The sequence below is a fragment of the Xenopus laevis genome, chromosome 8L, assembly GCF_017654675.1.
Source record: "Xenopus laevis strain J_2021 chromosome 8L, Xenopus_laevis_v10.1, whole genome shotgun sequence".
NCBI classification, from domain to species: domain Eukaryota; kingdom Metazoa; phylum Chordata; class Amphibia; order Anura; family Pipidae; genus Xenopus; species Xenopus laevis.
The window spans coordinates 50,199,136-50,343,314 of NC_054385.1; the positions used below are offsets into that span (position 1 = coordinate 50,199,136).

The 144,179-nt window shown below is 39.0% G+C and overlaps 2 protein-coding genes across 2 annotated transcripts; one reads left to right on the forward strand and one right to left on the reverse strand.

The window, feature by feature from the left end:
- Positions 1 to 15,004: 15,004 nt before the first annotated feature.
- On the forward strand, positions 15,005 to 101,200 carry pasd1.L (PAS domain containing 1 L homeolog). Its single transcript, XM_041572757.1, has 21 exons — positions 15,005 to 15,602; positions 58,511 to 58,566; positions 59,149 to 59,205; positions 62,580 to 62,734; positions 63,767 to 63,858; positions 71,290 to 71,379; positions 72,809 to 72,929; positions 73,342 to 73,455; positions 77,799 to 77,917; positions 78,197 to 78,279; positions 85,731 to 85,837; positions 88,735 to 88,882; positions 89,828 to 89,906; positions 91,695 to 91,812; positions 91,928 to 92,034; positions 93,418 to 93,504; positions 94,487 to 94,651; positions 95,501 to 95,686; positions 96,966 to 97,357; positions 99,483 to 99,687; positions 100,823 to 101,200. Exons 3-21 carry the CDS (start codon positions 59,174 to 59,176, stop codon positions 100,976 to 100,978), a joined length of 2,556 nt encoding a protein of 851 aa, XP_041428691.1. The 5' UTR covers positions 15,005 to 15,602; positions 58,511 to 58,566; positions 59,149 to 59,173; the 3' UTR covers positions 100,979 to 101,200.
- An 11,359-nt stretch (positions 101,201 to 112,559) lies between these two features.
- On the reverse strand, positions 112,560 to 142,902 carry tbc1d8b.L (TBC1 domain family member 8B L homeolog). The gene is made up of 21 exons (XM_018229915.2): positions 142,659 to 142,902; positions 132,597 to 132,707; positions 130,450 to 130,568; positions 128,829 to 129,054; positions 126,423 to 126,663; positions 125,195 to 125,402; positions 123,686 to 123,850; positions 123,216 to 123,356; positions 122,385 to 122,535; positions 120,805 to 121,019; positions 120,044 to 120,161; positions 118,690 to 118,975; positions 117,941 to 118,070; positions 117,695 to 117,793; positions 117,191 to 117,259; positions 115,858 to 116,098; positions 115,704 to 115,769; positions 115,484 to 115,567; positions 115,284 to 115,340; positions 114,435 to 114,532; positions 112,560 to 114,298 (listed from the first exon to the last, which is right to left on the reverse strand). The coding sequence occupies exons 1-21, from the start codon at positions 142,783 to 142,785 to the stop codon at positions 113,894 to 113,896; spliced, it is 3,357 nt and encodes a 1,118-aa protein (XP_018085404.1). The 5' UTR covers positions 142,786 to 142,902; the 3' UTR covers positions 112,560 to 113,893.
- Between the last annotated feature and the right edge of the window lie 1,277 nt (positions 142,903 to 144,179).

The following is a 144,179-nucleotide window of genomic DNA, read 5'->3' on the forward strand; positions in this document are numbered from 1 at the left end:
ATACATTTCCTGTTTGTACATTTTCATGGATTTTTGGTCCCCTAAAAAACGTAAAATGGGGGGGTTCTACTGTATGCAGCTTTTATGTCAGATCAAGCTAAGATAATTATTCTACTTTCTCCTAGCTTATTAGCTACACCTGGGGATGAGTACATACATTTGCCAAGATATGTGGAATAGACAATGCCTCTTTATAATCTTCACAGATCAGTTTGGTCTGCCCCTTTTTGGAATCCAACTTGCCTTAAAATAATGTTATTTTTGTTCCCTTAATATTTGCTTGAAGACAATTGACGGTAAGAACAAAGCAAAATTGTACAGACCAAGGTGGTGAGGAAACCACCTGCAATACAGTAGTTGCAAATCATGAAGCCTATAAATAGAAAAGTGTCATGAGCAGGATGGTGCTCTTTGTGAATATAACAACCCTAGAATGTACCTGCTTAAACTGCCCCACAAAAGGAACATCCTCCAGATTATTTGTGTATCCTTAGCAAGTGAATATGTTGTAGGGGTATGGAATAATGTTGTTATGGTAGGGTATAACAATTAGGATTTAGGGACGATTGCTATATATTTATATATTTTACAAATTCTTTAAGGAAAACTCTTCTATTGGTAGCTTCCATAAACAAAAACGTTACCCTGATTTCATTGTGGTGATGCTGTTCTATTGCTGTCTGTTGAAGCGAGCAACCATTGGCAATGCATAAAAAGTGTCATTACAAATTACATGGTGAATTTGTGATCTTTGATTCATGATTATTTTTGAACATCTCCTAGAAATATGTAATTTTAGTCAGTTCAACAAAGCTCTACATTAAGGGACAGATTTATCAAGGATCAAAGTGAATTTGAGGGAATTTTCGAAGTAAAAAAATAAATTTTTTGGATACTTCGACCATCGAATAGGATACTGCGACTTCGAATTTACTTCAACTTCGATTCGAAGTAAAAATCGTTCGAATATTCGACCATTCGATAATCAAAGTACTGTCTCTTTAAAAAAAACTTCGACTTCAATACTTCGCGAAATTAAACCTGCTGAAGTGCTATGTTAGCATATGGGGACCTTCTACAACCATTTTCTAAGTCTTCACACATCGAAGTAAAATCGTTCGATCGTACGCTAAAATCGTTCGAACAATTTTACTTAGATCATTCGATGGCCAAATTCTGTGAAAAATACTTTGACTTCGATATTCAAAGTTGAAGTATTTCAAGTCGATGGTCGAATTTCGAAGTATTTTTTACTTTGAAATTTGACCCTTGATTAATCTGCCCCTTATTGATCTTTCAGAACAATTTACATACATATCAAGGGGTTGTTTGCCTTCCACTTTTTTCAGTTCAATTGTTTACAGATAGTTCACCAGAAATAGACTTTTTTTTTCAATTGCTTTCTATTTCTTACCAAAATCTCCAAAATGTAATTTTAAAGTCGAATGTTCCTGTCTCTGGTGTGTATCTGGCATCTGGCAGTCATTCGGGTGCAGATTCTGAACTGTTACAATTTGCTACATTAGTTGATTAGCAGCATCTATGGAATATGAACAACTATTGTATCAATTCTAACAGCAGGATTCTAGGATGTATCAACTAATGTATCATTTAGAGCGGTTTGCAGTTGTTGACCCCCCTCCCACAGCTGCTTTAGAAAGACACAAGGTGAAAAATGAAACTTTATCTGAAAACAACTATACTGAAAAAGATTGTTGAATTCTCCCCTTGGGCAAAGTGGTTTACTGCCAGTGATACACACTACTGAAGTCAACATTTCTTTTGTTGGATGCTTTAAATGTTTTTCAACCACTCTACGTATTAACATATACTTATTAATGTATATTAAAATGCAAAAGCATTTTAGAAGCATTAACCAGAGAACATGTACAAGTACAGTATGTCCTCCCTCTCTGAATGTAATGACAGTGTAATATAACAAATCCAAAATGCCACAACAATATCTTATGTAGGATAACTGCAGGTTGACTGACAACATGCTGATAAGCTGCATTCTGACTGGGGCATTTGTCTTCAATCCCTAATTAAGTTTTTGGTCAAATTCTTCAGAGAACTAACTACATCTTTGTTGCACATTTAGATTCATTTTAAAGGGAGTCACGGGGACCCATTTAAGGTACAGGCCCCTAAACTAAGAGTCCCTGCCTTAAAGTATACCTAAACATAAAAAAAATATTCAAAAACAACAGTTATAATAACCCTCACTGAAACCGTTTCTATGCAGATTGATTGGAAAGAAAACATTGAGCACATCTCCTAAAAGGGTTTCAGATTCTTTTATTCTGTCCCATTGCCTGTGTTTACAAATGTCAATAATTTTCTATACTCTTAGGGGCCGATTCATCAAGAGTCGAATATCGAGGGTTAATTAACCCTCGATATTCGACTGTGAACTAAAATCGTTCGACTTCGAATATCGAAGTCGAACGATTTTGCGCAAATCCTGCGATCGAACGATCGAAGGATTTTTCGTTCGATCGAACGATTAAATCCTTCGAATCGAACGATTCGAAGGATTTTAATCCAACGATCGAAGGAAAATCCTTCGATCAAAAAATCACAGGCAAGCCTATGGGGACCTTCCCCATAGGCTAACATTGAGTTCGGTAGCTTTTAGCTGCCGAACTAGGGGGTCGAAGTTTTTTTTAAAGGGAAAGTACTTCGACTATCGAATGGTCGAATAGTCGAACGATTTTTACTTCGAAACGTTCGAATCGTTCGAATTTGATCGAATTCGAACGAATTTAACCAATTCGATGGTCGAAGTACCCAAAAAATACTTCGAAATTTGAATTTTTTTTCATTCGAATCCTTCACTCGAAGTTAGTGAATCTGCCCCTTAGTAGTAGGTGAGACAAAATAGCAGCATTTTTTTACTCTGCATTAATATATTCCACAAAATGTTTAGCTTTCATTAGTTTATTTTATCAAAGCATGATCATGATGCAGCCAAGGTTTATGTTAATATTTATTTACAAACAGCATCAGAGAGTATGATTATAATTGAATAAAATATGTGAAGTTGTCACTGTGAATTCTTGTTTGTGTTACTGTCTTTCTTTTAGGTCCATATATTTATTTATTATTTGCTCTTAGAACCACAGAGTTGCTTTGTTACCTTATATAAACTGTAACGTTTACTCCTGTCTCACTATAATCTTTCATTTAAATCTGATTCCTTGTCAGCCAAACCCTTATCGGAAATGGCATACTTCTGAGTCTTGAAATTCCAGTTTCAAATTTAATAACAACCACTTCTAAAAGAAACATGATTTTTTTCATAAAAATATGACATAAGGTAAACCACAGTTTCATACAAATAAAGCGTTTTCATATGAAAATACATTTTACTAGTACAATGTGCCATTAGGTAATTCCACATATAAAAACTGTCAATATAAGTTCTAAAGCCCACCATCTGGCTCAAATGAGACAATGTGCGAACACATATCATACATCAAGGGCCCACAAACATCAGCCAATGAATGGACAGAACTGTGTCAATGATGATGTCACAATGATCAATGAGTGTCACAAAATGTTGGCTGAAGGTACAATATGTAAAAGAGCAATATTTACATGTATGTATCTGTCAGTTTGGGAAGATTGTTTGCTAGGTCACTTATAATGAACAAATGACCTACTGAAAAGTTGCAAAGACTCTGTCCATAAAATACAAGAAATTAATATAATGGTGAACTTCCCATTTAAAAGAGGCATTTACCCCACATTTGCCTCATGGACTCAATTGTGACTAGAAAATGCTGTATTCTCAAGCTATGTTTGTATCACTATAGTGCTACTTGTATACAGTACATATTACAGTGCATTGCAATAAATTTAAATATACATGTATAACATTTTACACCAGACTAATTGCAAATTGCCAATAGCTACACCATAATAAAAATTAACTTACTCTTTAAAGGAGAAACAAAGCCATAACATAAAAAAAACCATACCCCCCTACCCTTTGTAGATTATTTACTTTCCCCTCGGAAATTTTTAAAGTTAGGGGCATTTGCCTCGGATACCACCTAGGTTGGGGGGGTGGAGGGTGTACAAAGGTAGTGGTTTTTTATGTTATGGGTTTGTTTCCTTTAAGAAGGATACAATTTTATCCATCAGAATGGCATTTTCAAGGCTTCAGACATCTGTGGTTCTTATTATTATTTGCAAGCCATGATGGATTAGCAATTTTTTTAAACACGGCATAGATCTATTTTATGATAAAAAGCCAGTGTTCTAGTTGTCTGTGTATCTAGCACTCTAGCAATCTGTCTCTGAAGCAGCCTCATTACTCAAAATAAAATAATGTACTCAGAGCTCTAAGAAATGCATAAAGCCACTCAGCCTGCAGCCACATGCCTTTATATGTCCACTGGTCATTAGTGACAACCCAGCTAATCATTTATAACAAACTACTTATATTTCAGTTCCTTTATTCAAAATTCTTGACCATTTTTCAATACATTTTTATTTAGGGGCCCATTTATTAAACCTCAATTTTTTCAGGCCAAGGATTTTAGGGGGAAAACTCCAAATTTTCATGGAAAAATAAAAACTCTAATTTTTAGCTGCTAAAAATTAGAATCCGAAAATATGCCATCTCAAGCCTGTTGAGGTCATGTAGAAGTCAATCGCAAATGTCCTTGAGTTGTTTCTTAACACGTGATCTGCGCTGGATAATAAGTTGGGGTTTTCATCCTATATAATCAGAAATAGTCAAGTTTTTCGACTTTGGTCGACATTTTTTTCATAAAAAAAAACTGAGATCAATTTAAGTTTTAGTAAATTAGCCCCCTTATTCCACAACTGTAAACCTAGAGAAAGGGTACCAATTTTTCCCTGGAGAGCATCTTATTAACTAAAAACAATACAGTTATCGAGGAGAAATGTAGATCAGGTATATATTTTTAATATACGTTCTAGTAAGAAATAGTGATGGGCGAATTTATTCGCCAGGCGCAAATTCAGCGCGAATTCCCGCAATTCTACGCCGGTGAAACTGTGAATTTTTCGCCGTTACGCCCATCACTAGTAAGAAAAGTATGTTTTTATCAGTTGCCTTTTTCTATAAAAGAATGGCAACAAGCTAACTGCAGTAATAATACTCTATGCTAAGATGGTATGGTATCCCTTTAAACTCTTACTCAGCATGTTAATATGTCTGTGACTAAAGAATCAGCATTCCAGGTTCCGTCTGTGGTTAAATAAAATAACCTTAAATGTACCTCTGACTAATAAAATATGAAGACTGAACATGATCTGTTATCAAAATAATCATAAGGCAGGTATTTAGTGAGGTAGTGAGCATATGTCTTATGTAAAACACTAGAGGGAGTTTCTTTATCTCATATTAAAACCAAGAATCTCTTGTTTTATCAATTACTAGAAACCAGTTTCCCTGAAATGTACTCTTGAGAATTGCATTAATAATTACATGAAATTCAGCAAGCCTGTTGTATTTACCATTTAGTCATTTTCAAAAATCACTCAAGACTGTCCTTTATTTATATCTGTGCTTAGATAGTTAGCATGGCATGGAACTGCATGGAAACACACTATAATATGATTATAGTGTAGAAATTTTTTTTCTAATGCCCAAACAATTCAAAATGTTTCAGTGCTTCCAAGCAACTTTGTCAAGTCATGGGCACATAAGCATCAACTTTATAAAAGGTGATACAGGAAATGACATCACAGATCTGGCCATCATCATTTAGCATAAATATTCCAGTTATGACAGCACAATCCCAAACGCTGTAAGACAATAAGAATACCAATACAAAAACATTTTTACATTTTTTGTATTGGAGCAGGTTGATATGCCTAAGCCTGGAGGAGACTGGGAGTTGCTATTACGTAAACGTGAGTGTTTTGTATTTGTATTTGCACAAGCTGTGTTAAGTTTTATAATGTTATTCGTTTTTATGTGTGGCTATGTGTGGATCAATGTATATATGTTATATAAAGCAATAATACCTTTCTGTTCAGGCCCGGCCAAGCCAGTCATTTCGCCCCTTCCCCGAACGGACCAGGGGTAGGTTAAAGCTGAGCAAAGTGCTTAGCGCCCCCACGTTCCCCCCCTGTTTCTGTCCAACTACAAAATACCTAATTTCCCAATGCCATGGGTCAAAATTTTTCACAAAGCTGGACCTCCGTAAAGGGTATTTACAAATACCCCTCTCTTGGCAGGCCAGAAACCTGACAGCTTTCATTGCACATCTAGGGCTTTACCATTTCAAAAAAATGCCATTTGGGCTGTGTTTTAGTGATGTGTGGGCCAGCCCGATACCTGCAGGTCGGGTGGGTTCGGGCCGACCTCGCACTCATCTTCGTGGGGACGAGCCACCTTCAAATGCCGGCTTCCGACTTCCGGGTTCTTCTTTTATAGACACTGTGCCTGCTTGCCCTGGCCCTTTTGTAACGTCATCGGCAGGGTGGGTCGTCGTGGGTCTATAAATGGAACCCTGAAGTCATGCTCGGACAGGTGCGGGTGGAGGGAGGGCGGGCGGGTCGGGGAAATAACGTTTCACTTCGGGACAACTTCTTAAAACGAAGCGCCACGAGTGCCATTTTTCATTATAGTAGGCGGGAAGGTAGGGTAAGGCAGTTCGGGGAGATTGTTGCCCCGAAGAAGAGAAGATTTGTCGCTGGGGTGACTAATCTCCCTGAATCTGCCAGTGTGCCCTTACCCTTATGAAGCATGGCCTGCAGCCGACAGCCTGAGCTAGCTGCAGGAGACTCCTGTCACAAGTGGTCTGTAATTCGTGCCTGCCGTTCCCCCGGCAGTTGGCATATTTTGTTATGGTTATTTATGAATATTTAATAAAAACTGTAGCTGCTATTCATCCACTCAAAATGTTGTAATGTCTTTATTATTGGAATTGCATAAGTTGCCACAGTGGCACCCCCAGCTCATCTGCCCATTTTGGCAGCCAAGATGGTAAACTGATAACAGCCTGCCTGTATTGCTGTGATATAACAGTAAGGTGTAGTGGATACACCAATTACAATCTTTAGCACCATATGGACTGAATAAAGATTTTGATTTATGTGTTTTACAGGGTGTAGTTCCCTGTTTTTTTTCCTTTTATTTCTTATTGGCTTACTATATGGAAGAAAAGTTAAATGAAATATATAACCCCAAAATGAACACTTATCCAACTGATCATATTATATCATATTAAGTGGCCTATTAAAAAATCTTACCAAACTGGAATATAGATATCAGTAGATATTTCCCTTTTATATCTTTTACCTTGAGCCACAATTTTGTGATGTTCTGTGTGTTCCCTTAGAGATCACCTGACCAGAAATACTGCAGCTCTTACTGTAACAGGAAGAAGTGTGGGAGTAAAAGACTTTGTCCAGAAATTGGCTCATATGACCTAACATGTAGTTGTGTGTGTCCTTGTGTTCTTTATATGCACTGTAAATCATATCATCCCAGGGGGGCAGCCCTTAGAACTTAAAATGGCCATTTCCTATTTATAATTGCCCAATGGCACATACTGCTAGAAAAGTATATTTTTATGAAAACAGTTTATCTCAAGCAGTGTTTATACTGATATTTTACATTTTTGTACATGCTTATTATATCCATCCTAAATTAATTTCTTAGTGCCATAACTTGAGCATTTGTAAATGATGATTATGACTCCATGCAAGCAGAGGATTTATTTCAATATACCAGTCCTAAAACTGCCCATTGTGCCTACACAATATATCATGCTTCCCCCCTGTGATTAGTACAGTATTTTTCTTGGCCAATGCAAGCTAAAGCAACACCCATAAATAACCATGGTTTGTGCAAGACTTCCTCCTCTATCCCAAACTAGCTTTTATGTTTTTGTGGGATAGTGCTAAAGAGTTATGGATCATTATTATTATTTTATTTAGCCACCCTGTTTTACACAATAACTAGAGATTACTGTATCTATAACCAATCCTGCTTTCAAGGAACAGTAACACAAAAAAATGAAAGCGGTTTAAAGTAATTAACATATAATATACTCTTAGCATGCACTGGTAAAAGTAGTGTGTTTGCTTCAGAAAGACTACTATAGTTTATATAAACAAGCTGTTGTGTAGACATGGGGGCAGCCATTCAAGCTGGAAAAAAGGAGAAAAGGCACAGGTTACATAGCACATAACCGAGAAACCCTGTCCAATACAATGGTGTTGTAGCCTTTATGTGTTATGTAACATGTGACTTTTCTCCTTTTTTCAGCTTGAATGGCTGCCCCCATGGCTATACAGCAGCTGGTTTATATAAACTATAGTAGTCTTTCTGAAGCAAACATAGCAGTTTTACCATTGCAGAACAACAATACATTATATTTTAATTACTTTGATACAATTTCAGTTTTTGGTGTTACTGTTCCTTAAAGGGTGGTTATAAGATTCAAAATATGCCATGGCATATTTTATACACAGAGTCCCAAACAGCCCCCCCCCCTCCCCCTTACGGCCCAAAAAATAGTGACTGTCTATGGCAACTTACAGCAGCCCCTCTGGCATTTGCCAGAACCCACAGATTGCCATTCCAGGTCTGGTTGTATAGTCTATTGTTCTCTTGTAATGCACGTGTTTTGCAATTCCATCTAGGAGCCAATAGTTAAAAGTAGGTCACTAGTTTCTCAGCTATGTAGATTGATATTTAATATTTGTTATAGGGCAGGTTAGAGCAGACTCTGACCTGCATGACAGATAAATGACTCACCAGCTTCTTGATTTCTTCTTCTTCAGTGCAACTTTTCACAGTATGCACTCAATAACAGCAGCATTGCCACTTGTTTTACCAAAGCAGGTGTAATGAAAAATAAGTCACATGCTTTTCATTTTTTAATGATTTACTTTATTGTTGTGCCACCTTACAATACAGGCAGCAAACCCAGAAGCTGCTCAGAGGGTGAATAGTCTTATAAAAATGTTTTTTTTTGGGGGGGTTAATATATTGAAACCCCTCATTTGAAATACCAGGGACTATAGTAGATCTGTGGGGAGCTCCAATAAAAAGGACATTTTTAAAGATAATGTTAATTTTTAGCCCAAAATGCAACAAGCACCATAAAGTATTCATTTTTGTGTACAAGACTGGAGGGGGTACATTTATGCAAATTTCTCCTTCATTTGTATTCATTTGTGCTTCTTGAATTATTTAAAGGGGAACTAATGTCTTATATAACATAAAATAATGTAAACATGTAAATATAATAAAAGAGGAAAAAGGTGGATTTGAAAGCTTATTTTAACCAACACATCCTACAACAATCTAAGATCACTGCAAGGAAGGCATTTCAGGGATCTAACTTACTATGAAGCAGGCATCTCTGTCTCTCTGTAATACGAAGTTCTCAACCCAGCACTATAAGCTTATTGAACAAAATATAGAGAGAAGGCGCACACCCATTAAAGTAAAGTGAGGGGTGCTAATCCATAGGGGACTCCCCATAAGGGTCTCCAGACAAGACTATAAATACTCAAAGTAATGGATAGCACACCCAATTTCAAAAAATAATAGAAAAATTTATTATAAAAAAGTAAAGAAAATGTGAAAAACTATACAAAAATAATAAATATTTTAACAGTGAGCCCAACGTGTTTTGACCTTAAAGGGATTTTTTTTCAAAATTAATCAGTTAATAGTGCTGATCCAGCAGAGTTCTGCACTGAAATCCATTTCTCAAAAGAGCAAACAGATTTTTTTATATTCAATTTTGAAATCTGACATGGGGCTTGACATTTTGACAATTTCCCAGCTGCCCCTGGTCATGTGACTTGTGCCTGCACTTCAGGAGAGAAATGCTTTCTGGCAGGCTGCTGTTTTTACTTCTCAATGTAACTGAATGTGTCTTAGTGGGACATGGGTTTTTACTATTGAGTGTTGTTCTTAGATCTACCAGGCAGCTGTTATCTTGTGTTAGGGAGCTGTTATCTGGTTACCTTCCCATTGTTCTTTTGTTTGGCTGCTGGGGGGGGGGAAAGGGAGGGGGTGATATCACTCCAACTTGCAGTACAGCAGTAAAGAGTGACTGAAGTTTATCAGAGCACAAGTCACATGATTTGGGGCAGCTGGGAAATTGACAATATGTCTAGCCCCATGTCAGATTTCAAAATTGAATATTAAAAAATCAATTTGTTCTTTTGAGAAATGGATTTCAGTGCAGGATTCTGCTGGAGCAGCACTATTAACTGATTAATTTTGGAAAAAAAATTTTTTTCCCATGACAGTTTCCCTTTAAGGGGCTTCCTCAGGGGCACAAATAGACATTTAAGCTTATTGAACTGGGTTCGTGAGGCTCAGAGAACCATCCATGAGCAAAACACTCTGTTTTCACAGCTGACAGGGACACTTGCAGTAAGGTATTCATTATCACAGAAAGTCAGGGTTGAAAGTATTGCCAATGCAGCAATATATACTAGAAACAAGGCCACATCTAATGAAAATGCTTTATCACTCAAATGCAAAGGTGCAGGTTTCATTTGTACCCCATTATTATTCACTGAGTTTGAAGGGGAAAGTCCCAGAACACATAAACCAACCCTAATGTGCAATTTATGCCTTTGCTATTTTCTAATTAAACCCAGGTTTGGACCTCACTCGCACTAAACACATTTAATTTATTTGGATACATTCCAGCAGTAGAAGAATTGAATCATACACACTGTGAATGCAGCCACAAAACGTGCTGTGGTTTCAGGGAATAAAACGTGCATTAAAAAAAATAATTAGCCAATGTACTGAAAATTGTTTTCTCTCAGGTGTACGGAAATAAGACAGAATAAGAGTAGCAAACACAGTTCATGCAGCTCTTTAGAGATGAGTAGAGATCTGCCGGCTGAATAGGCCAAAGTATTTGCAGGCTGTGGCTCCTTCCAACAGTATTGAGTCTATGCAGCAATGCAGGAATCCTTTAAAATGCTGGCACTTCACTTATTTAAATGAATCTTTATGAAATACTGTATACCTAATATGGAACTGGATATGTTTCCTGCACAACCTGGACAATGCCAAGTCCCACAAATAAAGATGAATGTTGGGGGTACTATAAAATATAATTTATAACCAAGGGCAGCCAAGTTTGGGAGTTTTACTTTGAAAGCAGCTAGTAAGTTGCAGGTAAAACGTGTTCGTCCCTTTTATAAAATGTATAATGAAACCATAGAATTCTTAATGAATCAAATGAAAATTGAGCATAGGACTGGCCAGATATGGGATGACTTTGACGTAGTTGGCCAGCTTAAATATATTGCAATATATGGACAAACAATCCCTGTTTTGTTTAAAGGATAAGGCATTTTTCAGTAGCAGTATGCACAAAATGTCGCTGTCTTAAATATATTGATAATGGGTTGAGTGCAGAGGAATCTTGTATTTGTCTATATGTATTTTGTGGTCACACCCTCATTGCACCCCCGCCTAATGATTTTAAAAACTAGTGGTGAGCACAACTTTCCCATATATATATATATATATATATATATATATATATATATATATATATATATATATATATATATATATATATAAATGTATTAAGAGCATGTACTCTGATGCTCAAAGTCAAATCAGCATGCAATAATATATATCAAAAATTGACTGTAGGACTAGCACTCCCTGTAGATTAATTACTTTATTTTTATTAACACATTGTACATTACTAGGAACAAATAAAGCCAGTCTGCTGTGTATAAATGCAAAAGTAGGAATTCTGACTCTAGAGACACATACAGTTAAGCTTCTGTTTTTGTCTGGTCACCCTGATTGGAATTTATAAGAGCAATCTAATGGGATCTGCCCATGGAAACCTGTTATTCATAGTTATCCGATATTTATATGCTGCACTGCAAGTGTGCCTGCAATGAATGCCTCCAAAACTGGGATTAAAGGGATACTGTCATGGGAAAAAACATTTTTTTAAAATGAATCAGTTAATAGTGCTGCTTCAGCAGAATTCTGCACTGAAATCCATTTCTCAAAAGAGCAAACAAATTTTTTATATTCAATTTTGAAATCTGACATGGGGCTAGACATATTGTCAATTTCCCAGCTGCCCCAAGTCATGTGACTTGTGCTCTGATAAACTTCAATCACTCTTTACTGCTGTACTGTAATTTGGAGTGATATCTCCCCCCTCCCTTTTCCCCCCCAGCAGCCAAACAAAAGAACAATGGGAAGGTAACCAGATAACAGCTCCCTAAGGGCTCTTATAGACAAGCGTTTTTACCTGCGCTCCCCTGCGTTCAGTTTTTCTGTGCAGGAATAGACGCATTACATTTTTTCCAATGGGGCTGTACTCACACAGGCATGTGTAGGCGCCGAACGCAGGAAAAATGCAGCATGTTGCGTCTCAACCTGCGTTCGGCGTCTACACGAGCCTGTGTGAGTACAGCCCCATTGGAAAAAATGTAATGCGTCTATTCCTGCGCTCCCCTGCGGCTGAACGCAGAAAAACGGAACGCAGGGGAGCGCAGGTAAAAACGCTCGTCTGTAAGAGCCCTTACACAAGATTACAGCTGCCTGGTAAATCTAAGAACATCACTCAATAGTAAAAACCCATGTCCCACTGAGACACATTCAGTTACATTGAGAAGGAAAAACAGCAGCCTGCCAGAAAGCATTTCTCTTCTAAAGTGCAGGCACAAATCACATGACCAGGGGCAGCTGGGAAATTGACAAAATGTCTAGCCCCATGTCAGATTTCAAGAATTGAATATACAATGTAGAGCTTGCAGGGTGTGATGTCTCTTTGTCGCAAATTGGTGGAACTACTCAATTACAAAATAAATTCTTCTTTATCAGAAATTTTAAATATTAACTTAATTATTATAAAAAGGAGTTATCCCCATTTTAATGACCAACCAAAACCAGTTAGATACCTAGGAGTAAAGATGTGTAATAACTCCTCTGTTTTAGATATATATAAATATACAGGTATAGGATCCATTATTCAGGAACTCTCTATACAGAAATCATGGGAAGGTTGTCTCCCATAGACTCCAATTTCATTAAAGAATTACAAATTTTAAAACCTGTTTCCTTTTTCTCTGTAATAAAAAGACAGTACCTTGTACTTAATCCCAACTAAGATGTAATGAATCCTTATAGGAGGCAAAACAATTCTATCGGGTTTAGTTAATGTATCATATATCTGTAATACTGTTATGAGCTTAGGGGGCCTGACCTTATTCAGGGGAAGGCTGAACCAAAAAAAGTTAGAAGGCTTCTATTGACCTTTTATTTTGCAATCTTTAACGCAACAAAGGTTACCTGTGTGACCCTTTTAAAACTGACACTTGATGAAACAATATTATTGCGGATTTTCCTCTCACTAGTAGCATAACTATTGTGGGTAAGACCCCCAACATGACCAAAGGACTCCAGGGGAGTATGGGCATATTCATGCACACGCTACCCCAGTTTATATCTTAGGAGCCCAGTGTGATCAGGGCCCCATCTAGTTTTTTTCAATTATTATTTCTATTTTCTATTAATATTTATTTTTATTCACACTGCTGGGTACGGTTGATTGCACCTGCTGGGAGAATAATGCAAGCAAGTTGCGTGTGTCCACATGCATGTAGATCCAGTGACATCACTGGTACACGCCGAACCAGACCCAGTATAGAGAACTCAGGTGCATGTGTGCCTGGATCTATAAGCATCCAGGCCCAGCAGTTGCCTGGAAGAGGGTCCTGTTTGTATGTAGTCTAAGGGCCCCATGTGTCATTAATCTGTCATCGCAGGGGGCGGGGTGCTGCGCCAATGAGACGAGTTCAGATACTCTCATCAGGCAGAAGCTCCCCACTAGTTACCATGGGTGGCAAATAGGGTCGGACTGGGCTGGCAGGATGCCGGGAAAAAACCCGGTGGGTTCAGATCAGGAGAATTAAAATAGGCCCTGGCATTTCAGGTACACATAGGCCCAATAAGCCCACACAGAGGCCCAAACAACCCCCACCAGCCCACTAAATACTGACTTTCTATGGCACCTTATAGCAGCCCCTCTTGCATTTGCCAGAACCCACAGATTGCCAGTCCGGGCCTGGTCCAGATCCTCCACCTGGATTTCTTCCCGGGGCTTCTGCCTCAGGGCCCCACTCCAGACCATGAGGGCTACTGCCTCAGGTTAGGAGAAACATGGTGCTCCAGAATAATTAGTAAATGGCACACCAAATAGTGAATGTGGCCCAGGTGCTCCAGCCCCAGACCCCCAGCTTTATGGAGCAGTACAGCAAAGGATAAATAGAAGCAAGCCGACCGGCACTCAAACAGATCCACAGGACCAGAGAGAATTAGTTAAAAATATATTTTATTTATATAAAGTTAAAAAATGTATATCATCAACATCCGCCCTATGCGTTTTACACCCACTTAGGGGGAGAGAAACAGCCCTGCAGGACGGGAGGCAGTGAGGCAGCAGCCCTCAGAGTCCGGAGGGGGGCCCTGAGGCAGAAGTCCCAGTGGGCCCCGGGCCCCCCAGTCCTACCCTGGTGGCAAAAAGCCGCTCTGGGTAACTTTAAGAGCCAAATTTATGGTTATCAAACCAGAAATTCTACGCTAGTGTTGCAGACCCCCCTGGACCCCTTGTTATGGTAAGTGCAGGGGAAGCTGCCCCAGGGTTGGGTGGGGGTAAGAATCACCCAGACAGGGGAAAAAAGAATGTGATGGTACCCAATAGAGCTTTATGAAGTGGGAGGAGGGGGAATAAAATATGTGGTTGATAGGGTGCCTGGGATTAGAGAACTAGTGGTGACAGGTCTAGTATGGGAGATGAGAGTAACAAGGAAAGGCCTAAAGCCAGAGAGGTTTCCAACTGGGCCCTATATAAATGTACCATTAAGGCCCCTTTGATACACTGTCTAGTAGGGAACGTTTCCAGAAGCCTGGTATACCTGCTAGCCCTTGTAATGCAACCAGCACCCCCGAGTACTGGCAATTAATGATAAATAGCAGAAGGATAATAAGCTTAGTATGTGTTTCTTGCCCTGTTTATGGGGAAGAGAGAAAGAGCTAGCGGCTCCCGTCCCCCATCAGTACAGAGAGAGAGAAGTGGCCAGAGAATGGGGAAAGTGAGGCACATGAGGAGGAGTGGAAGACAGGAAGGAAGGAGCCATCAGCTCTCATGGAGACCTCCTTTCCCAGCTCTGCGGCCGGTTGCTAATGATGTTGTCAGGCGCTGCTCCTGGGTGACCTAGTTTCTGAGAGTAGTGCGGCTCAGCGCTGTGCTGCCTCACTCCCATCCAGAGGCCGGAGGAGGAGGAGGAGGAGCAGTAGCAGTGGTTAAGCACAGCTGCGAGTTACACAAGCCTCGGACTGATCTCCCGCACTGTAGGTGACATTGGAGCTGCGCTATTAGGCAGGTGCTCTCATTGCTGTTGTCTCCTCCTCACACCGCTGCCCGCCGCCCCGGATACTTTTTTGGGGGGACTCCTGGATCACGATGTCATGTTGAGACTGGGAATTTGTGTCTCCCTACCTCTTGGATTTATTCATCGGACTGAGAGAAGACGCTGGGATTAGTACAGCGCCGGGGTCCTGGCATGGCACAGCGCCCCTCTAACTGACCAAGGTACGTACCAAACTGTCAGCTTTTTCTGCTGCCAGCGAGCGAGTGACACCAGCCTAGGGACCTGCCAGTCTATAGCACTCAACTTACTAGCCACAACTGCATCAATAGCCAGCCAATGCTGTCACATCGGGATGCCTCAGTCTGGCTACCAGGGGTAAACTTTAAGAGTCTCTCGCAAAAGTCCTCTTTTGTATTTAGAGTTAAAACGGAAAAACCTGCACCAGAAGTGACCAATACTTACACATATATAATACTATATTACACATATATAATACAATATTACACATATATAATACAATATTACACATGAGAAAATAGGGGGTGACTGTAACTCAAAACATGATGTTAGCTTCTTTTTCATGTATAAATTCTTTATAACTTGCCTACCCTAATTCTGCCAGAATTTTACAAAAGTTGCCCAGATTTCTTGCAGATTTGGGCTCCAGCTGACCAATAAGAGAGTGTGGAACTCACCTTGGTGCTACTCAACATCCCCAGTGCTGATGTTTGTATGTGTGTAGCCTTTAACTTTGCAAAACTCACATCAAACTTGAATCTAACTATTTAGTTATGGGTTATTAAGTCTTTTTTTGTGGACTAAAATATTTACCATTTTCTGTAAAGGTGTCGTTCACCTTAAACTATTAGTATGTTGTAACTAATAGTGGGCCTTGGCAACTTGCCGTTGATTTTAATCTTTAATTTTTTTTAATGATTTTTGTATTATTTTACTTTTTGTTCTGTAACCGTTCAGTTTGGAATATCTGGATTTTGGGGTCCCACATGCCTTAAGGTAGTGGTAGGAAAGTCAGAAGGGAAGATGGATAGGAGAGGGCGTCTACAGAAACATAAATATAAAGTAACAGCGACCCTGATATCCTTAGAGTTTTTAAACTGCAATATGAAAAAAAGGAGAAGAGGAGGGCACCATTTGGAAAGTTGCTAATAATAGGCCAGTCTATATAGTAAAATGTATTTAAAGGAGAATGTATGTCCTTTAAAGTGGGTAGCGTGTACCAGACTCCTACCAACAACTTTTAATATTCGAAAAGTAAAGTCAGACTTAAAATTTGTGGTTAATCTGCCCTAGTAGGCAGTGTACCAGAACCTTATTGCAGTATGGGATCACTTATCTGGAAACCCATTATCCAAAAAAGCTCCAAATTATCGGGAAACCATCTCCCACCTTTAACTCATAATTAACATTTTTAAAAATGATTTTCTTTTATCTGTAATAATAAAACAGCACCTTGTTCTTGATCCCAACTAAGATATCATTAATACCTATCGGAGGCAAAACAATCTTATTGGATTTATTTAAATTTGACATGATTGTTTAGCAGACTAAAAATATGGAAATCTAAATTACAGAAGGACCCCTTACCCGAAAAACCCCAGGTCCCATAACATAACCAAGGAGTCAAACCCCATTACCTATAGAGAGAATAAAGTCAAATGCCCTGCATAATGTTGGTGTCCATGGCTGGGCCTGTATCTAATATGTGTTAATTAAAGGGGACCCGTCACCCAAAAAAAATATTCAAAATCCTATTTTATCACATTAGTCAAGCAAAATGAACTTTATTACACTATATAAATTATTTGAATCTTGTTTCCTTCAGTCTGGGATTTCAAAATTATAGCAAGCAGGCAGCAGCCATTTTGTGGACACTGTTATTAAGACAAGCCTTGTATCATCTCAAAATCTCGTTTGTGCACCAGAATAGGGGACCCGATGTCCATCCCGATGCCCTAGTTATACAATTAAATGGTAAAGAGAATGGGGGAATGTGGGGAGAGCAGTGACATCTAGGAAGTGCTGAATGGGAAGTGAAAGTAATTGTCTGCCCCGCCTCTATGCCACTGGCATAGAGGAGGGGCAGACAATTTTGATTGACAGCTGAGATTTTTAAATGAGCTTACAACAGCTATGAATGCTTTAATAAAAAATAGAAATTGGATTTCATGTTTAGTTTGAAAAGGACTTTTATTATACAGATTTTTGTGTCTGGGTGACAGGTCCACTTTAATATGAGGAGAAGAGATTTATATTTGTTCAGTGTTTGGGAATTGTGTGGCTGTAACTCTCAGGTGATGTCAAACCGATGTCCTTATTATTGCCGTCTGGGCTGAAGGCAGGACATTTTTGATATTTCCAGATGCCTGTAACCTCCATTAATATCTCACCCCACTCACTAATAAATACTTGTTAAACAACTTTATCTGACCCCTCCAACAACCAACAGTGAAATACCAGGGTGCTTTGTATTTGTGTTTATGTTATAAACAGCATGCAAGAAAGAGGACAGCTTGAAAGATGGGTAATTCTTATAGATTTCAGGTTCTTAAATACAGGATACAACATTTATGACATCCAGGGATACATTTTTATTTGCCTCACCCCTTCGCCTATTAAGTGATACCCGCCTGTGCTACAGATCAATACACCAGCCGGCTTATTGTTACTGTTGACTCACCAACGGCCATCTTGTACAAGACAACCAGAACTCATTATGATGAAGGTGTTTTTCAACACACCAAGATGCTGACTTCAGTAACAACAGCAATATTTATGTAGACAAGTTGTGCCTTTACTCTTAGCATCAATGTCTTTTACTCAGTGACAGATAAAGGTGTGGGAAAGGAAAGTAGAGAACATTGTGTAGCCTACTGAAAAGGACATGGATAATGCAGTACTGTAGATTTTGCTTTGCAATTTTAAATGTTACATATAAAACCTCCCAGTCTGAGAGCAACTTGTTTTTATGCCTTACTGACCTACTAATGCCATGAAACAATAAAGTTGCATATTATACGGGCTGGCACAGGACATGTCACTCCTGTTTTCTTCCTGGCTGTCATTAAAGAGGAACTTGTGTGTTTGGGATGCATGGTTTAGTTATAGAAGGTTGCTGCCCATGGTTTGGGATGACACAGCAGGGTGTAACAGGCCTTTCCTAAGGTGTGATCTGCTTACTACAATCAAGCTAAATAACAACCTTCTTCTATAAAGCTAAAAATAGCTGAGAGCTCTAAAGCTACTTTTGTGATGTAGTTTTTAATGTTACCCCCTGGGATACTAAAGGAAAGCTGTATTATCCATATAACTTAATAGAGAGTGATAGACTGATCTACTGTTGCTCCCCCCCCCCGTGAATTAAATTGATTCCATTTTTCCCCTAGGCAAGTGCTACTTTTGGAAAGAAACACATAGTTCTGGGGAAAAAAGTGGCACTATGCCGACTGCCGTTTGACTTACCATGCAATCCTAGCACAGACTTTGGATTTGTGCATATGCAGCAGAGGAATAACCACAACATTTGTGTACAGGTTGAATAAGGATGCCGGGGAACGTAAAATTGCAGTACCGTGCAATTTCCCTGGGTTGGTGCATTTTTTCCATTATTCCTTTGTGTGTAGTTAATATCAGGATATATAAGGTCCTCATCCACCAGTGGAAAACCAGTTGTAGGGATCATTTACTTAGACCCTAGACAGAAGTGCAAGAGCACTAAGGAGCAAAAAGTAATCCCTTTAGTGCTTATTCAGAGTGCCCTTTTGTCCGGGTATGGCTGCTCTCTGCAACTTTCTTGGTAAAAAAAAAAACTGGCATTAGGTGCACAACACAGTGTTGGCAGGTGCAAGGCTGCCATGTCCTTACTACCTGTACAGGGGCTCAATATGTCCTGATCCCTAACATGAGTGCCTACAAATTAGGGGATGGGAACTTTTTTTTCCATTTACTGGATTGTATTTTTTTGCGTGGTTTTTGTTTGATTTTTAATTATAGTTCCGATTTTATATAATTCTGATATTTTGCATCCAGTGCAATGTGCCCCGTCTCTCTTTATTCATATAAACACTTTGTTATAAATTGTATAATCCTTAACTAAGAGATAAGTCTTGATATTGCCTTGACAGCTGATGTTAGTTGTATTGGCTGTGTTTAGATGGTAAGGAAGTAGTTACAGGATGTTTAATAATTTTGGATTATATATAATATTTCCTTCTGGAGAGAGTCAATATCAGGCAGTCATCTCACCATGTGTTTTTAATTGAACAATATTAGACAGAAATAACTAGGGATCATTCAGAATATTTCCTTCCAGAGAGAGTGTGTATGAAGCGGTCATCTCACCATGTGTTTTTAATGTAACTACATTAAACATACAATCTTCACTCCTGTTGCTTGTCCCCATGTATCCGTTATCAGATACAGTGCAACAGAGCTGATTGCTTAAAATAATGAAAAGGCCCTTTCTTGTTTCTTTATTGCCCACGTGCCAAAGAATCAGATCACCGCAATCTGGCCTTCTGCACATTTGTCTAAACTGCACACAATCCAACAGGTATGTTCATAGTCAAACAGAAGTAATCACCTAATGCGTAACCCAAGTTTTGTTGTGTTTTCCTCAACAAAAGAAAAATATCTTAGTACAATCTCCCCTCCTGCAGAAAATGATCAATAAAATGTATTTTCACCTAATAAATAGGAAGATTGCTTGCTCATGCATGAAAGTTACATTTCAAAAAACTTCTATGACAATCGTCCAATGTATTTTTTGCAGTCATAACAAGATGAACATATTAAGGTGGTTCTAGACCCACCCACTTCAAAGCTGCTTACATACAGATGGACGTTGGCAAACAGAATTATAGTTCTCTCTCACACTCCAATGAAACACGCCTCTCCCAATCCTTCATCTAGTAAAATAATGGTGTCACGATCATTCTTGTTTTGAATACATGGGGAACTAATAATTATCTGAGACTTCACAACAAAAGTTGTTGTGGCGTAGAAGAAAATAAAATGGGAAAATAAAGAATGTCCTAAATAAAATATTGATATATATATATACATAAAACAGCTCATAAGTAAAACCCTGCTTCAGGTAAATAATCCATTTTCATAATAATATACTTTTTAGTAGTATGTGCCATTAGGTAATCCTAGATAGAAAATTGCCATTTTAAAAAATCATCATAGGATCATAGGATTCACGGTGCACACAAACAAACCATACATGTTGGGTCACATTAGCCAATTAACAGACAGAGTTCTGTCTTTTGCTCCCACACTTCCTGTTACAGTTAGAGCTGGAGTATTTCTGGTCAGGTGATCTCTGAGGCAGCACACAGACCATCAAGAAATGGTGTTTCAAGGCAAGATATGTAAAAGGGCAATGTTTACTTAAATATATATATATCAGTTTGATAAGATTCTTTAATATGCTACTTAATTTGATATAAACTATCTGTTGCTTATGTATTCATTTTGGGTTTATAGTTTTCCTTTAATAAACATGGCAGGTAACATGTTTTATTTTACATGAATCCAAACCCATATAAACTTAAAGGGGTTGTTCACCTTTGAGTTAACTTTTAGTATGATGCAGAGAGTGATAATTTGCAATTGGTTTTCATTTTTTATCATTTGTGGTTTTTGAGTTATTTTGTTTTTTATTCAACAGCTCTCCATTTTTCAGTTTCAACAGTCTGGATGCTAGGGTCAAAATTAACCTAGCAACCATGCGCTGATTTTAATAAGAGACTGGAATAAGAATATGTGAAGACTTGAATAGAAAGATGAGTAATACAAAGTAGATCTAACAATAAATGTGTAGCATTTGTTTCTAGATAGGGTGACCCCCATTTTAAAGCTGGAAAGAGTCAGAAGAAGTAGGCAAATAATTCAAAAACTAGAAAAAATAAATACTGAAGACCAAGTGAATAGTTGCTTAGAATTGGCCATTCTATAACATACTAAAAGTTAACTTAATTGAAGCCCCTTTAATTTGAAACCTCACTGAACTTTTCATTGGTTCTATGTAGTGAACGAATCTGTCCATTTTTCGCGAATTTGCGAAAAAGTGAAGAATTTGCAAAATGCATTGAAGTCAATTGGTGTTTTTTTTGCTTTACTTTCTTTTGTGCAAAATGCCCTGAAGTCAGTGGGTGTTATATCTCAAGTTTTTTCCTCATGCCAAATGCATTAAAGTCATTGGGTGCGTTTTCTGAAGTTTTTTCTCATGCCAAATGCATTGCAGTGAATGCGCACTTTTCCTCACTTCAAATGCAAGTCAACAGGCGTTTTTTCTCTCTCAAAATGTATTAAAGATAATGGGTATTTTTTTGTGGCAGTTTTTCGGTCACTAGTGTGTGCATACGGAGATGGAGGCTTGGGAGGTATTAGCATTGTGTTCAGACATCTTTAATAATAAAAAAAAACCTGACCAAAATAGCTGACTTCCTTTATCGCCTTGCTAATTCGAAAATATGATTCTAGCCCAGACATTTATGGCATTTTAACACTATGTTTCTATCTTTAGAACAGTGCATTGTCTTCAGTCTTCAAAATACTCATCATGAAGATGAGCTTGTAAATGAGGTTTCTGCTTTGTTGTAGTTGATGGAAGGAACTTATTAATTGTTCTTTAATTATAGTGGTCATGCTAATTGTATTTGTTTCCATTTTATGTACGTATGCTTCATGCATTCGATCGGTAAAGAAGCTCTGACATCATTTTGAATCATTTTACTTGTGGGGATAATAAACCTTTATGAGTTGTAATGTTTTTATGCCACAGGTTTTGTGCAAAGAGACAGTTATATTAAAGATTTTGGGGCAAATGCTATCTGTGTAGTAAGAGATATGCACAGGTCCACTTCAATTATAACGCGTTTTGCGCTATTGGGTGCTTAATCAGAGGACCTCCTCTGATGAAGCGCCCAATAGCGCGAAACGTGTCAGGAGACACTGCACTGTGTTGTGTTTTGTTAATGTGTTAACATGCAATTTTGCTGTGGTTAAAATGCACAAATAAATGTTTTAAGCGAGAAGCTGTGTATGTTTCTAATTTATGTACTATAAAAGAGACAGTTATGCATCTTTTTTCTACCTTTTAAATGTTTAAAATGTTTTAAATATTTCAGTTTTTATAGGCAATGAACACAGTAAACAAATGCCAATACCTCAAGTTGGTTAGCCCATCAACTCTGCAGAAATGATAATAGTGACCTCTTCCTGCTTTAGGGAATGCTAATGTGTCATTAAAGGCACATTATTCTACCTTTTTGCCCATTGTTTTAAAAAAAATCTATGTTTTTTTTTTTATATTTTTTGATTAATAGTGCAAACAGGGAAATTGGATCTACTCCATTTTTGTTCTTGCAAGGTAGATAATTAGATTCCTAGTTCAAAATAACCCCCTGCATAATGGACTAACAATGCAGTCACAACAAAGGGTGAAGGAGGTTGTATACTCGTACAGACCAAACATGAAGTAACTTCAATCCACCTGTATGTCCTGTTAAGCTTAAGAAACAACAAAAACATTGAAAAGGTATGAAAGCACAAATCCTATTCACTGAATTTGTTTTGCACAAAAGGGTATACTGTCCATTTAATTAAATCTTGCTATGCCTAGGAGATCCGCTCTTCCTAGAGACATAAAAATTATGAGGAAAGAAGGTGGGTTCAAGCTTTTGATTTTTTATATTCTACAACAATTTCCATCTCCACCCCTAACAGCCATAGTAGATTGTAGTATAGATTTTTTTTCAGGTTTATTTGGTGTATGTTGAAAGTAGGGAAAAGATTGATAACAGGAGGTTAAATAGTCTGAGCCACTGACTGACTGATCTTCTGATGCTTAAGCAGGGATATCCTTAAAACCTAGTCTTGTAGATTGCTCTGAATAAAACCACTTCTTTCGCTTCTTTTCAATATAACCAGAGAGTCTCAAGCTAACTGCTTAGATAACTAGTGGGTAACAACTCAGCTACATATAGAAAATAATTTAAAGTCTAAACTAGACCCGGAGCCTGGTGAGCCACTGACAAATAAAACAGCTGATATTTAAAACTCTTGAATGGAGAATCTGCCTAGACTGCAGACCCCTTGTTATCGTTTCTACATTTTCTTTTAATGAAAAGTGGTACAGGTATGGGACCTGTTATCCAGAATTCTCGGTACCTGGGGTTTTTCGGAAAAAGCATTTTCCGTAATTTGGGTCCTCATTCCTTAAGTCTACTAGAAATTCATTTAAACATTAAATAAACCCAATAGGCTGGTTTTGCTTCCAATAAGGATTAATTATATCTTAGTTTGGATCAAGTACAAGCTACTGTTTTATTATTACAGAGAAAAAGGAAATCAATTATAAACAATTTGGATTATTTGGATAAATTGGAGTCTATGGGAGATAACAATTCCGTAATTTGGAGCTTTCTGGATATCGGGTTTCCGGATAAGGGATCCTATACCTGTACTTCGTTGTTGAAAACCCCCAAAATAACACAATTTACTTTTCTTTTATAACTGGAAGAAATCATTGTTTTTGTAGTGCAATTCGCTGGTCCCTGTTTCTGTGTAAATTGTTTTCTCTGTTTTTATTGCTGCATAAATGAAGTTATCCCCCCTCTCATTGGCTGCATTTAGAGCTTTTATATGGATGGTTGTGGATTGTTGGATTGTGTTGAGTATTGTGTTGAGTATTTAAGTGTTATGAACAATGTCTCCTTTTATGAGACTAGAGATTGTATAGTGTGTAAACTGTTGCTAAAATACAGCTCACATTATCTTTAGCCGGGTTGTTGGAATTTATATTAAAACAGCCGCAGTTTACATCTTAGAATGTGATCACATGTACAAACTGAACCAAAAATATTCATGTTGCAATACAGCGGCACTATGGTGGCATTTTTGTTGGGCAGTTTTTATTGGATTTCAAAACAATTTTGTGCAACAAAGTGTAGAGAATCTAACCAAGAAATGGGGGAAATTGAAATTCAGTGTTGTTCAGATCATGATGCATTTCTCAGCAAGCAAAATCTGATCTACTTTATTGCTCATTAAGACCGAAGGTATCCAATATAATACATCTTTTAAATCCATTCTGTATTTTTCCTTGGAATGTAAAAAAAAGCAAAATTAGTAAAAATACATGGTGAGTTATTCACAGTCCTAGGGGCAAATTCACTAAGATTCGTAGTTGCGCCAGGCGTAACTTCGCCGCACTTCGCCAGGCGTAGTTTCGCCAGCGATCCGCAAATTCACTAAAATCCAAAGTTGTGCTCAGGGGTAGCGTAAGTTTGCAAAGTTGCGCTAGTGTTGATTCGCTAAGTGAAGCGAAGTTACGCTAGCGATGGTTAATTTGCATACGGCGCCAAATTCATATTTCAATGGAGGAATACGAACAATCACTACAAATGCCTGGGAAACCTTCAAAACATCAAATAAATTTTTTTTTTTGCCCTACACATGTGCCCACTGTATAGTTAAGTTGCGATGAGTTAGGAAATGTAGGGGGGGAGGAGGGGAGCCCCAAAAAAATTTTTGATTTTTTTCAGCCTATACCCCATAATATAGAAAAAACGCCAGCGTTTTTTGGGACTTAGAAGAAATTTGAACTTTTTTTGAAGCAATCCCTATCTACTCTATTGCGCTTCGCCTGGTCTGAGGTGACGAAGGAAGTCTAGCGTAAAAAAGGTAGCGTTCAGTACAATGCGCGCGTTAGTGAATTTGCGTAGTTACGTCCGTTGCGCAAATTCACCAGGTGTAAGGGTGCGAAGTAACACTAGTGAATTTATGCCAGCGTTCGTTAGTGAATTTGCCAACGCTAGCGAATTGACGCGCTTCGGCGCATAGTGAATTTGCCCCCTAGTCTGAAGTATATGTGCCATGACATCATAGCATCAGAAATATGTTCAGGCAGGTCAGTAGTGTGCTGTCAATCACAAATGTAGCATTTAATTAATGTTAAGTATCTTGTCTTAGAGTAATGCTCAATGTATTAGTGTGGATCTACCGTGATACAGCTCTAGACTAATTGTGACATTTAATTCCCCTAGGCTGCACTGTAGAAGAAAGGAATAAAATGTGGATTTTTGGCAAATCTGACACTTTTTCTTGAGTCTTCAATTGTTTAAAACACAGGTTTGCAATTATGGAGATATTTCCTATAGAAAGGTGCCCAGTTTATGAGACAACAGCAGAAGTAAAAAGCCTACACAATAACACTTCTAAATTCAAATGGAGAATAATTTGGGAACAGTTTAGGACTCCTTTGACAGTCTATGGATAATTAAACAGGATTTTGGTTATCTTTAAAGAGGAACAAAACCCTGCCTACCTCAACCTGTCTCTAACAGTCTATAATAGTGCTCCACCTGGTCCTGGCTTAACATATGCAACTGCTCAGCAATCACTATTCGGGATCCCGTGCACCAAATCTTGTAACAAACCCCTTATTTGTTGTTTTATATATTTCTGATTAAAAACTGGGACATTTGAGCCAAGACCAGGGCATTTTGACTACTCTGGGCAAAATAATATAGCATTAAGTATAGTAGTTTTAATCCTGGATCTATTTCTCTGCTATTGTTTATATATTTATATTAGGGATGCATCGAATCCACTATTTCGGATTTGGCCGAATCCCCGAATCCATCTTGAAAGATTCGGCCGAATCCCGAACCGAATCTGAATCCTAATTTGTATATGCAAATATGGGGTGGGGAAGGAAAAATTGGAAAATATTCGTTTACTTCGTTGTTTTGTAACAAAAAGTCACGTGAAATCCCGCCCTCCCCACAATTTGCATATGCAAATTCGGATTCGGATTTGGTTCGGCCAGACACAAGGATTCAGCCGAATCCGAATCCTGCTGAAAAAGGCCGAATCTTGACCGAATCCCGAACCGAATCCTGGATTCGGTGCATCCCTAATTTATATATATCTACTAATGAATGCATCTAGGGGATCACCTCTCCTTCTTCCTTGAACCCTTAGGGGCAAATGTACTAAAGGGCGAAGTGACTAACGCTGGCGAAAATTCGCCAGCGCGACGTCATTTCGGTACTTCGCGGATTTACTAATGGGCGCAGGCGTAACTTCGCTAGCGAAAGAGACTGACGCTGGTGCTCATTTGCACTCAATTGCGCTCTGGCAAAGGGACATAACTCACTAAGATGCAAATTTTACTGAACGTTAACTCTTGCGCCAGACTTGCCTTCGCCAACTCACACCAGGCGAAGTGCAATAGAGTAGATAGGACTTCCTAAAAATTTAGTTGAAAAAAAAAATTCTGGCGTCTTTTCCTTTTTTCAGGGTGATAGCCTGCAAAAGAGCTTAAATTTTTTTTGGGTAACCGACTTCCCCCCTACATTTCCTAACATATGGCACATAAACTATACATTGGGCTCATGTGTAGGGCATTATAACAACTCTATTTTTTTAAGCTTCCCTGGCCTTGTGCAATGTAATGTATTTGCTGCAACATATACATCCATTCAACTTTAACTTCCCGCTGTATGCAAATTAGCCAACGCTAGTGCAACTTCGCTCTGCTTGCCAAATTAACGCTAGCGCAACTTTGCCAGCGTACGGCGCCCTGGACGCTACATGGCATGTTAGTGAATTAGCGTTATCTGAGCGAATTTTCGACTGGCGAAGTGTTGCGCTGCCTGCGAAGCTGTCGCTGGCAAATTTTGCCCCTTAACCTCTTGCCTCTACTAGATTCCTTGTACCCCAATATTTTGCTACTTCAGACTCATCCAATACTCCAGGCCTTTCAGCATTCCTTGACATCACCTGTCCTAAACAGTCCAGCACTGCTAACCACAACTCATAACTGGTCACTTTATACTTGATGGCAACATTAATCCATATTTGTGGCAAAACAATCCTATTGGGTTTTTTTAAAAAATTTTTAGTCAATTTAAGGTATTGTCATCCAAATTACCGAAAACAAAACGTAACACCCCTTTCTGCCACTGAATGAATAGTGTGACATATTGTGCCAGAATGTTTACTAGTGCTCAAATGCTTTAGTGTATATGCTTTGCATTGGTGAAAGGAAGGCTTCTGCATAATATGTTTTATTATCAGCATATTTAAATGCATGTGTTACATACTTACATGCTACTATTGTATATGAAAAATCATGACTTTATTTTGAGGTAAAATTACTTGGGATGTATTGCATTTTTTAAAATCACCCTCATCATGCCAGTAATTATAAATGATACATGGTGCTTGATTAAAAATTATACCGAAACACCCCATGGATGCTCTTACATTTGTGTCTCTGTTTTAAATGAGCACTGGGTATGTCCTAGCAAGTTTTTAGAGTTTTGGAGGGAATTTTCATTTAATTTTAAAGTCACAATCCTATGGGGGGCATACATACAGTTGTACCTGCATTCTACATATAGGAACCCATTGCCTGCTGTCTGTACACATTTTATAGACTTGACAGCATTTCTTTTAATATGCACACACTCACTTCATGTTGTTATTTTTTTATGTTCTATCATTCACCCCGGTCCCCGGCCTTTATGAATCCACTAAAGACAGCTCTGGTAATAACTATAACATCACAAGATCACCCATGGCAGTGTGCTGCTTATACACAGTATTTACATGCTCTCCTGCTTTTACATGTTGAATGCATTTCTTTTCTCTTGGAATATACCCCTAGAATTCAAAATAAGTGTCTGTGGTTTGGCACAAGTACTGGAGAAACAGGAATAAGGCATTGAGCAATAAGGAAACCTGACTGACACGGGAAGGAATAATAAGTAGGGCGGTAAAGGAAAACAAATTGTAAGGAATCTGTTGTCTTCTGCTAAGGGAGTGGTGCGCAGGGGGTGGGAATGATAATGGAGTTGTGTGTCTGGACAGGAATTTTTTTTATTGGAATAACTGGCTAAAACGTAAGCTAGTGGAGTAGAATCACAATGACTATATAAATATATGGTGAATAAAGTACCCCATCTTGTAAAATATAAGGATATTATAAGTTACCAAGGAGTTTCATGACCATATTAAAACATATGGCTGAAGGCATGACTGTGATATTGGAGTTAAGGTTTAATGCCTATCCATGTTATTCTTTTATTCTTTAAATCTGAACGCTGTGGGAAGTGCAACAATTAATGTGGAGATGAATTGAATGAGTTAAATGTAATAAATGTCATTGAAAAGATGTTTACATCTTAGCCTGAAGCTGTTCTGAAGATTCAGTGGGTGATTAAATCCAAACTGCCATCTTTAGCCACTTCTAGCTTTTTTTCATAATTGTGCCAAAATCCATGGTACATTTGTAGTAGGAGTCTTTGCCATCAGGAGTTTAAAGTCTAAACAATACATTTAAATGTAAATGATTAGGATATGTGCCAGCATTGCTAGGATTGTAAGCGCAAGTTCACTTATTTGGCACGCTACAGCAGTTGGTCCTTTCACCTGCCCTTCTAGCTTTCTAGCCAAACTAGCATTGGGGCTAATACAATACACATATCTTACTCCGCAACTCTAATAAATTAGTTTATTGCACAGTAAACACTACTTACCATTGACCTAAATTTTGATCTGTGCCCCCTACGTTTCAAGTGAGATGCGGATGACAAAAGAGTGGGGAATAGAATATATATATTGTGTTTTAGGTAACCTAGTATTGATTGTGGATAGTCGTTGTAGTAGAGAGGCTGAAGAATAGAACAAAGAAGCAAAGATAGAAAAGAAGCATGTGAATTTTGCAAGTCTTTATGCAGGCTGTGTGCTACTTTCTTTGTTTGTTGCTTTAGAATCTAAACAGTCTAAAAGAGGAAAATAGGTAGAGATTGAAGAGGCCTCTAGTGCAATCCATCAAAGTGAGTCTATGTGTGAAGAGTGTATGACCTTGAGCTGTTTAAGTGCACACACTATTGGTGATAAAGTACAAGGGTGAAAGATTGATACTTGAAAAGTTTAGGTTTGCAATCTGCCTCTCTCTGCTTGTTATGATTTCTAGTAAGTGATAGTGAAAAACTCTATCTGTCTTTTTTTTAAAACCACCAGCAATCATATAATTTTCTTTGATTTACTGTAGATATTTCTGGCAGAAAAATGTCAACATTGTAATGGCAGTTGGCCTTAAAAAAATCTGTACATTTTGGTACCGTTTAATTAGCCAAATTGTAAGAACCACAAGGTTTTAATTCTGGAACCCACACCGAGGTTTTGCTCATAATATGGGAATGTATGTAGCTGAGGAATTAAATCAGGCGTTGGATAAAGTTCAGAGCCAAAAATGAATGTGCCACTGCTGGAGGGGAAGGTGGCACAATGGGAAATACTTGATGTGGGTAGTCTTCTAGTATGACTAATCGTTCAGGTGATCAGTGTAGTAGGTAATTATGGCATTTTACATGCCTTACAAGTTCTATCAGGAGTACAGTGCCTCTTAAAGGAGAACTAAGATGCATAGGGCTAGAATTGCTGTATTTTATATACAGAAATTAATATTGCCCTTCAAAGTTGTCCATATGAGCATGGATCTTTTGCGTGTCTTTGACACAGCACATGCTTGGCAAGCTTTGGTCAGCTATATGTCATAGAACTTGTGCTACAGGGCTGCTTATTCAATTCTGATGATTAATAATACACTGTTCTCTGAGCTGCTATGCAATGTGAATCTGAATTAATTACGAATTAGTGTTATATTGTGACTTTTCTTGTATATGTATCTAAATGCTGTATATTGTGCCCAGAGCCTGTTTTGCTGTAAATCAGCACTTACTTCCTAAATTGCTGTGGTCACATTGGGTAAGAAAAGAAACCCAAAACATAATGTGTGCCACTTCTAGACATCTTTGTTAAGCTCAAGTACTCTGCATAAATTGATCATTACTACTATTGGTTCAAAGTTGTACAAATAGAAGATGATTAGTAAATTGGTAGGAATGCTGTAGGTTGTTGCACTGATATTGCACAATTAGATGTCGTATTGCAGAACCAAATGAGCATTTCCTTGTTAATAACTTCTTTTATACAGGTTTGTAAATGTATTCAGCCTAAGGGGAAATTTGTCAAGAAAGAAGTTAGTTTTTTTTCCACAATTTCAGAAAAGCGCAGAGAAAAAACATTGACACGAAAAATATATGTGCAAATATTTTCTGAAACTATAAATAGTCATATGACTATGAAGATTTTCATTCATCCAGGTCATGGTATATCTAGTATAGGTCAATCTAAAAACAACTGGACTTGCTGAGTAATCATTGAAGATGTTTCACTACTCATCCGAGCAGCTTCTTCAGTTCAACTGACTGGTGTGGAAAGTTCTCGGCATATAAACTCTTCCACTAATCCAATCACAATGGCACATTGTAACTCTTCAAAGAGGTGACATCTGAAAATTCATAGAGACGTTGATTCTGTGTAGTTACTGTGATAGGATTACCAATGTGTCAATGTGTCAATGTGTCCAGTTGTTTTTAGATTGACCTATACTAGATGTACAAATATTCATAATTTATTAGCGAAAAATTGCCCAAAAATTCTCAGCAAGTAAAAGTTGGCAAAGTTCAATAGACATCAGTGGGAATAGTCTCTTAGCAACTTTATTGATATATTATTTTCCCCGTTCATTAAAACATTCAAGTTTTTTTGCCTCGTTAAAATGAATGGAACAATGTGATTCTCGGTGGCGGGCTGAGAAAAACCGCAACACAAGATTATTAAAATAAGTTATCTTTTGAGGAGAAAAGTTTTGTGAGTTTTGTTGCTTCTTTTTTCGGCGCTTGCATTTTTTTTTCTCATTAGTCAATGGTCCTCCAAATCTTTTATTTTACTGATTTCAAAATTCATTACTTCTTTAACGTGACATTGTTTCATTTTAAAAAAAATAAAAATCTTAAATATATATATAGCCTTTTTCTGCAAAACTGAAAGTATTTAAGCCACAAGCTTTGTTTTATGTATGTAACAGCATTGCACACTGGTGGGACTTGTTTTGGTTTGTTCCAGGGTCTATACTAGCTGCTGTCTTGGCCACTCGATAGCTTATAGGTCTGCATAATGCGGTTAAACTAATGACCTGCCTATTGATATACCAGATACCTATTGGGCAAGAGAGAAATCTTTTTGGGCATGGACTTCATAAGTTTTACATAGAGCCACAGCTTCTCAGTTAGACTGTTTAGTGGGCCTGTACATGCTACTAAGATAACCCCTAATGTGACTTCATAGAGACGTACATGCATGTCAGGAATACATTGTACAGGTGCTAAAGACTCAGGGGCCTATTTATTATGCTGTAAAAAAAAAAACTGCAAAGCACATCACCAGGCATCACTGTGTAAAAAACAGTGAATTTATCAAGCTCTGCATTGATTTTCAACAGTGTATAAATAGAAGCTGTTAGAAAATGCCATGGGAAATGTGGGGGTCGTCCATCGTGTTTTTTCTGCATTCATTTTACAAAAACTTACTTAGTCTTTAAATTTTTTCCAATAACTTTAATGGATTATGTGAGGTCTGAAGAGGTGTAAAATAATGGCGTTAAACCAGGCAACGTAAAAGAAAACATACATCTTGATAAATTCACCATTTATTTTACACAGCACAGTAAATATACTTATAACATACGTAAGCCTCCTACCATTTTGTAGGCGAGTGTTTCTTGGAAGCTTTGGTTTTTAGTAAAAAATACACACAGTATTCATAAGAAGAATTTAATGACCATACCTATATACATCCTATTTCAGCAAACAGCGAAGAATAAGTACACAAAAATGAGAAAATTGTCAAAACAAATTGCAAATGATGTGTATAGTGTACATTTTGGCTCCAGAATCGTCTCTGCATTAAATAGAGGCAGTAACATATCAGTAGGCGTTAAATAGTTGAAAGTTTAATCTGAGTTTAAAAAGACAAGTCAGTTTATATCCTTCTGTCTCAAGCACCAATAGTAACATTGTAAGGGCTCACTGGTGGTTTAGTGACCAAGGTAACCCAATTATATATAAATATCTGCTGCTGTGTTGCTCAGTACCTACATATAAGCTGCATAAGTGCCTGCTTTGTATTTGGTCACTTTGTTTCCTTTTCCCAAACATGTAGGATGATTTCTACATTGGAGTTTGTTTGTTTATGCATATCTTTACATTTAGATTATATTCAAATGCCTGTGGGTAGATGATACCATTCCATATACAGAACCATATTATACCAACCTCATTTGTATTGGACTTTACTAGTGCTGTCAACTGACTGATTGTAATTATTGTAACTGTATCCTGTTGCTAGTGTGTCCTTTCCAGCGTTGAAATTAAAAGTATAGATTTGTTTTCCTGCTAGAAGAGGCTGCCATTATAACATGGATGCATTGTATAAAGCAGAAAGCAAACTATTCCATCATGGTAAAGTACACTCAGTGATAAACAGGCACAGATGTCAGGATTCCATTCAGAATTTTTAGGGTTTGGATGTGGGGGATGTGAACCTCATTTATGATCACAAAGGCAAAGCGGCAAAAGAGAAGCAAAACTGAGAGTACTGGCACCCATACATGCTCTAATCATTTGCAGCAGTGCCAGTCTGCCCACCCAGTTCTTATGAACTAAAAGCAAGTGAATTCATTGACAAGGGATGGGATTCCATATCAGGTTGCATTAATAGTCACAAATTACTTGATCAAACCATATCAAACACCAATTCTTTTATTAACTGCACACATGTGATAAAAGCATCGTTGTCATAAAGTAATCTTATCAAGATTTATTAGGGCAAGGTGTTTGTATAGAGTTACGCTGCATTGCATTATGACGGTTGCTTAATAGTATCAGCCCTAGCATAATGATCTGTTTTCCACAATGGCTGATAGTATTTGAGAACCTTTCTACTGTATTCGGTATTCATTGTTATATGCTATTTCTGAAGAAGAAATATTTTTAAGCAAGTGTGGGCAAGGCTTCAGAACCATATACAGTATGTGGGTCCAAGCAAGTACTGCATTATACATATGTAGAAACAATCATTACACATTGTACTTAGTTTTAATCGAATGCAGGGGTGGGGTTTTTGTTCTATAAGTGTGAAATCCCTGTGGGTTTATGTGAATGTGCGCATGAGCCCATCGCTCACAAGGAACCTTTTTGATCAGCAGAAAAATGATTTATAGCAGTTGAATGTAGATGTTGCTCATTTCTACTAAAGATGGTTTTCTTTTCATTTAAGGAAGGTGGAAGGAAGCAAAAGGCAGGTGTATGTTGATTTGAATAAACAATTATGTTTTTAGGAAACATTTATACAGTAACTCTGTAGTGTTGGTGGATATCTGATATTGATCAGAAACTGAAGTTCATAGGTATGGTGCTGTTCTGAAGAAGTCTGCATAGGAGGAGCTCATAAGGATGGGGAGATGTCTAAGGTTGTCTACTTCATGTCCATTTTTTTTTACATTAAGATATACAATAAATGATGGTACATACATCAAACATACAAATTACATACATAAAAACAGCAACTTATACTAGAGGTAAAGAGCTCCCTGCTCAACAGAGCATATAATCCAAAATGTAGAAATATAGAAAGGGGCGTTCTATATTTTTAAAAGAGTGGTTATATTTGTAAAGAACTTTTATTTTTAACCTCTATAGTTCATCCGTACCGGTATGGAATTCATTATCTGAAAACCTGTTACTCAGAAAGCCCCGAATTATGGGAAAATCATCTCCCCAGTACATTTTAATCAGATAATTAAATTTTTTCAATATTATTTAAAAAATCTCTGTAATAATAAAACTACCGTGTACTTGATCCTAAGATATAATCAGTCCTTACTGGAGGCAAAATAATTCTATTTGGTTTAAATGATTTCAGTAGACTTAAGGTATGGATATCCAAATTACCGCAAGACCACTGGATAGCAAGTCCCATACATGTATTAGAGAGGTTTGGCATGTGAGCATTCCATAATAAATTTAGAATTAAAATGGAGACAGTGGGGATGGAGAGCAGAAGCCTAATGTTGAATTACTTTTTTTCCTTTTAATCTTGCTGAATTTGTAATAATAGAGAAAAGTAAACTAGATGTGGAGTGTAATTAAAGCCACATGCTGTGTGACTCAAGACTTTACTCAGATGAGTAATGCATTGTGTTTATTTTAATAATGTTATTTTTAAGTCATCTATCAAACTGATTTGTAAAAGGCTAATTTTCTTGCTAATAGTGTATTTGCTATGTGTTTTAGAGGCCTTTTTAATTAACTAGATTCACAAACAGAACAATTAATTGGAATAGAAAATGTTTATTTTAAGCTGGATTTGCTCATATGTCATCGACACAATATCAGAGGAAAAAAGAATATTCTAAATAATAGTGGGGTATGTTTTTTTCTGTGTGCATAGTTTGCACAGTTTGTGATCTTAAGTGTATCAAAAGTGGAAGGTTTTCTTTGTACTCTGTGCCCACTGTATAGTATAGGTGTCATATGTTAGGAAATGTAGGGGGGAAGGAGGGTACCCCCAAAAAAATGTACGATCTTTTTCAGCCTATCACCCTTAAAAAAGTAAAAGACGCCAGCATTTTTTGGGACTAAAGCAAGCCCTATCTACTCTATTGCACTTCGCCTGGTCTGAGGTGGCGAGTAGTTCCACTTCTCTAGCGAATTTACGCCAGCCCCCGTTAGTAAATCAGCGAAGTAATGAAATTACGTCACGCTGGCGTTAGCCACTTCGCCCTTTAGTAAATTTGCCCCGAAGACGGGACTTCATTGAAAGATCCAATAGACAAGAAAGCCAGAAATACCTTCAATCCGACAGTGGCGTAAGCCTGTGTCTCGGGAACCCTAGTCCTGTGGCCTTCAAAGCTCTTGAGGATACAGAATTTGACATGCAGTCACATCTTTCCAAGCTACTTAATGCAGTACATTTTCTATGTGACACAACAATGTCAATTTTACAACTGACAGATCAACTGATCAATCAGTAGCTGCTAGAAGGGCCCTGTGGATGAAAATGTGGAGTGCCGACTCGGCATCTAAAAAGAACCTTGTAGCACTCTACAGGGCCGGACTGGAGGTAAAAAGCAGCCCGGGCAAAAAAATTAAAGCAGCCCACATGTCCCTTCCCAGAGACTAATATCCCACTGCTACTATAGACACCATCTCGCCCTACTATACCTGCTATCCCACAGTCACACTCCCTTCCCAGAGACTATTATCCACTGTTACTATAGACACATCTCGCCCTACTATACCTGCTATCCCACAGTCACACTCCCTTCCCAGAGACTATTATCCACTGTTACTATAGACACATCTCTCCCTACTATACCTGCTATCCCACAGTCACACTCCCTTCCCAGAGACTATTATCCACTGTTACTATAGGCACCATCTCTCCCTACTATACCTGCTATCCCACAGTCACACTCCCTTCCCAGAGACTATTATCCACTGTTACTATAGGCACCATCTCTCCCTACTATACCTGTTATCCCACAGTCACACTCCCTTCCCAGAGACTATTATCCACTGTTACTATAGGCACCATCTCTCCCTACTATACCTGCTATCCCACAGTCACATTCCCTTCCCAGAGACTATTATCCACTGTTACTATAGGCACCATCTCTCCCTACTATACCTGCTATCCCACAGTCACATTCCCTTCCCAGAGACTATTATCCACTGTTACTATAGGCACCATCTCTCCCTACTATACCTGCTATCCCACAGTCACATTCCCTTCCCAGAGACTATTATCCACTGTTACTATAGGCACCATCTCTCCCTACTATACCTGCTATCCCACAGTCACATTCCCTTCCCAGAGACTATTATCCACTGTTACTATAGGCACCATCTCTCCCTACTATACCTGCTATCCCACAGTCACATTCCCTTCCCAGAGACTATTATCCACTGTTACTATAGACACCATCTCTCCCTACTATACCTGCTATCCCACAGCCACAGTTCCTTCCCGCAGACTATTATCCCACTGTTACTATAGGCACCATCTCTCCCTACTATACCTGCTATCCCACAGTCACATTCCCTTCCCAGAGACTATTATCCACTGTTACTATAGACACCATCTCTCCCTACTATACCTGCTATCCCACAGCCACAGTTCCTTCCCGCAGACTATTATCCCACTGTTACTATAGGCACCATCTCTCCCTACTATACCTGCTATGCCACAGTCACATTCCCTTCCCAGAGACTATTATCCACTGTTACTATAGACACCATCTCTCCGTACTATACCTGCTATCCCACAGTCACACTCCCTTCCCAGAGACTATTATCCACTGTTACTATAGACACCATCTCTCCCTACTATACCTGCTATCCCACAGCCACAGTCCCTTCCCGCAGACTATTATCCCACTGTTACTATAGTTATCCATCATAAATAGACAGCAGTCATATTGTTCACTTGAAATGCAGTGACCAGTCATGTCTCCTGCTCTCCAGTATCATCATAGTCCTTGGGGTTTATTTCTATACCATCTATTTCTCAGGTGTGTGTTGGCCATGCCTCTAATAACGCGCTCCCTCCCCTTCTCACCTATTTGATGTTTTGTTGGTTTTAGGCCTTTTTCTGTTATGGTGGTGGGGTGAGTACACTAATTTAGGCAGGGTGAAGGAAGTGGAAGGTTACTGGCGGGGGGGGCACAATATATACAATCTATATATACAGCTGTTTATGAGCTAATGGGGGATAAGCCAGAAGCTGTAGCCACATAAACTGACCCCCTCCCCGCACAGGCGACATTAGTGAGAGGGAACAGGTGTTTCACTGATGGTCCAGTCCTCCCTGTCTGACACCCATATCACTTCACTGCGCTTGCCCCATAAACTCCACCGCTGTCACACTGTAAATCTATCACTTCCCCCTGTGTTTCAGGAATAGCTTCCCCCTTGCTGCAGTTGTAGACTGCTGCTGCTAGCTTAGTGGCCGTGACTGTTAATTGTTCCTCCTTCTGTGGGCTACAGCCCTGCCTGTCTGTGGGCTAGCACATAATGAGGCATTTGAAAGCTCCAGCAGCAGGAGGAGGAGGAGGCGGCTCTGGGATTTGCATGGGCTGAAGGCTGAGTATTTTTACCTTGTGCGGTTCAAATCAAGTTGCGCACAGACAAGGTGACACTCCTGATTTACTGGCCAAGCAAGTCCCCTTCCCCCACCCCCCCTGTGGAGCAGTAAAACAGACCTTTATTGTAGCCCCGCTGTCTCCTGTACTTTTTCTAACAATCGGCTCTCAGCCGGCAGGCTGCAAACAGCAGACGGTGTATGTCTTGCGCACTCTGCAATCCACTGATCGTGTCTGCTGTTTGCAGACTGCCGGCTGAGAGCCGATTGTTAGAAAAAGTACAGGAGACAGCGGGGCTACAATAAAGGTCTGTTTTACTGCTCCACACGATCACTACAGGAGCAGCCCATTTAGCAAAAATTAGAGCGGCCCCACGGGCATTTTCCCGTACTGACAGATTGTCAGTCCGGGCCTGGCACTCTATTCAGACTGGAATTACAGGAGGGAACAGTAATTTTCTTCCTCAAGATAAGAAAACGAGGCAGCCCTACTCCAACTCCAAACAGTGCTTTGTTTCCATGCCAGCAAGGCAATACTAGACACCAGAGCTCGCTTTCAACGACATCCAAAGTCATTTGTTAACTCCTGGACCTACCAAAAGCTCGCAGCTCCCGACAGAGCCTAGGACCAAAAGTGCTTTGCCAACTCCCTGCCCGTACAAAGTGGTGAGTGTCCGCATCGCTCATTTCAGGAAGTCCTGGATAAGGTCCGCTTCAGATAAATGGGTGCTCAACATTTCTGGGGGTTATAAACTACAATTCAGCACCCACCAACCCCAAGATTTATGCTCTCCAGACCACCCTGGTCCCTGCAGCAAAGACAAGCGCCCAGACTTGCCATCAACAAGATCCTTACATCACAAGCCATCACCCTGTACTGGCCAATGAAAGGCAAAAAGGGTTTTATTCAAACCTTTTTTTGGTAGCCAAAAAAGATGGTTCACAAGGGCCAGTACTAGACCTCAAGGGTCTAAACAAGCACCATAAGGACTGAGTACCTAGCTACAACTATGCAGCTAGGCCAGGGTGTTCAGACGAGTTTTGCTTTACTCTAAACATCTCCATGTGCCCACCTTCAAAATGGAATAACGTCACGGCCAATGCGGTGCCCGGCAATTTTTTTATGTTGATCGACTTAACAGACACATACCTCCCCATCCCAATAACCTAGAAGGACCAACAATTCCTCAGCTTTGCAGTGCTGGGCAGACACTACTAGTTCTGTGCCAAAAAAACAGCAAGCACTCCGTAATCCACTCGTAGAGGGAAACGTTCAAGTTTATTTCAGCAGGTTAAAAACATCACAATTCTGACGCATTTGGTATCGAAGATACGTAGTCATAGGCCTATGATGATTTTAACCTGCTGAAATAAACTTGAACGTTTCACTCTATGAGTGGACTATGGAGTGCTTGCCGTTTTTTTTGGTCTTGAGTGCAAATCACCTACTTTGGTGAGTGCAGTTTTCCATAGACTTGTATGCTTGCCTAAAGTGTGTGCGAGCCCAGAAGTGTGGGACCTGGGGTTTGTACACCCAGGTCATCGTTGAAAAAGTATGAGCACGTCTCGCTGTTTTAAGGAGGCTCTTTGCTGTTAAATAATTATTAAAAACATCTTCATGCTCCCGTATTTAGACAATGGTATAGGAATACACTGGCACTCAAGGCAGTAACCTTGAGTGCCAGTGTATTCCTATACCATTGACATATTGGGGGTTGCTGTACCCTCCTGCATTGTGCACCAGGCTACCTTAACGGAAGGAAAGTTAATAGTGTGCTCAGCTTCGCCTTGTTCTAACCCGTATTTAGACGACCTTCCCCTCTGGTCACGCTCTCATGCCACTGCCCTCAACAACACTGAGGGGTGTCTCCTTATACTTATGGCACATGGCTGGAAGATCAACAATGCCAAGAGCACGCTAGTACCCACCCAGACAATCATGTTCTTAGGGGTTCAGTTCGACTCCAGGATCCACAGAGTCAGAAATGAATCAAAATCAAAAGGGAAGCAGAACATGCTGCAGCACATGACCCGATAACTGTCAAAGACTGCATGTCCTTCTCCATAGAGGTGCTGCAGTTTGCACAGTTCCAGATGCAGCTCTTGCAGTTGGAGTTCCTCCAAAAGTGGCTCAGGGTACACCGCAGGTTGGATGTCTGGCTCATTCTGTCATCCTGTCACAGCAAACAAAAAGGTCCCTACAATGGTGGTTCCAAGAGGCCAATCTCAAAGCAGAGAAACATTGTTCCGTCTCAGAGTGGCGTTTAATCAAGACCGACTGCATCCTCATAGACTGGGGAGTATTCCAGCACAGGACCATGCAGGGCAAGTGGTCCCCCAAAGAGAGCCGACTCCACATAAATATTTTGGAGCTCTGAGCAATTTACCTGTCTTTCAACCACTGGTCTCCACTACTGCAGAACCATCCAGTAAAAGTAACTCGCTCTTGTGTGCACATAAACCGGCAACTGCCAGGGTCTATTATCATATCTGGCACCCATTCATTACTTGTTGCAGAATCAAGTCGATAGACCACTTCCATTACCAAACCCCCCACTTGTTGGAATTTCTCCAAGATGGCCTGGACAAGGGTCTTGGTGTGAACTCTTTCAAAGTACAGGTGTTGGCCCTCTCCTTGTTGCTCCAGCAACAGTTGGCCTTCCACCAGGACATCAAGACTTTCCAGCAGGCGCAGCTCATTTACAACCTTCTTTCCACCATCCCATACCACCATGGGATCTCAGTTTCATTCTTCGAGCACTACTGACACCACCATTTGAAACTCTGGCCACCATCGACCTGCAGTTACTAACTTGGAAGGTGGCATTCCTTGTGGCAATCTCTTCCCGCCAGGAGAGTGTCTGCGATTGGATCTTTGCAAACCCTCATTTTGCATTTTTTACTAGAACAAAGTAATCTTGAGAACTCTACCAACATTTTTGCCAAAGTTAACTTGACCTTCCATATAAATCAAGACATCGTCCTACTGTCATTTTGTCCCAAGCCTTCCAACAGCAAAGAACACCTATTACATAACTTGGATGTGGTGTGTGCCCTAAAATTATATATCCACAGGACAAAAGATTTCAGATTCGCTTTTTAAACTTTACGGGGCCAATCGCAGAGGAACTAAGGCCTCCAAATCCTTCATTGCAAGATGGATAAAACTCCTCATAATCAAAGCCTTCAAGACCCATAATCACAGAGCCCCTTCAGAGTTTTAGTGCACTCCACTTGGGCACTGAGTAAATCATGGGCACAGGCCATCAATGCATCGATGAATCAGTGAAACAAGTGTGCAAGGCAGCACATCTTCTCAAAGTTTACCATATATGTGTACAAACTGATCTACAGCACAGCTGTTATAGACTGATAATGGTATTCTTAGAAACTGGTGAGGACAAAAAATATGCCTTGCATGCTTTACTACAGTTTTGATAAAGAAAATGTGTTGTATGGCAATATTTGGATTCATATTTAAATTTTATTCAGGTCTTTAATACGGTGCCAAGTGCAAGTGAAATACTTCAGTGTTCCTAGACCATTTCTTTTATTTTTAATAATTTGGTCTGTTAATGAACTTGAAATTGGTTTTAGATGCAATGTCAGTCTTACTTTTACCTGTTATAATTAAAATATGTAGGTAAGTAAAATCAGATTCATTTATTTGTAATCAATTGTGTGTGGAAGATCCAATTATGTATTTAACATTTTTCCCAAGAGAGGCTGTAGACTGTTCTACCAGTGGTCTTGCCAGAGCTTAATATGACCACATCCCTACCAGCCTATTATTGGCACTTCCTTGCCCTCCTCTACATTCTAATACTTCCACGAATTTGCCCTTCAAAGCCTTAAACTGTAATTTATCTTCCTTGACCAAAACATAATACTGCCACTTACTTATAAGCACAAACAGGTAATAAACCGTATTAGGCACAAAAAAGTAAATGCCACAGAATGAAATTGTATGAAGGGGGCCTGATCACAAGCGCTTACAATTTAAAGGGTGTGCCAAGAGGTTAAGCATGTTGTTTTCTGCTGGGGAGTGTCTATTCGTTTATACTCAGGGCAGTAAGGATGTGAAATTCACTGCCAAAAGGATGTTGACTTGGCTTATTTTGTAACAGAAGAGAAACAGAAAGGCATTCAGAATCATATTTACTTGATTTAAATATTGCAGGAAATGTAAAATATTAGCAAACAAGACAATCAAATTATCTGAAGGTAGTTGCTTCTTGTTTTTATTTAACACATAGTAGCTAGTGCACCTCCAACCAGGCACTTTCCTTTTGCGTTTCTCTCTTTTTGTCTTGAGCTGCCAATTAGGAATCACTGAACACTGATTTAAAGGGTTTGTATGTTTGTTTAAAGTTTAGTATTTTTTATTATTTGTGGGTTTTGAGTTATTTAGCTTTTTATTCAGCTGCTCTGCAGTTTTCGTAATTAGGTTAGGTTAGGGTCCAATTACCCTAGCAACCATGCATTGGTTTGAATAAGAGACTAGACTATGAATAGAAATATGAGTAAACCATAGAAAGTAGCAATAACAAGTTGCTTTACAGATAATTTTTTTAGATGGGGACCAGTGACCCCATTTGAAAAAGTCAGAAGAAAAAGGCAAATAATGAAAAAATTAGAAAAAAATAAATGACGACCAAGTGGAAAGCTACTAAATTACTAAAAATTAACTTAGTGATGAACCACCACTTTAAGAAAAGACTCGCTGAACTGAAATCCAAGGTTTCACAATGTTGCTGGATTAACTTTAATTGTTTATTGGTTATTATTGTATTGGAACATAATACAGAAACATATTATGCAAGATGCAAAAAAATATACCCCCTTTTAACATGCGCTCAATGAATCAGGCTTCTCTAGAAAAGTCCCATAAATACTATCTGAACTTTCAAAAATCAAATTTTTCGATTTCCGATTGAAAGGAAACCTTTTTTTTTTTAAACTTATGTAGTGTTTATGTACATTTTCTACATAAGCCCAAATGAATTTGCTAATATCAAAAAGCAGTGTATATTTTCCCTTTGTAGTTTGGAAAATCCATATATACTACATAATATAATATACTACTTACAGAACCCAGTGACTTGGTAACTTTATCTTTATATTGATGAATACAGTTGTACCCGGCATGCCCAAGCTGTCTTCACATCTTAAGTCTAGCAGTGTACATATGCCTGTGTTCATTTGGTAAGGAAACCAAACAGGTTAACATCTACTAGAAGATGACTTGTGAGAAAATGCATCCAGTTGAGCTTTTGTCACAATGTTATACCACAGAATAGTTTTGAGAAAGCTCAGCCACAATTTTGAAGCCAAAACAGTTAAACATATGTGGTTTGCTGATTTCTTTATACTATGCAGTCTGAAAAAGAATCAAACCCATAGATAATGTATGTCTTAATAATGTTTCCATATGAGGTTATCAATAGCACATACTATTAGAATAATATCTTGTTCGTTAAATCCGTTATCTAAATTGCTAAGTGATGTTTTTATAAGGTAAATATTAAGAGGAAAAAAATCTTAATATTTACCATTAATCCTTGACCCTGCACACCATTTTTTGCTTTCATGTTGGGTGGAAGGTGCTATATACTCCAATTTTTGTATACTATGTTTTTATAAGGTCCTGCAGTGTTTTGACTCGTGAGCAACATGTTGCTCTCCGACCCCTCGGGTTTGTTTCTTATTGAATTTCTGACTTAAAGACACGCTTTAATTGAATAAAAATCATGTGTACTGCCTAACAGAGTTGTGGGCTGCAACTCCGCGTAGGGGCTGCCAGTAGTCAAATCAAATATTTTGCATGATTATGTTGCCATCCAACATACCATGGCTCACAGGTAAAATAAGGTTGGGGACCTCTGGTTTAGAGGGACAGTTTCCCTTTAGTGATGGGCGAATTTTTTTCACCTGTCATGGATTCGCAGGGAAATTCCGCATTTCGACATCTGCAAATTTTGTCACAAAAATTTGCCGCAGAAAAAATCCACCGCTACAAAAAAGTTGCAGAAAAAAAATGGCCGTAAGAAAAAAACGGCCGTTGACTTTAATGCATTTCGACAAAAAATGAGCCTTAACAAAAAACGGCCATTGACTTTAATGCATTTGAAGTGAGAAAAAATTGTTGCACGCGTAAAAAAATTGTCGCACGTAAAAAAAAAATTTGATGCCCTTTGACTTTACTGCTTTTCACAAATTTCACTGTTTCATGAATTTTTTCGGCGTTTCGTTAATTTTTCAGTGAATCGAAATGAGACAGATTCTTTTATCACTATTTCCCTTTAATACAGTGGTACAGGTATAACTCATGAGAAAAAAACACAGCAGTTCAGTTATGCCAGCAGCCATTTTGAAAAGAAGGCAATACAGTTTATTTCTTTCTGCCATAGCTCCAAAGTGGCCCATACCATTGATATCACAAGTGGCATCCGGACCATTCCTTGTCCTTGCTGCCAACATGTGTGCAGCAGCCCAGTACTTAGCACAGATGTTTTTCCTGTGTTACATGTCTGCATTCTTTACTTCTAAATTCCAGATGGTTTATCATTCCTGCTTTTTAATCACTTGGTCCACTGCTTAAAAAAGAAATACTGTACTTTTTTTTAAACAATATACCCAGAGTATGTAAGGCATCCACCCATATTTTTATTGTCCTTTGGTCTTTATTAAAGGAGATCTGAATGCACCAATGCATTAATCCTGATGCAGAATGATATATTAGTGAAAGAAATGTTTTCTTGCAGTGAAATTACATTTTATTATTACAGTATTTTGTACTACAGTTTCTCTTCTCAACTCTCAGGGGCTTATTTGTTATGCTGGTAAAAATCGACAAGATAATATTTTTTTTTTTCTTAGAGCGACTTCCGCCAGAAATGATGTAAAATAACCGCGGCAAATAGGACGTTCGCGTGGCGTAAAATTACACCCAATTTGATAAATTTGCCATTTATTGTACACATAGTAAATATGCCCCTCGTTGTCTTCAAGAAATTTATGGGGGGGGGGCACGCTGGAGCACAAGAGCATACCGAATCAGATAGAAGTCTCTATTAGTCCTAAAAGATTTCTCCTGGCTAATTAATATTTGTTCATATATGAACAGACGTGGAAATGCTGTCAATATGCCTCTATTCACAGAGTGATGTTTTGCCAGTTAGGGCAACATCATATTGGGCAATGATAAGCTCTTGTGGCCATCCTTTTTTGTAACTAAGTGGGTGGAAGACAAAATGATCCTTTTTATTTGACCTGCAACTGCCTGAAAGTGAATCCCTTTGAGATAAATGAAGGGCTGTATTCTAGCATTTTATCCCCTACCTGTCATGAAAGTGCAGTGGGAGATTTTAATTGATTTCCATTCATGGGAACTGAATAAAGTCCTCGCCCGCTCCACAACTGCAATCATAATGCTCAGAATAGCCTTGTGTGCCACTGCCCTTTGAAATAACCAAATAGGCTAAACCTAGCACACCATGGGGCAAATTTGCTTACCTCGGAAGTTGCGCTTCGCAGCACTTCGCCACACTTCGCCAGGCGTAGATTCGCCAGGCATAGATTTGCCAGGGCTGTGCAAATTTACGAAGATCTGAAGTTGCGCACAAGTTACCGTTCATTTGTGAAGTTGCGATATCGATATTACGATCAGTGGTTCGAAGTTGCGATATCGATGGCAAATTTGCATACGGCGTGCAGTTAAAGTACAATGGCCGTATATGCAGCAGCAAACACATTACACTACACAAGGCCAGGGAACCTTAATAAATGTGTTCTAATGCCCTTCACATGTGCCCACAGTATAGTTTAGGTGCCATATGTTATCAAATGTAGGGGGGAAGAGGGTACCCTAAAAAACATTTTTTGATAGTTTTCAGCCTATCATCCCTTTAAAAAGTAAAAGACGCCAGCGTTTTTTTTAGGACTTAGAAAACATTTCAACTTTTTTTGGACCAATCCCTATCTACTCTATTCGCCTGGTCTGAGGTGGCGAAGTAAAGTCTGGCGATAGAGGTAACATTCACGAAAATCCACAACTTAGTGAATTAGCGTAGTTACGTCCCTTCCCCAGAGCGCAACTTTGCCTGGCGTTAGGGTGCAAAGTAGCGATAGAGTCTGTCTACTTTGCTTACGAATTTACGCCAGCTACAGTAAATCGGCGAAGTGGTAAAATGACGTCACGCTGGCGAATTTTCGCTAGCGTTAGCCACTTCGCCCTTTAGTAAATTTGCCCCTATATAGGGCCAGCCTTACTATATATATACTGCACATACTAATGAATCATTTATTCCAGTAGAAAGCATTAAGTAAATGATATGGATAATAATTGCTTGAATTTGTTTTGATGAGATGAATACATTTGCAAGTGCATGCAAGTGTCAATATATGTAACAGCTTTCGTATTTGTGGAGAAACATTAATTCATATAGATTTTCACACAAACAAAGTAACATACATTATCAACACAGAAAATTAATCAGTTGTCCTTTTGTAATATATGCTTCATTAAATACCATACAAAACAATGCTAATTCTGTATTTATTATCCTATAGCAATGGTTCTTAAACTGGGGGGCTTTTTTCACTAGGGGGACTTCAGTCAGTGGGGGGACTCCATCTGAAGGTAAGTTAGGTTTAGAATTGGGGAGAAGGGTCTTAGACACACATAAAAGGCCATCTTTAAAGTCAGTTAGGGTGAGATTTGGGTTGAATATGTATTTGCTTTCCGAGGTATTCATGAAGGGCTGAATGACTTACTGTATGTGTGATGTTTCTATTCTGTAGGATTCTAACACTTCAATATGTGTGCAGTGTACTCATTCCAAATTCCAAGACAGTTTGAATCTCTTAGGCTTCTTCAGAATGTCCCCAGTATGCTGATTGCAGAGCTTACCATCAGACCCCAACAGCAACGCAGGATGGGGAGCTGTGGCACATAGCACTGTATGTGTGATGTTTCTATTCTGTAGGATTCTAACACTTCATTATGTGTGCAGGGTACTCATTCCAAATTCCAAGACAGTTTGAATCTCTTAGGCTTCTTCAGAATGTCCCCAGTATGCTGATTGCAGAGCTTACCATCAGACCCCAACAGCAACGCAGGATGGGGGGAGCTGTGGCACATAGCAACACAAGTTGTTGACTGATAGTTAGTGAGAAAAATACACAGATTGACAGGAATTATGTATTTAAAGTATTTAGATGATGATTTTAAATTCCTTTGTATGGTATATGGGCTTGAAGTACCTGAGTGACTATTTCACATCAATGCTTTAATGGTTAGCGATTTTAGACATTACAGATTTTTGCCCACTTTTTTTCATTGAACGTTATATTGCTGTGGAAACAGATAAAGTTTCTATCTTCCTGTCTCTTTCCCTTGTGTCATTAAATAAAATGGAGTCTATGGGAGATGGCCTTTCCATAATTCTGAACTTTCAGAATATATATATATATAAAATATTTTCTTTGCTCAAAGGATCAAAAGGTGGCACTCCGGTAAGATAAAAAGGTGGTTTTATTCCAACAGGTCACTGACCAACGTCACCTGACATGTTTCGGGAGTAACTGTGGTTTTATTTCAACAGGTCACTGACCAACATCACCTGACGCGTTTCGGGAGTAACTCCCTTAATCATAGGCTTATGATTAAGGGAGTTACTTCCGAAACGCGTCAGGTGATGTTGGTCAGTGACCTGTTGGTCTTTTTATCTTACCGGATTGCCCCCTTTTCATCCTTTGAGCAATCAGCATTTCAGTGGGGAGACTGATGGCAGAGCACCCCGGATCATTACAACTAAAGAATGGAGCTACACGAATAAGGACACACAGGGGGTGAGGGGGAGCGGCATGTTTTTCTTTTTGTAATATTTTCTTTGCATGCTTTTCTTTGCTATTACTTGTCTGTTTAATGGAAAAAAAGCATAAAGGAAATACTTTCTCTTTCAAGGCTTGAATCTCAGAAGGAGAAACTATATTGGTCAGATCACTGCAGGTTTGATTTATGGCAATACTGCATGAACCCTGGCTTGTTAGTGAAACACAGAAGCAGGGCCCTTTATTTCTGTTGCATTTAACTGATATATTGCATATACAGTGACCTGCGTGACTTCTCCCAGTATTGTACAGGTAATTACATAAGCTTCTGAGTAATCTCCCCAGGTTGGATACCGTTATATAAAAATAGACTTGTATCAATATTCCATATTTGTACCTGACACACATGCACAATCACTCTGATCACATTACTCATAGTATATAAGTATGTCGATATTGGTAAACGTAACCTAGATTTCTTTGCTAGGTGTCTGAGTTAGGTGACTATAAAACAAGCTAGAGTTCAGCATCCTAATTATTCATAATGTAATCACATGTCATGTGCAAAGCCCTGTCTGGTCCTCAATAGCCTTCCCACAGTGTCTTAGTGGCCCACCAGAACAAAAGGTCTGACTACATAAGATTAAAATAAGCGATCATCCCATGTGCATTCAGTGGAGCCGGCGGATAATGGCTCACAGCACAAGAAGGTCAGCACAGAGAAACTTATGCTATAAATACTCCTATTATACCCAGGAATCAGAAGCCAACTACTGACACATCCAATGTATGTTACAAATCATTTTATTCTTTTTCCACCTTTTTTGTATTACTATTTGCTTTTATGAGCTGTCAGAGGCAGAGACGATTTTTTTATATACTTTTTTATTTTTAACTGTACATATATTCTGTAAAAAAAGAGATGTACAGTGGTGGGGTTTCCATATCGACAAAGTCAGTTGTAAGATATTGAATTCTAAATTAATATTGTCATAATATTAATGATATATCTCATGATAAATACAGGACTTATGAAATAAAATACTAACACCTGCATTATTGCCGAATTTTTGCTATAGAATAATCTTATTCTAGAATCTGGATATTTTGGGGTAATTTATTAAATAAATGAATGGTACAAGGGGGCAAATTTACTAAAGGGCGAAGTGGCTAACGCTGGCGAATTTTCGCTCTGGCAAAAGAGCGTTACTACGCAAATTCACTACGTTTTTGATTTTACTGAACGTTACCTCTTGCGCCAGAGTTTACTTCACCAGCTCAGACCAGGCAAAGTGCAATAGAGAAGATAGGAGTTTGTCAAAAAAAAATTTTTGGGGTACCCTCTTCCCCCCTACATTTGATAACATATGGCACATAAACTATACTGTGGGCACATGTGTAGGGCAATATAAGAACTCTATATACTTTTATTAAGGTTCCCTGGCCTTGTGTAGTGTAATGTATTTGCTGCAGCATATACGTCCATTGTACTTTAACTGCACGCCATATGCAAATTAGCCAACACTAGCGTAACTTCGAACTGCTGATCGTATTTACCCTAGCGTAACTTCCCAAGCGTTCGGTACCCTGTGCGCAACTTCGAATCTTCATGAATTTGCGTTGTCCAGGTGAATTAACGCCTGGCAAAGTTTTGCGATGTGCACGAAGCCAGCGCTGGCGAATTTTCGCAGGTAAGTAAATTTGCCCCATAAATGGGCCCAGATTTGTGAAGATTTTTAAAGTGTATCCAAATATTCCTTCTTGTACTCTTAAGTATTGCAAACAGGACAACAGATGCACTCCGACTGAATGGATTTATTGTGTTTACTCTAGGACCAGTATATTATATTTATCTTTCAACTGGTACTAGACGGAGATGATAGGTAAAGTAGATACAATCAATGGACGGAGTGGTCTATTACTAGCTAAATAGACTTTTATAAACTAGCTGCCAACCAGCTAAAATGTATTTAATTGATGAACCATGATAAAGTTACTTCTGTGGGTACAAACTTTGAAGTTCTTGAAATGCCCTTTGAACAGTGATGGGTGAATCTGTGGCGTTTCACTTCGTCGAAAAAATTTGTGAATTTAGTGAAAAATTCTCTAATTTAGTGAAAAATTTGTGAAACAATTTTGATGCACACAGTGATTTTGTTGCACATCAAAATTATTTTGACGCACACCTGTGTTTTAACGCGCAACATTATTTTTTTGATGCGCAATGCAATTTGATGAAACCCATCCATTCTTGTTTCGCTCAGTATACTGCTACACACGTGCCCTGCCTACATTGTAAGAGGACTCCTATGTTTTCAAAAGAAAAAAAGTGCTCACATTTTTCCAGTTTCTTAAAAACATCTGTGGTTTGTTACATTAGCTCTGGTCGACTGGTAATGGTATCTACTACAACTCAGTCTATATTGCTGTTTAACCAAAAAGTACCATCTATGGTTTATATATTACTAATAGCTTACTAACACAGGCACAACTAATATCTGGGTGCTTTTTATCCCAAGTTAAAATGAATAAACCATATATTTATGTGAATGAACCATATATTTATGTGTAAATGTAAGGAATCTGAATTACTATGTAATTTAACGTGACATGACTCCAATTGAGAATAGTCACAGTTGTGTCATATTATCCAAAGAGAACTTCAAGTACCATCTGAGTAGTAGTTAAATGAAAAATAAACTCCAACATATACAGGGTTTAACAAAATTGTTAATATAAAAGAAAAACAGTAAGACTGGAGGAGGAGGGTTATCCCTTAATGTATTTATACATTAAGTCCAGCGCTTGCTGTAACTCCCTGCTCATCTCTGTGACCTTCTGGGCCAGGCCAGAGATCATATCCAAGAGGAGGTGGGGCTGGTCAGTTTCAGTAGCAGCATCAGCTGCTCTAGTTGCCACCACGTCTCCTTCCTCTCCTGAGTGCTGGGGACTGGGAGCTTCTTCAGGTGGTGTAGGTGAAGTTACTGGAGGACCTGCAGCAGGTTCCACTGCCTCTTCCTCTCCCCCTTCTGCATCCGGATCATCTTGGATCCACTCAGCTGGCAATGAAAGAATTTCAGTTTATTAACTTAATACACAACTTGCATTTGTACAGTATGAATTATACAGGATGAGGTGTGTCATGTAACTACAGGAAAATTAACACATTTTTGCTCAAAAATAGCAAAATAAATAGGAATCAAGTGGATTTATTGTAATTAAGAAAATAAAGCTATTTATTCTGTTTAAATAAATCTACCTTTATTTTCCAACTATGGGGCAGTATTAGAAGTAAAATTATTATTAGCTATGGTACAGGCCTAAACAAACACACATTTTCTCAAAGATAGCAAAATAAATAGGAATCAAGTGGCTTTATTGTAGTTAAGAAGAGAAATCTATTTATTCTGTTTAAATAAATCTGCCTTCTACTTCAGCTCTTTACTCATTCATGAGTTCTGTTTGCCGCTGCTTAAGATCACTCTAGAGATCCTCTGGACGGCATGCAGCCTCAGATGGATGTCATACTGCCTCCTCAGCCTCTCCAGTCGCAGGGACTGTATTACGGGGGTCCCAGGGGGGGATGTTGTCATATCCCTCCCTCTTCATTCATAAGGCCTGGACCTGCCATCTTAGCTATAGAAAAGTTTTCCACTCATTGGGTATTTATACTGGTGATGCACATTTTTGACGGACATATGATGCTCTTCACAGACGATTGTGCCGCTCACGTGCTGAGTTTGATGCTTGCGCACCAAGTTTGAGGCGCAGGCGCACATTTTGACGAATTAGTTATTGCATTGAGTAGCACTCAAATACATTATGATTTTTTTTATTTTAGTAATAGTGTGACTACATTTGCCAACCATGAGGCAGTATTAGAAGTAGCACTTAGAATTAGAAGAGGTAGGCCTCAACCAGAAGATATTTGCCAACGATGCGGCAGTATTGGAAGCAACATTATTTTTAGGAGCTTTAACAGACCTCAACCAGAATAAATTAGACAACCTTGTGGCAGTATTAAAATGAACATTATTAGAATTAAAATTAGGTTTAGAAGAGGTAGATAATCTTCAACCAGAATAAATTTGCCAACGATGCAGCTGTATTGGAAGCAACATTATTTTTAGAAGATTTGATAGATCGCAATTAGAAGAAATTAGACAACCTTGTGGCAGTATTAGAATCAACACTAGTAGAATTAAAATAAGAATTAGAAGAGATAGGTATACCTCAACCAGAAGAAATTTGCCAACGATACGCAGTATTTGAAACAACATTATTTTTTAGGATCTCTGATAGACCCCAACCAGAAGAAATTAGACAACTATTCTGGCACCTAATTTGACAAATCTGCTATTGAATTGAGTGGCACCTTTCACATAATGCAAACCTTCAATACAAGTATAACCCAACACAACACTAGCATTAGTTGAAGAGATTGTTAATGCGTTATTTGTATGATGACTGAGGCAGCGGAACTTTTGCCAGCAATGATTTCACAGACCTCATTTGTGTACTTGCAGACATCTCACTTAGAGGCAGCAGGACCTTGGATATTAATAGTATGACTACATTTTCCAACCATGTGGCAGTATTAGAAGTAACATTATTAGAATTAGGTGAGGTAGGCCTTAACCAGAAGAAATTTGCCAACCATGCGGTAGTAGTAGCAACATCAGCAGCAGTATTGGAATCAACTTTATTAGAATTAGTTGAGGTAGGCCTCAACCAGAAGAAATTTAACATCCGTACGGCAGTATTAGCAACAGCAGCATTGGAATCAATTTTATTAGAACCGAGGTGGCCATACACAGAGAGATCCGCTCGTTTGGCGATGTCGCCAAACGAGCGGATCTCTCCCCGATATGCCCACCTTGAGGTGGGCAATATCGGGCGGATCTGATCGTGGGCCCTAGGGCCCAACGATCGGATCGTAACGAATGGGAACGGGCGGTCAGATCGCGGGACCGCATCAACGAACAGATGCGGACGCAATCCGACGGGATTTTTATTCCCATCTGATCGAGATCTGGCCGACTCTCGGCCAGATCTTGATCAGGGAAGCCCGTCGGGGGGCCCCATACACGGGCCAATAAGCTGCCGACTCGGTCTGTCGGCAGCTTTTATCGCCCCATGTATGGCCACCTTTAGATGAGGTAGGCCTCAACCAGAAGAATACAGCAGTAGGAGCATTGATAGGCTCCCTAATGTCAATCAGGTGTGAGCACTGCGCAGAGACCAATTAAGGAAATGGTCAGCAGCACCAGAGATTTATGTGAATCCACCAATCCACAGAGTATACAAAAAATGTTCCTGAGTCTGGTGCGCTTGTTCGATATAGAATCCCCAATGTCTAAATAAAGATAGAAATTCTATATAGTGTATTACAGTTTTTCCCGACAGGTAAGTAGGTTACTCACAAATTAGCTGCTTGATTTTATGCTTGTCACAGGGATCGTTGCAGCGTGCACTCGAAGTAATATCCGGTATACCTAGGGGGAAACTGCAATAGTATACTATAGCCAGAGCTTGTGTTTCGCCACCTGCGGGCAAATTGCACTTACCGAGTCTTTTGTATGTAATGCATCTGGTTCAAACAGATCGTTGTGTGGGAGGTGGACTGTCAGTTAGCGATGATTACAGGTAGAGCTCCTGGTCCGTTCGGTGGTCCGGTATCCGACTTTGGGGATAATATAATCTACTCCACTCGTAATTTGTAAGATAATATAATTTATTTAATAGCAGAGGCCCAAAGCGTTTCGTATGGTATATACTTCATCAGGGGCATATGATATGCCCCTGATGAAGTATATACCATACGAAACGCGTTTATTTACTAGCAGAGGCCCAACGCGTTTCGTATGGTATATACTTCATCAGGGGCATATCATATGCCCCTGATGAAGTATATACCATACGAAACGTGTTGGGCCTCTGCTATTAAATAAATTATATTATCTTACAAATTACGAGTGGAGTAGATTATATTATCCCCAAAGTCGGATACCGGACCGCCGAACCAACACATGTAAAGGGAGCCCGGCAATAGACCCGTACCGACATCAACACAGGACACCAGACACTCTGAGACAGGAGCTCTACCTGTAATCATCGCAAACTGACAGTCCACCTCCCACACAACGATCTGTTTGAACCAGGTGCATTACATACAAAAGGCTCGGTAAGTGCAATTTGCCCGCAGGGGGCGAAACACAAGCTCTGGCGATATTATACTATTGCAGTTTCCCCCTAGGTATACCGGATATTACTTCGAGTGCACGCTGCAACGATCCCTGTGACAAGCATAAAATCAAGCAGCTAATTTGTGAGTAGATCCGACTAACCTACTTACCTGTCAGGAAAAACTGTAATACACTATATAGAATTTCTATCTTTATTTAGACATTGGGGATTCTATATCGAACAAGCGCACCAGACTCAGGAACATTGATAGGCTCCCGCCACAAAAACATTTGCAGACAATGCAGTAGCATAGCAGTAGGAGCCTTTATAGGCCCCCGCCACAAAAACAATGCCGCAGTATAGCAGTAGGGGCATTGATAGGCTCCCACTACAAAAACTTTCGCCGACCTAGCAGCTGTATAGCAGTAGGAGCATTGTTAGGCCCCCACCACATACAATGCAGGAGTAGTACTAGGGATAGCAGGCTGCAGCAGCATTAGCAGGAGCAGACATATCAGCCAGATGGGCAAAATTATTGAGGAGGAGTCTATGAGAGGAGAGTATAGGCGGCAATGGAGAGAGTAGGGTACATCTGTGAGGAGGAGGAGAGGAGGCTAGTCTCTGATGTCTGCAATGGGCACTTGGTTATCCCCGCTTATCCATGCCTCATTAATTTTTATGAATGTCAGCATATCCACACTGCCAGTGGATAGCTGTGTCTGCTTCTCAGTGACCACCCCACCCGCGGCACTGAAGACACGCTCTAACAGGCACACTGACTGACCCCATGTAGCCAGCCTCCATATGCTCCAGCCGCTGTTGATGATGACTTTGGGTGCTAACTGGACCTGCTGCTGCCTGATGAGGCTCGAAAAAGCTCTTCCACATATGAGATCTCATGAGATCTCCGCCTTTGCTGCTGCTGCTGCTGCTGCCGCTGCTAGGCCCCCGTCTCTGCTGGATGTCCGGAGTAGTGGAGGCCTGAGAAGTGTCAGACTGGGGGAAGACATCCACCAGTTTTGAGCACAGAGCCCTCATCAATTGACCCACCCTCCCCTCTCTCTGGCTGGGAACTCCCCCACCTTTCCCTTGTACCGTGGGTCAAGCAAAGTGGCCTCCCAGTAATCATCCCAGTCTTTGATTGAACAGATCCGGGGATCGCTCAGGAGGCAAGTCTGCATATGAGCAGACAGGTAGAAGAGGTGCCCCCAACCAACCTCTTCTTCACTGCCCTCAAATGCAAAAGGTCATCTACCTCCTCCACCTGCTCTGTGCCCTCCCAGCCGCGAACAATAGCTGGGGTGGTTGGGTGGCGTGTGCCCTGCTCCCCATGCTGTGCAGGCACCCAGTCCTCCTCTCCCTCATCCTCCTCACTGGGCACCATCTCCTGCTCATCCTGCCTCCCAGCCCCTTCTGCCTCCCTACGGGGCCTGCTCTCCTCCTCAGGCACGTCGCCCCCCTCTTGCAGGCCGTCCAACGTGTGCTTAAGGAGGAAGACCAAGGGTATAACATTGCTAACACATGCATTGTCCCTGCTAACAAAGCATGTGGCCTGCTCAAAGGGGGCAAGTACTCGGCAGAGCTGCCTCATCTGTTGCCACTGCTCTGCACAGAAGTACCCCAAATCTGCCCTCTGAGTACCCCTGGCACTGTGCTCCAGCAGGTAATTGCTGACCGCCCAGCACTGCTCTACTAGGCGCTCCACCATGTGCAGGGTGGAATTCCAGTGCATCGGCAGGTCACAGATCAGCTGGTAGGGTCGCAGATGATGCTGTTGTATCCGTGCCAAAGAAACTCTGGCTGTGGGGGACCTGCGAAAGTGGCCGCATACCTTACGTACCTTCTCCAGCAAGTCACCCAACCTTTGGTAGCTCTTCAGGAAGTGCTGCACCACAAGGTTGAGGACATGTGTAAAGCAAAGTACATGGGTCGGCCTAGGTGGATGTCGGCCAGCAGGTTGTGACCATTGTCGCATACAATATTACCTGCTTGGGGCTGGTGGGGCGTGAACCACTGCTGCTCCTGAGTCTGGAAGGTGCCCATGAGCTCAGGTGCACTATTACTCCTCTTCCCCCAGGCAGAAGAGTTGCAGCACAGCCTGACAGCGATTGTGCTGCACTGAAGCGTAACTGCGGGGACGCTTCAGTGGTGGCTCATCCATAGTGGAGGAAATGGCCGTGTGAGGTTTGTACCCAGGGCCGGAACTAGGGGTAGGCAGGGTAGGCACGTGCCTAGGACGCAAAGCTGAGGGGGCGCCAGGCACGTACCTGGTCTTTTGCCTACCCCATGTCCGGTCCTGTGTCTCCCTGGCTGCCACTGGTAATTTGCGTTTTAATGCGATGGCGCGAACACGAACCCGGCGCCGTGGCCGGCCAGGTTGCCTAGGGCGCCTGGCCGGGTTGGCCCGGCTCTGTTTGTACCCCACGGGGAGGCACCTCTAGCCTGAGGGGAGCACCCCTGCTTGCACCCTCCCCAGCACTCATGAGGGTGACCCAGTCGGCAGTATATGAGATGTACCTCCCCTGCCCATGCCTGCTGGTCTGTGGTGCAATGCACCCTGCCGCCGACAGCATGATCCAGCAATAGGGACACATACTCCACCACCTGCTGGTTGAGGGCAGGGATGGCCTTCTTAGCAAAATAATGGCAGCTGGGGGTCCGCCAGATCCGCAATGGGGCTGCTTCAACTAGCTGATAGGGCAGCAGCTGCACTGACAGAAACTTTGCCAGGCAGGCATTGAGCCTCTGCACTTGGAGGTGGTTGGGGGAGAAAGGTGCCTTGCAGCCAAGGAACTGGGGGAGGGAAACCTGATGGAACAGGGGCTGCATGATGATGGCAGTGAGGAGGAGGAGGCTGCAGAAGAGGCAGAGCTACACAGTGGCCACCTCCAACTGTGAGCCTCAGAATCCTCTTCCCTTGCTACAGGGGATGGGGAGCTAGCATCTCTTCCCTGAGGAATGGGAGGAGGTGGACCACCCCTGCCCCCCCTGGTGCCCTGGCACTTTGGTGCTGCTCCCACATCATCCTGTAATGACGTTTCAAATGGGAACTTAAAGCCGACGTCCCCATATGTGAACCTGTCTGCCCCTTCGAACTGAATACTGAATAGTCCCACTGAATGGCCACCGCCTTGTCTGCTATGGAGGGCTGGTCCCCACTCATACGCCCAAAGGCTCTGGACCCAGGTGCAGTGATGCCCTGTTGCCTGCCCCCTAGCAGTGGTTGATGGGATTTTCTGCCTCTGTGGGGCTGGCTCTTCATCATCATTCTCATCCACAACATAAAGTTCGCCCCTGAACTGCTCCTGTTATCCTCCTGAGTCAACTCCCAGGGTCTGTCCCTGTCATCATCCTCCTCCAGACCCTGCATCATATATGGCATCCAAACCCACATCCAGCATGCTGGTGTCTGACCCCACACTAGAAGCCTGCTGCCCTGCCATTAGGGGACCCTGACTAATATCCCCTACTGATGTGGACTGTGCCACAAGTTCAGAACCTCCTCCTCCACATCCTCCATCCCTGCCTGATCATCAAAAAGATCCTGAGTGTCTGGGCCCAAGTCCACCTCAGAAGACTAGATTCAGTAGAGGTTCTCTTCATCGGTGTCAACAGAACAGTGGCAGCATAGCCGCTCCAATAAATACTTATTATAGATATGCAGAAAGAATGCAGAGAGGTTTCATTTTAACAATGCTCTGTGTATTTATTTAAGGGTAATTAACACTGCACATACTTCAAAAAAATAAAAATGTCATTATGTAAGGCACACTAGTTTTCTCCTTATTGCTCATGAAAGATTGCTCTGATAGAGGATGGCAGCTTCTTAGGCTGAATCCATATGGGGGAAAACCAGAAATCTTGCAGTAACCCCTAGCAACCAACAAAATATATGACGTTAACCAGGCGAGTGGTATCCCTATAAGGATTGTTCCACAGAAGAACTAAAGACACTTGGGAAGTTCTGGCATTTTGCAGTTAGGTCCTCCACTACTGCATCACTCAGCTCTGTTGTGATTCTATATTCCTCAGCATGTAGCTTTGGTCTGCCAATAGTAGGGATGTGCTGAACCAATAATTCATTTTGGATGAATCTTGACCCCAAAGACAAACCATATCAAAACCCAAAAAGCCACACTTAAAGGACAACTGAATGTGACAATTTTTTGTTTTACAGATGATGTAATTTTTTATTTGTCTTAAATGTAGATATGAAAAGTTAGGGTTTGGATTCTGGTATTCTGCAGAATCTTTTGTTGAGAATTGTGTATTTGGTCAAATCTAAAAATGATGGGTTCAGTGCACCTCTATTTGAAAATAATCACTATTCTTAAAAAAAAAAAAAGACTAGAAATCAACCGAAGAATTATATTTGCATATATTTTCTGCAGCTTTTGTAAACTTCAAATCAGGTTGTATTAATGGACCTCACAGTTACATACTATATACACAACACTTCAGTTATGTACACAGGGAATTTTATTTTTATTTTCAGCTTTACATAATACAATTTAATAATAACTCATGATGTCATTTTCATTGTATGGGTCTCTGTCATATATTTATTAGATGCACCAAATCCAGAATTTGGCATTTTTCAGCATGTTTCAGCCATATACAAGTGTCTGGCCAAACTGAATCTGAATCTTTAAAATCAAGTGACGTTTTATTACACAAACAAGGAAGTTGAGATTTTATTTTACTTGTGCTGCATGTGCGATTCTTTTGACCCTTTCTAGCCATAATTTGCATATACAAATTAGGGTTCGGATTCAGTTCAGGATTCGGGATTCGGACGAATCCCAGAATAGTGGATTTTGTGCATCGCAAATATTATTGAATGAACAAATGATTCACCTTGAATTCACAATTCATAGAATTTTTAGTAAATTATCTGCTCAGTCTTTCAAAAATGTACCCAGTGAAGGAAGAATGGGGAGCACTTAATATAAAAGGATTAGCTGGTATAAGGGAGTTAGTATAAAGCAAAAGTTTAGTTGTAATTATTTTCTCTTTCACACAGATACAGTTCAGGTGAAGAAGATATCAGTCCATTGACCACAAAAAGGACCCTGATGTGTAAGTAGAATCAATGTAAATGTAAGCTGCAATTATACATACTGTAGAGGCTTTAAAAAACATTATGGGGCAGATTTATTAAGGGTCAAATTGAAAATTCGGAGAAAAAAGTCGAATCAAGTTTGATCAAATTTGAATCAAATTTGATTTGAGTTTTTTGGGTTGTTTCAATTCATCCCAGTTTTAATCATTCGATTTTATTAATACATTTCGCCAGATCAAATTTCGAATTCATTCGAATTTAAGGGAGTTCAAAAAAACTCACATGAATTGATAAATGTGCCTCCCCGTGTAATCTGTTATATACATTATACACATTAGCTACTGTAAAATATAAAGATATTAGTATTAGTCACAAAAGAGATTCCTGACCATATAACCATGCACCTTATGTTAATCATAAATACTGAAGCTGTTGCTACCAGGAAATTAATTATTCTAGCATTCAAAAAAGAGTCCACAGTCAACCAACAAAGCCACGGTGAAACATATTTTTTAAGCATTAGCTGCAAATTCATATGGATTTTTCATTTTAGTGCTAAGCTCGATTTTATTACATTAACATTACAAATTCTCTTTTAGAATCCTGTGTTGAATAAACGAGCTGATGGATGAAGATGAGAAAGAGAGAACAAAGAGGTTAGCATTCCCTCTACATTTCTGTGCTGGGTAGAAATGCTATGCTATCATCTTAGACACAGTCTGAAAGGAAAAAGTAGTAACGTTGCACTTATTGGAACATTTCTATGATGGACCAGCCACACTGAGTGCATGTAGTATAGAACTATAGCAGGTAAAACTAGAAGTTGCTGCTCACTTGAAAAAATTGTATCATCTGAAAACTGGCATAGATTGGTCACATAGTAGATGTTGTTAGTACTTGTTCTATAAATGAAGGCACATTGGAACATTTATATACTAATACAGATTTTGACAATGTCCCATATTCAACCCATCTCCATATTTATTTTGCTCAGCTTTGATCAGAAACCCGAAATCTCCAATAAGACGTGAAGTACAGGTATGGGAACTGTTATCCAGAAACCCATGATCCAGAAAGCTTCAAATTATGGAAAGGATGAAAGGAAGCTCTTTTTTTGCCAAATAATCAAAAATTTAAAAAAAGATTCCCTTTTTCTCTGTAATAATAAAACAGTAGCTTGTACTTTATCCAAACTAAGATATAATTAATCCTTATTGGAAGTAACATCAGCCTATTGGGTTTATTCAATATTTACATGATTTACTAGTAGACTTAAGGTATGAAGACCCAATTTATGGAAAGATCTGTTTTCTGGAAAACCCCACACTTTCTAGATAACAGGTTCTATACCTGTAGTAGAACATACTCTGTTTGCTAGGCTGAGATGGCACAGCATATTTCTTCCTAATTTGCCATCAAAACCATTTATAACAATACATGAAGACTTTGTTACTATGTCCCCTTCATTCAGTTTACTTGGGTGTGCTAGGCACTTATTTAAATAATTTGTAGAATTGCCTTTTATAAAATAAAAATACATTGCATAACTACTTTCTACTATCTGTTTCCCCGTTTATTAATAGAGTGTGTTTCCCATAATTCTCTCTAGCTTCTTAATGTTCTTAATGGATTCAAACCAACCGTGCCCTGTAAATTCGAGATCATTTCTTAAATGGTATCCTTGAGATTATACCCCTTTTGAAGGCAACATTTTTTAACCACACAATGGAACAGATTGAACAATTTATAAGGTTATCAAAAGAGCGATTCACCTTTAAATTAACTTCCAGTATGTTATATATAGGCCTCCTCAAATTCAAAATGTATTTTTTTTTCCTTCCTATTCTGCCTCATAGGCTGTGGTAAGTCACAGACCCCAGCAAACCAAAAAATATTGTCTGCTAGGCTACATTTTTTATTGTTACTTTTTATTTATTATCTTTCAATAGAGACCATCCCAAAATGATCTTCCATTCAGATTTCCAAACTGCACCCTGGTTGCTAAGGTAACTGGGACCCTAGTACCCAGACAGCTCATGAAATTCTAAACTGTAGCACTGCCAAACAGAAATGTAATAAAATTGCGCCAAAAAATGAATATCTTAGATTAACATTGTTTAACTCATGCACAAAGTTACTTTTAAGGTGAACTACCTATTTAATTAATGGTACCCATTTAATACTACCCATTTATTTTGAATGTTTAAATTGTATGTGTGTATGTTATATTTTAATCAAACAGTTCTGACATCACACATCCATCATTTTGAATTATATTTTAAATATGTATAAAAGGAATGCATTATCCCTTATGACTTTCTGCTTTCAGTTATGTGAATTTAATAGATATAAAAGAAAAACACAGTCATCACAAGCACTGCCTTTCAAAGGACTTTTTTTATTTTTGTTTTATCCCTCTATCGTTGTCAATGTCCAACACCATCCAATGTTGACAACAACCGTTGCACAACAGTTCTCTTTTATTGAGGTTAATTCCATTCTGCAGGAAAGCAGCAGATCAACCTAGTATCACAGTGAACTACTTTAAGAAGACTAAGCAGATAAACAGGTTAATAATAGCTAGGTCTAATTATAGTAGTGGAGCTTGATCTGTTAAGAAGAAAGAATTTTACTGCAGGACACATTTTATTCATGTTTAAACTTCTATCTCAATGTAAACTTTAAGGGGGATATTTATGAAAGGTCGAATTTTAGAGCTTTGTGAGCTTTTTTTATCCCTTGAATGATCTCAACTTGAATGGTTTCTAATTTCAGAAAAAACTTGAATATAAAAAACTTGAATCAGTGCAGTCGAGGGGAAAAACTCGAATTGAAGTTTTTTGAGAAACAAACTGAAATCACTCAAACTGATCAAGTTTTGGGGCAAACACCTCCAAAAAAACTTGAACATCATGTAGGCTCTTAACATCTTCAAATAATTCAAGGTACCTCTGCCATTGACTTCTACTTGACCTTGGTTTTTGATGGTGTATTTTCGGATTCAAGCTATTTCCAGCTTCAGGGTATAATAATTCTCAAAAAACTTGAGGTTTTTTTTACCCAAAAAAAAAAATCAATTTTTGACTGAAAAATACCCTCGAAAACTCACTCGACCTTTACCCCCCCAATTTAAAATACTCATCATAGCTACACTCCTATGAACTACGAAGCAAAAATGTGTATCCAACTGCCAGGACCTCATAATATGAATTGTAGTTGAAGGCCAACAGGAAGCAAACAAAAAGAAGTGTTTACTGGCAAAGAAATGTATATTTCATATCAGTATACCATATGTAAACACATGCAGAATTACATAAATTTAAAAGTTATTTGCTTTATATCTATTAGAAAACCTTCATAGACTATTTGCTTTATAATGTTTTAGATTACAATATCTTTTTTTAACTAAAATAAGTCCCCAAATCCCCAGATCTGTGAAAACTTAACAGTTTTTATTGAACACTAAGGGGGTTATTTATTAAACTCCGAATGCAAAAATCCCGAAATATTTGTGATTTTTTTTTATAAAATCGGACTTTTAAAAAATCACGAATTTGTCAGGATTTATTAAACCCTGAGGATGGAAAAGTCTGAATCAGAAAATCCAGCATCTCAGGCATGTCGAGATTGCAAATAAGTCAATAGGAGAAGTTCCAATGATTTTTTGATGTGCGCTGGGTTCCCGAAGTTTTCAGGCAAAAAGCATAAGAAGTCTTAGTTTTTGGGTGAAAAATCCTTAAAAGTTGTGAAAATCTGATTTTTTCCCAGCACGCAAATTTTATGGAAAATGTTATAATAAATAAGCGTAAAAAACCTGAGCGGAGTTGCAGAAAATGTTGAGATTAAATCGAACTTTGATAAATAACCCCTATGTAAGGTCTCCTGTGCAATCAGCTCAGTAACATCAGGACAACATATCTTTGCTTGGCCTAGGACTGAACAGATAGACCTGTTGCACTGCGTCCTTTGCAGGGAGTGGAAGTTTGGCTTTGCTAGCATTGTCATTGTGATTGTCTAAATATTTTTTTAGGGCATCACGCAACAAATCTGAGAAGAAGAGAAGAGAACGGTTTAATGTCCTCATCAAAGAACTCTGCACCATGCTGCAGGGCCATGGGCAGCCACTTAAGATGGACAAGTCCAGAATATTGCAAAAGACAATTGATTTCTTACAGAAGCAGAAAGGTATCTTGGGCTGACCTATCAATAGCAGCATTATTAAAACATGTATATATAGTGAATAAAGTACCCCCCTCTTGTAAAATATAAGGATATTATAAGTCCCCAAGGAGTTCCATGACCATATAAAAGCATGAGGCCGAAGCTCCGTTTATAACTCATGACATCACTAAAAGCCATTTGTGTGTATGTGTGTGTGTATATAAATATATAATACACAAAAGCTATGAATATCTTGTAAATTATATCCTTATAAACGGTGAGTTCTGAAGTCATCAGTTATAAACGGTGAGTTCTGATGTCATTTCTGTCACATGACTCACTAAAATGAGTGTATTATAATAAATAAAGTACCCCCAGTTGTAAAATATGAGGATATTAGAAGTTACCTCGGAGTTCCATGACCTGTATAGTCATGAAACTCCTCGGTAACTTATAATATCCTTATAATTTACAAGAGGGGGTACTTTATTCACTATATATAGAGAGAGAGAGCGCATTGCACTCTGCAGGTCAGAATCAAAGAAAAAAATGTTTCATTAGTATAAAATTACTGACCCAATGTTCTATTTTCTTTGATTCTGACTTGTAGAGTGCTGTATTCATATTTATTGAATATTAATTTGTATTTAGTTTTGCTTCATTTGCACCTAGACAAGTTGATCCATATGATCATGGGAGTGCACCTCTTATATACAGACGAAGCCATTTGGATTTGTGAGTTAAATGCGTCATGACTCAGGGTTAATTGAAGAAACTGTGTTATCTAAAGTCATCTTAACTCATTTAATGCATTTAACCTTTTGATTAGCATACCAAAGCACCATTGTACACAATGGTGAATGCTTTAATTAGATGGGATGCTGTGACGCAGCTTTCTGTGTTAAATGAGTTAAATGGGATATCTGGGTTTAGTTATTCTGTGTCAAACAGACAAACCAAAGTGGCTGTATCTGTACATATATATATGTGTTTCATGTTTCGCAGTGAAACACGGCAAAATATTTCGTTCATCACCTGATTTTTTTTTTTTTTTAGAAATCACAGCACAGACTGAAGCCTGTGAGATTCGACAAGACTGGAAACCTTCTTTTCTTAGCAATGAGGAATTTACTCAGTTGATGTTAGAGGTAAGAAAGAAGTCTGTGCTTTGCAATCATATTACTAATGTATACAAATGCTAATGTATAATGCAAATACCAAATATCAAATAATAAACATTAAAGGAACAGTAACATCAAAAAATAAAAGTGTTTTAAAGTAATAAAAATATAATGCAGTGTTGCCCTGCACTGGTAAAACTGCTGTGTTTGCTTCAGAAACACTACTATTGTCTATATAAATAAGCTGCTGTGTAGCAATAGGGGCAGCCATTCAAAGGAGAAAGGGTTCAGGTTACACAGCAGATAGCAAATAAACTCTGTCTGTCTAATGGTGTTATCTTTTATCCATTAGTTATCCTGTGCCATATAGCCGTTTTTCAATTTCAGCTATTGCTCCACAACAGCTTGTTTATATGAACTATAGTAGTGTTTCTGAAGTAAACAGATCGGTTTTACCAGTGCAGGGCAACACTACGGGGCACATTTACTATGGGTCGAATATCAAAGGATTTACCGCATTTACTTTGATCGAAAAAATCGTTCGATCGAAAGATTAAATCCTTTGAATCGAACGATTCAAAGGATTTTAATCAAAGGATTTTAATCCATCGATCAAACAATTTTCCTTCAATCAGAAATTGCTTAGAAAGCTTATGGGGAAGGTCCCCATAGTCTAACATTGGTGCTCGGTAGGTTTTAGGTGGCGAAGTAGGTAGTCAAAGAGACAGTACTTCGACTATCGAATGGTCGAATTGTCGAACGATTTTTAGTTTGAATCATTCGATTCAAAGTCGTAGTCGAAGGTCGAAGTAGCCAAAAAAAATCGAAGTTTTTTTCATTCTAATCCTTATTAAAAGTGCCCCTACATGATATTTTCATTACTTTAAAACACTTACATTTTTCGTTGTTACTGTTCCTTTAACTAAATAAACTAGTTTTCGCTATTATGCTGTAAAATTCCATTTTTGTTTATTGCATAAGCATGAGGATTCATTTACAGATATGGGACCTGTTTTGTAGAATGCTTGGGATCTATGGTTTTCCGGATAAGGGTTTGTTTTTTTTTATCATTTGGATTTTCATACCTTAAAAAACATTTAAACATTAAATACACCCAATGGGATTGTTTTGCCACAACTTATGCAGCTCAGTTAGGATTAAGTTGAAGGTTCTATTTTATTTGACACTGTTTGGATGCAGAACTGCTAGGGAAAAATAATTCCTGAGTGGCACAGATATGAAAAATAGGTTGTCAAAACTGCAGTAAAGAAAGGTTGGTGGCACACAAGGCAGGAGTACATTATTTATGAGTTCTCCCAGTGTTGTTAATAAACACAAGCAGATATGGTTTCAGTGGCTTTACGAACACTGTGATCACATGAATTCCCATGTTTCTTCCACAGCCGGTGTAGAAATACATTCCCTCCCTTTTACCTGTCCTCCAGCTGCTGAATCCGAGGGGTGCACAGTCACAGAAACTTTCTTAGTACAGAATAAGAATCAAAAAGAGTGAGCCAGGTCAATCAAAGGATACTATATACGCCCGCAGGTTTGAAAAATAATTACAAACTCACAATAAATATACTGAGAAGCTTGACGTAATTAGAACCTTTTAATATGGGGCACTAAGCCTCAAGCCACCATGCAAATCAGTTCGGGTGTTATAGTAAAATAACTGCAAAATAGTAGACACTTAAAACGTAACCTTTAATAAATATCGTTAAAACCACAAAACCAAAAAATATAAATACAGGGCTGTGCCCTCAGTGACACAACACCACTACAAAGCGTGTAGACCCACTACCTCAACGTAGTATAGGCAGTGCAGGACATTAGCCTTAAAAAACAACAATTAAAAGCTGCATCAGGTGGTATACGGTGGAGTGACAAAACGCCAGTCAGTAAGGCGATCGATATATGTTTGAGGCAGCCTAGTAGCAACGATTTCACCCTCCCCTTAATTTTTCCATCCCCCAGAAGACAATTCTGCCTACCTACGTTGGGAACGGATGGGAGCTTCTCCCCCACCGTCCACCTATGCTGCCCGACGCGTTTCGCCGTGAAAACGGCTTCTTCAGGGGCATAGGTGCTGGACTGGTGTCTGTGACCGGTTTAAATACCTCTCCGGTATTGCTACTAGGCTGCCTCAAACATATATCGATCGCCTTACTGACTGGCGTTTTGTCACTCCACCGTATACCACCTGATGCAGCTTTTAATTGTTGTTTTTTAAGGCTAATGTCCTGCACTGCCTATACTACGTTGAGGTAGTGGGTCTACACGCTTTGTAGTGGTGTTGTGTCACTGAGGGCACAGCCCTGTATTTATATTTTTTGGTTTTGTGGTTTTAACGATATTTATTAAAGGTTACGTTTTAAGTGTCTACTATTTTGCAGTTATTTTACTATAACACCCGAACTGGTTTGCATGGTGGCTTGAGGCTTAGTGCCCCATATTAAAAGGTTCTAATTACCTCAAGCTTCTCAGTATATTTATTGTGAGTTTGTTAGTACAGAATAACCAAATATATCAGTAATTCTTACTTGTATTACTCGTTACATTTTTATTGCTTGATAACAACACAGATTATAGAAAGCATTGTGTCACAAGGAAGTCATTTGAAGTGGCCTTCAAGTCACACCTTTGTACAGATTTATGTTTTGAAGGGTGGGAGCCTGTATGAGTGTAAATCAACGACATTGATTAGGAGGTGAATACAGAAAACACAACTTAAGGGTATGTACACACACCCCATGTATGCATTCTGTTCTGAACCAAACTGGGTGGCAGCACCAATTTTTTCCCCTTATAATAAAACATTTATCTTATTCATTAAGTTTGAAACAAATAGCAGCTTCTTATGCATTGTAGGCGCTTGCACTAGGAAGTGAAATGAAAACCTTGACCGTTCTTCCCCGAATGGCTTGGGGTGTGTTGGGGTGGAATGTAAAAGCAAAATGTTGCTTAATACAAAAATATGTGAGTTTTGAAATATTAAAAATGTAAAACAAGTAAATCCTCATTCACTCAAGTAATTAAATCAGTAGATGTTTTGGGGATATGGGTAGTTTACTCTACTAACCCCTGCTCTAAATACACAGTACTTTTTTAACCATGTAAATAAATACTGCTATGTTCCTCCTTTCACTTTTGCTTCCAGAAGAAGCTTCCATGACAGTGTCAGTAAAATTTTGAGCTGGCTCCTGTATTTAATATACCCTGCTCACCTATTTCCACATGTTTCACTTACTATGGCTGGATACACACCATTGTTTTTATAATTAACAGTGGAAGGCAAGATCAGGTGTATTAATGCAGAAATTGTGCACACAGATTAAAGCTGGCCATAGACGCAAAGATCCGATCGTATGAATCAATGTACGATCAGACTTTCCCATCTCCCGACCTGCCACTAACCATTCAGATCAAAGTCTTACCAATTCGACCAAATAAAGTAGTTAAAGAACAGATCAGCTGATGTTCTGCCCCTGACAGCAATCGTACGATATCTATGTCCAACCAAAGCTAGTGACAGTCTCCCACTGAAAATCGTACGATCGGCAATACATGCAGAGATATTACCCGCAGCCGACAGTCGTACGATCGAGCAAACGACTGATCTCCGCCGGACGAAAAATGTCGGGACTCTCCGCACAAGTTCCGAAAATCGTACGAATCCTCGATTCATACGATGAGATCTTTGCGTCTATGGCAAGCTTAAAGGGGATGTATAGATTCCAAAGCAGTGTTACTCTACCCAAATGTTGTTGGATTACAACCCTGTAGTCCAGCAAGCATAGAGATGAATATTTAAAGCAGCACTGCAAAATAAAACATAGGTCCATGCCATTGAAGGCCAATGCATACATTGATTCCAGAGGATCCTCCAATGAGAATCCAGCCTGCTCTGTGTACATTTACTCTCTGTTTTTGGCTCCATGTTATCATCGTCAAAGGAATTAAACAATTTCTTTTCTAGTTTTGAACACTGTACATCTACCCTTGTTAAACTTTATTTATTTGCAAGAAACCATTGGAAAGTAAAGCCTTCTACTGGATTATCCTCATAATCATTATTATTGCATTTGTAATTCTGCTCCGACAGTTTTAGGGAAGATATATATGCCTGCATAAATTACCTGCCTGCATATTCTACCTCTTGCATTTACTATGCTTCCAAAACATCAGGAATATGTGCATATTTGTATGACCTACTGTGCTTATAGTTCAAGAGTCACATAGAATTGGCGGAGGCTTTTAGGTACATTGCAAAGTGTGGCCTATTTTTCTTTAGAAACAAAGTAAGATGTTCATTATTCATATACATTGCCGTTTTGACACATGAAAAAGGTCAAAATGAGAAACTCAGTTGTTTATTAAAGAAACAGATAACACATGTTTGTTCCTTTAAAAATAATATATTCAGAGAAAGCAGGATCCTTGCACTTTTTCTGCTCTTGGGCAAGTGGAGGCACAAATGTCATAGAGAGGAAACTTGTTTTTACTGTAAAAAAAGGAGTGGGCTGACTTGCCTTTATTAACACTGTAATTAAACTGGTGATGGCATGAGCATTTGAAGAAGCTGTTTTGCTGGTGCTGTTAGCCTGCAGGGCAGAAACTGGCTTGGCAGCACCTAAAATTAAGTGAAGGAAATGACAGAAGGGAATTATAGCGAGAAGGACAGATTACAGATTATATTTAGAGACACGTAAACAACTGTAATACAAAATGGTGGGAAAATCCTCTCATTTTAATGTTCAAGCATCTTCTGAGTGCCTCCTAGTAAGACATGCCATGTTCACATTGATTTTTCTTTCTTATCTATCTGTGTGCAACTGGGAGTTGTTAATAGTTGAGTAATTACATTTTCCTTGATTGTATTTAAAACCAGTATGGATATGTAAAATTGTTTGCAAGAAAGTAGTTAAGATTTCCATTTAACTGAATCTGCTGGGAAATCTAAGTTATTGTCAGTGAAATATGAAATATCTCAGGAGAGGAGGGAAGTGGAGGTACTTCCTTAACTGGCTTTTCATATGCTGATCAGGAAATCTTGAAGTATAGCGATGAGCGTTCATGTGTACCAAACTAAGGATGCCACCTGTCTGGTTTTGAACTGGGCAATCCGTTTAAAAACTGCCTGTCTTGATCTAAGGAGTCTGAAACCTGGACAGAACTCTGCCCTGACTGACATGCAGTTCAGCCAATCACAGGCCGCTGTGTCATAATCCCTCCCTCGGGTATAAACAGTCCGCTCCAAAGCCTCATTGTTACATCACCTGCTCCGTCCCCCTGTCCGGACAGTACACTGTTTAAATAGTGCAACACTATACGAAACCCATCTGAAGTGGGAATCTGATCAGCAGCTGCCCTGGCTGTTCTTTAAAGGGACTTATGCCTTCCCTAATATTGGTTCTTTTGCTTGCCCTAGCTCTCCAAAATACTACAGACACAGAACTCTATAATGAGAGTCATCCATACTAGAACTATTTCAATCTTCCCATTGTTCTCTAAAATACTGGGATTCTTTGTGATGTTTGCTGGTCAATACGGCACTGTAAAGTAAATCCAGAACAACAGGAGTTTAGGTGTCCAGAAGTTTTTTTAAAAATTGCCTACACAAGTCAATTTAGTTTTAACAGTGCAAACAGGACTCCTTTTGGTTGATCCTCTTGCACCTGTTTGCCGCTGACCCGGAAGGACCTTTTAGTGTGAAGTGTTGCATAAAAAAATCTATTTCAAGGTTGCTGGACTGCAACTGCATGCTTTCAACCTAAACCTAAAGTAAGATCCAATTTTGTCTTTCGGTGAGATGTCCTTGTGGAGGACCACAGCTAGACATCAGAAATATACATATATAATACACAAAAGCCATGAATATCTTGTAAATTATACCCTTATAAACGGTGAGTTCTGATGTCATCAGTTATAAACGATGAGTGTATTATAATAAATATATATATGTACCTCGGAGTTCCATAACCTGTATAAAGGTCTTGAAACTCCTCGGTAACTTATAATATCCTTATATTTTACCAGAGGGGGTACTTTATTCACTATATAGTGAAAATATATAACCATTGCTATTTTATAACTCTTTTGTATATTTCACAAACTTTTATTCTTGTCTGTTTCTGGTGTCTCGGGGTAAATGTCGTACCTCACCCCAAAATAAACAGAAATATGATAAAATCTTGCTGTAATAAACTTGCAAATGTATTTCCCGCAAGTTTCACTAAACCTGACAGTGAAGCAGTGTCTGCAATTGAAAAAAATGCAAACAAAATCTGTGATTCCAAGTTTTTTGCTATGCCTGTGCTTTTTGCCTATGTTTTTATGCATTCAAAAGGGAATACAGGGAAACTGAAAGTGCTTTCTTTTTTCAACTTCCTGGTTCCTTGGAGGAATTGTGGGAGGAATAGAATGCAGTTAATCACTTTTTCTTTACTGATAAAGTATAAAAACTCCTTCTTATCTGCAAACCTTAGAAACCATCTGCACATATGGGAACACATGAGCTTGATTATACAGGGATTGTATCTATATTTAATGGAGAAGGAAAGGTTCAATCGAAGGAGCAAATGTTCAGCACCCGCCCATGATTATAATCACTTACCTGAAACCTCAGGCTAGTGCTCCAGTTAGCAGAAAACTGCACCAGGCTGGGCTACTTCTCAGCCAGCACCATGAAGCAATCCTCATCTACAGCTTCTTTCTTCAATAGCCAGGCTGACACATGCTCAGTAGAGTAAGAAAGCCGGCTTTATTGTTAACGTTTGGAAGCATGACAAGAAGGAAGATGCAGATGATCTCTCCATGTTAATGTGCTTTATGAAATAAATAATTATGAGATAGGCAGTTTTTCTTTTTTTTATTTCTTTTTCTCTTATTGAAGTGGTGTATAGGTGTAAATTGTCCTTTTATGTCTAGTTTTGCTAAACCTCTGTCAGGTTGGTTACAAAAGTGGCAGTTAAAGTAATATATGTGTTTAGTGTAAGAATAAGCAAGTTATGTAGAAGGATATAGTGGTGACAGCAGTGATGAAGATTTATACGGAGTGATTAAGATGAGAATAGAGTGACAGAGAGCTGACAGTGAGGATATGCAATTGTGGGGGCTGGCATGCATCAATTCACCAGAATGACGTCAGCCCTGACTCAAATGATAAACTTTGCAGCTACGTACAGAGCCAGCCAGAATGGCACAGAACTAATTATGTCCCTCCCGTTTAATTAATGAATAGAAATGTCTCACACTTCCGGTAATTACTGACGCTGAATAATAATTGTGCACAACTTTTCCGCTTATTTTATTTTGATAATGGCTATAAAAATGAGCTATTAAAAATAGCATATTGCCTGTTTATTTCTATAAATATTCAGGTACCATGGGGGAAAACAATCCCTTTTCTGGTTTAACGCATTAAGAGCCAATTGTGTGTCTGTTTCTTTTATTTAGGCTTTGGATGGCTTTCTCATAGCGCTTAACACTGATGGGATTATAATTTATGTGTCAGACAGTGTTTCATCCCTTCTCGGTCATTTACCGGTAAGTTACATCTCTCTCTTGCTTATTTTTCAGCTCTCTGGAAATTTGTGGCATGCTGTATAAATGCTCATAGCTTGTCTTGAACAATTTCTGATAATTGTGCAATCATTTGTAACGCCAGTAGTAAAGTGCACTCACAAGCATGTCTTCAGCATATACCAATATACTGTGAATAAATGTATTGGTCCCTCCTTCCTGTCATTGTATTCTAGATGTCTCTATAGGCAGGATTAATGATATTACCTAAGTTAGTTCTTAGAGATGGTGGCCCTTAGTCCCAGTCCTGTGCATTAAGAGAAAGAGCACTGAATGAGCCTTTGACTGATCTCACGGCACAGATTTCAGCCAAGATTTCAACACAAGCATTTTGAAGATGAATCCCTGCCCATGCGCAGAGTGACAGGTGAATCCCATTTTTGCCATCAGAGTAATAAACACACTACCCTAAAAGAGTAAACATTATCACATCCCCAGCTATAGACATCCCCCTGGTGGCTGTAAATGTGGCCCACTTAAAGTAGAACTGAAGCCAACAAACAAGGCATGTTCAACTTAAAGGCCTATTAAAAGTTTTCCAAACTGAAATGTGCATCCCCAGCAGTAAATATAAAAGAATGAAGGTGCCTCTGTTCCTTCCAATAGGGTGTTGTCACTTGTGATTTCAATTTTCATCAGCTTGGCCATGTGTAGTAGTGACAGCCATATGTTGGGCTTCTCGTTTCATTTCTGCTCTGTAAATCATCTGCTAGAGTCAGAACCAAGCAATGTGGGATCATGTTGGGTCGGCAGCACAAAAGGGCAGGCTTAACACTTGGTTTTTCACACTTTGCATGAGATAGGATGAAAGTATAGTAGTAGTAGTTCAAATTTTAAATGCCAATAGAATAAAATAACCCATACAAAATGTAACCATTCTTTATTATACACAGATAAAAGAGGCCTTGTTGTACCATCTTTCTCAATTTTTTTGTAACATTGAAGGTATAACACATTTACTATTGATAAGATGTGATGATATGCATGATTGTTACATTCTTGTTAAACCCTTAAGCTCTTTAGAAAAAAACATCTGACTGCTGCTATTGAGAACTGGCCAGTGGCCACACTGTGCCCCCTTTATTACATTACCTTGAATGAACTGCTGTCTCCTATAGACAGCACAGCAGTATCATGTATGTATTATTACCACAGGTGTCATGTTCATAAATAAAAATACATGAAGTAAAATAATATGAAAATATGCTATTGTTTACAAGTAAGCTAGTGGCCAAATATAAATCATTTTTTATTTGAAAAGCTAAAAGTGAACACTCTTATTGCAGTATAGTGGTTTAGGAAGAACTTCTAGTTGAGCTCCGATTGATTATCAGGAGTTGCCAGAACAGCCAATTTCTCCTGCAGAACATGACAAAGTATTCTTTTGTACCAGTCAGATATGGTGGACCAAAATATATTAAATTTTCTGCCGGAGCGGGAACAGTCGGAGGTGCTGAAACTTTTGGCATCACACATTCTCATGACGGAGCCAATCATTCCTGAATATTTCAACAGTAAGTATTTTGCTTGGCAGCTTGCTTTATAAATGATTGTTGACCAGACAAAAGTCGATAGCATATTCTTTTGATAAGACAGGAGTATATATAGTAGAAATATGATAATGTGCCAATAATAGATAAAGTAGCAAGTGATAAATAGCATTGGTCTGTGTTGCTTATATGCTAAAGGAAAAGAGCTAGAAACGTGCATAAGAGTCAGTAAGAATCCATAAAAAAATAGTTCCAGGGTTCATTACCATTCGGTGTAACTCAAACTAAGGGGTTAAGAATTTTTGGGGAGGTTCCTTTGGGACACATCCACTTAACTTCCTCCTCTACTTTTTAGCATCATGTGCCTCTATGATTGTGACTTTACATAGTACATCTGTAACCCAGTTACAAGTAAAAGCTTTATTTCCCTTTATAGGTGAAAAACAAGTGGAATTTTGCTGTCATTTAGCAAGAGGAAGCCTGGATCCCAATGAGCCCCGGATGTATGAGTTCGTCAAGTTTGTGGTTGATTTTAAATTCTGTAATAATGGTAAGTATTCTTTATATTACGTATATAAATAAAATTAAACCCATTGTTGTTTTCTCATCTGCAGTCAGTGTTGGACTGGGCCTCCTAGGGCCCGCCAGAGAACCTGACATTCAGGGCCCACTCTCACTAAATACAGATTGCATAAAGGGAATAAGATAGGATTGATTGGAATTGTCCTCATCTGGGGCCGAGTACAGACTGAGCCCACTTGTAACGTGGTGTTCACTCTCTTAGGATACTTAGTAACACACACCATGGTCCCCTTCCTAGGGAAGCCTGTACCACACTGTAACACCGAATAAACAAGAGGTCCACAACACATCTACAAAGAACTCAAGAACAGATTATTATCAGCCACCAGTATGATAACACTTTGATACTTATCACATTGCTCTTTTCACCAAGCACTCTTGACAGTTAGGGCTCCCCAGATCACTGGGCCCCAGCCTTCTGCCTATTACCTTATTCTGTTATGGACGCAGTTTCTGGCAGGAGATTTTCAGCCTTACCCTCCATGTATGTAAACTAGGCCCTACATACCCTAGTCCCTATCTTTCTGGGTCTCTAATTGGAGGAGTATCTCCGAGACACTGGTCCCTCATGTTTTCTTTTTTGGAGCCTCAACTGTTCGTCTCTCATCCTTCCACCAACTCTCACCACCACTATCTCACCTGCTCACTCCTACCAGTTACCTTTCTGAGGTGGCCTACCTCAGGCTCCCTGGCATCATGCACTATTTCTTTCCTTATAGGCCAAAGAGGAAGTGGCTCATTATACTCCCCCTTATATAGCCTCTCCTGGGACGTTCCCCTTGCCATCTGGTGGTCAAACTGAAAATAACAGTAATTACAATAAAGACATTTCCCCACTTCTTACACACTGGAGATCAGCAGGCCTGGCTGCAAGCTGCTAGAGAAATCTGCCTTTTTCCAATAGTCTTTACTCTGGTTTCTCAATAAAATGTCAATGGGTGCAGCTATTATTTATAGGACAAGAAGAAAATTCACTGGGGGGGTTGCTCATATCATTGACACTTTTTAGTGAATTTCATCAATATTTTTTCCCTGTGCTGTGGTGCTTCTTTTACAAAAAAATTGCATCGGCATGGGGAAAAAAAGTAGCGCTGATAGGTCTACTTAAACTCATATGCATTTGTTTAAAAATTTAAATATTTCACTCCACTGTGCATGTGTAAGTCTGCCAAGGGACACCTGGGAAAGGTGAGTATGGTGGCGGTCTGCACTACTGTTTTGCTTTTACATTTGTTTCTGTAAGAAGAATGATTGCATTCACTGGGGGTGGTCTAAAATGTTGGCATCCCTAGTCAAGTTGTCTTTCCTTGTCCTTTATTTATAATACACAAGTTTCAATCATGTGGCATGAATTATATCACTAAGCAACAATTATAACTGATGACATCAATAAGCACATCAATAAGCACATGTATAAGGATATAATTCATAACTCTTGTGTATAGTATAGGAACCGGTTATCCAGAAACCACAGAATTATCGAAAGGCCCATAGACTCCATTTTATCCAAATAATTAAAAAAAAATTTAATTATTTTCTTTTTGTCTGTAATAATAAAATATTACCTTGTACTTGATCCAAACTATGATATAATTAACCCTCAGTGGAAGCAAAACCAGCCCATTGGGTTTATTTTATGTTTACATGATTTTCTAATAGACTTAAGGTACCTGTACAATAATGTTATTAACATATGAAGAACCAACATATCCACAGTGATGTACTATACTGTATGTTGATTGGCTGTCTTGGTTTTCTTTATGTGTAAATCAGTCAGACACCTGTGAGACAACACATCACTCACACGAATATATTAAGTAGTTTGGGGGCTTTAAAATTTTAATAATATAAAAGGTCCCCAAAAATCCCAGTTACCACTTGCTCTACTGGATACATCTGGTTATATTCTGGATAGATCCAAATCAGATGTGTAGCAAATTCTGATTCTTTGATGAGCAGACGTGATAACAGTGTAAAAAGATACACACCACTAAACAATACGTTTAGGGGCCGATTCATGAAGCTCGAGTGAAGGATTCGAAGTAAAAAAACTTCGAATTTCGAAGTGTTTTTTGGGCTACTTCGACCATCGAATGGGCTACTTCGACCTTCGACTACGAATCGAACGATTCGAACTAAAAATCGTTTGACTATTCGACCATTCGATAGTCGAAGTACTGTCTCTTTAAAAAAAACTTCGACCCCCTACTTCGGCAGCTAAAAGCTACCGAAGTCAATGTTAGCCTATGGGGAAGGTCCCCATAGGCTTGCCTAAGTTTTTTTGATCGAAGGATATTCAATTAGAAGGATTTAATCGTTCGATCGAAGGAATAATCCTTCGATCGTTCGATCGCAGCATTTGCGCTAAATCCTTCGACTTCGATATTCGAAGTCGAAGGATTTTAGTTCCTAGTCGAATATCGAGGGTTAATTAACCCTCGATATTCGACCCTTCATACATCTGCCCCTTAGTGTTTAAATAGCTATGTGTTTGCAAAGCTTATTGTAATTGTTGTTTAAGACTTTTAAAAAATGTATAATCATCATATGAATAAGCAGCATGACTTACCTGGGATAAAAATATTCTTGCTGAACCAAAACTATTGCCAGCCTCCAACATTTGGTAGCTCTAGTTAGCAGCTGATTAGTATTCATTTAAATACATCTATTTCTTTTAATGTGCACAGTAGCAATGTGCAATACACCTTATATTAGTGTTTGTTAACCTGCCTATAAAGCCTGGAAAAAGCCTGGGAAAACTGGAAAAAGATATTGGTTTATTAGGCAGTGAGCTTTGACTTGCAGTAACTTGCAGATCACTAGTGCCCAAAAGGTGCTGTTATTTAAACACAGCGCTGTGTTTTCAGTAAGTGACTTCTATGAAGTCACATCTGGGGGGTTATTTATCAAAATCTAAAAATATCAATTTTTTTTCTGAAATCTACTCCGACCGAATCTGCACTGGTTATTTCCCCTTATTTATCAATACATTTTCCAAAAAAATTCCAGTGCGCAAAAAAACCTGAAAAAAGTGAAAATTGTAAGAAAATTAGAATTGAACACATTTTTCGGATTTTTGCCCGAAAACCATGAAAACTTCGGATTATTGCACGAAACTCAGAGCAGATCAGGATATCTCCAGGACTTCTCCCATTTACTTACATTGATATACAACCTCCTCAGGTCTAAGATGCCTGATTTTCAGATTTGCCCTTTTTGCAACCTTGGGGTAACATAGTAACATATTAAGTAAGGTTGAAAAAAGACACACGTCCATCAAGTTCAACTTTTTAATACAATAAATCCTAAAAAATTTGAGGGGGTTTTTTTCCACAAAAAAAATCTGATTTTATATTGAAAAAAAAATAGATTTTTTTGAGTTTTTGGTATTCGAACTTTAAAGGTAATGTTTTTTGTAAAAAAAAAAAAAAAAGAATGTACTAGTGCGTTATACTCATTTAGATATAGAAGAATTGTGTTTAAAAAAGTTAGTGTTTCAGGCTGATTTATTGAATATTTCTACAAAAACCCATATAAGCCCTCTCTTTCACTTCCTGGTCCTGAATTCCCAGACTGTGCAGGGGAGCCGGCGGCTCTCAGCTCCCTGCACTGTAGGACAGGAACCAATCAGCAGCTAGCAGTACCTGATAGGGAACCGAAGCCTGTCTGTGCTTGTGTGACTGCAGAGCTGTGATTGGCTGTCCCCTACTACTGTGCTTCTGGCAGGTATAGTTAGAACACGCCCACCCTTCATTTGAGACACAGACAGGGACCAGAGAACATCTATAGGGAGCTCCAATAAAGGGGCTATTTTTAAATATAATATACATTTTTAGCACCACATAAAAGCAACACCATATATTACTCATAATAACCTACAAAATTCGGCTTTTTTCATTTATCCTATATGTTTCCTTTAATAAATAACCCCCTTAAAGTGGTAGTCCATGATCCAATCATTTTGAACCCCATTGTACACAGGGCTGCAAATCTGTGCATAGTAAGGGATAAACCATGCAAGACATGTACAGTGTACAAAATAACAGCATAGTCTTAGATTCATAGAATAACAGAACGGTGACTGGTATAGTGTTGTTAAGCAGGATTCTTATTAATGCATTGTCCTTCAGCTATAATTAGGTGTTTGGTCAGTAGCATTCTCCAGAACCAAAGCCATTTACTGTCATGTGGTTGAGCAACAGCATTGAGATTCCTTTTAATGTTTGAGAGAAGTACAAATGTGTCAGGCCCAGCAAATAAAATGTAATCTCGAGATCTGCTAATGTGGGTGTCTGTCACATTGCATTACAGTGCCTACATCCTCCTATAATGGCTTTGAGTCAGCCGTGGCACGAGCATTCCGGTCAGGCAATGAGGAGCAGATATGCCTGGTGGCCACTGTACGGTTGGTGACACCGCAATTTCTAAAGGTGAGTTCTGGAACATTGTAGGATTAACGGCACTACCAGAAATTTCCACAGGGCACTGAATTATTATTATTATCCATTATTTATATAGCACCTCTATATAGTGTAAAACATTAGCTTATAGCGCTAATGACACACTGGCTTTATTTCTGCAGAAATGTGATACATGCTTTGCATTCGGTATCAGCAATATACTGTCTTTATGCCAGTAGGAAATCATTAGCTCTGTGTATTCTTTACTGGTATTCATTGTTCTCATTTGTCCTGGTATACTGTATGCAGGAGCTTTGTAATGTAGAGGAACCTTGTGAAGAATTTACATCACGACACAGCCTGGAGTGGAAATTCCTCTTCCTGGACCACAGGTAATATTGGTTATTCCATATTATCTTGTTGAAAAGGCAGCAACTTTCCATAGCAGAGTGATTGACCTATATTTTAATGTGGAACGTTTTGTCAACTAATCAGTGGCATCATGTTCTATTTTTATACACAAAAACTCAATGTACTTTGCTAATATATTAAAGGAGAACTAAAGCATAAATAAAGAAGTATGCTAGAAATGTTGTACATTATGTTTTGTGCTTCTTTACCAGCCCAAGGCAACCACATCCTTTTAGCAGTAAAGATCTGTGTCTCCAAAGATGCCCCTGTAGCTCCCCATCTTCTTTTCTGCTGATTCACTGCACATGCTCTGTGCTGCTGTCACTTACTGGGCTTAGGGACTGACACAAAATATACAGTACACATAGAATATGAATGTCACAATATAAGGCTGATTAGTAATTAATACAGATAATTACTACTTCAGCTCAGAAACCAGTGCAATTAGCATCAGAATTTAATAATGAGTCCTGTAGCATCAGCTTATATTACAGACAAACCTCATTTTCTGCTTGATAATTTGCAGCGACCCCTAATCTTAGCTTCTCAACAGCTGCTCAGAGCCCACTGAGCATGTGAGTGTCGCAGACACTTTCCAAGATGGTGACCCCCCCCTGTGACAAGTTTAAAGTCCTGGATAATTGCTGCTATTGAAAAGCTGAAACTTTAGGCTGGTACAATAAGTTCAGTCTATAAAATATGGCATTTTTAGCCCTATTCATTTTTGCTTTCTCCTTTAAAGGAGAAAAGCTCCCATCCACTAGCCTTCATTGTCCCCCCTCCCTGCATAGTCCATTATTGCAAAAAGTGACAATGAATGTCACACTGACTTATCATGCAGATTAGCGCAGCGGAGCTCATGGGCTCTATGTCCGATATCTTTTGGTTTTCATTGGAAAGGGAACCCAAGAATGAGCTCTTTGGAGCATGCCCGAGTTTGAGCCATTCTGGTATTTACGCCAACTGTACTTTCGCCGGACAGCTCTATAAATTGCTAAAGGGAAGGAAGAGGATCTAAAGAAAACATGAAAGATGTAGGGTCATTTATAATGTCTGGGTAAATTTTCACTTGGGCAGTAACCCATGGCAAACAATCAGGTGATTGCTTTCACTGTTTAACCTGCAGTTGGACGAAAACAGCTAATCACTGGTTGGTTGCTAAGGGTTACTGCTCAGGTGCAAATTTGTCCAGTGTTTATAAACAAGCCCCAGTGTTACATACAGGGACACTTTATGCAGTAATGGACAATGCCGGAAGGAAGCAGGGAGTTGGGACAATAGAGGGTAGCGGATGGGGCTTTTTCTCTTTGAGGGCGGTTTAGTTTTCCTATGACTTATGACCAGGGGTGAGAAGAGCTCTCCAACACGATTAATTATCAATATAGCTGTAGTCCTTTGCTCAAGTAGCCATACTTCATAAGAACTAAAAACGATTGATACACTGTATTTAATATTGTTTATTGCTGTAGCAGAAAAGGGATTGGGCATTTTGCAGTTTGCAACAGTATGCAATATATGTAATAGAATATCTCACTGCAAGAAGTCATTACATTCCTTACATTGCATTATGCACAATTAAAATGTGCAATTTTAATGAGGAATATTACTTTGTGAAATTTGATTTTATTTCTCTTTATTTATGCACATAAATGGGGGATAATATAATAAACAGGTACAAAGACTTCCACCAGTCTAGTAACTCATCTCAACTGAGCAGTTAGCATTTATTGGTCACATTGCTCTGGGGAGCATTCTAGAGCAACTCCAAATTCTTACTTGTCTTTCTAGTGATCCCTTGTATAGACTTTCAATATTCCGATATTTATTTTGTCAATTTGTGATTAGTGATGGGCGAATTTGCGCCGTTTCGCTTTGCCGGAAAATTAGCGAATTTCGCGCGAAATTCGTGAAATGGCAGAAAATTCACGAAACGGCGCCGGCGTCTCGTTTTTGACGCTGGCGAATTTTTCCGGGCGAATTTTCACGGGTGTTTCGAGAATTTATTCACTGGCGGCAAATTCGCCACCAATTCGCGCCTGGCGAATTAATTGGCCCATCACTATTGGTGATATGCAGTACCAGAGTAGAAGAACATTTATTTCATTGGATCTTTATTCACTGGAGGACCATATATAGTGCCAATTGCACTTCAGTTTCTCCTTACACAATCCCACATTCTGGCTGCGGGGAGATTTTGGGAACTGGCTAAAGAGGTGTGGCTGGTTGGAAAATCCTGATTTAAATATAGTAAGGGTGGAGTAATGTTGTTGTGAATTCATTCATTATTATCAACTATGTTAGAGGCCTAGTAGGTGCAATGGGTCAGTTTTATGGAGGGTTTGATCTCCTTTGAGACATTCTCCTTTGTTGACAGTGGAAGGAGACTTTTTCTATAGACCTGATGATCCATTTTATATTTGCATTATATGTTTTCCTTCAAATCCATTTTTGTTTATAGGCCCCCTCCATGCCCGTTCATTGAAACTGGAGGTTTTGTAGACATGGGATTTAATATCTAATCTTTTATCTAGGATTATCTAGGGTCTGTCCCAGGAAAAGGCAGACAATTGAGATAAAAGAACATGAACATATATTGCAGCTACTTATCAGTCCCACTAGGCCCTCTATAGTTTTTGGGCCCCTCTGCAGTTGCTGAGTCTGTTTCCTCTATAGTTACACCCCTGCTTTTCAGTAAATGATTGGTGGGTTTGTATCATTGTAACTGTGAAAAAAAATGCTTTCAACTCTGTTTGTTGACTTTCAGTCTCTTTGTTATTACTACAGATGCTACTGTTTAGTAGTGTCTAATAGTAAGCGGGAATTTAGTTTTTCATTGTAGGATCCATGTAGGTCCACAGCAGGTGTGTGAGGAAATGCTATATACTGGGATGGGACCTGTTATCCAGAATGATCGGGTTTTTCTGTATAACGGATCTTTCCGTAATTTGGATCTTCATACCTTAAGTCTACTAGAAAATTATGTACACATTAAATAAACCCAATAGGCTTTGCTCCAATAAGGATTACTTATATCTTTGTTTGGATCAAGTACAAGGTACTGTTTTATTATTACAGAAAAAAGGAAATCTTCTAAAAAATTGGATTATTTGGATAAAATGGAGTCTATGGGAGACAGCCTTTCCAGATAACACATTTTTGGACAATGGATTCCATACCTGTATGAATATGGGGAATATAATGCTGACTTAAAACTACCTGTTAAACTGAAGACTTAGTCTTGACTGTGAATGCCCTCTTTAACCACAGAGTTGGCAGTTTAACTTGTGCCTGTGTAGGGAGTTCATATAAGCTTGTATCCCTTGTTGCCAGCCTTCTTATGAGAGTCTGGAGAAGAATGGTATTTATTTCTGCCATCAATTCATATGACAGGCTGTTTCATGGGGAAAAAAAGTCATTAGATTTCTCTCATTTCTACACAAAATGTTTATTTACAGCATCCGACCTTTCATCCTGAAAACATGGCCCTACAGACTATAACTGAATAGATAAGTAAGAAATAATGCTATGTGAAATTGATTCCTTTGACCTCATCACCAGTCATTGACTTTCTGAGTGAGACTGAGGCATGAGTCATAATGAACGTTGGCAGCGGAGTGGAAATGGCCATTTTGTCTGGTTTTAAATAAACTGCTGGCTCTTAAACTCTGCTTTTTTTATATTCTCGGATTTGCTTGCAGGTCAATTCTATTAATTGCACGTGTCTTTGCATAGTTCACCTGTCCGCTGCTGCCGAGTTTAGAATATTCAGGCAGCCAGTGTTTACTAAAACATGTTTGAGATAAATACGTAAATACAAATGACATATTCAAATTTAAGCAAAATTCGAAGCTGTAAATCTGTTTCATTGCACCCCCTAGTGCTCTAGAGTGAAGATGCAAGGATTTAAACTGATAAAAAATTTGCTTAGAACTCCAGCAGTAGAAAGGGAAAGCTTTCCATAGCATGGATAACACCCATGGTATTCTTATAGCTTGCACAGATACCATAAAACTAAGCCAGCACAGGTACTGTGATGTATTTATTATCCGGAAACCTGTTAACCAGAAAGCTCCGAATTATGGAAAGGCCGTCTCCCATAGACTCCATATATCAAAATAATCCAAACTTTTAAAAATGATTTCCTTTTTCTCTGTAATAATAAAACAGTACCTTGTACTAAGTTATAATTAATCCTTATTGGAAGCAAAACAATACTATTGGGTTCATTTAAAGTTTACATGATTTTCTAGTAGAATTGTGGTATGAAGATCCAAATTAGGGAAATATCTGTTATCCAGGTCCTGAGCATTCTGGATAACAGGTCTCATACCTGTACTAAGCACAATTAGGTGCCAAGAGGTTTGCATATTCTCCCCATGGGCTTCCTTTGAGTGCTTAAGTTTCCTCCCATAATCCAGAAACAAAGGCGTGATTGTCAGCTCCACTGGGGCAGGGGCTGATATGAATGATGTATAAAGTGCTGAGGAACATGTTTTAAATAAAGAAGAATAATAAAGAGCTAGGGGGTATTTGGATTTACCAGTATTAACTGTGCAACCAGCTTAACAGGACACATCAATTTTGATTTGCTGTAAATAGATTTCCTGTGCTACACGTTCCATTGTGGTAAGATATAAAGTACCACAAAGGCTGCATTAGCTGACCAGCACAAGTGAAATTAGACACTTATTTCATTTCTGAAAGCTTTATAACTTTTACAGTCAAAATTCCTACCAAAAAGCAACTCAGAGACTATAACTGTGGGCTGGAGGTTATTGTACTTGTGAGTGCAAAGAGAATAAGATATTATAGACATATCAATGACCACACGCAAAAAAAAAAAAAATATATATATAGGCACTTCTATGAAACAGTGACCTCCAGTGGCCAGTTTTGCATTGCAAAGCCATATAGGCAATAGTTTGATTTACTGAGCAATACATTTTGAGCTGACCATCTCTCTGGCTTGTTTTGTTCAACAAGTAAAGTCATGCACAAAAAATGTTCTGCTTTCAAAACTTCCTCAGGTTACTTATCTAAATATACGAGCTTCTAATCTGGCCGAGGGACAATTGAGATTGGGGATCACTGATGTTAAGGAGACTGTAATATCTGACAATTACAGTTATCTACATGGAGACATTTGTGCATTAAACAATCATTTTACTAAATTCTTTTATTTGGAAAACATATATACAGGGTATACAAAAAGATTTATTCCCGGTTGTAGGCAGCTAGCTACGTTTCCATTGGCAAGTCCATGAGCAATTGGCAGAGCTTTAATATTACTAGCAGGAGGGATCTTGCAAGCACATTCTAATATTAAATTGGAAAGGAAAATGTCATTCTCTGTTTTCTTAGCACACAGGCAATGGAAGTGGGACAATAATTGCAGATGATTACCACTACCTTATTATTATATGTTGTCATTAGAACACCCCATAAAGCAGAATTGGAAATTTTGTCTCTAATATTGAATAATTGGCGATAGATATTAAAATTCATACTGGGTGATCAGGGGTTTATAAAGGAATACATGTTTCACTAAATCAAAGAAATGGGGATGAAGGTCTTTATGGTTGTTTTGAACTAGAAAAATGTGTTAAATGTCTTTGGTGAGGATCCTATGAAAGCAAGAACAGAGTCATTGTCAACACAGCAGACAGTATTCCCACTATAGGGAACGTTTGCCTGAAATGGACTGCTGTCCCAAGAGTATTTGGGAAACTGTTAATAGTGCCGTGTTGCTTTAAAACTCAATCTCTTCTTTCTGGACTACAGCTCCCATTGTACTGTCAACTACCTTTAACACTAAAAAATAAGCAAGGTTTCTGTGCATTTAAATATGATGTACTGTTACCTTTCACCTACCTATAGTCTCTGTAAATAATCTGCTGTGAAGCCATGTGGGCAGCCGTTCAAGTAGCGTAGAGCAACAGCACATGTGATTACATAACCTCAAGATTTAGTTCTTACACAGGAAGATGAATGGATCAAATGCCATTCATGTCTCTCTGCAGAACTAGAGTGAAAACAATTTCCCCCAATAAAACAAGGCACGTGTAGCCAGTAAATAGTTTATTTGTAGGTGCTGGATGGACAGATATCAATTTTAAGGGGCAGATTTATCAAGGGTCGAAATGAATTCGACTTCGAATTCGATTCGAAGTAAAATAGTTTGAATATTCGACCATTCGATAATCGAAGTACTGTCTCTTTAAAAAAACTTTGAATTCAATACTTCGCCAAATTCGCCAAAGTGCTATGTTAGCCTATGGGGACCTTCTAGAGCAGTTTTCGATGTTTTTTGAAGTCGAGGAAAAAACGTTCGATTGATCACTGAAATCCTTAGAATCGTTCAATAAAGTCGAGTTTTCAAAGAGTTGATCATATTATACAAATTGATTTTTTTCGAGAAAAATTATTGATAAATTTGTGGAAGGGAGCTTGGTTTTCATAAAAAACTGAGATTAATTAAAGTTTTAGTAATTAACCCCCTAAGTCTGATTCGACAAAGCATTGTTTTCTCGCATATTCTTTCAGGGGGAATAATCAGCACAAAATAGAAATTAAATTGGACTTAAGTGGAAATATAAATGCAAATGTCTCCCCAGTGAATGCTTAATTGTCTGTCGGACCATCTCCTCAGTGATAGAACTTCTAAGACTCTTCTCACGTGGGGATACATTTTGGGGTTTGTAAGGAGGCAAAATTTGAATTGTTAAATAGTTAATGTATAATTAGTTTGGCCACTAGGTGGCAGAGCTTCCTAAATTGAACTGTGAAAGTTGTTGGTACTGAAAAGGGAATAAAGCATACAGGAACAGGAAATACTTTTCTGCCAGTGATAGAGAGTTAAGCACCACTGCGTATTACCCACCCATTTTCATTCCTCTGCAAATCGATCTGTTTGGCTAACAATACATTGCCAATAGGCCAAGCATGTGAAGAGACGCTTAAGCTGATGCGTGTATCGGAGATTACAGTAAACAGGCAGGAGTATACACTACAACTAGTAACGAGTGAATATTTTTTCACTCCCATAGAGTCCCATAGACTCCAATGTATTGTGTGCTAAAAAAGCCGCCATAAAAAAAGTCCATGCAAAAAATAAAGCCCATCAACTTCAATCTGCAAATTTTCGCTGTTTCACGTAGTTCCCCAAGAAGCGAAACGGGAAAGATTCATCCTTCTCTAATTACAACTCGTAACATCTCCTGGCTGCTAAGGTTATGGTGGTAGTTAGTGTTCTGCTAGTGGAAAAGCTTGAAACTGCTGCCCTGCACTGTAAATCAGAATTATTTTCACTAAAAGCATATTGATAGCTCCAGATTTTCCCTCTGTTCCATTACACGAATGGCTGCTTTTATATAAACACTGTGGTCCATCATCAGCTGCTGTGGTTGTAACCTTTTCTCTCTTACTTTTCCAGGGCTCCACCTATAATTGGCTACTTACCCTTCGAAGTGCTTGGGACATCAGGCTATGATTATTACCACGCAGAGGACTTGGAGCTCTTAGCAAGGTGCCATGAACAATGTAAGTTTCCTTTTTCCATTTACTTGCCAACAAATGACAGTTTTAAAAATAAGTCCTAACAATAATGACCACCACCAGTCAGAATACACAATCCAGTTACTAACCAGACCATGCTTGTATGATAAACTGATTGACCACAGATAAAAGAGAATTTAATTGAAGAATTACCCTATAAAAAAGCCTTATTATACGAGAGTGCAAGTCACAATTCTGTAAAGAATTTTAGGGGGAAAGAACTGCTGCTTCAATAGGAATCCCACCAGAGCCATCAGTTATTATAGAATGTATTCTGTGTGCTCCTTGCCTTAAGTTGAGGAATAGCTTAAGCTTCTTTGTTTAGAAATAACAAAAAAAAAGATTTTTCTTTATTAAAACTAGAGGCAAATAGAAGCCCTATTCAATGAGCTTTTGTTGAACAAAGGGGTGTACTGACCATATAAAGCTGGAAGCAATTCAATAATAATTTTAGCAATGGATGCACCATGTGTGGCAATGGCAAACAGGGAAACCCAATTAAATTCAGTGGAGGGGCAATTCCCAACATTTGCAACCCACTAGCTGAGCTTGAAATAATGCAGGAAAGTGAGTAAATGCTTGTAATTGACTTTCCATTGCCTTTTAAACCCTGCCAGTGCACTTGTATAGAAGAGGATTATGGCTTGGAAACATAGCACAGGGTGTTTCCACTCAAATGCCATTGGCAGGTGGTAAATACAAGGCTCAGCAGCAAGGTGGAAAGGGTGCTTTGCCTCCAATTTCCATAGATCTATAGCATACCTCCCAACTGTCCCTTTTTTGGAGGGACAGTCCCTCTTTTGACAGCTCAACCCGCAGTCCCTCATTTGTACTGGAAAGTCCCTCTTTTCTCTGCACTGAACAGCCAGAAAAAGAAACAAAGTTTCTCACTTAATTGGCTTTTAGCAGAGAGCCCAGAACAGCTAACAGGTGCAAATAAGATACTTTGTAACAATTTTGAGACACAAAAACACAGTTTAGATAAGGAGAAATATTTTCAAACTTTCATAACCTGCCAAATTTTGTAAAACAAATATGGTAATTAGGGGGTGTGGCCACAGAAAGGGGTGTGGTCAAAAATTGCTGCGCTACATGCAGAAAAAAAATTTTTGTCCCTCTTTTTACTTCCAAAATGTTGGGAGGTATGTCTATAGACCCACTGTGGACGCAATATAAGAACTGCATTTTTTTTTTTACTTATCATATAGTGAAAAGTGCTTTATTTTATCTGTGCCCAGTTTTAAACCTTTGCAGCTGTAGAGTTTGTACTATGCCTAAACATGACTCTTTCACAGTGAGAGCAAGCAAAAACATACTTTTGTGTGGTTTACAAAAACAGCATTTCACCTTACGCGTGAATCTGCAAATATAAGCAGAAAAAATGGAAACGAATAAAGCCTGCTATAAAACGTAGCAGAATGAATAAAACACCCTGGTAAATAAATCTCATTGATCTATGCCTAGCCTTCTGTGGCAGGTGATATTGGCTGTAATATTTCATGGGATTTATTCATTTCATTTGTATTGTATATTCAGGATACAGTTTTGGATCGATGCACCAATATCTTGTGTTCTGGAAGCAGCCACACAATTACACCTTAACTGAAAAACAAACCATAGTTAAAGATGGGGAATATTTAGCCCTTTCACATTAAAAAAAAGGAGGTGATGATTGGAATTGGATTTGGTTATCCATTTTCGGAGTATAGGTGCCATCACTGTTTTGCCAGTGTGTAATCAACTTTGAGTTTAGTAGGAATTGGACACCTACATGTTTCCCCCTGCCTGCCCATCTTGGATCGAGCGCTGCCAAGCGCAACCAGTACTTGATTTAAGACACAGATGCAGCTATTTAAACAAAAAGTCCAAATAACATGAATGATTGCAATCGTTTTTGCACACTGTTTGGTGGATTGTAAATTAAGCTGGCCATAGACGCAAAAATCCGACTTCCCCATCTCCCGACCTGCCACTAACCATTCAGATTCCGAAGTAGTTAAAGAACAGATCGGCCGATGTTCTGCCCCTGACAGCAATCGTACAAACGTTATGTCCGACCAAAGCTAGTGACAGTCTCCCACTGAAAATCATACGATCGGCAATACATGCAGAGATATTATCGGCAGCCGACAGAAATCTTTTAACCTGTCCGATCGACCAAACGACTGATTTCCACCGGACGAAAAATTTCGGTACTCTCCACACACGGTCCGAAAATCGATCTTTGCGTCTGTGGCCAGCTTTAGGCTTAATATCATTAAAAGAGGATGTGGAAAAATCTCTGTAGGCAAGGGGCAAGGCCAAAATCAATATTGGGTGGCAATTGTCTTCAGACCCTCAGGCAGCACTGCGTTAAGTACAGACATGATTCTGCAGTGGGAAACATGCCCCTCTACTGGCTTTTTTTTGAAACATGTTGCTGATATCAGATTCCAAATGCCTTGCAGTTGTCCATTGCAACCAATCAGTACTGTCTTAATAAATCAACCATCATGCATCTAATTTTGTTGGGAAGCCTCCTGGATTGTATTGTGTTTGGAGTGTTTCGTTTTTTGTGCTTGTCACTGTCTGTATTACGTAGTTACAAATATAAATGCTATGTAGAGCAAGATCTAGTGGGGTGAGCTCTAATTGCACATAACTAGTCAGTATGAATTATGGTCTGCACATGCTGCGACTTTCCATGCTTTGTATTAGAAGTTTTAGAAGGTCATCAGAGGCTCCAATGATCTATATAACCAGACAAAATGAATGATAATTTACTCTTTCCTGCGTGAATAATTCATATAAAACATTCAGTGTTACGTTCAGCAATAATTTTTGAGCATTAGTTCCTACGGTGCCTGACACTGATTGTTTTATTTTGCTTTATTTAAAACCAGTGATGCAGTGCGGGAAGGGCAAGTCCTGTTATTACAGGTTTCTAACCAAGGGCCAACAATGGATCTGGCTCCAGACTCACTACTTCATCACGTACCACCAGTGGAATTCCAAGCCCGAGTTTATTGTTTGTACGCACACTGTGGTCAGGTAATATGTCTTGCCTTTAAATATTGGAATTTTGTTTTTTTTTGTGGGTTGAAACCCATAAAAATGGTTTCAACCCTCCAGATGTTACAGCTGCCTGGTAGTGCTGGCAATTGTTTTTTTTATTTTTATAAACACATGAAAGAACTTGTAAAAAAAAAAAGAAAAAAGGTATTAGTTGATGGTATTAGTGATGCAGAGTAATTGTAAGCCTGCTGTTATAACAGACTCCTCTGGTTACATCTTACATTCCATGCAGCATTAAATGGTATGCAGGCTCTTTTCCTATAAGATATACTGTTTTGCTTGATTTATTCCTTAATTCAATGCCAAGTGCCTTAAAGCTGGTTTAAGTAAAATGAACAATCTCTATCTAGCACTGCATAACATGTCCCTGCTAAATAAATGATAATAATTATAAAAAGCCAGAACAGCTTTGTTATGGAGATACCATGTTTTAACATTGGGACCACAAGTGTATTAGTTGGTTGTAGTCCAGCAACATCTGGGGAAGGTTAAGAAACAAGGACATGAAGAGATCGTAGTCTTCACTTGTCTATCTGCAGACAATAGCTCCATCTAGAGGCAAATAAGAAAATTAGCAAGTAATTGCTCTATATGTATTTGTGGGTGTAGTCTTTGTTCTTGCAGACATCAGTGGTGGCATTTAAAAAAAAAATCTGCCTCCAAACAGTCATGATGTTTGTTTGTAATATCAGCAAGCGAAAACTGCCCAGTTTATATGATACATCCTTGTATGATACATAACTGCCAGACGACCCACTAGAAACTATTTGAGATTTCTCTTGCATCTATAGTTAGGACTGCCTAGCATAGCGTGACATATACACACGTCTTACATGGTAACTGCAATTTACTATAATTATTTTCAAGGTGAATTCCCCCTTTTTGCATTTCCCAGTAATTTCCTGATTTGTGTTTCCCCAGCTATGCTGAAGTTCGAGCAGAGAAAAGGAGAGACCTTGGGTTGGAGGAATCGTCTCTCGAGCAGAAAACTTCAATGAAGGTACATAGCATGACCCTTGTACTAGGTACATCTGGTCTTTAGGAGCGTGCATTCCCCATATGTTTTAACATTAGGACTCCAGGCATATTTGTGGCTGTAGTTGAACAACATCTGGGCACCCAAGGTTAAGAAAAAGGGACAGAGATGTTAGTCTTCGCTTAATTGCCATTGTCTGCTGCAACTTCAGTATCACTTGCTAAAGTGCTTAGTGGTGGCAGCACTCCTATGCCTAGCAAACAAACACAATGATATAAATGATGTAAATATTCCCATCAGCGCCATATCCCAGTAGGGGACTGAAGCCTGGCGTACCAGTGAGCCAAGATCTCGTTCTAGGTATATACTAATATTGCAGAATTACTAATATTGTACCAAAAACTCTTATCGGAGGAGACGCACGCAGTAGAAGGAAAGCTGAGACCCAGTTCTTGTCGGAGTTTCCGTACACAAATGCACTCTTGTGGAGTTCGCTTCAGTTCAGGCGGCAGCGCCACGGACAGCAACCAACAGCAGCAGCACTGCGAGGCAGGCTCTCCTTATGGACAGCTCGGATCCTATCAGTTCCATGGCGCTACTATCAATGGGATCAATGATCAGGAGTGACAGGCCGGGCGGTGGGAGCAACAACAAGCACTCTCCGCCGCCCCCCACATGCTGCAGACCCCCAGTCAGCCAAGACCTCCATCACACAGGGTGCAGCGGAAACAAGGGGCAGCAGGGCTCAGTCAGCAGCAGCACACCTAGTGTGCAGGGACAAGACCAGCGCACGTGGGTTTTGTGCCAGCTGCAACTGCCCCATCAATCATCACCACCACAACCAGTACTGCTGCATCAAGAAGTGCCTGGAGGAGAAGAAGAAGCTGGCTGTCAATCTTGCCGCAGAGCAGAGCGTGCCAGACATAGGATGGCCAGGAGAGATAGCCAGGGAGAAGAAATCAACTGCTGCAGGATGGATGGTCGCCTTTTCTCAAGAGGAGCGGAAGTGGAGTTTCAGTAACTTATTTTTTAATAAAGGCTTTGCAATCTAAAAATCCAAATTTGCATATGCAAATTGTGGACAGGGAGGTAGATTGTGTGACTTTTTGACAAAGGAAGTAAAAAAAATTTCCCCTTCCCATCCCTAAAAATAAAATGCAGTGTTGCCCTGCACTGGTAAAACTGCTGTGTTTGCTTCAGAAACACTACTATTGTTTATATAAATAAGCAGCTGTGTAGCAATGGGGGCAGCCATTCAAAGGAGAAAAGGCTGAAGTTACACAGCTCTATAGAACATAATGCTATCTTTTATCCACTATTTATCCTGTGCCATATAGATTTTTTTCAATCTCTACCATTGCTACACAGCAGCTTGTTTATATGAACTATATTAGTGTTTCTGAAGCAAACACATCAGTTTTACCAGTGCAGGGCAACACTACATGATATTTTCATTACTTTAAAACACTTTTTAAGTGTCCCTTTAAGTGCTAGTGTGCTTATTGGTCCCAGGGGAACCCTGGAGCTATCACCAATTGAACCTTGTCCAAAGTGGAAATAATTCTAGAGATTCTTCAGTATACTGCATCAATAGGAGCAGCAGACTTGCATCTAATGATTCACACATTAATCCCATTAAAATGCAACTCTGGAATTGTGGGGGGAAAAAACTGCATTGTGGGTAAAAAAAATGGCTATTTGTGTCTAAAAGTGCCTTCGCAAACTGCACTTGTGGTCGTGAATGAACCCTATCATGCTCATGTGTATATATATTTATATATATATATACTAATAATGATTTCTTGTTTTCAGCCCCAAAATACTTACTTAGGCATCAGACACACAAACCAAGAAGCCAGCAGGGAAAGGATGTCTGTCTCATCCCACAGCTCCCGAATATCTTCCCACACCGCACTTTCTGACTCTGCCTGTAAGTATAAGGGACTCAGTATGGTGCCACTGAGCATCAACTCACAGAGAAAGGTCGGCCATGTTTATTCAGTGTGTGTATATAACAGCTTTCTCTATGTTTCTTGCCTTTCTAGCCACATCCTCCATGCGTATTACAGAAGCCAGCACACCGTCCCGGCGCTCTCTGTCTGTGAGCCAACAAGAGATTCATCAGATAAGAATGGCTCCTAATTCAAACCAGGTAATTCAATGTAGACTCTTTTGGAAAGTATTGCTTATGTTACTTAAAAAACAAACCTTCAAACCAATGAAATGGCAGGCACTCAACAAGGATTCCAGGCAGCGGTAAAATTCAAGTCACTTTATTGCACAAACATGTATAATCCTAACGCGTTTCGTGTGCTCTCACACGTAATCATAGGCATTAAATCTCACACACTTGAGTTAAAAAGCAGTGGAGGCCTGCATCATCGCAGACGCACTTCCTTTTACAAAACATTAACTGTTTCTATACGTTCTGTTGTGTTATAAAGCTGTTGTTATCATTCTTTTAGAATTAAAAGGAAACAACTTTTTAATCATTTCCCATTTTTTCTATTATTGTATACAATGTTTCAATAAATATAATAAAATTTCTATTGTATCTATTTAACGTTTGTTTCTGTTACAATTGTTATATAGAAATTTTGTTATATTTATTGAAACATTGTATACAATAATAGAAAAGTTGGGAAATGATTAAAAAAGGTTGTTTCCTTTGAATTTTAAAAGAATGATACAGCTTTATAACACAACAGACAGTATAGAAACAGTTAATGTTTTGTAAAAGGAAGGGCATCTGTGATGATGCAGGCTTCCACTGCTTTTTAACCCAAGTGTTAGGTATTGAGATTTAATGCCTATGATTACATGTGAGAACACACGAAACGCGTTAGTATTATACATGTTTGTGCAGTAAAGTGACTTGAATTTCACATGACTGGGGCAGCTGGGAAATTGACAATATGTCTAGCCCCATGTCAGATTTCAAAATTGAATATAAAAAAATCTGTTTGCTCTTTTGAGAAATGGATTTCAGTGCAGAATTCTGCTGGAGCAGCACTATTAACTGATTCATTTTGAAAAAAAAAAAATGTTTTAATGACAGTAACCCTTTAAGCGGAGGGTTTGGGGCAAGCACCCCCAAACCAAGTCACCTCTGTGATGAGCGGATTTTAAATATAATGTTTACCACTATGAAAGTTTGTTTAAATTGATTATCGGCAGAGAGGTTGGAGAGCCCCTTCTCCATTTTTGTTTAGTGTGTGTAAACTAACAAAACAAAAACAACATACTACAAATAATTTTAAGTTGAGCTAAATACATGACTTCAGAACCCAGTCCCCAGTCCACACCAGCAGTAAATGTCTTCTGAGGATCCGTGAAGCAGCAGGGACAGATTAGCAAGTGCTTGTCTCCCATTTAGACCTATTGTGTCGCTGTTAGCTTGCAGAAATCTTGGAAGATTTCAAGGTCAAAAGGGGGGCTGCATAAAGTATTTTGTGGCTGTTATCATTTGCAAAAGCCTGTGCTTTGCTCTGATTTTGTAATTCAGACCATGTTTATTTATTCTATTTCTCCGTAGTCGGTAGGAACGCCTCAAGTCTCGTCAGAAAATCTATCTCAGCATCATGTTGCTCATTCTACAGTTTCAAGTCAACAGGCGATAATGGTAAATATCCTTACAGCGGGAATAGGGGGTGTTGGAATGGGAACCAGGCTTTGGATTTATGTTATATGATTAATTCTGCAGGCAGCAAGAAGGTAAGTGGAAGGGCAGATAGCTGCACTAAAACTTAAAGGGCCAGTAGTACTAATGCTTCATTATATACAGTTGCAGATACTATTTGTCTATCCAGAAAATGCAAATCAGATAATTATGGGCAGCAGTATATTTTATATATTCCATAGTATAAAAAGTAGGTGTTTAGAAATCCAGAAATGGCATTTGAACCCTTTTTTATAAGCAATTGTAATTTCCAGTGTGGCTGCCTCCAACATTTATATAAATGGCCGATCAGACCCATCATCTAAGGATTTCAGGGGGGATTTTCACTGTTTTTTTTCTAGTCTAATTGCTCAAAATTGTGTTCACACTGCCGCCATAGCCAGCATATAAAATATCAAACAAAGCATTTTTCACACATGATAATCTTCTTTAAAGGGTCAGTGTATCCCCTTTTTCAAGATGAGTGCATTAAAAAGGGTTTGTGTTGAACATACTTTTCGCTTATTTTTTTCTATTTCTTGAGCTAAACAGGTCAAACAAGGAAACTGACCCTTCTCCATGTTTGGTTCTTGTGAGGCACTTGTGAGACGCTTCTCCATGTTTAGTTCTTAGATAACTACCAGTATAGAACCCCGTTCCTTTCCCCTTTTGTCTTGACTGCTTTGTTAGGGGGAATCCATCTTGAAGGACGATTATCCTGTTGGTAGCTGGTATGCTAGCCCTGGATGAATATTTTATTTAGTGCAGTGTTGCTTTATAAACCATAATTTGTATGGTTGATGGACTACAACTGTCTTTATGCTTTACCCTTAATTATAAATAAGCTGGAGAATGATGAAGTTTGTAGTTCAGCACTGTTTGGCTGGAGGTAAGAAGTTTTCAAGAATTCTGTTTATTAATGAGATGTTTTCCATTTGTGTGACAGCCTGTTTACCATTATCCCAGTCCGGCCCCGTTTGAAATAGGAGAACATATGAAGGAGCAGCTAAAAGAGAGAACTCGGATATTACAGGCTGACATCGAAACACAGCAGATGGAACTGGATGTGATCAAGGAGCAACTTCGGAGAATAGACAATTCTAATCGGCAGGTAAACCTGTTGTATTTTTTTATACATGGTGCCCTCTAGCATTTATAAAGGCTTTTAAAACAATTACCATGCCCTGCCCATATATATATGTATGTGTATATATATATATATATATATATATATATATATATATATATATATATATATATATATATATATATATATATATATATATATATATATATATATAACAAACAAGGGAAAGTTGTGCTCACCACTATTTTTTAAATAGTGGTGAGCACACAGTATATATATATATATATATATATATATATATATATATATATATATATATATATATATATATATATATATATATATACACACAGTATATACAATATAAAGACTAGTAAATAACAATTTGCATGTAACTCTAACATCAACCTAAAATCCACAGTGTCCGGACGCCTTCCAATATCAGATACATACAGAAGAGATGACTGTTATCGACAGTACCATATTTGCCCAATACCAGCCAATACTATCATATCTGTGAGGTCCACAAAACTCAATATGGGCACACGGCACTATATGCAGTTGCAGGGCAGCGCTTTCGGTGCTTGAGCCAGGGACTAGTGATGGGCAGGAATATACTTTCAGGCTCCATATCTATGATTGCTGGACTCTCATGCTTTAACCCTTGATAATGTGCTGGAGAATTCTAGGAGTTGTAGTCCACAAACATTTGGGTGGAGGAACACTGCTATGGAATTTTTAAGCAAATCGCAAGAAATTTTAAGCAAATCTCAAGAAATTGTACATGCTGTTTACCCCCCAGTGTTTAGACCTTTATATAATGCTGAACTTACTTTGAAATGATATGATGTTCTGTTCCTATGTTCCTTAAAGCTGTCGCAACCGATCCCCATGGGATACAGCAGTTTACCACAATCAGATCCTAGGGTGTCTCATCAGCCGGCCGCGGTGCCCCTGCACAGTGTGGACTCGACAAAGAAGTCTCAGGCCATGATGCCAGCTAAACGTTTCTGTGTGTCCGGTGTAGCTGTTCAGCACCAGTATCTGACTTCTGCACAGGTAACAAACAGATGGAGGATATGTATCCGTTTGCATTGGTTAGTTTATGATATTGAGGCTTGGAATGTGGCAAATTCCTATGGTCTTCACCAGCCTTTCTTAAGATTTCCCATCTTGAAAGTCCCATCATGTGTAAGAGATTGATCCCCTCTATGGAAGTGAGCACTGCAATGCCAAAGCAAAGCAAGGGAAAAACAATGCAGAATGGGCTGAACTCTCCTATCCAATCATTCTTGAAGCTTCCACAGCTTGCCAAGTTTTCATCTCTAAAACAAACTTTCTGTTAGCCAGTCAACAATCGAAAATTTCATTTAAAAGAGAACTAAAGGCTAAATTAAAAAGTAGGCTAGAAATGTTGTACATTATGTTTTGGGCTTCTGTACCAGCCCAAGGCAACCACAGCCCTTTAGCAGTAAAGATCTGTGTCCCCAAAGATGCCCCAGTAGCTCCCCATCTTCTTTTCTGCTGATTCACTGCACATGCTCTGTGCTGATGTCACTTACAGTACACATAAAATATAAATGTCACAATATGAGGCTGATTAGTAATTAATACAGATAATTACTACTTAAGCTCAGAAACCAGTGCAATTAGCATCAGAATTTAATAATCAGCCCTGTAGCATCAGCTTATGCTACAGGCCAACCTAATTTTCTGCTTGATAATTTGCAACAACCCCTAAGCTTAGCTTCTCAACAGCTGCTCAGAGCCCACTGAGCATGTGAGTGTCACAGACACTTTCCAAGATGGCGACCCCCTGTGAAAAGTTTAAAGTCCTGGATCATTGCTGCTATTGACAAGCTGAAACTTTAGGCTGGTGCAATAAGTTGAGTATATAAAATATTGCATTTTAAACCATACTAATTTTCAAGGTTTAGTTTTCCTTTAAAGCCAGTACAGGGTCCTTTTATTGAGAATGTTCTGGACCTGTGGTCTTCCAGATATGGAGTCTTTCTGTAATTTGAATCCCTTCCTTTGTCAACTATAAAATCACTACATCATTAAATAACTCCAACAGTTAGAATCAAGTACAAGTTACTGTTTTATTATTATGACATAGAAAAAGGAAATATTTGTAGGGTTTTAATATTTGGTTAAAAACGGAATCTCTGGGTGATTACTGCCCTGTAATTCAGAGCTTTCTAGGGTTTCCGGATATGGGATCCCATGTCTGTATATGCATGCTATATGGTAACATTTTCTCAACTGTTAAGTTGAAAAAGTACATGATTATTAAGTGGTGCTTGTACTAAATGTGTAATGTGTTTTGTGCACTCAGAATACACAGCTCCAGCAAACTCAGCAGCAGCAGCCGCAACTACAGCAGCATTTACAGCAACCGAATCCTCTGCAGCAACAACAACAGCGGCAGCAGCAACAGTTACAGCAAAAACAGCAGCTGCAGCTACAAAATCAACAGCTACTACATAAGCAGCAGCAGCTCCAAAAACAAAACCAAATTCAGCTCCACCAGCAACAGAGACTAATAATAGGCAATCAGTCACAGCAGATAGCAACTCTGCCTGTCCAGACTCCTAGTAACATTGTGATGCCACTTTACAGCAACACAGTGTTCTCTCAGGCACATCCCGCTGTTGTCACTTCAAGGGTTCCAGCCGAGACCGGGGATCGGCAACCAGTAACTGAATACAAACAAGACAGGCACTTAAGGTTGTGAAATATATTTATTTTACCTTGTAACAAGTCTACTGTAAACTAGTCGTATTTCAAGAAAATTTTTTAGTAGTCCTCAATCTGCTAGCACTTTATTTCCCCAGGAACCAGGCTGTGGCCTGAATAGAATAATAAGCAATATTTCTAATAGTAACAATAAATTGCAAGCCTTGAATCAGTGATCCTGACCACCAAATAGCAGTCTTGACAAGGTCGAGTTTGTGAAGTGTTTTCTACCTCGAATAAACTCACAACTCGAATGCTTACTTATTTATGAAAAAACCCGAATGTAAAAAACTCGATTGAATGCAATTGGGGGAAAAAGTCAAATACTCAAATTGATCGAGTTATTAGCGGGAAAAAAAAACCTTGAATACCTCGAATTGATGACTTTTTGAGCGCAAGCCATCGTAAAAAATCTGAAAATCATAAAAAAAACATCTCTGCCATTGACGTCTACATGACCTCAACAGGTGTATTTTTGGATTCGGGCTTCTAGCAGCTTCGGCGCATAATAAATCTCGAACAAAATTTGAGGGTTTTTTTCCCACTTAAAATTTGAGTTTTTTTAGTGAAACTAAAGTTTTCGAGACCTTTAATAAATAGCCCCCTGAGTGTTTTGTCGCCCATGCAATTCCTTGCTCTAGGGCAGGTAACAAAAATATTAACTGTTTACATCATTAGGCACTGTTTATATAAAAAAATGATATATATATCTTTTATATAATATATTTTTACCTAACACGATATTCTTGGGTATTAAAAGTAGGGAAGCACTGAATCCAGGATTCTGTTCAGGATTCGGTCTTTTTCAGCAGGATTTGGATTCAGCGAATCCTTCTGCCCGGGCCAACCGAATCCGAATTTGCATATGCAAATTAGGGCGGGGAGGGAAAGCTCATGACTTTTTGCCACAAAACAAGGAAATAAAAAATGTTTCCCCTTCCCACCCCTAATTTACATATGCAAATTCGGATTCAGTAATCTTTCGTGGAGGATTCGGGGGTTCGGCCAAATCCAAAATAGTGGATTCAGTGCATCCCTAATTAAAAGGGAATAATGATAAGGATATTAAAGTCACTGAGGAGTTCTATGTCTATATAAAGGCACAACGCTGAAGGCCTAGGGATTTTATACAAGTCATAAATATAGGACTCCAAGGTTACTTCTAATATGCTCAAACAACAGGGTGTATATTCATTGTTATAAGACACAAGTTTCTGTGAGTCATGTGACACAAATGACTAAGCAACAATTATTAGTGATGCCAGCACTAAGCATCATTTATAAGTATAACAATTACAGGATATTTATGGCTCTTGTAAATTATATAAAGGATAAAAGCAGTAATGCTGAAGCTCTGTGGCCTATATGTTTTTTTTTGTGTATCCATTGAAGAATTTATTGCTTTTTACCATTCATCATTTTCCAGTTTGTAAAAACATTTTTTTTGATATAGATGTCTGGTGGAATGCAAGCTCACTGTTAAATGGGTAGTTTACCTTTAAGTTAACTCTTTGGGGGTCATTTATCAAAACTGGGCAAATTTGCCTATGGGCAGTAAACTATGGCAACCAATCAGATTGTTGCATTGTTCTACTTGCATCTGACTTTAAAAAGATGGTTGCTATGGGTAACTGCCCATGGACAAATTTGCCCAGTGTTGATAAATGTGCCCCTTTGTATTTTATAGAATGTCCTATTCATAGCAACTTTTCAATGGGTCTTCATTTGTTATTTTCCTATTTTTTTAATTATTTGCTGCCATCTGCCCCTTTCAGCTTTAAAAAGGAGGGTCACTGACCCTGACAGCCAAAAATCTATTGCTCTGTGAGGCTTTAATTGTAACATTATTGTTACTTTTTATTACTTATCTTTCTGTTAAGGCCTCTCCTATTGATATTCCAGTCTCTTGTTCACACCACTGCCTAGTTGCTAGGGTAAACTGTACCCTAGAAATAAGATTGCTACTGAATGGAAAGCTAAGTAATTTAAAAAACATTAAAAATTCACATTTTCTTTAGTTTCTAAGTGTCATCATGAATTTAAAGGTGAGCTTCTAATTATTATTTTAAATTCATTCTGATTTTATATAAATTATTTTGCTTTTGTTAATTTGTAGGTTTGGCCAGGATCAGCAACTTCAGCCTCCCTCATTACACATGCAGCCAATCACATGCAGTCCTGTTATTGCCGTGCAACCTCCTCCAGCCTATACATCAGTCATGATCCCGCATTCCAGTTTCAGCACTCAGCAAAGCCATCCGTCTGTCCATGTGCAACAATGTCAGCAGCAACAGCAGCAGGTCCAGCCTCTGTATCTTCAGGTAGAGAAGAAATACCATTCTCTCAGCTTTAGTAACTCCAAAGAATTTGTAGATAATGCCATCTGCAACCACTCTTTGGATTATACCCAGCTTTCATGGTACCTTCAAATATTCTCAAGCTTCATGTGTGCAAGGCTGAATATAAATGGCACCCACATTTTCAGTCCCTTTGCCCCAGACATTAGATGAGTCAAGCTGGCCATACACAGGGAGATCCGCTCGTTTAGCGATGTTGCCAAATGAGTGGATCTCTCCCCGATATGCCCACGTTGAGGTGGGCCGGTATCGGGCTGATCCGATCTTGGGGCCTTAGGCCCTAACATTTGGATCAGAATGGCGGCAATATGGGGGGGATCAGATTGCGGGACTGCATCAGCAAACAGATGCGGCCGCGATCCGACAGGATTTTTTACTCTGCCCGATTGGCATCAAGCTGAATTTCGGGCAGATATTGATTGGGACGCGCGTCGGATGGCCCCATACACGGGCCGATCAGGCCTGGATTCCTTTCTTCGGCGCCCCGAGGCTGCTTCACGTCGGAGGGTCCTAGCGCCTGCCAATTTTCATGTGCAACCTCCTGTCCCCCACAGGAGCACGCACACGCATGTGCCGGAGCGCTGGCAATTAGCTCTTTTTACAATCTGACTGGGCTGTATGCCTTCCCGACAGTTTTGCCGCCCAGGCCCGGGCCTTTGTTGCCTTGCAACAAATCCGGGCCTGGGGCCAATAAGCTACCCACTCAGTCTGTCCGCAGCTTTTATCGGTCCGTGTATGGGGGCCTTAAGGCTACTGATGATCCGCAGAGTCACAGGGCTTTTTTAATAAGTTGCCAAGTATCCCATTGGGATTTTGCATGTTTAAATGGTACTGGTAAATGTTTTTTCTGCTATACTGGTGGGTCTAATACTGCCCCCTACGATGAGTCCCATAGTATGGGGATCCTTAAACCCGGTCCCAAGGATTCCAAATAATTAATAATCCTATACTTGTAAGACAGTGGGAGGGGCTACATGGAAAAAATACTGTTTAAAAGAAAAAAAACACACCTGTGGGTATTTTCAATTTCCACAGAGCAACATACTATTCTTTACACTAGTTTGTGTGCCAACTAATACCAAGTCTTTATGAATTACAGATGCAGACACCGGAGACAGTACAAACTGCACATTCTCAAAGCATTTTCCAGCAGCCTCACGTGATGCAGCAAAGCACAATGGGGTATTTTTTACATCCTCAGCCGCTAAACCAATCTGGGAACATGGCCGACCTGTCTGAGATGCAGCTCCCATGATGCATCAGTGAGAAGTGACAATCAGGGACAGCAGATGTATCAGAAAGGGAAAGGCCTCCCAGAATTCACTGCCTGGAGAAAACTCCGCCGCCCCACAGCTACAGAGGGTGCGAAGACAGAGGAGCAAATCCACTGGACAGAAACTACATATTGAAGGCCAAAATGTTACTACTGATTGACACAGGTCATGGAATTGAAGCCAACCCCTTCACCCTACGATAACATCCCACCTAGGAATGTGTGTTCCAGTGTTACAATCATATACACAACGTATACGGCAGGGGCTTTTATTGCTGTCGTCTGCCAAAGCTACTCAAGCAAGTGACGCTTTTAATGATACGGACTTACTGAAAATGATAATACTTGGTAGTAACGTTGTACTTTTTGCTATTGGTTTTTTGTTTGACCCATTGCAGAGCAGTGCATTTTGGGTCAGAGTGGCCAACAGCCCTGCAGCAGCACTGGAATTGTTAATAACACAGCCCTGTGCTGAAACCTGCCCCATATATTTATATATATACATATGTACGACTGTGAGTACCGCCCTTTTACTTTCACCACTTATTCAAAGGCCTTTAAAAGGGCAAGGAAAGGCAAATATGTCAATATGTTAGGAACCTCCCACAGGCAAATTGAATAGTAGTACCCCAGCACCGTTCTGCCATTGTATAAACAAAGAGCAGTAAAGAAACAAACAAAAATGGACTCTGCTGTGGTTGGGTGAGTCTAAGTCCCTTGAAGGGTGACTGGGAGAAGTAGGGTGGCTTTGCTGTGCTACTTGTTTCCCTAAGCAGGGGCATTTCAATTCGCTGGGGAGCAGGTATCCTAACATATTGGCACCTTCCAGTAAATCTGCCTTTATTTTGTCCAGTTTGTGAAGTGAGCTCTACATTGGGAGATCTGACAGTATCATGAGTTTGGGACACAAGGTCAGGATACTTTCACTTTGTTAGACAGACACTGATTGGACAAAGGAAGACTTGCCAGTCGATAGACTTTACAACTGAACTGAAATCTCACAGCATTGCACCCATAACAGGTAAGCGTTAATCTCTGCTGTGTTTATGGTATAGGGAACAACGTGTACACTATTGGAAAATGAAAGCTTATTAACCCCCGATCATATACAGGCCAACAACTTCATGGTGACAATCGCACAACAGGGTGCACTTATTACTTATTAATAATACACAAGTCATGTGACATCACTAAGCACCTTTTAGAGAGCTATATTTTAAAGAGTATTCAGAGTTCTTGTACGTTATAAATAGATCTATAAATATTGGCTGATTTATATAGGTATATATCTATATTTTTGGGGATTCACAGTCTCCATCCAATACCAAAGGATACTAATGGGATAAATTCATTGCTACAGTGCAGGAGCCATCTCAATGCTAATACCTGTGCACCTGTTAATTCTGTGTAATTAGGGTTAGTATTACATGAGCCAAATGGCCAGTGTTAGCAGCTTGCGCGAGGAACCAGCCAAACAATTTGGTGATGAATGACTTGCATTTGGAAATATGTTGTATAACGGGCGTCTTGGGGGATGATAAATGTATTCAAGCCAAGCTGCACATCTGCCAGCTCATCACTAACCAGGTAAATGACTAGCTGAAATGATGTTGACTGACTTAATGAACACTAAGGCTTTATTGCCTGTAATTTATTTGCATTTTTGAAAATGTTATATTTTTATTTATAACCCTCATCTAACCCATGTGTATGTATGGCACGGTTTCCTCACTCAGTCCTGGATTGCTGCCGAGTGAAAGGGAAGCTTGGTTTACCGGATCAATTCCTAGCTCTTTTATATGAGTTTATGGGGCAGATTTATTAATGGTCGAATAGTACATTATAAATAGTAATGGGCTGGCACAAACCGGATCGCACTCCAAAAATAGATGTAGTAAAAAAGTCTTTTTATTAGAGCAAAAACATCAAAGCAAAGGCCTTACGTGTTTCGTGCCATAGGGGCACTTAGTCATCGGCTAGCCCATCACTATTTATTGTCTGCTATATTGCCTTCCTGAGCTGAAGGTTTGGGGTCTGTGCACCTGGATCCCCCACCTGTTTGGGTTAGTTAACCCCTAAATTACAGCTCATTGCATCGACACTGAACATTTTTCTATATATACATATCCTCGAATAGTAAATTCTATTTTTCTTTTGGTGTCAAAGTTCACACATTTGAATGTTAATCCCCCAATTTGAATGTGAGATTTATGATGCCTCAATCATGGAAACAGTTCTAATTCGAATATTCGCAGAGTTCATTTACAAGTCAATGGCAGAGGTCCGTGGAACCATTTGAATATGTCGATTGCCTTTTTTTTGCGGAGGGAAAACTCGATTCAAATTCAATTCAAATTCGCTTTGAATTTTCGACTATTGGATCGAATATTAGACGTTCAAATTTTTTCATAAAAAGCCTCCCATTCGAGGCTGAATATATTTGAATTTATTACAGTAAAAAATACACATAATTTCAACCTTTGATAAATCTGCCCATATATGTTAAGAAGTCAAAGCTGAGAAAGTTAATTAGATGAGATGCTGGGCCAGTGCTAGAATGAGGGGCAGATAGAGAAGTGTCAAACCCTGAGGAACTCAAATGAGCAAGCTTTAATATATATTTCAGGGATGTCCTATAACTTCATTATTAAGTTGCGGTTACTTTTGTCCATGGATACTCCGAGTAGTAGTTCCCAAAAACACCCTTAGGCCTCCGATTAATCATTTGTATCATTTGTACTGGGCTGTAATGTTTCCCCTGAGCAAGTGACCCTAAGGGAAAGGCCCTTTCAGCTTGCTAAGAACACCCAGCATAATACAGAGTATTTCTATATTTTCCAAATATAGGTTAAAAAAATCAAGCTAGTTAGAGATCGATTAAGCACCTTGTGTGAGTAAGGCATTAAACTGAATGTATTCACCGCTCAGGCAGTTATGGAAAGATATATGATGAAAATATATATATATATATTTATTTTTATATTTAATGCAGGTATACAATCTATTATCCAGATTATCTGTAATTAAGGCTGCTAAATATCATTAAATCATTAACATTAAATCAACCCAATTGTTTTGACACCAATATGGATTCATGCAACTTAGTTACACCATCAAGTACAAGGTTGCTGCATTTATATGCAACCATCTGTGAATCTGGCCAAGTCCAAATGCCAAGGTGGGGCACTTTTTCCATTAGGATTGTGGGCAGAAAAAGGTGTTCACTGACCGGCGGTGAGGTCTAAGAGGATTGAAGCACCACAGCTACAAAAGCTTGGCAGTGCGCTAAATTATCTTGTTCTTTTAGAAAAAGCAGTTCCCATGTAAGGGCTGTGCTGAATGGCCAACAAGGAATGTATCCAGGGCCAGAGGGATCTGCAGTCTGCCCCACTGATATATAATAAGATACTGAAGGAGTAGCTAGCAATATGATCAAGGTTACATTGGCTGCCAATAACTTGAGATTTACATCACCTTTTCACTATTTGGTCTGTAAAATGTCATACTGACCCTCGTCAGGGAAGTAGAAATACATAAAAAGACAGGAAACTGATGGGCACTCAAAGAATCCACAAAGGCCACAACAATAAAAAAAGGCATTTTTTTTAAAATTAAAATCATCATCACTGTAGCACTGTGGCACTTCATCTAGGATACAATTAACTGCCCTTGGAACGTGAAACACATTTAGCCCAGAACTGTTGGATAATTTTTACTTACTAGCTTGTGCTCCTGTCTCATTTTGTTTGTAAAATCCTCATAGAGCAGACGCCTGGAAACTGTACTCAGTGCCTCTTTTTAACAGCCGCCCTTTTGAAATCACGTTTAAAGGAATTGTTCAGTGTAAAAATAAAAACTGGGTAAATAGATAGGCTGTGCAAAATAAAAAATGTTTCTAATATAGTTAGTTAGCCAGAAATGTAATATATAAAGGCTGGAGTGATTTGATGTATAACATGTCAGTCAGAACACTACTTCCTGCTTTTCAGCTCTCTTGGTTTACACTGACTGGTTACCCTGGCTACCAGGCACTAACCAATCAGAGACTTGAGGGGGTGCCACATGGGTCATATCTGTTGCTCTTGAATCTGAACTGAATGCTGAGGATCAATTACAAACTCACTGAACAGAAATGTACCATGTGGCTCCCCTTCAAGTCGCTGACTAACTCAGAGTTATAGAGCTGAAAAGCAGGAAGTTGGATTCTGGCTGTTTTATTAGACATCTGTTCACTCCAGCCTTTATATAATACATATTTGGCTAACTAACTATATTAGAAACATTTTTTATTTTGCACAGTCTTATCTATTTACACAGTTTTTATTTTCACACTGAACTGTTCCTTTAAAGGAAAATTGCATGAAAATAATGAAACACTCTGCAATACGGTCTGTGTAATGTTTGTTCCCCATACAGTACAGACACAGAAGTTATAATACTTAGAGAAAAACATCCTTTTTGTGCCAAAGTAACATTTATTTCTCAGTTTATGAAGGTTTGGGGGCAAAGTGAATTAGTTTGTCAATATACAATTATCTAGTAAGAAGAAACTAAGTGATATGGGGGAGGGTGGGTACGGAATGCATTTTTGGACACATGCTCCTGCATGCGCTCTCCTAAAGAAGTATGCAGACTTGTCTCTTATTCTACTCACTTATCCGAGGGAACTGCAGTCACACCTCCGTGCTGCCCACATTTGCTGTTGCAATCTCCCTCCTTGTAGCTTATTCCTCAACCCTCCCTCCTCGGTCCTCAGCCCTCATTACAAAAGCCCTCCCTCCTCAGCTCTCAGCCCTCCCTCCTCAGCTATCAGCCTGGCTTACGAGCTGAGGAGGGTGTGACTGCAGTCTCTTCGGATAAGTGAGTATAATAAGACGAGTCTGCATACTTCTTCTTTAGAGCGCATGCAGGAGCGTCTGTTCTCCTGATGATGTCCTAAAATGCTTTCCGTATGGGGGGGCTTGTGGATCCTCAGTACAGAATGATGATAAAATAGCACTTGGCTTATTTCTGGCTCAAACTAATAACCTTCATGTTGTATGATGTGGGGTGATTCCATAGGAGAATTGCAAAAAGCCAAGTTCAACACTGATATTGCCCTTGGGCTAAACATGAGACGTCTCTCTTGAGGGGTAGATTGATGAAAAGTCAAGGCTTTTTTTTTTTTTTCATTTTTACTGCTAGTGGCAATGTATTTTCAACTCAAATAGTATCTATTTCTAAACCGTCTTTTATTTCCATATTTTTAACAAACATTTGTAGCCCGAGTGGACATCTCGGGCTCCTTAAATCCTTATAACCCATGGGTAAAATTATTCTAAGTTTGAAAATCCAGGTGAGAAAATAATAATTTATAATTTTGACTCCGGGAAAAAAGGAAAAGACAAATGCACAGAGACATATGATCAATTGTTGGTAAATCTTGGTGTTTAGCAGTTGTCATCTCTAGACTGGCGTAAAGCCCACCCCCATTGTTTCTTTACTGAATCATAATAAGTAGAACAAGCAGATCAGATCAGATGGCCATGGCCCATAAAATAAAACCTCTAGGAAAGAGGCAAGTCATTTGTGTCAGTGGTTTTATTTTTTAAATCATGTTTAGATGCTAACCCCCAACGGTGGGGTTTATTTATAAACACTGGGCAAATTTGCACCTGGACAGTAACCCATAGCAACCAGTGATTAGCTTTTTTTCAGCCAACTGCAGGTAGAACAGTGAAAGCAAGCATCTGATTGGTTTCCATGGGTTACTGTCCAGGTGCATATTTCCCAACTGTTTATAAATGAGCCCCACTATGTGTATGCCCAGAAGCTTTAACTCAATCAACCAATAGGATGTTTGTTTTTAAACAGGTGACCAGCAAAGCTTACCTGCTGATTTGTTGCTATGGGTTACTGCCCCTGGGCAAACTTGGTGTCTTATAAGAGTGGTAATTCAATGAACGGTTATAGTTATGGCAGGTTTCACATAGAGATTGTACTTGGGAATCCGTAGAGCAGCGCTAGTATTTATAAACTAAGACAGGGTCGGGCATCTGAAATCCCACAAGTCATGGGTCGCTGACGTCTTTGTATAGACTTATTATCCAGCTGAACACTCCGGATTTGCATTTTCCCCACCGTGATTTTGCTCTGTGCCCCAATGACGATTGTAAAAGGCAGAAATAATATAAAATTCCTGAACAAAAACCCACAAATTAATATTCTCTCATCTTCCAGGTTCCACTGTTTACAGTAAAAAAGAGGAAAATTCTAGATCCGGTGATTTGGAATGCTTAGTCCTTTCCCCTAACACTAACTGAATCTATACGGCCTTGCACTTTTACACTATTTGTACATACAGGAGAATTTATACATTTGTTTGGTTGTCGTGTAAATATTGTAAATATTCTGTGTACAAATCTGGAGTCAGGCAGCACTACAGCTAGTTTATTTTCTATGATGTCAAATAGAGATGCGTTTATAAATGTTCCTATGAAACTGATTTTTGTAAAGAAAAGCATCGGATTTACTTTTAGGCGGATAGATTTATTTTCTGCTCTTGAATAAGCTTTCTTGCTCCGCCTACTGCACGGTGAGGAGCTTTAATAGAGTGCATCGGATATTTTGAAAAGAATAAAAGACTACAATAAAAACATGCTGAAACATGGCTCTGATTTCCACCTTTTCTTCCTTCAGTAACATGAACGCTATCACTGCTGTAACATATACCCTTTCCCATTAGGAATGGGAACATCACCTGAATACTCTTTTGGGCACTTTTGCAACATATTATTTGTTAGATTTTATGATAATAGCTGCTAAAGTCATAAAGTTGTAACTTGAATGTCTCCCTCTCAAGGCAACGGCCAGGCAGACCAGCAAACGTTTAATTTAGTGATGTAGGACCCGCCCCTTGATCTGCTTTGCTCACTTTTACTTCTGCTTCTCTCACACTGAGCCACTGAACTGAGAAGCGACAATAGATGCTTCCTGCTTCAGTAACATACGTTTTTGTTTTTCTCCGCTTGTGTTACAACTTCATGACAGTAGCAGTGTAAAATAGTCTAAGCAGATTGATACCAAACAGATGAATCCCAACAGTAATCAAAATGAAAGAATACCAGAAATACCATGATTGTAGCATTAATGTAATATATTGTGTGACTAAAGAGTTGCTCCACTGCTGTACAAGTTTTACATAAAAGCATCAGCAACATACAGATCAATACAAATAACACAACATGGCGAGAGGTTACAGTTGAGATCAGGGATAGACAACCTGTTGCTGAACTACAGCTCCCATTATCCTCGGCTGTCTTACTGCCACAAGTGATTTAATAGAAAATGAGATAAGAATCGGGAGTAGCTCTGGATTCCAGCAATAGGCATAGTATCAGGACAGATTTGTATTACATTTAGAGCATTGTATTAAAAGATAAAAGTGCAAAGGCAGAAAATGCTATGACAGCAGAAAAGTGTGGACACAAGAGAGATTTGGAATGTTATGTACCCAACGCCAGGTCCCTGATTAAACAATAAAAGTGGATTCCTATATAAGCTGGCAGTTGCAAGATCCAACAGTGGGTTTATCAATCAGACACTTAATACAGGATCTCTACTTAATCCCTATTATTTTAATAATTTGCTGCGGGAGGAAAAACTGTGTTTTAAAGACGTTCCTTATTGTAACCCATTCATGATCAGGCCACTGGGAGCATTTACATAAAGGGGCATGAAAGAGTTAATCAACAGTCATCAGTAACAGTAGTTCATTTATATCTACAGAAACAGGCACATTGTGTGTGTGTGTATATTTAAATATATAGTGAATAAAGTACCCCCTATTTTAAAATATGAGAATATTATAATAAGTCACTGAGGAGTTCCATGACCATATAAAAGCATAAGGCCGAAGGCTGAGTGTTTTTATACAGGTAATAGCCACATATTTTCCCACAAGGGGTACTTTATTTATTGTAATACTCAAAATTTAGTGAGTCGGGACAAAAATGACATCACTACTCACCGTTTTGAACTGATTGCATCACTAATCGCCATTTTTATAAGACCAGAACTGCTTCTTCATTCATTTTATTGGCAATGGCTGGGTCACTTTGTGGACATGTGATTATCAAACCAATCGGGTGCAACTGAATAACTGCCTGAGCACGGCGCATTGACATTCCATTCTGAGAGCTTGATCCCCCAATGTGTCATTGCCCTGTAGGTAAAGGAGTCCTCCGAGGCTCTAGATTGATATATATCGATTGATATACGTGTATGCCTATTTCATGAATATATCACTCACGTATCGGTTTGCAGCTCCTTATGGGGAATGATAAGGAAATACAATTCTACATACACTTAGATATACTTCAAACAAAATTGTCAGGTTATACATATATAACAATTTACACAATTTCACAAACCAATATAATGTTAAAATAACGTAAAAACAAGTGCATTTGCTGTAAGTGAAAATTCAGTTTTTCTAGGTTAAAAAAACTCCAACGCAAAGTGCAGAACTCAGTCCACACATACACAATGGGCATAATCAGGAATTCATGTATTGATTACAGTGCTCCCTAGTGCAGGGGTCTAGCACACTCTCTATGTGTAACACTACTGAATGCTGCAGAGCTGGATACAGAATAAAGCACAAATCATTCAGTGGTGTCCTACAGAATCCTCAGCTACTCATTGGTGTGCACTTAAATGCCACTTATTTGAATGTGGGTAACCCCACCCTTTGGGGGTTAATTATCAAAATCCGAATTTTTCAAATTAGAAAAAAAAAAGTCAGACCAAACTAAAATCCACGACTTGACCTTATTTATTATTTAAAAAACCCAATTGAATTGGCTCGGGTAAAAACTCGATAATAAAGTGGAAAAGTAGCAACAATTCCATTTTGTAGAAATAAAACCGCCTTTATTATCACACATGGAAACTTCAGCAACTTTTCGGACCTTTCAGTACTTTGTCAGCTTGAAAAGGGACCTGGAAGGTCCGAAACGTTGCGGAGGTTTCCGTATGTGATAATAAAGGCGGTTTTATTTCTACAAAATGGAAGTGCTGATACGTTTCCAGAAGAAGGTATGTGAAGGTGAACATTTTTGCATCTACGTGTGCTGGAGGACTGTTGTTTTTTGTGTAAAAACTCCACAATATTGAGTTAACAGGCTAATTTCAGCGCAGACCACAGAAACTTCAAAATAGGATAGGGACCTGTGTCATTGACTTATATACAACCTCAGCAGGTCTGAGATGTTGAATTTTTGGATTTGGACTTTTTGCAGCATTGGGCTTTAATAAATCAGGAAAAATTTGAGTTAAAAAAAAAAAAAAATTTAATTTTGCCCCAAAAAGCCCGAACAGAGTAAAAAAAAAACCCTTTGTGTCAGAGAGATTAACGCACATTCGATTTTCCGCCGCCCTGAAATCCTTGTGTAGTGACAGGCACACCATCGACTGCAACACAATATTAACAGTGCATTGTGTGACTTTCTAATGGAACACATATTGATTTGCTAAACAAACATTCTTATGACACACAATAAAATCGAAAGACTTCTCACCTATTGACTCCGCGAAACAGAAGTATAAAATATTGCACTGTTAGAAAGGGACACGCAGGAGAACTACTCACATCTGCTGTTTGCAAGGCTACAATGAAGTGTTGTGAGTGCAAATCACAGAGCTGCTCAGCTAACTTGTGCCACTACATGAGACAAGGGAAAATTGCATAACATTACAGGGAGTGGATTATACCTGGAAAGAAAGTGCATTTTATACTCAATCATTCTTGGCTTGGCTGTGCCAACTAGTCCTAATGTATGGCATTGGCTCAGCAAGCAGACAAAGGCAATTGAAACTGTGACGTGACACCTGCCAGGACTCTGTGTCTATAGAAAGACTGCAGAAAGCAAGCGGACTCTGTGTAAGATCCCTACTCCTACCATATTTAGGCTACTGGTTTCTTACACAAAAACGATTATTTAAATAATGTAGCCTTTTTATATATCTTTATATATCTTGTGTGATCTTCCATGTTTAGCAGTATAAAAGCAACTTCTAGTAAACATTGCAACTGCCTTTGTCCTATTATAATATGACCGAACAACACCGCATCAAAACAGTAAAGTGCACATTTCACCCGGAATACAAAACCAATGAGGCTTACTGACCACAACTTCTTTTGGCAGATATTACCTACAGTCACACAGGGACGTACTTAGCCCCTAGATAATGGCCTAGTATTTCCATATGATATGACCCAGGCGGGCAGCAGCCTTGATACACCATTTTATGGACTTTAATCATATTCTAACACTTTTCCCACTGAATGAATGGAAATACAAAGCATTTACCAATGTAAGGAATGTAAGGAATAAAAACATGCTGGAGCTGTTGAAGAATCAAAAATAATAATAATCGCAAAAGTATAGACCCTTAAGTCTTGGGATGTAAAAGCCTGTAATTTAAAGGTCTCTGCACTGAAAATATATAGTCACATGTTTGATATTTCCTGACTATATATAGGTCTCCAAGTAGGGAAATTGCTGGCTTTCTTATGATTAATTGAATCAGCCAGCCAAAAAGTTTTGATCCATATCATGCGCATGGGATGTCAAAACGCAGAATGGGAAAGAGGACAATGCTCTGCAACTACAATAATGTATTTGCAGGTTACACAGCCTATACTACAGCCGGCCCACTGTCTTACACGGAACTTACACGGTAAATGGACAGTAAACAACTAAAAAAGCATTGGAGAACATATTATGCACCATATGAGCTACAACTAAACCTACCTTTAGATTCACACATTATTGTAGTGACAAAAAAGGAAGAGTGTAACAAAGCAAGTGTCAACAATAACAGATGTGTGACTAGTACTTTCCCTTTTACAAAGCCTGCGCCAGGGAATCAAATCTGTGGTTCCTCATTTAAGGGATCCTGATGAAGATCCACACAGCTTTCCTGACTGCGCTAAAGAGGACTTATATGCTTTACCGAGAGATGTATCTACATGTCTCCACTGCTACGTATGTATTTACTTACAGACAACTGACCATCTAATAATGTGCATAGATTGCATTCATTTTCTCTTAAACATCATCTGTTACATGCAAACTGAACTGAAAATCATGCAAAAAAACCCCTCTTCCACTGGGAATGTTTACCAGACCTTCTACAGGACATTACGGGATAGGTTACATGAGTACAAGAAAAATCTCTTTTTCCATTATGCCACTAGTTCTGCATATTGTGTCCCCCCACAGCAATCAACTGTACGAGTGACACTCTATAGACAACCTCACAGCCCATCAGGAGAGCTGCTACAGTGAGTGTCAGCCTGTTGCATCAGACAGAAGCAAGCTACATTAGGGGCACAACAAAGAGAAGTCTCTCCTAAGTAGCCTTAGACTTGTGCTTTTTTAACCTGCAATAAGGTTAATTCAAGGAATAAAATGGGCTGTTAATAACAAATTATGTATACATTATAGAACAAATCACCGGTTCTAGGGGTCTGCTAGGTTGGAGAGAAACCGTTCCCTTGTTATCAGAACTCGTATGGAAGGGGCCATGGTAAACTTCATGTCAGAAAATGTACAGTTTGTTTGGTATTTTTTTTTTTTTTGAAATACAAAACAAAAATCAAGAATGAGAAAAAGTACTCTTAATAATAAAAATCCTAGTGGTCTGAAAGGGAAACTATCACTATTTTCTATTTACAAGGTGCAGTACACCCCCTTGTACAATCAATAGAGTTTGTGATGAACATGCTTTTTTATAACAAGGTGGCATGCTGCCCCTTTAAGTACTATTATATAGACTTTATCCTTCCTCTGACAAAATCAGCTGTATCTGTATTGTAGGAAGAAGGAGGGTCCGTCCATCTATTAGCACAGCAGCTAGTTTCCCTTATCTGCATCCTTTTAGCATATACTCTAATATATCCACTGTATTTACAAGATAGAGGTAAAATCTGAGACATCAGTGATTGGCCATGGGAGTTAAGACTTTTGCCTTTCAATTGTTGGGGATTGTAAATAATTATAGTTCCCTTTATCCTCAAGAAAGGCTTTGGGGTGCATGGTTTGGGAGGAATAAGTCTATGTATTTAATGGGGCAATACACAATTATGTTCAACATAAGCTAAATAGATCAAGCTTGTGTTGTACCGGCATTCTGCCCATTCTTTTAAATTATGATTAGTGTTCTATTTATTGCACTAAACAGGACAGTGAAATTACATGTACATTAACCATATAATTGATCACACATCTTTTATCTGTCAGAGCAATTGTGAAAGAGAGGAAGGCAGCTAATAATATTACCCATGCAGTTTAACCACCTGTATATAAAACAGAAACATGGAGGCAATCTGATGAAGGGAGGTGCTTCTTTTTACAGTGTTTCTTATTTCTTTATAAACTAATCCCTGAAGGCATGGATGGTCTTTAATGATCTAGTAATACCTGGTCATGGTCATGCTGAATAGTGGTATTTGTTGCCTCTGTAACAAGGCATTTAAGGGTACAAAAGGTGCTTGTGATCAGCCATCAGCACTAAGTTATGAAAGCAATTAGAGCTATGAAATGTTTGCAAACATCTGTTAATATCAATATTCTTTCATTACTGCCAGCTTCTATTAGCATTGGGGCTTATTTATCAACAGAGGGCACATTTACATCTGGGCAGTAACCCATTGCAATCAATAATTGTTTTCATTGTTCTACCTGCAGCAGGCTGAAAAACTTTATCATTGGTTGATTATGAAGGGTTCCTGGCAATGTGCAAATTTCCCAGTGTTAATAAATAAGCCTTTCTTAATCTCCTTTCTAGCACATTGTGCTAGGTATCTAGGTACTAGGTATCTGTTGCCCAACAGGTTATAAAATCCCACACTTACACCCTGTTGCTGGCTCGTACTTGTGAGGACCTAGCATTCTCTAGCTTGGACTTTAGGTCTGTAGTTTTCTCAAAGAATCTCACAAGGGATGGCTCATTTAGCAGGGATGCAAGGATCTGTTCAAAAGCAAAAGACCATTCAGTGTTCTCTTTGGAAGGCTGCAGAACAGTGTTTTCGGTTGGCTCTGAAGAATCTGCCCCCTGAGTGATTTCCCTGGTATCTGTGCATGGCTCTTGTGCTGGGCTCTTGCAAGGTGAAGAGGGGATGTGTAATTTTCTTCCAACTTCTTCCATTCGAAGGAGTAGGTTGGTCACTGCAGCAATCGCCCGATATAACAGTTCTTCTTCAGGATCTCCATGAAATAAGTTGTAAAGTGTCTTGGAAAAGTGTATGAACTGGGTCTAATAAAGAAAGAATAATAAATTCTCAGGGTGAACTTGCTTACCTAAAGAGAACAAGGAGGGTTTTAGGCAAATAAAATATAAAGTGGCAAAAAAGGCAAGACAGAGCAGATAAAGTTTAGTGATTTCCCCTCACCTGGTTTATTCTTGGCAAGTCTTTTATGCTTTCTTCTTTCCGTGCCAGTTCATCTTGCCATTGTTTCAGATAGGCCTGAATATCAATCTTTCCCCTGCCTAAAGAGTTAAGATGAAAAAATGACTGCAACATGCACTTCTACATTATTGATAATTTGGAAAGATCGATCTGACAAGGTTTGTAAACTTGTAGCGTCCAGGAAGAACAATACAGGATGGGGGTTCTTCAATATAATGGCTGAAACCATAAAAAGTCATTGACAGTGCATGGTATATATATAATGTGCTGGTGGACCAATTGGGAAATAATGGGCAAAACCGTAGTCTTTATTCGCTCTGTTGTTCTACTAATGCTAATAAGCTCTTTATATGCTTTTTCCTGCCAAGTGACTGATGGAATTGTAGTGTCACTTGTCTCACACAACTAAAGGGTTAAGCATGTAAAGATTCCCCGATCAAGGACCTGTTACCTTTTTCATGCTTTACTGTGCACCATGCAGCCCAAACTTTCTAAATTATTATGCAATTAGCAGTCTCTGACATAGCCAAGTTCAAAGTTAGCTCCATTGATAGATATAAACACACCCGACTAATTCATGAAGTCCCTGAAACATGATAAGCATATCGTTGATTTTAACAAAATGCTAATATTCAAGGAACTGGCAAATTGGTAGAAATAATTTTCACATTACCATAAATCAGTAACAATAAGGTCAAATCTGAACTAATAGTAACCACACAAATAAAAATATGAATCATAAAAAATATACTCATTAGTTTTATCTATAGGGTACAGTGGAAAGGTACCATGGAGTCTTGTAGTAACTACATACGGATAAAAAAAAAGTACCTTTTTCGGGGCTTTTAGTCTGGACTTCTGGATTGAGTTTTTCTTTTGGAGATGTTACTTTAGGAGAAGAAAATTTAAATTTCAATAAATACAAACAGTAAAAACAAGGGTTTGCTTCACACACGTGGGATAAAATTTTAATAACCTTTAAGTGTAAATCATTGGATGATCAGTGTGTGTGTATTATGTATGTTTCTTACCATGGAGATTGCTGAAATGCATCAGGTCTTCTTTGGAAAGCTTGGCTTCCTCTGAAGGGCTCATGGATCCCACTTCAGTAAAAGCTAAAAATGAAAAAGTACTGATATAACGATGCAACAAGCAGCATGTATGGTTATTCCATGTTGTGGGCTATTGCAGAAAAAGCATTTGCGTAGGTTTAGTCAACAGAATGGTCAATAATCCAGTCCACATACTAACCTGGAGGTATGTGAATTTTAAAGAGCAGTTTGAGTCTATCTGTAAAACTTCTGTTGTACATGACATCTATGGAATAAATAAAAAGGCAGAGTTAAACATAATCAAGGGAAAAGACTAAATGCATAATGCAGAATATAATGTTTACTGTATTCACCAAATGCAAAAGCAAACTCTTTAAAATTGATGAGTCCATCCAAGTTTTCATCTAACAGGCGGAAGGTCCACAAAGCCAAAGAGTCGGCATTAGCAGAATATGCCCACGGGCAAAGTAGATGGTAGAGAGTCCGGAACTGCTGGCAGTTTATATGGTACTGCTCTAGATAGGGTAAACTGGGGTCGTGGTGACAGAGTATGCTGCTGTTTACATTCCAATAACAAGACAGAAAGTGTTCTCTCTGTAAAACAAAACAAGACCAATCTATGACACAGGACATAGGAAATGATTCTATGAATCTGAAAGAAAGACATTCTCAATACCTAATCATATGGAAAGATCCCGTATAGAATCTGCCACAGTGGGCTAATACAGATGAAGTTTCTTAAAGGAGAAGGAAAGGCTAAAATTAAGTAAGCTTTATCAGAAAGGACTACATAAATACACCAGTAAACCCTCAAAGTAATGCTGTTCTCTGAGTCCTCTGTCAAAAGAAACACTGCATTTCTTTCATTCTATTGTGTACACATGGGCTTCTGTATCCTGTTTGACTTCCTGTTTTCGGCTTAAACCTCCAGGGCTAGGGCTTGAGCATGCCCAGTTTGCTCCTCTCTCCCCCTCCCTTTTCCCCCCTCCCTCCTCCTCTCCCTGATGTAATCTGAGCCCAGAGCTATGAGGGGAGAGACTCAGACAGTGATGTCACACCAAGCTAATATTGCAGCTGCTATCCTAGACAAACTGAGAGAGCTTCTAGAGCTTTTTACCCAGGTATGGTAAAGCATTCTGCAGAATAAGTATAGTCTTATAGCTTTCACTATTGTGGCTAATCTATTGGCAATAAACCGATTCAGTAACGTTCCTCTCCTTTAACAGATTCTGCTTGACCCGAGAGACATCAGTGGGTAGACCCAAATGCTTTAACAAGGGTAAGTGCAAATGAACCACATTATTGCCCTAGCTTATAACCTTACATACAGATGATCTGGTGAATCTCTCCTTTTGAACATACCACGGGATAATGAGTTGTATTGTATCTTAAGAAAAGAGAAAATTATAATGAAGTGGAAGTAACCTACTGCTCTTATAACAGAGCCCACGGCCATGATTCTAGTTTGTTAAGCAGAAACTGCATACGTTATGAAATACTGTACATATGTTTACTAGCACTGTCTCTAGCAGCATTGAAAAAATGGTCATCCACCAGCAAATAAATCACTGATGGTAAATCTAGTCACAGCCAAAGCTCATTACAAAAGAACTACATGCAAAGAAATGGCACTGCAAGCGGATTTTCATTTATTTTTAATTGTTTTTAAGCTTCAGATTAGAATACCTTAAACAAATAATAAAGCTCTTCCAGATCAGCTGGGCTAAATTTGACATCTTGCAACACAACCCGGACCTGCAGAAAAACATAAAAAAACTTTGTATGGCAAAGAAAAAACACACAAAAAATTAGACTACTAAATATTTTTTTGTTTTCATGGTATTTGCAGTAGTACATTCTAATATCATGAATGTGTAAAAGGAGTGCCCTCTGCAGTTCTTTCCTGATGGTGGCTGGACAAAATATAAAGCTACTGATGCAGTTATGGTGTAACACATCATGAATCAAACATAATAAAATTGGTGTAAATGTGAACATTTGGGGAATACATTATGGATTATAGCTTTATTGCCTAACAAAGATGATAAACACAGTGAGCTTTCAGACCATTTCAGTCCCTTTTTGAGGATGCAGGAAGCATCTCCTAACACTTGAGCAACCAGTATCACAACGCACAGCAACGTTATTCTTAGGCAATGAGCTGTATGCATTGTTTTTAGAGTTACTCACCACATTCTGTTTAGTTGTGGTCTCTAACGTTTGTATCACATACAGCCGGTTCCTGCTGCGCATGCTTTCCACATCTTCATAGCGGATTGCACCAAACTTCTGCATGGGCAACAATAACAGTCCTTTAGTTTCATTTATGCCACATCTAAATAACTGACCATTAGTTGTTTTGGTTCTACACAAACAGGATCACAACCAGAGAAAAAAATACAAGGCTCAAAGCAACACAACAATATACATACTTACCTCATTTGCTTCTTTGATTAGATCCGTAATATCTACTTTGGTACCAGTTTGTTTCCCCTCTGCTCCAGTGGGTGCTTGCTGTACAGATGAGGGCAATGGGCTGTCCTTGTTAACAACATTATTGAAAAACCTGCCAGAAAATAATTCACATTGAATCACCAGTTCACAGTAACAACCAAGCAGGTGCTTTGTTGCCTGAAAGGAAGCTGAACGGAGGTGGGATGAATTTAAATGTAATCAACAAAAATAAGAATAACAATTCAATAGACTTGAATCTTCATTGGCAGTTAGTTTATTTTGGTCGTTGAAAGCCGAAAGCAGATACCGCTTATACCTAAAGGCAGGTAATCAGAAAAGGAAGGATAAATTAAAATAAAATGTTACCTTAAAATAAAAATAAGCAGAAAAGGAAGGCTACTTAACAAAATCCACATGAAAACTTGCTTAGAATAGGTATATTTGTAACATTTAACAGCGAACCTCCACTTAAACACAAGAGCAGTTTTTCGGCTTCAATTTACACAAATTTTTAGCCAAAATGAAACAAAGTGCCACTGTCATCTAAGAAAAATATATTTATATGCATCTGAAATAAAGACATCAAGCCAGAGAATGGCATATTCGAATTGCACCCATATTACCTCAGTGTGGAAGCACGCGTTACTATGAATATGTTCTACATTATGCCATTTCCAACTTCAACTCATCAATACCAGTGCATTGTAATAATTGTTACTTTACACCTCTACCTGTTAAGAATAGTGACAGCCTCAGAGTCATCTTTGCAAGCCAGAAGCTTTTCCATGTTGAAGTCCAGCACAACCAACCCTAGTTGCAGAATGGCCTTGATCCCATCATAGAAGAAGCAATCTACAACGTTGACAGCACTTTCAATGGGCAAGACGCTGATAAAGAGGGTCAGAAACCATGAAAGGGAAACAGAGGAGAAGAATGTGATGTCTGTCATGTGGTTAGTCAGCTGGGGCAAATACTCTTTGATGAGCTCCTCAAACACTGCCTGATCCACCAGGGCTCCTACAACAAAACAAGAAAGATTTGATATTCATACATGAATCATGTCATATGTCTTTAAAATCTGGTTTCCCAAACCCTTGACAACTGTAGTCATCATAAGGATGCTGAGAAATGGAGATCAACTTTCTGCAAAGGGAAGTAGATACAGTATTTATCTGCTAAGGTTTTGTGGCAGCACAATGTAACACCATAAAGAAATTCAGAAACAATTTGATTACAACAGGACATGGATGTGATGTGGATCAAGAGAACACATTCTGAGGTAGAGTCCTGCAGCGGGTCGGGTACCCGTGGGTTACCAGCAAAAAACGGGCATCCTGTGGAATGAGGGAAAGATTTTCAGGTGCGGTTATAGCCGCGGGTCGCATCTAAATTTCTTATCTTATGTAATATTGTCTATATTTTACTCCTTTTAAAGTTTTACAAAACTTGTTTCTGTCCATGCCCACTTTTGATGACATCACTTCCGGTTTGCAGCACCATCACTTCCTGTTTGATGGTGGTCGGCAGGTTGTGGGTCGGGTTGCGGATAAGGCAGTTTTGGGTCTTGAAATTGGTTGCGCACAGGACTCTATTCTGAGGTTGACTCCCTGTGCCTCAAGAGATGGAATTCCAACTTGTGTATGCTGGGAGCTGCAGACCAGCAAAACTAAGTGTTGTATTACTGAACAACTTTCCTCTAGCAACCCAGTAACCGCAGAAGGACCTTCCAATAAGAATCACACTTTTGCTTCCATGTCCTTTGTACTTGCAGTTGCAACAAGAAACATTAAACAGAGAACAATCCCCTTTTGATAGATTACACTGTAATATCAGGAAGGCAACATTTCACATTCATTCTTTAATGTAAGATAACAGCAAGATAACGGACGTAGCCCCTTTTTGCACTTCTACTTAACCCCTCTTAAATCTTACTTTTACAGAAAGGGAGATTTTGTTAGGTACATGGTGGTAAATGAATGTACAGTATGTGTAGGAATGCGGGGTATTATAGTAGCTTACAAAACCAGCATTATATACACAGGCTATCAAACGCCTACTCAGTCCTAGTTAAACTGCAGCTCTTACCAATGATTCTCCGGTTGAAATAATCTGGAAGCATTCTTTCACAAACCGCAACAAGGAGCCAAAATGCCTCCTCTTCTTTGGCATATAGCAGTAAAACTGAAGTGAGAATGTTCATTGCCTGCAGTCACAAAACAGAGGAAACGTGTCAGGAAGTGATGAGCGAAAAGTTTAGTCGCAAAATGACAAAAAAAATTGACGCTCTTCACTACACAACAAGAAAAATTTGACGCCCATAGACTTCAATGCATTTTGGCGATTTGTTGCTGTTTCGCAAAAATCTCCCAAAATTGTGTCAGGTGTTTTTTTTATGAATTCAGGGATTCTAACATTCTGATCCACAGCAATTAATTGACAGGCCCCAAATGTAATAAAAGGCACTAAGTTTGCCCAGGAGCAGTAGCCCATAGCAACCAATAAGAAGTTTGCATTTAAACAGGTGACCAATAAATGCTACCTGCTGATTGGTTGCTATGGGTTACTGTCCCATGGCAAACTAGTGCCTTTTATTACATAACCCCCTATATGTGGATATGCATTTAAGTCACAAGGCCCCAACTACTCATCCTTTGAGCTTGGAGAGATCTGAAAAGTTAATTGCGACATAACATAGGCCGACACTGGCTGTTGACAAATCACTGCAAACAAAACAAAATAATCTTCTTGCACTGCGTTGCGTTGGTTGATACATTATGATAACAGGTTCAGATACAGCTAGAAAAGACTGCTTTTTTATTTATCAACACTTAAGAAATTCAGCTGACCTGACAATATCCAATTTTGGGGTTTCGGTACGCATATGCTGTCAGTACCCTCCTCAGCGCAGAGATGCCGGTATCACTCTGAAATGCTGGGTGCTCTGGCAAGGATCTGCGCAGGTCTCTTTCAATCTCATCAGTAGCCAAAGTGCATGTACCTAAGGACTTTTCCACAATTTCAGTGTAGTAACCAGGGTTAGCTGCCATGTCATTAACAGCACCTGTTTATTTTTATTGGGAATACATTAGTCATCAGGAACTTCCACATTTAATACAGTTAAAAGGGAAGTATCACTTGCACACAAAGTTACAACAGACTGGACACAATGTTAATTTAATACCATTTTCTGTTTAAATGTAATGTTGTTTTGACAATATATTTGCAGTTCATTTTTATACCCAAACTATTGCCTAGGGACAAACATGCCACCTTCTCCCCCAATACTAGTACGCTTCATTCTATAGAGCTTGTCTATTGTCAGGAAAATACTTGTCAACTTATTAATTGTCAAATCACCTCCTTTAAAGAGAACATATAAAATCCTTAAACTGCATGGATAAAAATAATTTTGATGCAGTTTGCAGACTGCATTATCTTTTAGGCATCTAAATTATCCTTAACTCATTAAGCAATCAAACTTCTTAATTCCTTAGCAATTAAATTATTTAATTTAAAGGTTAAGGCTATCAAATCCAAAAAAATCACATGACTTTTCGTCACATCAACAGGCAAGTCAAAAAAATTGTCCCTCATTTCCATATGTAAATTAGGGTTTGGATTCAGTTCGGTATTTGGCCGAATCCTAAAATAGTGGATTTGGTGCATCCCAGTGAATATTATGGAAACATACCGGTGGTAATGAATGTCTGTAAGAGCATGGCCTTATTAAGGTACATTCCTCAAGGAAAGTTAAAGGAGAACTAAGAACTAAAGCCTAACTAAAGAAGTAGCTAGAAATGTTGTACATTATGTTTTGGGCTTCTGTACCAGCCCGAGGCAACCACAGCCCTTAAGCAGTGAAGATATGCATATCCAAAGATGCCCCAGTAGCTCCCATCTTCTTTTCTAATGATTCACTACACATGCTCTGTGCTGCTGTCACTTACTGAGCTTAGAACAGTACACATAGATACAGATAATTACTACACGGCAACACAAAAACCAGTGCAACTAGCATCAGAACTTAATAATCAGCCTTGTAGCATCAACTTTTATTACAGGCCAACCTCATTTTTGCTTGTAAATTTGCAACAACCCCTAAGCTTCTCAACAGCCGCTCAGAGCCCACGGAGCATGTGAGTGTCACAGACACTTTCCAAGATGGTGACCCCCTGTAACAAGTTTGAGGTACTGGATCATTGCTGCTACTGAGACGCTGAAACTTTAGGCTGGTGCAATAAATTAATTATTTAAAATATGGCATTTTAAGCCATATTCATTTTTAGGCTGTACTTATCCTTTAATCCAAAACCTCAGCTGCTAAAGATGATATTTTCCTTTTCCACCAACATCTACAATTATTACATGAGGTAACAACTTTTTACAGATCTCGCATCATGCACAACAAATGAAACCGAAGACTGACCTGAGAAAAGTAGCCACAATTCTCCTTTTAATGTCTCTGGAATGCCCCTAACAACCAAATTTCGCGTCTTTCTGGTACGAAACATGCTGACGCCGCGGCCACACTCCGTGAACAGAATTTTCCAGGTCTGCTCCTTCATTTTCTCTTTTAACTGTGAACAGTTACAGACATAAGCATTGTAGCAAGTCGTACACAAAAGCTCTGAACACTTAGCCATTAAATGTTTGTTATAGATAGAAAGATAAATATGGTGTTTTTTCTGGAAAACATCCGCAATAAAATCTCTTAAAGGAATTGTTCAGTATAAAAATAAAAACTGGGTAAATAGATAGGCTGTGCAAAATAAATAATGTTTCTAATATAGTTAGTTAGCCAAAAATATAATGTATAAAGGCTGGATGTCTGTCATAATAGCCAGAAAACTACTTCCTGCTCTCTTGGTTTCCACTGATTAGTTACCAGGCACTAACCAATCAGTGACTTGAGGGGGGCCGCATGAGTCAAAACTGTTGCTTTTAAATCTGAGCTGAATGCTAAGGATCAATTGCAAACTCACTGTGGCCTCCCTTCAAGTCGCTGACTAACTCAGAGTTAGAGACCTGAAAAGCAGGAAGTTGGGTTCTGGCTATTATTTTAGACATCCAGTCATCCAAGTCTTTATAGATTACATTTCACGCTAACGAACTATATTAAAAAAAAAATATTTTGCAAAGCCCATCTATTTACCCAGTTTTTATTTTTACACTGAACGGTTCCTTTAAGCTCTTACAAAAACAGAGAAGTCAAGAAATCATATCACATGATTAGAAAGCAAACATGCCAGGTTAGTACCATTTTGGTATCAAGGTTTTCTGCATCTTGGGGATGAAAGACTGTCATTAGAGCTTCCGTGCTGACTGTTTTTCTGGTACCTCTCTGTTCTGCCATGGCATGCTCTTCAGGAAGCTCTTCCAGATCCTCTGTGCTGGCAGTCTGAGAAACGAGAAAATGGCACACAGTTACCGTATTGAATATTGACAATATATGAGGCAATTGTTCCTATGGCTAATGTGACAAGTTCCTTTTTAATCAAATTCTATAAGATTAAATACTCTACTACAAAATAGACAATGTGCTCTTGGTTGTATTTGTACTTTCATGCATATGCCACAGAGATACTGAATATAATTCCACTGGAAAAGATACAGATTTTACTTTAAATAGGGTTTAACAATTTAAAATCATAAATAAAAATATGTTAAGACAAATAAATGTTTCAAGAGTTATACATGTGCATATCCATGAACTTATTCAAGAAGTACCTCTGTATAGACAGTATGCTGTGGGCTTGTTACTGTACATCTGCCTCTCAGTCTGTCCACCAGAGCATCAAAGTCCCGTGCATCAGTAAATCGGAACATTTTCTTTCCTTTCGTACTAAAAGTTATGGCCCTGGTTGCAGCATCTGATTTGTCAATACTAACTACCTGGAGAGAGGAAGAACACACATTTCACATTGCTTTATTTCTGTTTTAGCATTAAAAGAAAGAGCATATCTGTAAAGGCAGATTTGTCTATTTACAACCATTCAGAATTGCAGGTTCATTAGACAGTTTGCTCTTTTTTATTGCTAGAGTTTTGTCCTTTTTATATAAATCCCCTTCAGACTTCTTCCGTTGCTTTATAACGGTGCTGTCTAACATTTTACATGTACAATCATTTGTCATTCTACATGTTTGAGGGCTGCATTATATTAAAATGGTGATGTTATGCAAAGAAATCTGTGGAGTCCTTGATCAGACTAGACTAGAGGGTCACAAAACTCAGGCCAGATATGAAGTAGATGGTAGCTGGTAAGACTCACTGAGGTGTGCCTACCAAAAATCGCATCCCACAGATATTTAGTTCTACTTTAAATAAACTGCCTGCATGGCTGCACACAGTGAGTTTCCATATTGCTTCCCTTAGAAGAAGTAATATTAAAAGTGTAGTTCAACTCAAAATACATTTTTGGCATGATCTAGATAATGGTATTCTCAAAGAAACTGCAAACAGTCTTTTTTTTGTTATTTAAAGGGGTTATTCACCTTTGAGTAAAGTTTTAGTATGATGTAGGGAACGATATTCTGAGCCAATTTGCAATTGGTTTTAATTTTTTATGTGTTTTTTAAGTTATTTCATTTTTTATTCAGCAGATCTCCAGTTTGCAGTGCAGTGACCCCCTTTTGAAAGCTAGAAAGAGTCAGAAGAAGGCAAATAATTCATAAACTATAAAAAAAAATGCAGACCAATTAAAAAGTTGCTTAGAATTGGCCATTCTATAACATACTAAACGTTAACCTGAAGGTGAACCACCCCTTTAATATATGGTTCTGCATTTCTCTAGCTCCTATGCGTTACCCAGGGTGCCACTTACCCTAACATAGTTTGGAGGTCAGAAAAGAAAATTAATAGGACAGGGTCTCTGCAGAAATAGAAGCAGTAAAAAGCAACAATTACAATAAAAATGTGACAAATGTATTATCTGAATAAAATCCAGGTCTGCCTGCAGGGCAGGTGGTTTGTAGAAAGTAAACTTTTCACCAACCCCCAATTCTTCTCCTGTTGGTTTCAGACCTGGATGTTATTAGTATTTTTCTTACTTTTTAATAGATGAGGCCAATCTATAACATACAGAACTTTTTTATAGTATGAAAAATGATAGTAATAATAGTGTTATTAATTTGAAGATAAACTGTCCCTTGGAAAATACAGAAGAAAAACTATTAAGTGCATCCTAAAATATGAAAGACAATTTGGGTAATTTCCCCATAACGATAAGCCCCACTTACCTCTCGTAATGGGATTATGGTGCTGTAGAGACTGCCATCATGGCTGGCAAAGCAAACATAGTTCTCAGAAACACACATCTTCCCAAGTGGGTTAAGGTGGGCGAATGGGATCCAAAGGAAGCACTCGTGGACTTCTTTCAGCGTTTCTTCCTTAGGCAGACGGAAGTACGTTCTGAAATGCTCGCTGTGGGCTCTGCTCTCTAAACCTCTAGATAAAATCATTAACAGGACTATGAGATACAGAAGAAGGCAAATACTTTCTTGAGCGTCTTTTGAGATAAATATCAATATAAAAATGTATAACTTTTAGGTGTAATTTTTAGGTAGTAAGGCACCTTCCTGCCATTCAACAGTAAAGTAGAGCACTCTAATGGAACACTGACCAGAGAAATACCATGATCAAAACAATATGACAAGTCCTTAATCATGACAGATAAAAAACAGCCAGTTTGTGATATATTTAAAGGGGTTGTTCACTTTTAAATGTACTTTTATTATGACACAGAGTGTGATATTCTGTGACGATTTGCAATGGGGCTTCATTTTTTATTTTGTATGGTTTGTAAGCTTCTTGTTGAGCAGCTCTCTAGTTTTGAATTTCATCAGTGATGTGGATGCTAGGGAGCAATTAAACCCAGCAACCAGGCACTGGATTGAATAAGAGACTGGAAAATGAAGAGAAGAGGGCCTGAACATAACGATAAGTAACAAAAAGTTTCTCTAATAATAAAACTTAGCCTCACAGTGCAATAGGCTTTAGGTTGTAGGGATCAGTGACCCCCCCCCCCACTGTAAAGCTGGAAAAAGTTAGGAGAAAAAGACAAATACTATGAATATCTAATATGAAGACCAATGGAAAAGTTGCTAAGAATGGAACATTCTATAACATGCTGAAAGTCAACCTGAAGGTGGATAACCCCTTAAATGCACTGTATCAGTTGTAGGTTGGGGGCCACTTCACCATAATATAATATTTAAGTATGTAGATGGTGCACTAGATAATAATTTTTTTTTTAATCATAACTGTGGTTATTGAACTATTTGAATTTCTATGTCACCTCTCTCTCTCTTCCCGCTGTGTTTTCCACTGTCACAGTGTGAGGATCACTGAACTCCGGGTCTAGGTTTTTAATGTTGTTAACTGTGTAAATAGGTTCTTTGGCACACACAAGTGAAAGGCCTGTAAAGCAAAATTATTCCCAGCCAAAGAAACCAAAAAAGTTTTCACCTCTTTGTAATCTGCAAGGGATTGGTCAGTACTGGGTCATCTTCAAATGTCTCCTTGTCAAACAGTCTCCTTACTGCGTAGTCAGCCAGCTGCTCCATCAGAAGGAAGGTCTCATTTATGTGCAGAAACATAGAGAAGTAGTGATCCTCCCCCTGGCAGCAAACATGTATGCTCTCAGTAAGCAGGACTGTGGAGGTCTTCTCCAGTCTGGAGATTTCATCCCATGAGATGATGAGTTTAACTTGGAAGAGAAATAAAGCACATAATCAGTTTATATTCCCCTTGTTCAACAACATAAGCTCAATGAATAAGGCTTGTGCTGATCGTACTTTTTGCCTATTGTTATGATCACGAAAAATACATGGTTTTTGTTATTTCTTGAGCTAAAAATGGCAAACAGGGAGATTGAAGGTCCTCCATGTTTGGTCCTTGGGAGTCAGATAATTAGATTATCAGTACACAGATAATTCCATGGGAAAATGGACTCCTGCTTGCAAAACAGTCACTACAACATATCTACTTCATAAAGACCAAACATGTACTTCTTTATGACAGTTCTTGATCCACCTAAGCCCGAATCCTTAGTGATTTGTACTGCAACAAATGAAAATCACCGGCTGTGAAATATTTGAATCGCATAAGCACCAGAAAATGCAGTAGAAGGTGATTTCTGGTGCTAATACAATTTAAATGCTTTGCCAGTGGAGATTCATACCCAAACCACTGCAAAGGTATTTTCTGCTGTTTTGTTGCAGGCACTGAAGAAGATTAAAGGAACAGCTACACCAAAATATTAAAGTGTTTTAAAGTAATGAAAATATTATATACTGTCGCCCTTTACTGGTAAAACTGATCTGTTTGCTTCAGAAACACTACTATAGTTTATATAAACAAGACGTTTGTGTAGCATTGGCAGAAATCGAAAAAAGGCTATTTGGCACAGGTTAAAGGACCAGTTACATCAAAAAATTAAATTGTTTTAAAGTAATAAAAATATAATGCAGTGTTTCCCTGCACTAGTAAAACTGCTGTGTTTGCTCCAGAAACACTACTATTGTTTATATAAATAAGCTGAAAAGGTTCAGGTTACACAGCAGATAAGTTCTGTAGAACATAATGGTGTTATCTGTTATCCATTATTTATCCTGTGCCATATAGCTTTTTTTCAATTTCCGCCATTGCTACACAGCAGTTTGTTTATGAACTATAGTAGTGTTTCTGAAGCAAACTGATCAGTTTTACCAGTGCAGGGCAACACAGGGGGGCCCATTTACTTAGTTCGAGTGAAGGAATAGAGGAAAAATAGTTTGAATTTCGAACGGTCGAATATGGCTACTTCGACCATCGAATGGGCTACTTCGACCTTCGACTACGACCTTCGAATCGATCGATTCGAACTAAAAATCGTTCGACTATTCGACCATTCCATAGTCGACGTATTGTCTCTTTAAAAAATTCTTCGACCCCCTAGTTCGCCACCTAAAACCCACCGAGGCCAATGTTAGTATATGGGGAAGGACCCCATAGGCTTCCTAACAATTTTCTGATCGAAGGAATATCCTTCGATCGATGGATTAAAATCCTTCGAATCAAAGGATTTAATCGTTCGATCGAACGATTATTCCTTCGATCGTAGGAATATCAGTAAATCCTTCGACTTCGATATTCGAAGTCGAAAGATTTTACTTTGACGTTCGAATATCGAGGGTTAATTAACCCTCGATATTCGACCCTAGGTAAATGTGCCCCTACATGATATTTTCATTACTTTGAAACTCTTTCATTTTTTTCTATGTTACTGTTCCTTTAAAGTGTGGATAACAGATAACACCATTATATTCTACAGAGCTAATCTGCTATCTGCTGTGTAACCCGAGCCTTTTCTCATTTGAATGGCTGCCCCACTGCTACACAGCAGCTTATTTATTTAAACAATAGTAGAGTTTCTGAAATAAACACAGCAGTTTTATCAGTGCAGGGCAACACTGCATTATATTTGTATTACTTTAAAACACTTTGATTTTTTAATGTTACTGGTCCTTGAAGCCGACAATCTTTCCTACATAACACATTGTTTTAGCCGTTTCAAATATAAGGGACATATTTATTGTAAATCAATATGTAAATTATGGTATTGGTTTGGTTTTGGAGGATTAAGTAACTCATCTGAATCAAATAAACTATATATTCAGTGAATCCTTATCTTAAACACATATGAAGTGAAACTTCCCAGTTTCCCAGTAGTGGATGGCAGATTATTTAATGGGAATACTTATAGTTATATAGTTACAATGTATACATTCCCAAAAAAAGTTGCAAGAGTTTCAAATTCTCAGAGTTGTTCTGCTTTGGATTCCAAACATCATTTTTAGCTCAGAGGGTTTGTTCTAGAATGTAGATGCTTACTTTCAGAGCCAAGCAGGAAGGAGTAAAAGCTGAGAAAGTTGGTGCTGAGATAAAGCCAGCCTTGGCATGGTACTCTTCCTCTCCAGTAACTGCATGAGTAATAAGTTACCAGCTTCTCCTGATTTGGCAGCCCAAAACATTTCTCAAACTTTAAAAGAGCTTCCCGAAATTTCTCTGGATCCTCTTCTTTTATAATAGACCCCTTTTCTTCTTCAGCAATAAGACCCTACACAAAAAAGACCAAAGAAACACATAAAAAATACACTCCTGCTTTCAATAAATACAATAACCTGGGTTTAAGAAAAACAGTTCTAAACCACAACAACAGACATTAGCTTACATGACTGATCTGTTTAATAGGAAACTTGCCTATGGTACATGCAGTTTTTTGACAGATGTCAGATTGAAAAGATGGCATTCAATACACCTGAAACTGCCTGTGATTGCTTGTCAATGCAGGGCATGACAAACCCTTTGATTATGGCACACACTGGTGGTGACAAAACACCAATATTCACTTATCAGCTCCAGGTCTGCTGAAGTTAGAATTTCTGGGACACTGATCAAATATACTGAAGAAAGATGCTTCTGAGAGGCTCTTGTCTGGTACCACGAGTCTTCCATAGGTGTTAAGAGTGTTTCCTATATAAGTCTATGGGATAGGCAGATAGGGACAAATTGACAGTCACTGGGGCTTATTTATAAACACTGAGAAAATTTGCACTTGGGCAGTAACCAATCAGTGACTAACTTTTCTCAGCCAGCTGCAGTTTGAACTATGAAAGCAATCATCTGATTGGTTGCTTTGGGTTACTGCCCAGGTGCAAATTTGCCCATTGTTTATAAACGACCCCAACTGTTTTTTGCTTGAGTACAATAGTAGTCAGTTTATTCCTCTTCATCAGTTAAAATTTTCAGCATTTTTAACTTTATTTGTAAAATTAAACTGCCGGTTAAAGTATTTGCTAAAAAACACTGAAAATTTTTGATTGACGATATTGGAAAGTTTCTTCCATTCTTTGGGTGGACATATCCTTTACGTCCCATTCACTACCTGGAGTGAGGCTTTTGTGAATGAGGAGTTTTACATAAATTTTACTATTTATGAATTTGTAATATGACAAATATTTGTAATATGTAATGCTTTTTTTAAATGGGCAGGAAATTTATTGATAAAAATATTGTGCTTAGTTAAGCAGAGCATTTACGTAAGTACTGAAAACGGAGTCTGATTATGCATTTAATTATGTGAATACAAGGTTAATAGTTAGCAGGGGTAAGGTCAGAGGTAAAATCTCGAAGGAATCTTTATTCATTTAAATCAATAAATATAAATCTTATTAAGTACTGGGGAAATATATCAGCTTTTCAAACTATATATTATTGCTCTGATAGCCCTTCCTCCACCAAAAGACCTTATAGTGAATGGGGAACTACTGATATGTGATTTGTTACACAAGTTGAATACAGTCCCCATAATTTTCTTTCCTGCAGCACTGCCCTCAAAGGCAGAATATATTTAAAATACTGTCAAACTAATATGCCTAGGGTTTAGTGTTCTTGGTTTCACGGTGGATTCCAGTGTAGTTGCACATTATTTCTTGCAGTTAGAAATACTTACTCTGATTTTTCCTTGCACAAAGCTAGTTATATCCTCACTTGAATCAAATACTGGCAAGGTTTTCATAACATTGTTCTCCAGCCATTTCCAGTGTTTCAAAATTTCCTCTTTGGTGGCTCCTAAAGGTAGGAAAGACAATGTAATGCAGAAGCATGACATCAAAATTTCACAAGGATTCTTGCTAGCTAACAAATAGCAAGAAGAATTAGCACAAATAAAGGGGAGACTGGCATGTAAAGATTACATCTATAGTGCAAATGCCTCTTTTATCTGCACTAATTTCATGTTTTCAAGGCTAGGGCCACACAGCATGATAACCTGCTCCCCAACTGCTGGGATATCGGCACCGTAACGCACAATTTTGCATTTTGTACAGAAATCTGCCATGTCTGACTGTTTCCAAGCAGAGGTAATGTTTCCGGGTGCAGGCAGCACAGCAGAAGAGGATCAGCGGGGCAGCAAACTGTCAGCATGCGTTTCTCATGCTGTACGGAAAGGGAGGAATACTGTTTTAATGCTTGTAAAGACTCAGGGCCACAACATTCGCATCTCTGGAGAAACGCAGGCTGAGAATCCGCTGTTCCTCTTCTGCTGTGCTGCCGGCACCCGGAAACATTACCTCAGCTCGGGTGCAGAAGCGGCGGATTCCGGTGCAAGATTTTGCATTTCGTGCTGAAATCCGCTGTGTCTGACTGTTCCCAAGAGGAGGTGATTTTTCCTGGTGTGGACAGCACAGCAGAAGAGGAGCAGCAGCAGGAAAGCAGATTCTCGGCCTGTGTTTCTCTACTATTTACTGCTCAAAAGACTCATGGCAGTGTATTAAGGGATGGCATACTACATACCTCCCAACATTTTGGAAGTAAAAAGAGGGCCAAAAAACTTTTTCGCACATACAGTAGAACAGCAAATATTTTTGACTGCACCCCTTTCTGTGGCCACATCCCCTTATTACCATGTTCATTTTACAAAATGTGGCAGGTTATGAAAGTTTGAAAATATTTCTCCTTATCTAAACTGTTTTTTTGTGTCTCAAACTTGTTACAAAGTATCTTATTTGCACCTGTTACCTGTTCTGTGCTCTCTGCTAAAAGCCAATTAAGTGAGAAACTTTGTTTCTGGCTGTTCAGTACAGAGAAAATAGGGACTTTCCAGTCCCAATGAGGGACTGCGGGTTTAGCTGTCAAAAGAGGGACTGTCCCTCCGAAAAATGGACAGTTGGGAGGTATGATACTATAAAGGCTCCAAGTTAGGGCCTAAAACTAAGCCTTTGTAGATTAAATACCACAGCAATATGGAAAATGCAGGTAAGGGCCTCCAGTGCAATGAGTATTACCTGACATATATCTCCTCACTATTGGGAACTAGGTTGCTTTCTTTTGCTCCAATAATGATGCCTACAAGCAGGCAGTACACCATATAGCCACATAGCATGTTAGAACTGCTTTACAGTGTGGAATTCTTAGTGGTTCACACAAACATTGCAGAAACTGCAAACATTGTGAGACAAACATCATACAGCAAAAAAAAACCCAAGGAGATAAAAACCTATTGAAGTCTTTGAGAACCCTTTTGTGCCTTATACAAACTGTAATAAATGTTTTATGAAGCCGGAACACCTGCAGGTGCATCTAATCTTTGCTGCTTTTACCACTGGTAATAATATAGCAGATTGCACTCAAATGTGCATCTCTCCTGGAACAAGATGAGGAGGTCTGGAACAATCTGTTGCATTGCTATTTAGGACTTGGGACATGTATGCAATTCGCCCCATGGCTATATACAGTAAATATCGAGCATGCTACCACTGATAAACTACTTGATCCCTAGTGGCACTCTAACATGAACATCAGCAAATTTATAACAGACAAAATGAGCTCCAAAGAGCCTGCAGTGAATCAATATTTGGCTACAATTTGATTCAATCACATGTTCATGTTTGTATGTGCATACAAGAAGCAGAAAGCAAGTAAAAAGGAGCACAATATACACGTCCTGTGTTTCACAAATTTTAGCCTAATATTGACTTGCTGCAGGTACTGATAAAATTACTTGCATTTTTTCTATAGACAAGATGAAAAAATGCAGTTGAGGAAAGAAGAGGGAGACAACATACAGTACATCATCATCTTCATTATTATTATACTTACCACATGCTACTGACCAGTACACCTGTGAGTCTGGGGTTTGATGAAGGATGCGAAATGGTGCTACTTTAGCAGTGGAATCTAAAACTGCATCAAGAGTTCCCACAAGGAGACCTGTTAGAAAAGTAACATGAGATCGGTCATTTACATTAGGAAAAAAGGAAGAGAAAACACTTCTGAGCTAACATAAGGCTGACACAGCATGTAAGTTTGTTAACATAAGTCCATTTCAGCTTGCATTATTTCATAAAACTGCCCCACTACAGGGACAATCCACAGACAGATCAGAGGAGAGCTGACCGAGTCTGAAGCTCATTGCCCCTCTTCTATGGGGTGCTTGTCGACCACTACCTGCCTGGAAATTGCCCAGATATTGTTTGGGTAGGTTTGAAAATCTCATCCAAGGGTCCAGTACTCCTGCAATGTGATCAGATTGTTACCCCTCCAGGCCAATGATCGGATCTGCTCCATCATGTAGTAGGTCAGTAAGATATTTACACATACAGCACAAACTTTGCATAATGCCCAAGGTATAACAGCTAACAGGACAATATATACCTCCTAAGGACATTTCCTTCTAGTGAAGTATGTAAAAATATGTGACATAGTAAAAATATGTACACACTATCCCCTTCTACAGTATTTAACACCCCCATCCCTTCCCATGGTCCAAGCTGTGAACAATGACAGTGCTGAAAGAAAACACTGTCAGAGAAGTTTTGTAAATTTCACAGATTTTTTTTTTTAATACATAACTGATTATATAGTGAATAAAGTACCCCCTCTTGTAAAATATAAAGATATTATGTTACCGAGGAGTTCCATGACAATATAAAACAAGAGGCCGAAGGTCATGGAACTCCGTGTATATATACACAAGAGCCATGAATATACTGTAAATTATATCCTTATAAACAGTGCTTAGTGATGTCATCGGTTATAATCGGAGCTTAGTGATGTCATTTCTCTCACATAACTCACTGAAACTTGTGAATTATAATAAATAAAGTACCCCCTGTTGCAAAATACGAGGATATTAGAAGTCACCTCGGAGTTCCGTGACCTTCGGCCTCTGAGGAAGGCCGAAACGTCAGTCCTCTACTTGACAATAAAAAATCCTTTTATGTTTTTTTAAGACCTGTGAGTGCGGATCTTATGTGTTGGATTGTGACAAGCTATCCTGATTTTCGAGAGTGATTTTATATATATATATATAATACACAAAAGCCATGAATATCTTGTAAATTATATCCTTATAAACGGTGAGTTCTGATGTCATCAGTTATAAACGGTGAGTTCTGATGTCATTTCAGTCACGACTCATTGAAATTTGTGTATTATAATAAATAAAGTACCCCCAGTTGTAAAATATGAGGATATTAGAAGTTACCTCGGAGTTCCATGACCTGTATAAAAACACTCGGCCTTCGGCCTCGTGTTTTTATATGGTCATGAAACTCCTCGGTAACTTATAATATCCTTATATTTTAAATGAGGGCGTACTTTATTCACTATATATATATATATATATATATATATATATATATATATATATATATATATATATATATATATATATATATATATATATATATATATATATATATATCTGGTGCTACAGTCCAGACTAACTGACATTCATATAATCCCTCAGAGAGAACGGCTAGATGGGGGCACAATAAGGAATAACTGAAAACATTACCTGAATGAAAAACAAGAGTTGCTCCTGTTCCTGTCTATAACCAAACTCTCTGTGAGATCCAGTTATCATTCACAAAGGCTCACTCAGTCTGTACACAGGAAACCTTTTATGGCATCACTGTTGTCTCAAGTAACAACATATCGTTCAATTATTCATGAAAATGTACTAATTTGGCATTTGGTGCAGTGTACAGCAAGATGCTCTGATTTCTCTCTCATATTAGACAAAAAGAGCATAACAAAAAAACCTTTTCCTATTATTATATTCGTCCTCTACGAAGATCAGTTTCAAACTTTAATGGTATTGCAAGCCTTAATTTCCAAGTTATTCTGCTGCAGTAGAACAATTACCCCACAGCAGATCAAATTCCCAGGTGTCAGTGATGGTGTTTACAGAAAACTATGATAGTGTGTTGGGGTATGTACAAATAATCACTCTATAAATCTGCCTGTGCTCTTCAATAACTGATCTATCTGTTTAGAGGGATAAACATTAGAAAGAGCAGAGAAAGAGACTCTGTACTGTCTCTGTACCCTCACATTTTACCTCAGGACATGAAAAACAATACAATATCTCCTGAGATTTCTCTCAGAGAACATTGTTACCTACCGCTGGAATCCATGACTCGGGCCTATGAAGTATGATGGAACGGATACGGTTTACTTGCAGTTGACACCACAGTTGGCATTTACACTGATGTCTTGGCAATTTTGGTGCCAGAATGCTGGCCAATGCTGCATTTATATGGACACCTGATACTAGCTATTAAAGGGGGTTGTTCACCTTTTAATTAACTTTTGATATGATGTAGACTGATATTCCCAGGCAATTTGCATTTGTTTTTTTTATTATTTATGTTTTTTGGGTTATTTAGCTTTTGATTCAGCGGCTCTCCAGTCTGCAATTTCAGCAATCTGGTTGAAGTTACCCTAGCAACCATACAACAATTTGAATGAGAGACTAGAATTGGAGAGGCCTGAATAGAAAGAGGAGTAATAAAAAGTAGCAATAACAATAAATATGTAGCTTTACAGAGCATTTTTTTTTAGATGAGGTTAGTGACCCCCATTTGAAATCTGGAAAGAGTCGGAAAAAAATGCAAATAATTTTTAAAAGAAACTATAAAAAAGAAATAATGAAAATCAACTGAAAAGTTTCTTAGAATTAGCCATTCTATATAACATATTAAAGTTCGCTTAAAGGTGAACTAATCCTTTAAAATTACTGATCATCTCCTTACAGAAAGCAAAATATGAGGTTTGGAGTCATCTACATCAATTTCAAATTGTTTGTCTGCAGCGCATCTTCGAGTTTGTTGTCTAGTTGTTTATCAAACAGGTGGGAAGAGGTAATGCAAATAAGAAACTATAAATGCATCTCCAAGAAACAGAATCCTCACTAATAAAAGACAACTAAGACACTTAAATATATTCCAATACATCCTGTTTAAGGCTATATGTGTATGGTAATGTATGAGAAGGTACACCTAACATATAGCATTCTTGACAGTGAGGCAACACATGGAAAGTAAAGACAGATCACTGCATTCATTAAAAAAAGCAATTACATTATTTCCATAACACTAGCAATCCACTGCAAAATTATGCACGATAATAACCAACCAACCTAAAAAATACAGAGAATGTGTTATATCAAGCAAGAGCACATTCACCACAGTGGGTGGTAAAAATGCTACTATTGTTTGCATAGGTTTCCTACAAGGCTCAGATATTTCTTAGAGCAAGGGAACATAGGGGCCTATATATTACACTGTGTAAAAAGTGGAGAGAAGTATTACCAGTGATCTTGCCCAGAGTATTGCATTTGTATACAGTTTGCCGCTCTTAGTGGATCCACACCACACCAGTCTGCAGCGTGATTAACCTCTAACATCTGCTTCATGCTGAGAACATGACACTGGTCACTGTTCCATCCTGCTGTGTGTTCTGGGGGGTATTATACATGGAATTGTCATTGTGCCATCCTGCTATGAGTTCTGGGGATATTATACATGGAACTGCCACTGTTCTATCCTCCTGCGAGTTCCGAGGGTATTATACATGGAATTGCCACTCGGCTGTGCCATCCTGCTAGAGTTCTCGGGGTATTATACATGGAATTTAAATTGCTCCATCCTGCTGTGAGTTCTGGAGCAATACATGAAATTGCCACTCCGTTCATTTATATATTCACTGATGGTGTATCTGTAACATGGGGAGTGGTTTATTTGTAGGAGTGATCTTACTGGCATGTGTGCAGTTAAAGGAGTACTTATTGGACATTTTTCAGTGATCTTACTGGCACATTGAGCATTGAGGAAGTGCTCATTGGTTGCGGATTTTTGTAGTATTTCTACTGGCATGCCAAGGGTTAATATGCCATTATCTATTTTACTTGGGGATTTACATCTGGGTTGTGTTTTTGTAAAATGGGTGTGGTATTTAGGGGTGTGGCCAAAAGTAGGTGCAGCTACTGACAGGCACAGCTTCGGCCACATGGAGCAGAGATCGACCTGAAAATGTGTAGTCACAATCAGGCCTAAGTTGTATCTCTGCAGGCGAGGGAAGTGCTTGACTATGTTTGCCCTTATCAGGGATTCAAATTATTTCCAAACTGTGTACTGTAAGACGAGTGCTTTCAGTGTTAAATATAAATTGTGTGCCCCCAACCCAGTCATGTCTCCCAGTATCAGCTCAATGAGCTAGAGGGATGATTCTCTAACCTCTTACAATTTGATACATTAACTGATACAGTTCCCAGTAGCTGCAGCTTTAGCCTCTGTAGAACTTTCCTTAAGTCTGTAACAGAGCAACGGTTATCATTTGGTCCCTATTGTATCAAATAATGTATGCAGTATTTTAGTTTACAGTTTTAAGTCTTAAAGCTTGCTCACTAAATTTATACGAGGGGGATAATGTGCAGATTTACCGTTTTAAACATAACATTTCAGAGAAATGGTAAAACAATGTATATGTATGTATATGTATGTGCAGCAATCATAAAAGTAAATGGAACAGTTGTGAATGGAAGTAACACCTGAGACAGGCAGCGTATCATTGCAAAAATTCTCGAATACTTCTTTACAGAGATGTAAGTTTGCCAATCATAAGCTTTTTAGTTCTCTTAGGTCTCCCATTTGTGTGGCTTTTCCCTCTAAGTAATTGCTCAATTCTTACTCAACTCTGAATTTCCTGTGTTTTATGCTCACCCACTCACAGCTTGCATGCCCAGCATTTCCCAGGCCTGACCCATGCGGAGATTCCAAGCAGGCCGTGGCATTTAAAATAAAATCTGGGTGTAGCCTGACCAATGCCTCTGGAATGATGTGCATTGAAATATTGGGCACACCTTTAGTTAGTTTAAGAAGAGCTCATAGTAACATAGTAAGTTAGGTTGAAAAAAAGACATGTCCATCAAGTTCAACCTTTTAAACTTTTTTTAACCTGCCTATCTGCCAGTTGATCCAGAGGAAGGCAAAAAACCCCATCTGAAGCCTCTCTCAAGAGGGGGAAAAAATTCCTTCCAGACTCCAAAATGGCAATCGGACTAGTCCCTTGATCAACTTGTACTATGAGCTATTTCCCATGACCTTGTATTCCTTCACTTGCTAAAAAGCCATCCAACCCCTTCTTAAAGCTATCTAATGTATCAGCCTGTACAACTGGTTCAGGTAGAGAATTCCACATCTTCACAGCTCTCACTGTAAAAAAACCCTTCCGAATATTTAGGCAGAACCTCTTTTCTTCTAATCTGAATGGGTGACCTCGTGTCAGCTGGAAAGACCTACTGGTAAATAAAGCATTATGGTCCCCATAGACGCAAAGATTTTTCTTGCAGAAAGACCGATTTTAGCGAAGTCCGACCAATCCTTCGATATTATCATGCAGTTAGTGGGATTGAACGATCGTACATTTTACGATTTTTCAGCCGACATCTGTCAGAAAATTGATCGGCCAGGTTAAAAAATCTTTATCGGTCCCAGTGCAATCTATCTATGTTTGCAGGGACAAGCAGGCAGCTCCCCTTTGTTTTCCTGGTAATATCGCCTGAAATGGTCTTTTTAGTTGATGGACAATTCGTACGATCGTTTTGAGATAATTGTGGTCTCACGATGACGATCGAAACTTTTAAAAATCTTAACATCTATGACCAGCTTTAGAAAGGTTATTATATGATCCCCTTATATATTTATACAGTTATCATATCTCCCCTTAAGCGCCTCTTCTCCAGCGTGAACATACCCAATTTGGCCAGTCTTTCCTCATATCTAAGATTTTCCACACCTTTTACCAGCTTAGTTGCCCTTCTCTGTACCCTCTCTAATACAATAATGTCCTGTTTAAGTGATGGAGACCAAAACTGTACGGCATATTCTAGATGGGGCCTTACAAGTGCTCTATACAGTGGAAGAATGATCCATTCCTCCCTTGAATCAATGTCCCTTTTAATACAGCTCAAGACCTTATTTGCCCTTGATGCTGCTACAGCCAAGTTTATCATCTACAAGGACTCCAAGATCCTTTTCCATAATGGATTTGCCAGTCCCATTAAGGGTATAAGTGGCTTGGATATTTTTACATCCCAGGTGCATGACCAGGTGCATCCCTGCAGGGATGGAGACTTAGGTGGTCATTTACTAAAACTCGAATGTTTCTCATAATTTGACTAAAACAAACGCAACCAAATACACATCCACAATTTTACCTTATTTTATTGTTAAAAAAAACTTGAAAAATTTGGTTCAGGAAAAGTCTCTATAAAATTGTGAAAAAACTTGAATCGTATGAATTTTTCAGATTTGACTACCAAATTGATCGATTTTTTCTTGTTTTTGCCCCGAAAACCCCAAATTTTTCGGATTATCGTACGAAACCCAGCGCAGACCACAATATCTTAAAATTATAAAAGGGACTTCTGCCATTGACTTCTATAGAAACTAGACCGGTTTGAGATGGAGTATTTTTGGATTTGGACTTTTAGCAGATTTGGACTTTTAGTAGAGTCGGGGTATAAACAATTTGAAATTTTTCCTCTACATTTGTTTTTTCCCTTAAAAGCTCAACCAGAAAAATGTGAGCTTTAATAACTAACCCCCTTAAAGAATCAAGCAATAACTTTAATACTGGGTGTGGGGGAAGTGCTTTCCAGAGAAGGAAAAATAAAAAAAAGTTTGGTGGGTGTCATTCACTTAAAAATGTTTGTATTGAATAGCTATCCTGTGTGTCTCTCTTGAAAGAAAAACAATCTGTGTTTTAGCGGAATGTTTTCTGTATCCAGAAAATTCTTTTGCCAAAAAAAAAGCGGCACAGGGTACTTTTATTCCTGCCAACACAGCACACATTCAGGCTGCTGGCACAGCTTTGCGGGCAAACTACTGTTGTATTGTTTTGATCAGAAACACCCTCGCAATCCACAAGTAGAAATAAACTTCCTTTATTTGCCAACAGTGAAATCTGCAAATGGAATCATCCCCATGCTGGAAATGAGCTCCAATAACCTGACTAGGGAAACGTTTCTGTTGGTATGAGATTATACAAACAAGTGTGAGGGAGGCCTTAATGATGCACGCATTGGATACACTGGATGGCATAGAAAAGCTGCCCATCAGTTTTAGACCCAAAGGAGAGGCTGTGTAGCTAATTGGGTTAAACAAGAGGATTGCAAAATTGGCATAAATATGCCCAGATCCAGACATGGGGCAGTAAGATGAACAACGGCATTCCCACTGCAGATTAAAGCATTCACGTGTGATCCATGGTGGATCTCTTTATCCAACCTGCCCAATTAAATTCCACACACATTTCAAAAGCAATGGAGTGATGTTTGGCTGATACAAACAGAGCAAACTGGGCAGCCATACTTTATCATGTAGTCTGCTTCTTTCTGTAACAATTGCCACTTAAAGGGGGTGATTCACCTTTAAGCTAACTTTTAATATGTTATAGAATGACTAATTCTAAGCAGCTTTTCAATTGGTCTTCATTATTTATTTTGTACAGTTTATGAACGATTTGCCTTTTTCTTTTGACTCTTTCCAGCTTTCAAATGGGGGCCACTGACCTCATGTGAAACAAATGCTCTGTAAGGCTATACATTTATTGTTATTGCTACTTTTTTATTAATCATCTTTTTATGCAGGCCCTCTCCTGTTCATATTCCATTCTCTTATTCAATTAAATGCATGGTTGTAGGGTAATTTGGACCCTAGCAAACAGATTGCTGAAATAGCAGACTGGAGATCTGCTGAATAAAAAGCTAAATATCTCAAAAACCTCAAATAATACAAAATGAAAGCCAATTGCAAATCATCTCAGAATATCACTCTCTACATCTTGCTAAAAGTTAACTCAAAGGTGAACAACCCCTTTATTCTTGAATGTACCTTTGCATTTATTCGTTTTACTGTGCAACCTCTGTTTGTTCTATTCATGTATTGTCCTGCTGTACAGCGGTGCATACACAAGTAGCGCTATGTAAATAAACATATGCATACATGTGTATGGTTAGCTGGAGGTAGCTATAGATCAGCAGCATTGACAGCAAGTGAGGCAGTGGATTAGCAGCCTAGAGAACTAATGAGAACAAGTATAGTGGGTGATAAACCATTCGTTCAGTTCAGTGGTGTAACTAGATGTTACTGTGCCCCACAGCAAATTATTTTTCAGGCCCCCAAAATGTCTAGAGATTGACCTGTTTTTCCAATATTATTGAAATTGTATATGAATTAGCTTTGGGCTCCTTACCAACTTTACGGTCTATTCAAAGAAGGAAACCACAGCAAAATAAAGTGGGTCAGGAACAACCAAAGGAAAGTAGAGCGACAGTATGAGAAATGTATTACTAGAGCATGCATAGCCCGATGTCTCATCCCAAAGACTAATCTCAGAGGGGCGTCTTGACTGCTGCCGCCATCAGGCAGAAAACTGTGACATTGAAAAGGTCCACCTGTACTTGAAGCATATGTAGCAGCGCCAGGGGGTCCTCCATTCAGGAATACTTAGGTAGGTATTTCTGAGGTCACCGTCACCTTTATGTGTGCTTCCGTCGCAACATTCACCATAGGAGAAGCAGTGACAGATGGAGAAGGGCATTTTTACTGCTGCTATTTTCCACCTGATGGTAGTGCCAGTTAAATATAGACAAATACAAGAGGTCCTCTGCACTCAACCGATTATCAATATATTTAAGACATTGAGACATTTTGTGCATACAGCTACTACAAAAAATGCCTTACTCTTTAAACAAAACAAGGTATTGTTTGTCCAGTTAAATGCCTCATCTGATATTAGCCAAAGGCAACCCAATCAGAGGGAGTTTGAATGGAGCACCAATTTCACTTTTCTCTATAAACCTTCCCAATGCCATTCCTAATTACAACACACTGGACTAAGTAGACTGATTATTTAAGCGGAATACGCCAGTATGGATATTAAAAAAACACTATGAGAAAGCAAGGTGGTAACCACACGGGCAGAGAGGTAGCCGGCCACCAGGCAAATCACTCTCCCCAGGCATGCAGGAGGCACCGTGTGCACCAGAGTCTTCTCCGAATGCTCATTCAATTCTGTCACACGATCTGACAATATCAAATGACCTCTTGTTTTGTTAGAATAGAAGAGCCTAACAGCACTTATTATTATTATAAATATGTATTCATAAAGTGCCTACATAAAACACATCTAACATACAAATTACATGCAGACCTTGACCATGGCCATGACTTGCAATGGAAAAATGATTTTATATGCCTACAGGACAACTTTAGTATTCCCAGTGCTATGGATGCCACACAAACACTTGGCTTGCCACCAATGCTATAAATCCTCCTCTGGAAAGGACACCAAGAAAGGGCAGGGCTTCGCCTAAAAGAAACACCCGGTGTATAAGGGACATAATTAAAGACATGGGGCTATTTTTCCCATTACTGTGAATCATGTGTATAACTTATGGTACCATTTGACTACATGGCACAGGGCAGATGCATTATTTTCAAAGGCAGCCTCTTCTCATATCACTGAGCTGTGTGTGCAGAAAAGGCTCAGCCCAAGACACTAGATTATATATTATATATGTACAGTGACAGCAAAGAGTGCGCTGGCTCTTGATCAGCAGTTACACACTGTGTGTATACACACACACACACACACACACACACACACACACTCTGATGGTGTCAGTGCAGAGCTATGCATTGGGAACACACTGCCCACATGACAATGTCCACTTCAACTATTACTAAGTGACACAAATACAAGGGCGTGCAAGCAGTGACCTTCCCGCGGTGGATGCTGGAACTTGTAGTCCAACAGCTGCCGAAGGAGTGACAGGCTGGACATGACTGATATTTATGCTTCACACTGTACCTGCCAGTCCCCCTCCTTCCTCCCTGTAGCCTCTCCGCCTCTGCAGCACGAAGTACGGGTTGGAATGCTCGGTGGCCCATAATTTGAGAGCGTTCTTCAGCAGCACCTCCTCCGGTCTAAGCCACATCTTGCTCCTCTCTCATGTCCCCATGCCGCTCGGGACTCCGCCGACACGTCAGCAGCAGCAGCAATTGTGCCAGGAGGGCTTTACATAGTACCAGCAGGAACATGGGAAGTGTAGTTCTCAACACGGGCGCGTCCGCAACTACAGCTCCCGTCATGCACTGCACCGCTGCTCCCTATTTCCACATACACAGAAACAGGCAGCTCCCGGGACTTCCGCGTTACCGGTATATAAAGGACAGTACCGTCTGAGTGAATAGGGCATTATCTACATACAGAGATAGTTACGAATTCAATCCACCTGTTTGTTTCATAATTAAAGAAGGGCTTTCCCCCCTCTTGTAGAAATGTTCAGTGGTTTTAAGAGGATAGTTCATACCTCCCAACTGTCCCTTTTTCGGAGGGACAGTCCCTCTTTTGACAACTCAACCCGCAGTCCCTCATTGGACTGGAAAGTCCCTCTTTTCTCTGCACTGAACAGCCAGAAAAAGAACCAAAGTTTCTCACTTAATTGGCTTTTAGCAGAGAGCCCAGAACAGCTAACAGGTGCAAATAAGATACTTTGTAACAATTTTGAGACACAAAAACACAGTTTAGATAAGGAGAAATATTTTCAAACTTTCATAACCTGCCAAATTTTGTAAAACAAACATGGTAATTAGGGGGTGTGGCCACAGAAAGGGGTGTGGTCAAAAATTGCTGCGCTACATGCGGAAAAAAAATTTTTGTCCCTCTTTTTACTTCCAAAATGTTGGGAGGTATGGATAGTTCACCTTCAAAGGGGTTGTTCACCTTTTTGAGTTCCGTTGTTTTCAAATTGTTCTCCAGAAATAAAGACTTTTTTCAATTACTTTCCATCTTTTATTATTTTACGTTTTTCCAAAATCCAAGTTTAAAGTTTATTTATTATTATTATTAACTAGTGTTGCCACCCGGCCGGTATTTTACGGGCCTAGCCGGTAAAACACCAGCCAAGGCCGGGGCAATGTAGCTGCCGGTAAATTTGTAATAACCTAACAAAAGCCGATGGCCTGCCCCCAGCCTGGTCAAAACTAACCTTTTTCCTGCCGGCTTCTTGCCAAACGTGCACTGTTGATACGCCCCTTTTGGCGCCACGATCCGCCCAGCCAATCGCGCACCGTGTCTCTGCCCCCTTTATCATCACAATCCTCCCCCTTTACCAGCAGGGCCAGCCCTTATGTTCCCGCCCCCTTCACCATCCGGTGGAGATTTTTTTAAAAGGTGGCAACCCTATTATTAACTGATGTGGATTTAAAAAAAAACGTTTTCCTATGACAGTATCCCTTTAAGCAGGGCTGGATTTGTGGAAAGTCCACCAAGGCCTGGGCCTAGGGTCAGCATTTTAGGGGGTGGCAAACTGGCCAACCACACCCACAT

Bases quoted from the DNA above. Each gene is read 5' to 3' on its own strand.
- pasd1.L (XM_041572757.1), top strand. From the start codon at position 59,174: ATGGATGAAGATGAGAAAGAGAGAACAAAGAG. The intron at 92,035-93,417 runs GTAATTCAATGT...ATTTCTCCGTAG, and splicing joins TGGCTCCTAATTCAAACCAG to TCGGTAGGAACGCCTCAAGT. The intron at 97,358-99,482 runs GTTGTGAAATAT...GTTAATTTGTAG, and splicing joins AAACAAGACAGGCACTTAAG to GTTTGGCCAGGATCAGCAAC.
- tbc1d8b.L (XM_018229915.2), bottom strand. From the start codon at position 142,785: ATGTGGCTTAGACCGGAGGAGGTGCTGCTGAAGAACGCTCTCAAATTA. The intron at 125,403-126,422 runs GTGAAAACTTTT...GATTTTATCTAG, and splicing joins CCCTTGCAGATTACAAAGAG to AGGTTTAGAGAGCAGAGCCC. The intron at 123,851-125,194 runs GTAAGTGGGGCT...TCCTCTCTCCAG, and splicing joins CCATAATCCCATTACGAGAG to GTAGTTAGTATTGACAAATC.